At 44.3% G+C, this 108,691-nt stretch overlaps 1 protein-coding gene across 1 annotated transcript; it reads left to right on the top strand.

Moving 5' to 3' along the window:
- The first annotated feature begins 16,779 nt into the window (after positions 1–16,779).
- LOC106563221 (protein turtle homolog A) lies at positions 16,780–59,319 on the top strand. Its single transcript, XM_014128584.2, has 22 exons — positions 16,780–17,218; positions 21,226–21,320; positions 21,413–21,607; positions 40,053–40,199; positions 41,114–41,262; positions 41,424–41,541; positions 42,439–42,580; positions 42,739–42,884; positions 43,006–43,148; positions 43,327–43,467; positions 44,021–44,137; positions 44,520–44,670; positions 44,876–44,987; positions 48,036–48,226; positions 48,362–48,576; positions 50,604–50,688; positions 51,064–51,234; positions 51,613–51,649; positions 54,218–56,818; positions 56,984–57,069; positions 57,444–57,609; positions 57,809–59,319. Exons 2-21 carry the CDS (start codon positions 21,260–21,262, stop codon positions 57,587–57,589), a joined length of 5,154 nt encoding a protein of 1,717 aa, XP_013984059.2. The 5' UTR covers positions 16,780–17,218; positions 21,226–21,259; the 3' UTR covers positions 57,590–57,609; positions 57,809–59,319.
- Positions 59,320–108,691: the final 49,372 nt, after the last annotated feature.

Raw genomic sequence — 108,691 nt, 5'->3', positions numbered from 1 at the left:
TGGTTCCATGTAGAACCCTCTGTGGAAAGGATTCTACATGGAACTCAAAAGGGTTCTACTTGGAACCAGAAGGGTTCTATCTGGAAACAAAAAGTATGGGGACAGCCGTAGAACCCTTTTAGGTTCTAAGTACACTCTTAGAAAAAAAAGTGCTATCAATGCCAATGATGAATTTTCGAACCACCACTTTACCCACATGGGTTCTGGCACTGGCCCAACCCATCGGTTTCTGGACCAATCAGATGGCCCCGAATGTGTTTGCATACGGTGAAGGTACTCAGATCCAGACTTATTGTGGAGAATAAACTAATGTCCATGGGCATGGCGTTTGGCCGGAGCAAGGAGTCTGGGTAGCCAGGAAAGGGGTACCAGTCGATCTACTGAGACCTTACCAATATGGCCACTCGAGTTTGTCTGATCAATTCTTGAGGGAATCCGGAAAAACAAAGAAGCTGACATAGGACTTGATGAAGTTCTGTAGCTAGAAAACAAATAAACAAAATACTGTAGCTATTTGTAAAGTTGATCAATTACCACCTCGAAATGAGCATTTATTAGGAGAAAGTGTATTACTGTCACACTCCTCGTCTTCTGACGATATCGCGAAATCACTGTCGGAGAACGTGGACCAATACGCAGCAGGTTGTGTGCTCAACATCATGTTTATTAAACACGTTGATCACGAAAAACAACAAATGCAGACAACACAACAGGAGACAGTTTCGCAGGCTATAACTAGCAGTGCAAAAAACAACTACCCATGAAACACAAAGACAAACACACCCCACTATATAGGACTCCCAATCAAAGGCAACTCAACACACCTGCCTTCAATTGAGAGTCCAACCCCAATTAACAAGACATAGAAACACAGACATAGACCAGTGACAAACCCCATAAACATAGATCAACTCCCCTCTGCCACGTCCTGACCAAACTATAATAACCAAATATACTCTATACTGGTCAGGACGTGACAATTACGTTGATGTCACTTATTATTTTGCGTCTTGGAACATTGCAGGTAATGTTTATTTAGCTAGCTAGCCAGAGCATCGGTTGAATTAGTCCCGCTGTCTCTATGGTAATTTCATTCTAAAAGGATCCATGAGCACCAACGTGACGTTTATAGGAGCATGTCAAATTGGGTGTCAAATGAAATCTAATAGTCTATATTTTGGGGGGAAATTACAGCGTATAACATTTGTCAACCATTTTCCATCCTAAAAATTTGGAATAAGCAAAGGATTCAATTTCTGATCAAATAGATGGAAAAGGGGTCTTATACAACATCTATCAGCATTAAAAGGTATTAGAAATAAATTAAATACAATAATGCTGAAGTAAAGAACCCTGCCAACTAATATCAAAACTTATATTTAGTTTTAGAAAAATGATTTGCCTTCTGTCAGTTTAAGAAACATTAACTTGTGCCTTGTAATTCCATTACCAAAAACCTACATCTTTTAAGATATTTTCTAATTTCTCTCCCTCATAAGGAGGGAGGATAATGAAAGTTCACAGAAGTAACAAGTAAAGGTAAACCTACCAATTAGTTACATTGTTCTTACTGAAATCAAGTTCTGTTTATGAATTATTACGTGATTAAAACTCGTAATTCTGTTACAAAAAATCGGTAATGGAATTACTGCACCTGCATTTGCTTCATTGGGAAATCATAGTAGTCACAAACCACAGTTGGGTCACCTGCTACTGTCCTCCATTTCAATGGCATACTGTTATGTTCAGCTCAACAGTTTTGTTTTTCTCTTCTGTCGTCTGGTGGTCAAAGCAAAAATGAAAACGGTCTGGACAACCGCTCCTTCCCACTCTCCCTCTCTCTGCCGCTCTCTTTCTCTCTTCTCTCTCTCTCTCTCTCTCCAGTTCATGTAACCTCTCCCAGCTCTTACTGACTCCTACCATGGCACCAACCACCGACTGTCTTTCCATTTGCTGGAACAAGCAGACGTCCACTGACATTGAAAAGTAGTTTAAATTGGTCAGTCCGCCCTGGCCGGACCAAATCCGAACCAATCATAGACGTCTATGTTTCACAAGTTTGGACAGCACAGTACAGTACAGTAGCGCTCACTAGAGTACAGTATAATATACTGGTTTGTACAGTACTGTAAATATCTACTTTACTGTACTCTACTTAACTTAACTCTACTCTGCAGCACTGTACTGTGCTCCACTGTGCTCTACTGTGCTGTACTGTGCTGTCCAAACTTGTGAAACATAGACGTCTATGATTAGTTAAGAATTGATCTGGTCAGGACCAACCAAATGTGGGCTTGCTTGGGGTGGAGCTCATTTCAATAATAGCCAGTGTGTAAAATAATACCCAAATATGCAAAAGAAGGACATTGCATAGTTCTACCTTTGTGTACATATTCAGGATACATCACCATGAAGAGAGTGATATTCATATCCATAATTATGCATTTCTGTATAGTACATACAGTATCAGGGACCTATGATGTAATTATTTTACCGTAATTCTGTTACAGGATGCAAATCCACTTCACCTACTGTAGTTCAATAACCAAAATACATTTTTTCAAACTCAAAATGTCATGTCATAGCGGACGCCCCATTCTTTTGGCAGACATCTTTGAATATGAGTAGTCCCTGTATCTGTCTGCAGTTCCCCTACTACGTCTAGGCTTTATGAGTAGTCCCTGTATCTGTCTGCAGTTCCCCTACTACGTCTAGGCTTTATGAGTAGTCCCTGTATCTGTCTGCAGTTCCCCTACTACGTCTAGGCTTTATGAGTAGTCCCTGTATCTGTCTGAAGTTCCCCTACTACGTCTAGGCTTTATGAGTAGTCCCTGTATCTGTCTGCAGTTCCCCTACTACGTCTTTGCTTTATCAGTAGTCCCTGTATCTGTCTGCAGTTCCCCGACTACGTCTAGGCTTTATGAGTAGTCCCTGTATCTGTCTGAAGTTCCCCTACTACGTCTAGGCTTTATGAGTAGTCCCTGTATCTGTCTGCAGTTCCCCTACTACGTCTAGGCTTTATGAGTAGTCCCTGTATCTGTCTGCAGTTCCCCTACTACGTCTAGGCTTTATGAGTAGTCCCTGTATCTGTCTGCAGTTCCCCTACTACGTCTAGGCTTTATGAGCAGTCCCTGTATCTGTCTGCAGTTCCCCTACTACGTCTAGGCTTTATGAGTAGTCCCTGTATCTGTCTGCAGTTCCCCTACTACGTCTAGGCTTTATCAGTAGTCCCTGTATCTGTCTGCAGTTCCCCTACTACGTCTAGGCTTTATGAGTAGTCCCTGTATCTGTCTGCAGTTCCCCTACTACGTCTAGGCTTTATGAGTAGTCCCTGTATCTGTCTACAGTTCCCCTACTATGTCTAGGCTTTATCAGTAGTCCCTGTATCTGTCTGCAGTTCCCCTACTACGTCTAGGCTTTATGAGTAGTCCCTGTATCTGTCTGCAGTTCCCCTACTTATGAGTAGTCCCTGTATCTGTCTGCAGTTCCCCTACTACGTCTCGGCTTTATGAGTAGTCCCTGTATCGGTCTGCAGTTGTTGCAGACCGATACAGGGACTACTCTGCAGTTGTTCTCTTACATTCTCTTGTTGTTCTCTTACAGATTACAGGCAATACATTCATTTTTGTATTTTTACATGTACATACATGCACACACACATACACACACCTCTTTCAATAGTTTTATTTGTTGTAAATATTTTACAACACACATACCTGTCATGTTCTTTCCTGTACTTGAATACTTACAAAATTCTAATGTTTTCATAGTCAGTTGTTTAATTTCTTTATTTACTAATTTAGACTTAATCTGCTTATTTCTTCCCTACACCTTTGCCGATCTAAGACAAGATGAAAGTAAAAACACATTCTCTTCCTAATTAGTTTTTCTTCCACCTGCATTTTGTCAGAAGAGTGAAGATGTTGGTAAACTGTACTATTTGTATGGACCCTAGGTTACCCTTTCCCTTTGTCATCATACTAACTGTATGTCGTATAACCTTAATTAGTGCGCCCGCTCACCTGATGTACCATGCCAGGTGTGTATAATACTGACGTTAATGGGAGAGGGAAGTGATTAAGGTGTGGTCTTTACTCCCAAATGTCACTTAAATATAACTTACAAATGAAGAGAGACAATGAGGCATAAAATAATCTGGGGAAAAATGCTATTTTATGGACAACGGTGGATGGTTCTTAATAAAACCTTGGTGTTAGGGGGCTCTTAAAAGAGCTGTTTCACTCCACGGCATACTGCCATGGGACTTCACCTGCTGGCGATGAGAAGGAGGTGGTCAGCTTCTCCCTCACATGGAGTGCCTGTCTGGGGCGTTGTTGGCACCTGCCCTGGTGACATCAGGTAGGTGACCATTTGGCGTGCCCGTCTCCATCCGGAGCGGCTCCTGGAATGACCTTCACAGGAAGTTGTGGAGAACACGTGGCCTTCACGCAGGCATCGACTTTTGAGAGGCTGAGACTAAGCACTCTCCAAAACATTCTCCACCAGGCTGTCAGAATCCCCATGGACAGTCATTTGTTAAAGAACCTTGCAGGCTTTGGCAATGGTAGCTGGTGTCCAGCGTAGGGCCTCATGAGGTTGTGTCTCAAAGGGAATTCCTCGTCACCGACGAAGGCGTGAGGAACGGGTCCCAGGTCTTCAGCCCCAGGGAGTGATGCAGGTGGTGGAATCTCCAATGTGCCTGGCTGAAGGCAGAGTCCCGGAGGGTCCCGCCATCACTTCCCTTGCCATAAGCACCAACATTGATGACACGGAAACAGTACATGGCATCTACAACAGCCAAGAGTACAACTGAATATGTACTCTTATAGTTGTAGAATTGCGAACCCGAGCACGGTGGAGCATGGATTACTACATGTTTCCCGGCAATTTCCATCCCCAACTACAACATTTTCCGTCAAGATAGAACTACCAAAGGGGGCGGAGTTGCAATCTACTGCAGAGATAGCCTGCCGAGTTCTGTCATACTATCCAGGTCTGTGCCCAAACAGTTCGAGCTTCTACTTTTAAAAATCCACCTTTCGAGAAGTAAGTCTCTCACTGTTGCCGCTTGTTATAGACCCCCCTCAGCCCCCAGCTGTGCCCTGGACACCATATGTGAATTGATTGCCCTCCATTCGTACTGTTAGTGACCTAAACTGGGATATGCTTAACACCCCGGCCATCCTACAATCTATGCTAGGTGCCCTCAATCTCACACAAATTATCCATGGAGAATAAGAGCACCTCCTCCCAGCTGCCCACTGCACTGAGGCTAGGAAACACTGTCACCACCGATAAATCTATGATAATCGAGAATTTCAATAAGCATTTTTCTATAGCCATGCTTTCCACCTGGCTACCCCTAATCCTGCAAACAGCTCTGCACCCCCCGCAGTAACTTGCCCAAGCCCCCCCCCCCCCAGTTCTCCTTCACCCTATTGCAGATAGCTTATCTTCTGAAAGAGCTGCAAAATCTGGACCCCTACAAATCAGCTGGGCTAGACAATCTGGACCCTCTCTTTCTAAAATTATCTGCCGAAATTGTTGCAACCCCTATAACTAGCCTGTTCAACCTCTCTTTCGTATCGTCTGAGATCCCTAAATATTGGAAAACTGACGCTGTCATCCCCATCTTCGAAGGGGGAGACACTCTAGACCCAAACTGTTACAGATCTATATCCATCCTGCCCTGCCTTTCTAAAGTCTTCGAAAGCCAAGTTAACAAACAGATCAGCAACCATTTCGAATCCCACCGTACCTTCTCCACTATGCAATCTGGTTTCCGAGCTGGTCATGGGTGCACCTCAGCCACACTCAAGGTCCTAAACGGTATCATAACCGCCATCGATAAAAGACAGTGCTGTGCAGCCGTCTTCATCGACCTGGCCAAAGCTTTCGACTCCGTCAATCACTGCATTCTTATCGGCAGACTCAATAGCCTTGTATTCTCAAATGACTGCCTCGCCTGGTTCACCAACTACTTCTCAGATAGAGTTCAGTGTGTAAAATCGGAGGGCCTGTTGTCCGGACCTCTGGCAGTCTCTATGGGGGTGCCACAGGGTTCAATTCTCGGGCCGACTTTTTTCTCTGTATATATTAATGATGTCGCTCTTGCTGCTGGTGATTCTCTGACCCACCTCTAGACGACACCATTCTGTATACTTCTGGCCCTTCTTTTGACACTGTGTAATCAAACGTCCAAACGAGTTTCAATGCCATACAACACTCCTTCCGTGGCCTCCAGCTGCTCTTAAATGCAAGTAAAACTGCCCGCACCCGCTCACCCGACTAGCATCACTACTCTGGACGGTTTTGACTTAGAATATGTGGACAACTACAAATACCTAGGTGTCTGGTTAGACTGTTAACTCTCCTTCCAGACTCACATTAAGCATCTCCAACCCAAATTTAAATCTAGAATCGGCTTCCTATTTCGCAACAAAGCCTCTTTCACTCATGCTGCCAAACTTACCCTCGTAAAACTGACTATCCTACTGATCCTTGACTTCGGTGATGTCATTTAGAAAATAGCCTCCAACACTCTACTCAGCAAATTGGATGTAGTCTATCACAGTGCCATCCGTTTTGTCACCAAAGCCCCATATACTACCCACCACTGCAACCTGTATGCTCTCGTTGGCTGGCCCTCGCTACATATTCGTCACCAAACCAACTGGCTCCAGGTCATCTATAAGTCTTTGCTAGGTAAAGCTCCATCTTATCTCAGCTCACTGGTCACCATAGCAACACCCACCTGTAGCACGCGCTCCAGCAGGTATATTTCACTGGTGATCCCCACTGGTGATCACCAAAGCCAACACCAAATCACTGAAGATGGAGACTTAAATCTCCCTCACTAACTTTAAGCATCAGCTGTCAGAGCAGCTTACCAATCACTGCAACTGTACACAGCCCATCTGTAAATAGCCCACCCAAATACCTCATCTCCATATTGTTCTTTTTTTGCTCTTTTGCACCCCAGTATTTCTACTTGCACATCATCATCTGCACATCTATCACTCCAGTGTTAATTTTCTAAATTATAATTACTTCGGTACTATGGCCTATTTATTGCGTTACCTCCTTACTCCATTTGCACACACTGTATCTAGATTTTTCTATTGTTATTGACTGTCCTTTTGTTTATCCCATGTGTAACTCTGTGTTGTTGTTTTTGTCACACTGCTTTGCTTTATCTTGGCCAGGTCGCAGATGTAAATGAGAACTTGTCCTCAACTGGCCCACCTGGTTAAATAAAGGTGAAATAAATAAAATCAAAAGTTGAGCCAAGACATTTGGGGAACTTGACATTTGGCCAAGACATTTGGGGAACAATGCCTGCTACCGTGGACCATCCAACTCCGAAGCTGAATCCTATGGTCCTGTAGGAGTCCCCTGTCACCAACAGTCTGAAATATAATTAAAAAATAATTATCAATATTATATGTAACTTGAATTCCACCCACATATTCTATCTACTCACATAGCTACCTCATTACTGTGTATTATGCTCTACTAATTATATTGTAATGCTCATCAACCATCATTAACAATGCCTTGAAACAGTACAATTCAGTCTATGACTATATCAATAAACTTGAGCCCAGGCCAACTCTGCTCTTAGAAAGAAAGGTACTATCTAGAACCTAAAAGGGTTCTCCCTTTGAAGAACCCTTTTTGGTTCCAGGTAGAACCCTATTGGGTTCCATGTATAACCTTTTCCCATAGGGTTATACCTGGAAACATAAAAGGTTATCCTATGGGGAAAGCAGAACAACACTTTTGGAACCCTTTTTTTCTAAGAGTGTACATGATTCCAACAAGAATGTAATGAATGACTGTAACTGTCTTGAACAACAAGGGGTCTGGAGAAGACTAGCCTACCTTCATCAGGGCAGAAGGCACCTCAACGTTCTTTTCATTTGGTAACATTGCATCATTACAAATATTTTAAACCAACTTTGGGAAAAGTTATAGTCCTAATGAACATTCTGTAAAAGTACATCTGATATCACATAGGGGCTATTAACTAGAGAGCCCTATAAAATATATCTAATATCAATCAGTTATGGTAACAAATACTTAAAAAATTTACTTTAGCTTACCGGAGACAAATCGACAGGCATTCAACTGGGCTGATGGACTCCCGGTAGTTGGTATCCATCCGGGAGATCCTGGCTCCAACGATCTGGGGCAGGTGATCGAACTGGCTTTGGTCCAGACAAAAGTAACTTCAGAATTCCTATCCAAACAGTCGAAGTTCTTGAATGAGACGGTGGAACTCCCCTGCCTGCTTTCGGGACTTCAACCATCTCTGGACCCACACAGACCTGCGCTTTCGGCGGGGCTGGTCCCGGCCCAACAGCGTAATCAAGACCACCTTCCTCAACGTTGGTCTCATTGTTGAAAGAGCCTACTCAGCTACTCTCTACTATCTTGACTATTTATTATTGCATTTCGCTCCAAAACGATGTATTTTGGAGGAAAATTATATTATAGGGTCTCACAATTAATTTTTAGATGTCATGAAATAAATAATAGGCTATGTATGCTACTTTGGAAATACATTAATACATTTTTTAAATAAATTCTATAGTCAAACTGTTTATGTAATCCCATTTTTTTTTTACTGGATATGTGTGCAACAAAAATTCAACATTCACATTTTGCTACTTTCTGTCAAGTCTACACATACAATTTCATGCATACGTTCGATAAATCCAACGTATGCACCACACAGAACTAACTGCAACTGCCTCTGCAACGCAATGCTGCAAGGGAAACGGAACGTTACAGGTGTTTACATGCTTTAGCGCATGAGCCAGGTGATAGAAATTTCGACGACACTACCGGCGCTCTAAAAAGTCGGGTAAATAATACTTTCCTGTTGATATTTTGTTTCAAATTGAGACCCACTGAAAGGTCAACCTCACAGACAACTGGTAGAGGAAGTTCAAATGTAGTTTTATTCAACATTCTGGCTTGTAGTCAATGTTTTTTTTGGTACACATTTTGTTTTTGCAGTGCTTTGTTTCAGACTGTATACAAAGAATTGCGATCACAGTCTGATTCATAAGTCAACTGTTGAATGTACGCATGACTGTCAACAACAACATGACTGTTGTGCTGTGCCTATCACAAATTTAGACCTCTTATAATTTAATTAATTAATGAGATGAGGTCTGAATACATTCAGAGTAACTCGCTCAAATTACTGTTCCTGTTTAGCAGCCCATGTTCTACATTGGAAGATCCAGTTTTTAGACACTACCCCAAATATTCTTCTTCTTCAGTGGTGTAAAAATACTTAAGTAAAAATTCTTGAATGTACTACTTAAGTCGTTTTTTGTGGTATTTGTACTTTACTTTACTATTCATATTTATTACAACTTTTACTTTTACTTCACTACATTCCTAAAGTAAATGATGTACTTTTTCCAATCCATACATTTTCCCTGATACCCAAAAGTACTCGTTGCATTTTCAATGCTTAGCGGGACAGGAATATGGTCTAATTCACACACTTAAAGAGAACATCCCTGGTCATCCTTACTGCCTCTGATCTAGCGGACTCACTAAACACATGCTTCGTTTGTAAATTATGTCAGTGTTGGAGCGTGCTCTTGGCTATCCGTAAATTTAAAACTAAGAAAATGGTTCCTTCTTGTTTGCTTAATATAAGGAATTTGAATTTGTTTATAATTTTACTTTTGATACTTTAATATGTTTTAGCAATTACATTTACTTTTGATACTTAAGTATATTTAAAACCAAATACTTTTACTTTTACTCAAGTAGAATTTTACTTCATTTTCTATTAAGTTATCTTTACTTTTACTCAAGTATGACTATTGGTTACTTTTTCCACCAGTGTTCTTCTTTGAGTTGTTTTCCAGCAGACTATATGCTTTTTTGCGTATTGATACCTTTCAGAAGCAATGCACATTTGTTCACAAAAAAGGGAAAAGGGAAATGGGGGGAAAAGGAAATTGCACCACCATCTAACCCTTTATACACTGAGTGTACAAAACACTGCTCTTTCCATGACATAGACTGACCAGGTGAAACCTATGATCCCTTATTGATGTAATTTGTTAAATCCACTTCAATCAGTGTAGGTGAAGGGGAGGAGACAGATTAAACAAGGATTTTTAAGCCTTGAGACAATTGAGATATGGATTGTGTGTGTGTGTGACATTCAGAGGGTGAATGGGCAAGACAAAAGATTTTAGTGCCATTGAACGAGGTATGGTAGTAGGTGCCAGGCGCACCGGTTTGAGTGTGTCAAGAACTGCAATGCTGCTGGGTTTTTCACGCTGTAACGGCTGTCGTCATGTAGAGAAGACCAAGGTGCAGCGGAGTTAGTGTCCATCATTTAATATTTAATTAAGAAAGACGTGAACACTATACAAAACAAGAAAAGAGAAAACCGACAGCCAACAGTCCTGTCAGGTGCAAACACTAACAGAAACAATTACCCACAAAACCCCAACGGAAAAACATGCACTTATGTGTGACTCCCAATCAACAACAACGAACTTCAGCTGTGCCTGATTTGGGAGCCACACACGGCCCAAAACAAAGAAATACAAACACATAGAAACAGAACATAGAACGCCCACCCAATATATCACCCTGGCCTAACCAAAATAAAGAACAAAAAACCACTCTCTATGGCCAGGGCGTTACAGTACCCCTCCCCCCCCCCAAGGTGCGGACTCCGGCCGCAAAACCTGACACTGAAGGGGAGGGTCTGGGTGGGCCTTCTTACGGCGGCGGCTCAGGTGCGGGACGTGGCCTCTGCCCCACCCTTGGCGTCGCCCTCTTAGGTGGCGCACCTGGCCGCGCCGAAGGTCTGGTGGGCGACCCTGGCTTCGCCCAGCTGGCGGGCGACCCTTGTTGCGCCCGGCTGGCGGACGACCCTGGCTGCGCCCGGCTGGCGGGTGGCGATGGCTGCGCCCGGCTGGTGGGCGGCGATGGCTGATCCGGGCAGACGGGCCACTCTGGCTGATCCGGGCAGACGGGCCACTCCGGCTGATCCGGGCAGACGGGCCACTCCGGCTGATCCGGGCAGACGGGCCACTCCGGCTGATCCGGGCAGACGGGCCACACCGGCTGATCCGGGCAGACGGCCACTCCGGCTGATCCGGGCAGACGGGCCACTCCGGCTGATCCGGGCAGACGGGCCACTCCGGCTGATCCGGGCAGGCGGGCCACTCCGGCAGCTCCGGAGTACAGGCGGGCCACTCCGGCAGCTCCGGAGGACAGGCGGGCCACTCCGGCAGCTCCAGACAGGCGGGCCACTCCGGCAGATCCGGCACGGCGGGCCACTCCGGCAGATCCGGCACGGCGGGCCACTCTGGCAGATCCGGCTCAGGATTCACCAGGCTGGGGAGACATGAGGGAGACCTGGCTCTGGGCACAGGCCCTGGACTCACCAGGCTGGGGAGACCCACTGGAGGCCTGGTCTGAGGAGGCGGCACAGGAGAGACCAGGGTGGAGGGATCCACCGGAGGACTGGTCCTTGGAGGAGGCACAGGCTTGACCAGGATGAGGAGACCCACAGGAGGACTGGTCCGTGGAGGAGGCACGGGCTTGACCAGGATGGGGAGACCCACTGGAGGACTGGTCCATGGAGGAGGCACGGGCTTGACCAGGATGGGAAGACATGCAGGAGGCCTGGTTCTGGGCGTAGGCACAGGACGTGCAGGGCTGGGAAGACATGCAGGAGGCCTGTTTCTGGGCGCAGGCACAGTCTTCACCAGACAACCAGCACGCACCTCAGGACGAGTATGGAGAGCTGCCTCAGGTGACATCATTTCCACGACACGCTCCGTAGGGCGAATGCCGTGCCTTATGCACCAAACTAGCAGCTCTCTCATCTCTCTCTCCTTTAATTTCCCCATTAACTCCTTCACAGTCTCTGCCTCGTACCCCTCGCTCACCTCCAATGTCAACCCGACTGGCTCTGGTTCCGACCTCGGCTCCGCCGACTGTCCTGTGTGCCCCTCCGCAAAAAATTATTGGGGCTGCCTCTCGTGCTCGTTGCGCTCTCTCTCCTCATAATATCGCCTCTCCACTCTCGCCGCTTCAATCTCCCACTGCGGGAGGCGATACTCCCCAGCCTGAGTCCATGGTCCCTCTCCGTCCAGTATCTGTTCCCATGTCCACGAGTCCATCAAGCTGTTCTCCTGTTGCTCCTTCCTCCTCCGCTGCTTGGTCCTGGTTTGGTGGGTAATTCTGTAACGGCTGTCGTCATGTAGAGAAGACCAAGGTGCAGCGGAGTTAGTGTCCATCATTTAATATTTAATTAAGAAAGACGTGAACACTATACAAAACAAGAAAAGAGAAAACCGACAGCCAACAGTCCTGTCAGGTGCAAACACTAACAGAAACAATTACCCACAAAACCCCAACGGAAAAACATGCACTTATGTGTGACTCCCAATCAACAACAACGAACTTCAGCTGTGCCTGATTTAGGAGCCACACACGGCCCAAAACAAAGAAATACAAACACATAGAAACAGAACATAGAACGCCCACCCAATGTAACACCCTGGCCTAACCAAAATAAAGAACAAAAAACCCCTCTCTATAGCCAGGGCGTTACACACGCTCAACAGTTTCCCGTGTGTATCAAGAATGGTCCACCACCCAAAGGACATCCAGCCAACATGGCACAACTGTGGGAAGCATTGGAGTCAACATTGGCCAGCATCCCTGCGGAACGCTTCACACGTTGTAGAGGCCATGCCCTGACAAATTGAGGCTGTTCTGAGGGCAAAAGATGGTGCAACTTTATATTAGGAAGTTGTTCCTAATGTTTTGTACACTCAGTGTATATACCACTATCCCCAACACACCCCACCACCCCTTCCCACTCCTTGGGCCCTAACAGATCCTACACCAGGCCATCATCCTGGTGTAGTTCTTCTGCACTACAATCTCTGACACACAGAAACTTCTCTGCTGCTGCTATTACCAATTCAATCTTCTGGGATTACCTTTCCATCTGTGCGGTACAATTAATGACTGTAGCAATAAATGCCAAGACACCAACCTTACTAAAGCTGCATGAGAAGGTTTTGTTTACCTCAATTTCTCCCAGACTGAGAAACAGCATCACCAAGTGGTTTAACTTTATTCTGTCTTTGTTTTATTGCATGTCACACTTGCGCAATGCAACTCTGACTTGAAATGTAAGAGTAGCCTATCACTATATAGATTATGCAAGGCCTGTTATAAATTTCTGTCATGACTATCTGTTTGTAATGCTCTCCATGGATGTGTTCGACTGGAAGAGAGACTATCCAGTTTACGTTACATATGTATAAAAAACGATCCAATGGCATGGCTTTATGTGGCCTACAGTATTATTGGTATTATGTGCTTTTTTGTATCTTTAATTTGAGATTAAAACACAAAATATTATACACTTTCCTTTATGTGTGGTAATTCTTGAACATCATGTTTACTTGGTACTTCTCTGTACTTGTACTCTGTACTTGTCTTGCTAGATTACACCACTATTAGTCTTGTACAATGTTCTTTGTCTTCAAGGTTTTAAACTGCAATTGGCTCGTTAGCATATAGGTATTTGCTATAACCTTGCTATAACTGTTTTTCCATAACAGGTGTTTTACTGAGATTATTAGTTGTCAAAGTTCGCCCTCTTGTGGATTCAATTGAAGCAGTATATTTTTGATGAACGGCCTCGGCTCTGGAATAAATAGAGCGCAAACAAATACTGACCTTAATCACATTTAAATATATTTTTGGGCTAAATATTTGTAATAGTATGGGAAATATGAATACCAATAATTGGGAATATGCTATCATAGATTTGCATCAGGCTTCATTACTGTCAGGCAAAAAGAAAACCTGCAGTTGTTTTCCAATTCAAATATCATTTTCATCAAATCTTAGCATACATTTTCTGTGGATATAAATAAATAATTAGAGTAATGTAGTTAATTTCACATTTTCTTTTAATCTAATTTCACATATCTTTCATTGTTTGTTTATTTGATAGGTTGTGTTTTGGCCCATGCAGGAAAGCAACATTCAGTACAAAGTAGGCCTACAAAATACACTTTTAAACCACACTCTAACATGCCAGAAAGTAAAAAATTGGTTTAAACATCTTTCTAAAAAAAAAAATATTTCTAAAAGCCTTGCTATTGAGAAAGGCTGCCGAAGGCAGACCTGGCTCTCAAGAGAAGACAGGCTATGTGCACACTGCCCACAAAATGAGGTGGAAACTGAGATACACGTCCTAACCTCCTGCCAAATGTATGACCATATTAGAGACACATATTTCCCTCAGATTACACAGACCCACAAAGAATTTGAAAACAAATCCAACTTTGATTAACCCCCATATCTATTGGGTAAAATACCGCAGTGTACAATCACAGCAGCAAAATGTGTGACCTGTTGCCACAAGAAAAGGGCAACCAGTGAAGAACAAACACCATTGTAAATACAACCTATATTTATGTTTATTTATTTCCCCTTTTGTAATTTAACTATTTGCACATCATTACAACACTGTATATAGACACAATATGACATTTGAAATGTCTTTATATGTGTATGATAACATTTTTTGGTGACTTTAATATTCACATGGAAAAGTCCACAGACCCACTCCAAAAGGGTTTCGGAGCCATCATCGACTCAATGGGTTTTGTCCAACATGTCTCCGGACCTACTCACTGCCACAGTCATACTCTTGACCTAGGTTTGTCCTATCGGACCACCATTTTATTACATTTGCAATTGCAACAAACAATCTGCTCAGACCCCAACCAGGGATCATTAAATGTTGTGCTATAAATTCTCGGACAACCCAAAGATTCCTAGATGCCCTTCCAGACTCCCTCCACCTACCAAGGACATCAGAGTACAAAAATAAGTTAACCACCTAACTGAGGAACTCAATTTAACCTTGCGTAATACCCTAGATGCAGTCGCACACCTAAAAACATTTGTCATAAGAAACTAGCTCCCTTGTATTCAGAAAATACCCGAGCTCTGAAGCAAGCTTCCAGAAAATTGGAACGGAAATGGCGCTACACCAAACTGGAAGTCTTCCGACTAGCTTGGAAAGAGAGTACTGTGCAGTATCGAAGAGCCCTCACTGCTGCTCGATCATCCTATTTTTCCAACTTAATTGAGGAAAATAAGAACAATCCAAAATGTATTTTTGATACTGTTGCAAAGTTAACTAAAAAGCAGCATTCCCCAAGAGGGGATGGCTTTCACTTCAGGAGTGATAAATTCATGAACTTCTTTGACGAAAAGATCATGATCATTAGAAAGCAAATTACGGACTCCTCTTTAAATCTGCCTATTCCTCCAAAGCTCAGTTGTCGTGAGTCTGCACAACACTGCCAAGACCTAGGATCAAGGGAGACACTAAAGTTTTTTAATACTATATCTCTTGACACAATGATGAAAATAATCATGGCCTCTAAACCAAGCTGCATACTGGACCCTATTCCAACTAAACTACTGAAAGAGCTGCTTCCTGTGCTTGGCCCTCCGATGCTGAACATAATAAATGGCTCTCTATCCACCGGATGTGTACTAAACTCACTAAAAGTGGCAGTAATAAAGCCTCTCTTGAAAAAGCCAAATCTTGACCCAGAAAATATTTTTAAAAACTATCGGCCTGTATCGAATCTCCCATTCCTCTCAAATTATTTTGAAAAAGCTGTTATGCAGCAACTCACTGCCTTCCTGAATAGAAACAATGTATACGAAACGCTTCAGTCTGGTTTTAGACCCCATCATAGCACTTGTGAAGGTGGTAAATTACCTTTTAATGGCGCCAGACCGAGGCTCTGCATCTGTCCTTGTGCTCCTAGACCTTAGTGCTGCTTTTGATACCATCGATCACCACATTCTTTTGGAGAGATTGGAAACCCAAATTTATGTGACTTTAAGTATGCTCTCTCTAATTCTCTCTCTTTTTTCCTTTCTCTCTCTCTCTCTCTCTCTCTCTCTCTCTCTCTCTCTCTTTCTCTTTCTCTTTCTTTCTCTCTCGGGGGACCTGAGCCCCATTCCACATGGTCGTGCTGCTGCTCCAGTTTCAACTGTTCTGCCTGCGGCTATGGAACCCTGACCTGTTCACCGGACGTGCTACTTTGTCCCAGACCTGCTGTTTTCAACTCTGTAGAGACAGCAGGAGCAGTAGAGATACTCTGAATGATCGGCTATGAAAAGCCAACTGACATTTGGTCCTGAGGTGCTGACCTGTTGCACCCTCTACAATCACTGTGATTATTATTATTTGACCCTGCTGGTCATCTATGAACATTTGAACATCTTGGACATGTTCTGTTATAATCTCCAGATGATGACTGGCCACCCCTCATAGCCTGGTTCCTCTCTAGGTTTCTTCCTAGATTCCGGCCTTTCTAGGGAGTTTTTCCTAGCCACCGTGCTTCTACACCTGCATTGCTTGTTGTTTGGGGTTTTAGGCTGGGTTTCTGTACAGCACTTTGTGACATCAGCCGATGTAAGAAGGGCTTTATAAATTTTGGAACTTTTGTGAGTGTAATGTTTACTGTTCATTTTTTATTGTTTATTTAGCTTTTGTTAATTATCTATTTCAGTTGCTTTGGCAATGTAAACATATGTTTCCAATGTCAGTAAAGCCCTTGAATTGAATTGAGAAAGAGAGAGAGAGAGAGAGAGAGAGAGAGAGAGAGAGAGAGAGAGAGAGAGAGAGAGAGAGAGAGAGAGAAGAGGTGGGTGATTGGTTAAACTGCTCAATGAAGACGGAAGAGGTGAGAGTGTAGAAACCTTTGCCACGGAGCATCAGAGTCAAATGTGTCTGGAAGGTTGTTCTTTGCGTTTTAGGGGACTTTCTAACCGTGGAAGTATCTTGAATCTTCATATGCCTACCTGTTGAATGTTACAGCGGGCGAGGAACAATTTCGGAGATACAACGCGTCTATCAATTATTTGTTAAAGAATTCAGCGCAGAATCCACCATCATTTATTTGCGGATACCATTCGATGTTTCAGTAAGAATCAGAAAATTAGTTGAAACTTGAAACAACATATTTGGCACCTGAGAACAAAACAATTAAACACATGCCACTTGTACACGCTGAAGACTAAAGGAATTACTCAAAGAAGACTTCAGACTGACGCACTAAATGGAAAGACAACCTGCCGTTACTTGTAAATGTGTATAACGCAGGTAAATTGTGTTAATTGTATTAAACCAACTTGTTTTCCCCCTGACAACTTGAAGAGACCGTTTGTCTGTTTTGTATGGGCATTACTACTTAGTAATCGAAACGTCTAGACTTTAACCTGTTGAAGGACTGAAATGTGTGTCTTTACCTGTCTCAAATCATTTTGAAAGCCACTTCCTTTTGAGGAACTTTATTTTAGACAGACATTTGAAATTGCCACTTGTACATGCTCAGATGTGTCAGACATGACAAACAAGGTCCTGGGATATTTGTGTAAGAGACCTGTGGGTTGATCATATTCCGGTCCAATGTTAGCAGTTGACAACCATGCAAGCCTCATATTCATTATTTATGCTCAAATGTAAAGTCCTTCTGCATCACTGGAGTCATGTGTGGTGACAGGACTTTACTCTTACCTTAGGATATCATATGGGCCTATATAAGTAATCTAAGTGCAACATTTCTCCTCCAAAAGTTATTGTATTATATAGCCTATTGTAAAATCGGGGCTAACATTGCTGTGAATAAGGGTTGTGGGGGTGATGGCAGTTCACTGTAGATTTAGCAAACCATACCAATCATACCTGTTGATGCCTTGTAAATTGAGACTGTGATCAGTACTGAGTGAAAAGGGGTCAAAATAGGCTAGAAATGTGATCTGCATCGACCATGATGGAATTCCAATCCAGTGGCAAGAGATCTATGGGTAACTCTCCTCTAAACTGATGTGTGAGAATGTCATTGTTTCTCAGATGATTTCTATGTTCATGGAAAACTATCCCCTTATTATGCTATTATTACTCAGAAGATACCCATGTACCTTGGGGCTTATATCACCTCACCACATTTGGTATTATCCTCTTCACATGTGCTGTTGAGAATGAGAGGCCTCATTAGTTATGGATAGAGCACAATACCCCAGCAGGGGGATGTGAGTGCTTTGTTCTGTTCTTCACTAGGAATAACTAGTCCTCATCCCCTCTGCTCTGTCCCCAAACCACGGCTGGCACGATCAACCTGGATGAACAGGAGTGTGGAATACAGCTGCTTATCCATCCACCACTGACCACCACACAAAGAAAGACCCCTTTAGAATCCATTACGTCTATGTCTCGGCGCATGTATGCATGACCGTAGACTCATACGCATGCGCACACACCTTCACAGAACATCTACAAATATTTGATGTTACATTATGGTGGTTTCTGGCATCACTCAGAGGCGTGGAGTCTTTGTTACCTCGTTGAATATTGTAGCCAATGCCTTACCCCAAAAACACACATGTGATCGGCATAACCCTTCTCTTCCATGTCACAGGAATAGAATGAGAATGAGAACATCTCTCTCACACCCATAGTGGCAATGGATGAGTTGGAATATTTTCCACATAAGTGCACATCTGGTTAGAGAGCGTCTGTTGTAAGAGTGTCCAGAGCTCCCTCCCTAGTCAGTTTCCAGGCGGGGTTATGGCTGGGTTATACAGCTAGGTAAAAGGGTTAGTATTCTCTGGTGGCTACAAATCAATCGCTGCCCATTTACCTGATTAAATGTAGTAGTATTTCACCAGTAACCCTGTCCCTGCCGTCCCTGCTCTCCTGTCTGGTGAGAAATCAAGACAGGCATTTCCCGTTGGTTAGGGTCTGTTATTTTTGCTGTACACACATTGCAGGAGCTTTGTGTTGTTAACGTCGTCAGTGTGTTTGTAAGGCAACGCTGCTTAGCTGGTGGCAGGAAGTGTAGTGAGGGAGACTAGGCCTAGGTTACCACGGTTGAAGAGCTTTACCGATAATGAGCATGTTTGTGTTACTGTCCCTCTGCAGGCCTACTCTGCTTTCTCTCTCTCTCTCTCTCTCTCTCTCTCTCTCTCTCTCTCTCTCTCTCTCTCTCTCTCTCTCTCTCTCTCTCTCTCTCTCTCTCTCTCTCTCTCTCTCTCTCTCTCTCTCTCTCTCTCCACAGAAACACAGTCAGCCCTCTGTGTGCAAATCAAATCACATTTTATTAGTCACATGCGCCGAATACTTACGAGCCCCTAACCAACAATGCAGTTTCAAAAAAATACAGAGTCAATGTGCACCGGTTGTTTGAGGTAGTATGTACATTTAAGTAGAGTTATTAAAGTGACTATGCATAGATGACAACAGAGAGTAGCAGTGGTGTAAAGGGGGTGGGGGGGCACTGCAAATAGTCTGGGTAGCCATTTTACTAGATGTTCAGGAGTCTTATGGCTTGGGGGTAGAAGCTGTTTAGAAGCCTCTTGGACCTAGACTTGGCGCTCCGGTACCGCTTGCCATGCGGTAGCAGAGAGAACAGTCTATGACTAGGGTGGCTGGAGTCTTTGACAATTTTTGGGGCCTTCCTCTGACACAACAAACCCTTCTGACTGACTAGCCAAGTCTTTCATCCTCAGTCGTACCTCACCCACTTTCTGTTTGGGAGGAAAGATAAGAAGCAGCAAACAACACTGTTTTACATGTATCTTTGCTTGCTGCTGTCTGATTCATGGTCAAAGCAATCGATTAGTAGTGCAATTGAAATAGAGTGACAACAGACAAACACACTCAAAACGATTATTACCGTAGTACTAGAGACTTACTGGTTATGTTGCTCAACTTACAAGACAGTCTATCGCATTCCATTTATCATCTTGACTTTGTGCAGAAGACTGCCATAGAGTTTTATGATGAGCTTCACCAGATACGTAGCCTATCACCTATTTGCCAATTGTGTTACCTGAGTGAGTCTTGCTGCTGCTCATATTCAGTAGGCCATTCAGGGAGCGGTCACTCGACCTTTTGCTCTCTCACTCTCTCTTGTAACGACCATGAAGACCTATAGAATATGACTTGCTGTACTTATCAGTTCTTATCAGTTAATAAAACTTTTTTTAAATGTATTTCCATATGCATTCAATATTTTTTATTTCAATTTGAAATGCATTTTAATTGGTATGAAATCCTGTTCAGCTTGACGGCAGCTCTCGGTGGATTTGTTCGTATGTTGATATGTTGCTGTATACGTGGGATTTGGTGGGATCCTTGGTGGACTTGTTTGTATGACATGTGCCCATGGGATTTGGTGAGCGGTGCTGCTCCCGCCCTCTAAAAATAGCTCTTGTGGTCTAGCAGTGGCTGTAATTAACTTAGTGTAATAAGCTGCTGTTAGGAGTGTGTGGTAAAGGTGTGCTGGGAACTCTGGGTGTGTGGATGGAGAGCTGAGTGGACTATTAGCCCACCCTCTGTTAAATCACTCCCTCACATGAGCTTGCCCAGTCCCATGCGCCTCTGGAGAACATCGTACATGTGGGGGACTCCAGAAAATCAATCAATGTATCTCTAGCTCCATGGATGGCATTCAGGTCTAATGTATAGATTATAATAGTAGGGGTAAGCTCTGACTTTTTGAGACATGTATTGATTTTTTTCCCCCCTCTAACTGGAAACCTTCATCATGGTTTTGACATAGTGGATCATGAAAACTTGCTCCATATCTTCTTTGACCTGCTAGGAGTATTGCAAGCTTTATGACACCAATGACTGATGCACCACATGCAGTACAATGCTTCTGGCTGCTGTATGTGTCTCCTGCCACCCAGCTTATCTCCTTGACTGGTAACTGCAGTCCCTGACAGACCCAGCAAACGAGTTCACTGGGTTCTCTGAGTAAACAACACTGATTCTTACTCCAGCCGGTCAGGTTCTCTGCACAACTGACTCTCCAATTATTTAATGGTCATTCATGTTATGAGAACCATTTCGGGCTGGGAGGCTTTTGACAGGGTTGCTTGTTGGATATCCATTTGATCCATTGATGAAATGGGGTGAATTCCAATCTTCAGAAAGCTACTTTGTAAATGTAAACACATCTCCCATGTGTCCATAAGCTAGACACAACTGTCAGCTCTCTCTCGCTCTCGCTCTCTATCTCTCTCTCTCTCTTGTGCCTGATTGTATGGAGATAGGTGACAGGTTGGAAGATGCAATATGTGACAAGTGTGTCTTTTTGCCAACAGGTAAATGATGCTGGAGGCTGTGTGACTGGCAGCTATGGGACCAAAGAGGGGCTATTTCGTGGATGTCACCATGATGACTGCACTCTACCTGCTGTGTGAGTAGTACTTATGCATTCCCTCTGTAATGAACTATCTGTCGTTCACTCTCTACTCAGGTTACAACAACACTTTGTGTTGGCCTTCCTAGGTGTCAGCCATGGTCAGAAGCCGGAGGTGCGTGCTAAGGAAGGGGGTGTGGTGGAGATGGAGTGTAGACTGCCACCCACTGACACGGGTGCGTCTGTGTTCCTGCACGTGGTGGAATGGGTGCGCCAGGGCTTCGACATCCCAGTCCTGATCAAGTTTGGAGTGTATTCTCCTCGGGTGCATCCCAACTACGAGGGTAAGTCCGTCTTCATCCTATCAGGAGCTCAACTGGGATCTAATCTTACCTTAAGAGTCTTTCATTTCAGCCCAATATCAGGACTGTCTCAGCACAGCCACTTCTAGAGGCCTTGTCCATTTACACTCTCATGCCCCCTTTCCTACATTCATAGTATATCCAGACTTCATTCTACCCATATCCTACCTTAACAGTAACGTTAGTTCAAAACAGCTTCAGTCCTCCTAACTGCACCACACCCCATTGGTCTTTCCATCCATCCATTTCTATCATCAGGATGCTTTGTTGGAGCTGGGGGTTTTGTGTTAGTTTGGTCTCTCAGATTGCATCATGGTTTATTGTTCCAATTCTGCCATAGGGTCTGTGGGGAAAAGGGATTTTCAATAGAGAAAAAATACCTTTTGTGACCGCTTCTGTCCTTGAAACTCTCAGACAAAGGGCTTGACGTGGACAGAGGGAGAGCAAGTCTGGGTGTTTTTCATCTTCCTTTAGTTAGGATTGTCCTGTGTTCCAAAGGGCTGGGGGGAGTGAGATTTGACCTGTCGACGTCTCTGATCATTGGAATTTGTGCACGGGCGCAGATGCGTTCATGTTTGTGTATTGGCTAGGGCTCAGAAAGCCCACTATACACCTGCTCAGCCAATTCCTATCAGAGTGTTAGGTATCCAGATGACACACTCATACCAAACATGAAAATACGATAACGATACAGAAATGTACATGGTAATAAAGTCAGTCAGCAGCCTGTGATGACAAGCCATAATAAGTAGGTACGTACAGATATATGATCTTAAATTGATCACCCTGTTGCTGGAGAACTTTCCTGCAATGCAGGAAATTTAAAACTTGTAGTGTATTTTAGGTTTTAAAAGGCTTCTGAAGTTTGGAATTTCCACTTTGAAATTTCAGACTTGATTTTCTCTTACGAAAAATGTAGCAACCCCTACAAAAATGTACTTTAATTATAATCCACATAATATTTCACATTAAGATCCTACACTCTTAGAAAAAAGGGTTATTTTAGGGGTTCTTCGGCTGTCCCTGTAGGATAACCCTTTTTGGTAGGGACAACAACATACATTTGACAATAGTGGAGGAAGGGCAATAGTATTCTACCTATTTTCTAAACAGCATCACCTGATTCTGTCAGGTGAAAAAACCCTCTGAAACCATGGAAAAAAAATAAGAGTCTAAAATGACCAGTAATAACACCCTTCTTCAGTAACAAACAGATCATTTTAAAAGCTCATGTTCAGAGCAACAAAAGGTTGAAAAAGAGGCATTATCTGGTCTGAGTCCACCTTTCTCACAGCTAACTGGTGACTGATGGGAAGGACAGGTGTAGCTTGGGAAGGGGAGGTTTGGTGGGGGGGTAAATGAGGTGTTGAGTTCCCTTCCTCAGGCATGTCTCTTCTCAGGTGTATTTTGCTAGACAGCCCCTCAGCTTGTCTCTCAGGGTTGTGGTCCCGTGTGGCTCAGTTGGTAGAGCATGGTGTTTGCAACACCAGGTTTGTGGGTTCGATTCCCACGGGGGACCAGTACGGAGAATTTTTTTTATTTTTATGAAATGTATTCACTAGTGTAAGTCGCTCTGGATAAGAGCATCTACTAAAATGTAATGTAAATGTTGTGTCAGTTAGACTCAATGTCCACCTGTCATATCAAACACTTTAACTCCGTATGTTACTCACCTGTTAGCTCAACCTGTATTTAATAATATGTTAAACATGCTTCATGAATTCAAAATGACTATGCTGGTATTAAGTAGTGATGGGGGAAAATCGATACAGTTACATATTGCAATATTATTTTTAGACGATGCCTTTATATCGATATTTGACTCCCAAGTATTGATTTGTAGGTAGTGTTAGCTAGAGCTAGTCGGCTGTACCTGCACCAAAACTCAAGTATTTTTCATCCTATAGCTTGTTTTCCATCTTCTTTTTGAATAGTGAGCCAAAATGTTTTCAGCACTTTTATTTCCATGACTGATCAAAACTCATTTTCTCATGGCTCTCTCTTGTCTCTCGGCAGCAGACATATGTTGAGCAATATGTTTGGAATATCAAATCACAGTACTGAATCGCAATACATATAGAATCGCAATACGTATCGTATTGGCATCTAAGTATCGTGATAATATCATATCATGAGGTCCCTGGCAATTCCCAGCCCTAGTTTTAATACATTATACCCTTATTTTTATGCCTCAGTGACTGTGCTGAAGATCCATAGAGTAGAGCTACAATATACAGTGGGGCAAAAAAGTATTTAGTCAGCCACCAATTGTGCAAGTTCTCCCACTTAAAAAGATGAGAGAGGCCTGTAAGTTTCATCATAGGTTCACTTCAACTATGACAGACAAAATGAGAAGAAAAAAAATCCAGAAAATCACATTGTAGGATTTTTAATGAATTTATTTGCAAATTATGGTGGAAAATAAGTATTTGGTAAATAACAAAAGTTTATCTCAATACTTTGTTATACACCCTTTGTTGGCAATGACACAGGTAAAATGTTTTCTGTAAGTCTTCACAAGGTTTTCACACACTGTCGCTGGTATTTTGGCCCATTCCTCCATGCAGATCTCCTCTAGAGCAGTGATGTTTTGGGGCTGTCGCTGGGCAACACGGACTTTCAACTCCCTCCAAAGATTTTCTATGGGGTTGAGATCTGGAGACTGGCTAGGCCACTCCAGGACCTTGAAATGCTTCTTACGAAGCCACTCCTTCGTTGCCCGGGCGTTGTGTTTGGGATCATTGTCATGCTGAAAGACCCAGCCACGTTTCATCTTCAATGCCCTTGCTGATGGAAGGAGGTTTTCACTCAAAATCTCACGATACATGGCCCCATTCATTCTTTCCTTTACACGGATCAGTCGTCCTGGTCCCTTTGCAGAAAAACAGCCCCAAAGCATGATGTTTCCACCCCCATGCTTCACAGTAGGTATGGTGAACTTTGGATGCAACTCAGCATTCTTTGTCCTCCAAACACGACAAGTTGAGTTTTACCAAAAAGTTATATTTTGGTTTCATCTGACCATATGACATTCTCCCAATCCTCTTCTGGATCATCCAAATGCTCTCTAGCAAACTTCAGACGGGCCTGGACATGTACTGGCTTAAGCAGGGGGACACGTCTGGCACTGCAGGATTTGAGTCCCTGGCGGCGTAGTGTGTTACTGATGGTAGGCTTTGTTACTTTGGTCCCAGATCTCTGCAGGTCATTCACTAGGTCCCCCCGTGTGCTTCTGGGATTTTTGCTCAACGTTCTTGTGATCATTTTGACCCCACGGGGTGAGATCTTGCGTGGAGCCCCAGATCGAGGGAGATTATCAGTGGTCTTGTATGTCTTCCATTTCCTAATAATTGCTCCCACAGTTGATTTCTTCAAACCAAGCTGCTTACCTATTTCAGATTCAGTCTTCCCAGCCTGGTGCAGGTCTACAATTTTGTTTCTGGTGTCCTTTGACAGCTCTTTGGTCTTGGCCATAGTGGAGTTTGGAGTGTGACTGTTTGAGGTTGTGGACAGGTGTCTTTTATACTGATAACAAGTTCAAACAGGTGCCATTAATACAGTTAACGAGTGGAGGACAGAGGAGCCTCTTAACCTCTATGGGCTAGGTGGAACGCTAGCGTGCCACCCGTGGTGCACTCCATCAACAGCAGGTGCATTTCAAGAGCGGCAAATTTGAATCCAAATAAATGTCAAAATTCAAATTTTTCAAACATACAACTATTTTACACCCTTTGAAAGATAAACATCTCCTTAATCTAACCACGTTTTACGATTTCAAAAAGGTTTTACGGCGAAAGCATAAATTTAGAGTATGTTAGGACAGTACATTTACAAGAGTTGTGTGTAATGTTTTGTCGATTCAAAGACAGGGTCACCAAAACCATAAAACCAGCTAAAATGATGCACTAACCTTTTACAATCTCCATCAGATGACACTCCTAGGACATTATGTTAGACAATGCATGCATTTTTAGTTCTATCAAGTTCATATTTATATCCAAAAACAGCGTTTTACTATGGCATTGATGTTGAGGAAATCGTTTCCCTCCAATAACCGGCAGTCAAGTCAGCGTCACAAATTAAATAATTAAAATTAGAAAACATTGGTAAAATATTATATTGTCATTTAAAGAATTATAGATTTACATCTCTTGAACGCAATCAACTTGCCAGATTTAAAAATAACCTTACTGGGAAATCACACTTTGCAATAATCTGAGCACTGCGCCCAGAAAAATACGCGTTGCGATACAGACTAGACGTCATGTTGGGGAGATCTAAAATCGAAAATACTATGTAAATAATCCATTACCTTTGATTCTCTTCATCAGATGTCACTTCCAGGTATCACAGGTCCATAACGAATGTAGTTTTGTTCAAAAAAGCTCATCATTTATGTCCAAAAATCTCCGTCTTGTTAGCACATGATCTAAGCCAGCCGGACTTCTTGTCATGAACGAGGGGAAAAAATATATTTACGTTCGTTCAAACATGTCAAACGTTGTATAGCATAAATCATTAGGGCCTTTTTAACCAGAACATGAATAATATTCAAGGTGGACGAATGCATACTCTTTTATAACGTATTGGAACGAGGGTACCCAACATGAACTCGCGCGCCAGGTGTCTAATGGGACATCATCGTTCCATGGCTCTTGTTCGGTCAGATCTCCCTCCAGAAGACTCAAAACACTTTGTAAAGGCTGGTGACATCTAGTGGAAGCAATAGGAAGTGCCAAAATATTCCTCAGCCCCTGTGCTTTTCAATGGGATAGGTTTAAAGGTAATACAACACATCAGGTATCCACTTCCTGTCAGAAAATGTCTCAGGGTTTTGCCTGCCAAATGAGTTCTGTTATACTCACAGACACCATTCAAACAGTTTTAGAAACTTTAGAGTGTTTTCTATCCATATATAATAAGTATATGCATATTCTAGTTACTGGGTAGGATTAGTAACCAGATTAAATCGGGTACATTTTTTTTATCCAGACGTGCAAATGCTGCCCCCTAGCCCTAACAGGTTAAAGAAGAAGTTACAGGTCTGTGAGAGCCAGAAATCTTGCTTGTTTGTAGGTGACCAAATACTTATTTTCCACCATAATTTGCAAATAAATTCATAAAAAATCCTACAATGTGATTTTCTGGATTTATTTTCTCATTTTGTCTGTCATAGTTGACGTGTACCTATGATGAAAAATACAGGCCTCTCTCATCTTTTTAAGTGGGAGAACTTGCACAATTGGTGGCTGACTAAATACTTTTTTGCCCCACTGTAGCTATTCAGGTTAATATTACTTGATGACGGATGCCTCAGTCTGCAGTGCTGTTCTTGCCGAAGCAAACGCGAGAAACTCAGAGTTATGTCCTCTGGATAGGTCAGCCCTCTCCCCTCTCTTATGGAGGAGAAAGAGCTGCATCTCTTTTCAGTGTGAGTTGTGTATGTAGAGCAGAGGAGAGGGTTGGAATAGGCTGCTGTGTAGAGAGAAGTGGTCAGGAGAGGAGAGCAGGCTGTTAGTTCTGTACACACAGAGCTGCTGATACAGACCACAGGAGAGAGAATAGTCAATGCTTTGGTAAATACAGCTGTATAAATGCTGTGTAACATCATGTTATTCTGTACTCTACATTACTGCCTGACCAGAGTGTCCACACAGCAAAATAATAATACACCAAGAGCTTTATTTATTTGATTAGTATTTATTTATTTGCAGCCAAGGCAACAGATGACAGACAACAATATAGATAAAAACGAATTTAAAAAAGTCAAAACAATATACAATACATAAGTACAAAAATAAAAAAGGTTTGTTAAAACAGATCACAAACTACTAATTATTTATGTGTAAATGAATTGATGAGTACTCACGGAAAAAAAACAAGATAGATATCTGTTTTGTTTAAATGTGTGTGTGTATGTGTGTGAAGTCATACCCTCCCCAGTGTACTGACCTGTATATTGTCCATCCTCTGTGGACCAGCATCGACTCATATGACCATTATTAGCCTACTACTGTATTTCAATGAATTACACATTTTTCATTGAGGCAGGCTTTTGGCACTACAGCAGCTGTTTGATCTCTGCTGTTGATCGTGAGGGAGCCTTTAGCCAAACTGTGATGATTCACATTTCAAATGATCACAGCGTCTCTTCACAGAGGAACAAGATGGAGACATTGGGGAGTGAAGGATTTCAAGAGGTGAAACTCTACCTGCTCTATTCTCTGACAGAAACTTGAACACCAGCGCCTGGGATGACGACATGTCTAAAGGAAGGGATGGGCATATACAGTTGAAGTCGGACATTTACATACACTTAGGTTGTAGTCATTAAAACTCGTTTTTCAACGACTCCACACATTTTTTGTTAACAAACTATAGTTTTGGCAAGTCGGGTAAGGCATCTACTTTGTGCATGACACAAGTAATTTTTCCATCAATTGTTTACAGACAGATTATTTCACTTATAATTCACTGTATCACAATTCAAGTGGGTCAGAAGTTTACATATACTAAGTTGACTGTGCCTTTAAACAGCTTTGAAAATTCCACAAAATTATGTCTTGGCTTTAGAAGCTTCTGATAGGCTAATTGGCATAATTTGAGTCAATTGGACGTGTACCTGTGGATGTATTTCAAGGCCTACCTTCAACCTCCATGCCTCTTTGCTTGACATCATACTTTTTGGAGAAATGTCCTCTGGTCTGATGAAACAAAAATAAAACTGTTTGGCCATAATGACCATCATTATGTTTGGAGGAAAAAGGGTGAGGTTTGCAAGCCGAAGAACACCATCCCAACTGTGAAGCACAGGGGTGGCAGCATCGTGTAGTGTGGGTGCTTTGCTGCAGGAGGGACTGGTGCACTTCACAAAATAGATGGCATCATGAGGGAGGAAAATTATGTGGATATATTGAAGCAACATCTCAAGACATCAGTCAGGAAGTTAAAGCTTGGTCGCAAATGGGTCTACAAAATGGACAATGACATCAAGCATACTTCCAAACTTGTGTCAAAATGGCTTAAGGACAACAAAGTCAAGGTATTGGAGTGGCCATCACAAAGCCCTGACCTCAATCCTATAGAAAATGTGTGGGCAGAACTGAAAAGGCGTGTGCGAACAAAGAGGCCTACAAACCTGACTCAGTTACACCAGCTCTGTCAGGTGGAATGGGCTAAAATTCACCCAACTTATTGTGGGAAGCTTGCGGAAGGCTACCCAGAATGTTTGACCCAAGTTAAACAATTGAAAGGCAATGCTACCAAATACTAATTGACTGTATGTACACTTTTGACCCACTGGGAAATTGATCAAATAAATAAAAGCTGAAATAAATTATTCTCTACTATTATTATGACATTTTTTCACGTTCGCTATCTTCAAACTCCCGATCATAAATAAACCAAGGCGCAGCGTGCATGGAATTCCACATCTTTTAATGAAAATGAATCTCACCAAAACAGGAGAAAAACGAAACGTGACGTTCTGGGGCTGCTCACAGGCAGCTACACAAAAACAAGATCCCACAATCACAGGTGGAAAAAGGGCTGCCTAAGTATGATTCCCAATCAGAGACAACGATAGACAGCTGCCTCTGATTAGGAACCATACTCGGCCAAAAACAAAGAAATAAACAACATAGAATGCCCACCCCACATCACACCCTGACCTAACCAAATAGAGAAATAAAACGTCTCTCTAAGGTCAAGGCGTGACACATTTCACATTCTTAAAATAAAGTGGTGATCCTAACTGACCTAAGACAGGGAATTTTTACTAGGATTAAATGTGAGGAATTGTGAAAAACAGAGTTGAAATGTATTTGGCTAAGGTGTATGTAAACTTCCGACTTCAACTGTAGATTCTACATGTCATATCCTTAGGTGCCTGGGAAGTCCCATCAGCAACCAACACATGCTGATATTTACACAAATGTGAAGCTGTAATAGTAGATTGACTTTGGCCTATGTGTAAGTGTTGCGTATTTTAGTGATGCTGATTTTATCTGTTTGTTGTCATTCATCAACAAATGAAAAGGTAAAATGATATTGGGTAGTAGTGTAATTAAATATTATCCTAGGTGGGTTATTTGAGCGGATCCATTACGTCATGTGCCTGTGCTGTTAGGGGTGTACATGATGCTTTTCTGTTGGTCTGTCATCTCAAAGCCGAGGCCATGATGAAACCTGGCTGGACTTTGGTTAGTGATGCATTCAGTGCAATGGGATGTGGTTGCATTTTCTGAGTTGCTAGACTGGGCATACAATGGAAACATATTATTATTAATCAAATGGGACTCAGATGTTCCACACATGTATCTGAACTAATGGGTGAGAAAGAGAGCGTTTCCCAGAACATGGGTGAAACACTCACACAGAGACTGACATTGCAGTCAACAAGGAGTAGTTATTTTGAGAATTAGAGGGCCAAAGAGGGGAGGGACCGGCCAGTGAAGAACAAGAGAAAGAGGGGGAGGAGTGGTGGATGTGGTGCCAGAGAATGACCATGTGGGACAATGGCTGCCAAAGAAGAGGGACACTGGGCCAGTATTGTGAATGGGCCAGTATTGTGATTGTATTTAAATCAACAATGCCTTCACTGAAACCCCACTCTAAGCCCCACTAATCTTATTACAGAGTTGATTTGTTTGCAATACCCTGCCTCTCCCTCTCTCTCCCTATTGTCGCTCTCCCTCTCTCTCTCCCTATTATCTCTCTCCTTCTCTATTATCTCTCTACCTCTCTCGCTCCCTATTATCTCTCTCCCTCTCTCTCCCTATTATCTATCTCCATCTCTATCTCCATATTATCTCTCTCCCCCTCTCTCTATTATCTATCTCCCTCTCTTTCCCTATTATCTCTCTTCCTCTCTCTCTCCCTAGTATCTCTCGCCCTCTCGCTCTCCCTATTATCCCTCTCCCGCTCTCTCTCCCTATTATCTCTCTCCCTCTTATCGCTCTCCCCCTCTCTCTCTTCCTACTATCTCTGTCCCTATTATCTCTCTCCCTCTCGCTCTCGCTCCCTATTATCTCTCTCCATCTCTCTTGCTCCCTATTATCTCTCCATCTCTCTCTCTCTCTATTATCTCCTTGAGTTTGAGTTTATTTATTTTATTTTTACAGGGACAGTGCACATTAATCAACGTTTCAGTAAAAGTGCCGGTTTTAGGCAGCCGGCTAATTTTCAACCGCAGTTCCTGGGCAGGTTATTAAAAACAATTACAATATAGACAATCATTGAACAGTGAGCACACGCAGAGTAACATAGGACAAGCAAGACATAGCATAAAGACAGAGCAACATAGGACAAGCAAGATGTAGCATACAGACAGAGCAACATAGAACAAAAAGCAACAAGACAAAATCCATAAAAACAACAAAGTGTTTCCACACCTCACAAGCTACAGACAACAGACAACATGGAAAGTGGTAATACACAGCTAGTGATTATGTTCACAAATCTGATTGACCTTTAGCCATGTCTTCATGCATTTTGTGAAAGTGTGATATGTGGTGCAGTTAGGTGTGTCTGATGGCAGTGTATTCCAGCAGTGTATTCTCTCTCTCTTTCCCTATTATCCCTTTCCTTATTATTGCTCTCCCTCTTTCTCCCTATTATCTCTCCCTCTCTCTCTCCCCCTATGATCTCTCTCCCTCTCTTTCCCTCTCTCTCTCCCTATTATCTCTCTCCCCCTATTATATATCCCTCTCCCACCCCCTATTATCTATCACCCTCTCTCTCACTCCCTATTATCTCTCCCTCTCTCTCCCTAGTATCTCTCTCTCACTCCCTATTATCTCTCTCCCCCTATTATCTCTTTCTCTTCCTGTTATCTCTCTCCCCCTTTCTCCCTATTATCTCTCTCCTTCTCTCTCCCTCTCTCTCTCTATCTCTCCCTAGTTTTTCTCTCCCTTTCTCTCACTCCCTATTATCTCTCTTCCTCTCTCTCCCTCTCTCTCCCTATTATCTCTTTCCCTCTCTCTTTCTACCTAGCATCTACCTAGCATCTACCTAACATCTCTCCCACTCTCTCTATATATATTATCTCTCCCTCTCTCTCCCTATTAACTCTCTCCTCTCTCTCTCTCTCATATTATGTCTCTCCCTCTCACTCTCTCCCTATTATCTCCCTGCCTCTCTCTCCCAATTACTTCCCTCTCGCTCTCCTTATTAGCTCTCCCTCTCTCCCTATTATCTCTCTCCCTCTCTATCTTAATATTATCTCCCTCTCTCTCTCTCCCTATTATCTCCCTACCTCTTTCTCTCTTATTATCTCTTTCCCGCTCTTTCCATATTATCTCTCTCCCTCTTATCACTCTCTCTCTCCCTATTATCTCTCTCCCTATTATCGCTCTCTCTCTCTCCCTATTAGCTCTCCCTCTCTCTCCCTATTATCTCTCTCCCTCTCCCTCTATTGCTCCCTATTATCTCTCAATCTCTCTCTCTCTCGCTTTTATCTCCCTCTCGCACCTCTTTCCCTATTATCTCTTTCCTTATTATCTCTCTCCCCCTCTCTCCCTATTATCTCTCCCTCTCTCTCACCCTATTATCTCTCCCTCTCTCTTCCTATTATCTCTCTCCCTCTCTCTCTCCCTATTATCTCTCCCTCTCTCTCTCCCTATTATCTCTCTCCCTCTCTCCTCCTATTATATATCCCTCTCTCACCCCCTATTATCTCTCTCCCTCTCTCTCCCTCTCTCTCACTCCCCTTTATCTCTCCCTCTCTCTCCCTATTATCTCTCTCCCTCTCTCTAATTCCCAATAAATTTATAAAGCCCTTCTTACATCAGCAGATATCTCAAAGTGCTGTACAGAAACCCATCCTAAAACCCCAAAACAGCAAGCAATGCAGTTGTGGAAGCACGGTGGCTAGGAAAAACTCCCTAGAAAGGCCAGAACCTAGGAAGAAACCTAGAGAGGAACCAGGCTGTGAGGGGTGACCAGTCCTCTTCTGGCTATGCCGGGTGGAGATTATAACAGAACATGGCCAAGATGTTCAAATGTTCATAAATGACCAGCAGGGTCAAATAATAATAATCACAGTAGATGTCGAGGGTGCAACAGGTCAGCAACACCGGAGCAAATGTCAGTTGGCTTTTCATAGCTGATCATTCAGAGTATCTCTACCACTCCTGCTGTCTCTGGAGAGTTGACAACAGCAGGTCTGGGACAGGTAGCACGTCCGGTGAACAGGTCAGGGTTCCATAGCCACAGGCAGAACAGTTGAAACTAGAGTAGCAGCACGGCCAGGTGGACTGGGGACAGCAAGGAGTCATCAGGCCAGGTAGTCCTGAGGCATGGTCCTAGGGCTCAGGTCCTCCTAGAGAGAGAAAGAAAGAAAGAGAGAAAGAAAGAGAGAAAGAGAGAGAGAATTAGAGAGAGCATACTTCAATTTATACAGGACAACGGAATAAGACAGGAGAAATACTCCAGATATAACAGACTGACCCTAGCCCCCAACACATAAACTACTGCAGCGTAAATACTGGAGGCTGAGACAGAAGGGGTCGGGAGACACTGTGGCCCCATCCGACAATACCCCCGGACAGAGCCAAACAGGCAGGATATAACCCCACCCACTTTGCCAAAGCACAGCCCCCACACCACCAGAGGGATATCTTCAACCACCAACTTACCATCCTGAGACAAGGCTGAGTATAGCCCACAAAGATCTCCGCCACGGCACAACCAAAGGGGGGCGCCAACCCAGACAGGAAGATCACGTCAGTGACTCAACCCACTCAAGTGACGCACCCCTCCTAGGGAGGGCATGGAAGATCACCAGTAAACCAGTGACTCAGCCCCCGTAATAGGGTTAGAGGCAGAGAATCCCAGTGGAGAGAGGGGAACCGGCCAGGCTGAGACAGCAAGGGCGGTTCGTTGCTCCAGTGCCTTTCTGTTCACCTTCACACTCCTGGGCCAGACTACACTCAATCATAGGACCTACTGAAGAGATGAGTCTTCAATAAAGACTTAACGGTTGAGACCGAGTCTGCGTCTCTCACATGAGTAGGCAGACCATTCCATAAATATGGAGCTCTATAGAAGAAAGCCCTGCCTCCAGTTGTTTGCTTAGAAATTCTAGGGACAGTAAGGAGGCCTGCGTCTTGTGACCGTAGTGTACGTGTAGGTATGTATGGCAGGACCAAATCGTAAAGATAGGTAGGAGCAAGCCCATGTAATGCTTTGTAGGTTAGCAGTAAAACCTTGAAATCAGCCCTTGCCTTAACAGGAGGCCAGTGTAGAGAGGCTAGTACTGGAGTAATATGATCACATTTTTGGGGTCTAGTCAAGATTCTAGCAGCCGTGTTTAGCACTAACTGAAGTTTATTTAGTGCTTTATCCGGGTAGCCGGAAAGTAGAGCATTGCAGTAGTCTAACCTAGAAGTGACAAAAGCATGGATACATTTTTCTGCATCATTTTTGGACAGAAAGATTCTGATTTTTGCAATGATACGTAGATGGAAAAAAGCTGTCCTTGAATCAGTCTTGATGTGTTCGTCAAAAGAGAGATCATGGTCCAGAGTAACGCCGTGGTTCTTCACAGTTTTAATTGAGATGACTGTACAACCATCAAGATTAATTGTCAGATTCAACAGAAGATCTCTTTGTTTCTTGGGACCTAGAACAAGCATCTCTGTTTTGAGTTTAAAAGTAGAACATTTGCAGCCATCCACTTCCTTATGTCTGAAACACAGGCTTCCAGCGAGGGCAATTTTTGGGCTTCACCATGTTTCATCGATATGTACAGCTGTGTGTCATCCGCATACCAGTGAAAGTTAACCTGTTGAGGACAGACGTTCCGCTAGCGGAACCCCGTTCCGCCTGCGGAACCCCTAGCCAACAGCCAATGGCATTGCATGGCGCGAAATACAAAACCAACTAAAATACCACAATTCAATTTTCTCAAACATTCAACTATTTTACACCATATATATGTCACATAAACCCAAACCACAGCTAAATGCAGCACTAACCTTTGATGATCTTCATCAGATGACACTCCGAGGACATTATGTTATACAATACATGCATGTTTTGTTCAATCAAGTTCATATTTATATCAAAAAACAGCTTTTTACATTAGCATGTGATGTTCAAAACTAGCATACCCACCGAAAACTTCCAGTGAATTTACTAAATTACTCATGAAAAACGTTCACAAAATACATAACAATTATTTTAAGAATTATAGATACAGAACTCCTTTATGCAATCGCGGTGTCAGATTTTAAAATAGCTTTTCGGCGAAAGCACATTTTGCAATATTCTGAGTACATAGGTCGGCCATCACGGCTAGCTATTTTGACACCCACCAAGTTTGGGGCTCAATAAACTCAGAATTACTATTAGAAAAATTGGATTACCTTTGCTGTACTTCGTCAGAATGCACTCCCAGGACTTCTACTTCAACAACAAATGTTGTTTTGGTTCCAAATAATCCATAGTTATATTCAAATAGCTCCGTTTTGTTCGTGCGTTCAGGTCACTATCCGAAGGGTGACGCGCGAGCGCATTTCGTGACAATTTTTTTTTAAATATTCCATTACGGTACTTAGAAGCATGTCAAACGCTGTTTAAAATCAATTTTTATGCTATTTTTCACGTAAAATAGCGATAATATTCCAACCAGGCAACATTGTATTCATTCAAAGGCTGAAAGAAAAAAATGGAGTAGTCTCGTGCATGCGCGCATCTCAGTCCCACTGTCCCCAGGCTGACCACTTACAAATTCTGCTGCTGTTCTTTGCCAAGAGACAGCAGACACCCCATTCCACTTTCTGGCGGCTTTAGAGAGCCAATGGAAGCCTTAGAAAATGTCACGTTACAGCACAGATGCTGTATTTCCGATAGAGATGCAACAGAAGGACAACAAATTGTCAGACAGGGCACTTCCTGTATGGAATCTTCTCAGGTTTTGGCCTGCCATATGAGTTCTGTTATACTCACAGACACCATTCAAACAGTTTTAGAAACTTTAGAGTGTTTTCTATCCAAATCTACTAATTATATGCATATTCTAGTTTCTGGGCAGGAGTAATAACCAGATTAAATTGGGTATGTTTTTTATCCCACCGTGAAAATACTGCCCCCATCCCAAAGAAGTTAGCATTATGTTTCCGAATGACATCACCAAGAGGTAAAATATATAATGATAAAAATAGTGGTCCCGAAACGGAACCTTGAGGAACACCAAAATGTACAGTTGATTTGTCAGAGGACAAACCATTCACAGAGACAAACTGATATCTTTCCGACAGATAAGATCTAAACCAGATCTAAACCTTAGTGGCAGACTCTACTAAGCTGGCCTGCACCCTATTTCATTGTGGAGCTAGGGGAGTTAGGGCCCTGTCTATGTTCGTAGATAAGATGAGAGCACCCCTCCAGCTAAGATGAAGTCCGTCACTCCTCAACAGGCCAGGCTTGGTCCTGTTTGTGGGTGAGTCCCCCTTCTCTCTCTCTCCCTATTTTCTCTCTCTCTCCCTGTTATCTCTCTCCCTCTCTCTCTCCCATTATCTCTCTCTCTCTCTCCCTATTATCTCTCCCTCTCTCTCTCCCACTCTCCCTCTCTCTCACTCCCTATTATCTCTCCCTCTCTCTTTCTCCCTATTATCTCTCTCCCTCTCTCCCTATTATCCCTTTCTCTCTCCCTATTATCTCCCTCTCTCTTTCCCTATTGTCTCTTTCCTTATTATCTCTCCCTCTCTCTCCCTCTGTCTCTATTATATCTCTCCCGCTCTCTCTCCCTATTATCTCTCTCGCTCTTATCACTCTCCCTCTATCTCTCCATATTATCTCGCTCGCTCTCTCTCCCTATTATCTCTCTCTCCCTATTATCTCTTTCTATCTCTCTCCCCATTATCTCTCTCCCTCTCTATCTCCCTATTATCTCCCTCCCTCCCTCTCGCTCTCTGTTATTGGCCTCTCCCACTTTCTTCCTATTATCTCTCTCCCTATTATCTCGCTCCTTTATTATCTCTCTCCCCCTTTCTCCCTATTATCTCTCTCCCTCTCTTTCCCCATTATCTCTCTCTTTTATATATCTCCTTCTCTATTATCTCCCTCTCTCTCTCACTCCCTATTATCTCTCTCCCTCTCTCTCCCTATTATCTCTCTCACTCCCTATTATCTCTCTCCCCCTTTCTCTATTATCTCTCTCCCTATTATCTCTCTCGAGCTTATCGCTCTCCCTCTCTCTCCCTATTATCTCTCTCCCTCTCGCTCTCTCTCCCTATTATCTCTCTCTCCCTATTCTCTCTCTCCCTCTCGATCTCCCTATTATCTCTCTCCCTCCCTCTCTTTCCCTCTCTGTTCTCGCTCTCCCACTTTCTCCCTATTACCTCTCTCCCTCTCTCTCAATCCCTATTATCTCTCTCCCTCTCTATCTCCCTATTATCTCTCTCCCTCTTTCTCTCTCTCCGTATTATCTCTCTCCCTCTTGCGCTCCCTATTATCTCTCTCCCTATTATCTCTCTCCTTTCTTTCTCTCCCTATTATCTCTCTCCCTCTCCCTATTATCTCTCTTGCTTCCTATTATCCCTCTCTCTCCCTATTTTCTCTCTCACTTCCTATTATCTATCTCCCTCTCTCTCTTCCTATTACATCTCTCTCCCTATTATCTCTCTCCCTATTATCTCTCTCCCTCTCTATCTCACTATTATCGCTCTCCCTCTCTCTCTATTATCTCCCTCTCTCGCTCTCTTCCTCCCTCTCTCTCTCTCCCTATCATCTCTCCCTAGTATCTCTCTCCCTCTTATCTCTCTCCCTCTCTTTCCCTATTATCTATCTTCCTTCCTATTATACATCGCCCTCTCTCTCTTCCTATTATCTCTCTATATTATCTCTCTCCCTATTAACTTCCTCTCTCTCTCTCTCTCTCTCTCTCGCTCTCTCTCTATTTTCTCTCTATTATCTCTCTCCCTCTTTCCAACCAATTATCTCCCTACCTCTTTCTCTCTCCCTATCTCTCTCTTTGTTATTGCTCTCCCACTTTCTCCCTATTATCTCTCTCCCTCTCTCCCTATTTTCTCTCTCTCCCTATTATCTCGCTCCTTCACTGTTATCTCTCTCCCTCTCTCTCTCGCTCCCTAATATCTCTCTCCCTCTTTCTCTTTCCATATTATTTCTCTCCCTCTCTATCTCCCTATTATCTCTTTCACTTCCTATTATACATCACCCTCTCTCTGTTCCTATTATCTCTCTCTCTCTCTCTCCATATTATCTCTCTCCCTCTTTCTCCCTATTATCTCTCTCCCTCTCCCTATCTATTATCTCTCTCCCTCTCTTTCCCCATTATCTCTCTCTCTATTATCTCTCTCCCTCTTTTTCCCTATTATCTCTCTTCCTATCTCTCTCCCTATTATCTATCGCACTCCCTATTATCTCTCTCCCCCTCTCTCTATTATCTCTCTCCCTATTATCTCTCTTGATCTTATCGCTCTCCCTCTCTCTCCCTATTATCTCTCTCCCTCTCGCTCTCTCTCCCTATTATCTCTCTCTCCCTATTATCTCTCTCCCTCTCTGTTCTCGCTCTCCCACTTTCTCCCTATTACCTCTCTCCCACTCGCTCTCTCTCCCTATTATCTCTCTCCCTATTATCTTGCTCCTTCTCGATTATCTCTCTCCCCCTTTATCTCCCGATTATCTCTCTCCCTATTTTTCCCTGATGTCTCTCTTTCTCTCTCACCCTATTATCTCTCTCCCTCTCTCGCTCCCTATTATCTCTCTCCCTATTATCTTGCTCATTTTTTTCTCTCCCTATTATCTCTCTCCCTCTCTTTCTCTCCTTATTATCTCTCTCGCTTCCTTCTCCCCCTATTATCTCTCTCGCTTCCTATTATCCCTCTCCCTCTCTCTCCCTATTATCTCTCTCACTTCCTATTATCTATCTCCCTCTCTCTCTATTATCTCTCTCCCTATTATCTCCCTCTCTATCTCCCTCCCTCTCTATCTCACTATTATCGCTCTCCCTCTCTCTCTCTATTATCTTCCTCTCTCTTCCCCTCTCTCCCTCTCTCTCTCCCTATCATCTCTCCCTAGTATCTCTCCCTTTTTCTCTCTCCTTATTATCTCCCTCTCTCTCTCCCTATTATCTCTCTGCCTCTCTATCTCCCTATTATCTCTCTTCCTCTCTTTCCCCATTATCTCTCTCTCTATTATCTCTCTGCCTCTCTATCTCCCTATTATCTCTCTCCCCCTCTCTCTATTATCTCTCTCCCTCTCTTTCCCTATTATCTCTCTCTCCCTCTCTCTCACACTATTATCTCCCTCTCTCACCCTATTATCTCTCTCTCTCTCCCTAGTATCTATTCCACTCTCTCGCTTCATATTATCTCTCCCTCTCTCTCCCTATTTTCTCCCTCTCTCTCCCTATTATCTCTCTCCCTATTATCTCTCTCCCTCACTCTCTCCCTATTGTCTGTCTCCCTCTTATCCCTCTTATCCCTCTCCCTCACTCCCTATTATCTCCCTCTCTCTCTCTCCCTATTATCTCTTTCCTTATTATCGCTTTCCCTCTCTCTCTATTATCGCTCTCACTCTCTCTGTTTATGTATGTTATCATGTGAATGTGTATTTTGCTCCGACCCCAACCCCAATGTGGATTTAGTCCCCATTCCATTTAGAAAAGTAAACACGATGTGATGTCATACGTGGTTCCTCACCTGTTATCACAGCCATCATCCCTTTAACTAGCTTCCTGATCCCCACTGTGGGCATAGAAACAGTCCCACCCTGTCACTAGGGACAAGGACTGTGGTTAATGATTAGCTCAACACACTTCAATGACTCAATGTCACAAACACATTAGCGCTACAGTGTGAGGCAGGCTCATGTTCTTGTAATGTCTTGTATATGTGTGTGGTAGGTGTATGTGTCTATGGATGAGAGAGAGGCAATTGGCAAACAAACAATGTGCATTTTCTCAAGTTTCAAATGTTATTATTCGTAATAAATGTTTTATTAGTTTCCTAAATGCTTTACTGTCTGTAAAGGAGAGGCTAATCACGCTGATAAACTGCAGTGTTTCAGTTATTTATTGTGAAAATGGCTTTATAGAATAACAAAAGAAATGACAAGCTAAGAGATAACTGGAGTGAGGGAGAGATGAGAGAGAGAGAGAGAGAGAGAGAGAGAGAGAGAGAGAGAGAGAGAGAGAGAGAAAAGCCACATGGGGTAGGGAGGGGTGAGTCAGCAAACACCATTGCCCCAGGGTGCAGTCACCTGGCAACCAGGAGATCAAATTTCAAAGCTCACGACATCGTGAAGGCTTTATCTATTGGACATTTAAGTACCATAGAAGAAAATTCCTATCAGTTGTAAAGCACACATTCTTTGAATTGAAAACCCCTAAAATTCCAGTTCTCTGATTGGTTTGTAACCTGTCTCATGTCGTCTAACCCTGTGTCCTCCTATGTGTCCCCAGGCCGTGTGTCTCTGGTCAGGAACACTGTTCTGAGAGTGAAGGGGCTCCTCATGGAGGACCAGGGCCTGTACGAGTGTCGCATTCTCCTGCTGGACAAAACCACAGATGAGACCCACAATGGGACCTGGACCCTACTGTCTGTAACTGGTGAGAGGATAGGCTGGTGATGGGGAGGGGCTGGTGAGAGGAGGGGCTGGTGATGGGGAGGGGCTGGTGAGAGGAGGGGCTGGTGATGGGGAGGGGCTGGAAATGGGGAGGGGCTGGTGAGAGGACGGGCTGGTGATGGGGAGGGGCTGGTGAGAGGAGGGGCTGGTGATGGGGAGGGGCTGGAAATGGGGAGGGGCTGGTGAGAGGACGGGTTGGTGATGGGGAGGGGCTGGTGATGGGGAGGGGCTGGTGAGAGGAGGGGCTGGTGATGGGGAGGGGCTGGAAATGGGGAGGGGCTGGTGAAAGGAGGGGCTGGTGATGGGGAGGAGCTGGTGAGGGGAGGGGCTGGTGATGGGGAGGGGCTGGTAATAGGGATGGGCTGGTAATGGGGAGGGGAATGATTTGACGGCCATGGAGCCCTATTATCGTCATCCTTCCTATCACACACACACACACACACACACACACACACACACACACACACACACACACACACACACACACACACTCCCTCTATCTCTCGCTGACCTCTTTCTCTACACACGCTCCCTCTATCTCTCTCTGACCTCTCTCCCCTCTCTTCCCTCTATCTCTCTCTGACCTCTCTCCCCTCTCTTCCCTCTTTCTCTCTCTGACCTCTCTCTTCTGGATTTTGATTATAAGCGGGTATCGGCCTAATTCTGCTCTGCGTGCATTATTTGGTGTTTTACATGGTACACAGAGGATATTTTTGTAGAATTCTGCATGCAGAGTCTCAATTTGGTGTTTGTCCCATTTTGTGAATTCTTGGTTGGTGAGCGGACTCCAGACCTCACAACCATAAAGAGCAATGGGTTCTATAATTGATTCAAGTATTTTTTGCCAGATCCTAATTGGTATGTCGATTGTTGACTGTCTTTGTTGTTGTTCTGTAGCTCCTCCTATTTTCACCAAGACCCCTCCCCCTGTCCTGGAGACTCTAGTGGGGAATTCTCTCTCTCTAGCCTGTGTTGCTCGTGGCAACCCAAAACCCACCATAACCTGGGCTAAAGGTGGTACTCTGATTGGAGGAGACAACGTTGAGGTGAGGAGTCATGGTTCAGTCTTCATGGCTAAACAAAGAAATATATAAAAAGTTAATTTCACCGCTACAATTCCACATTGCAATCTCTCTCGCTCTCAATGCAAACTTTATTGTCCCCGGATGGAAATTCATTGCTCTCTTGCTCTCGCTCTCTCTCTCAGCTGCTGAGTGGGACGTTGTCTCTCAGAGCAGTGAGCACGGAGGCCGGAGGACGGTATGAATGTCTCGCCACCAACACAGAGGGTAATGTGACTCATGTTACAAAGCTGAAGGTCAAAGGTCAGTCACTGTCTGTTTGTTTATGAGTTTCCTGTCTACAGTTTCCCCCTGGGTCATACTAGGAGAATAGAAAAATCTAGCACCATACTCTGTCCTTATTTTCTCCCAGTCTTAGTCACTGGAATCCCCACTGGTACACAGTGAGCCATACAATCTTCCATCATTTTGTCTAGTATTACCCAAATCCTCATTTGAGTGTAGTGAGGCATTATCACCATCTAGTGGGGTATGGGAGATCTTCCATTACAGGTGAATCTGAGGATTTATGTTGTGTTATATTTTATTTAACGAGGCAGGTCAGTTAAGAACAAATTCTTATTCTCAATGATGGCCTTGGAACAGTGGGTTAACTGCCTTGTTCAGGGGCAGAACAACAGATTTGTACCTTCTCAGCTCAGGGATTTGAACTTGAAACCTTTTGATTGCTAGTCCAATGCTCTAACCACTAGGCTACCCTGCCACCCCAGAGTAGCCCAGGGTAGCCATCTTTCTGTGGATGTTTTTCCTCATGAATCTCAGTTATGTAATACAATATGCTCCATTTATTTTAAGTCATGCTATGTTTATGCCCAATGACGTCAATATGACCAGGATATGCCGTTTAGCTTTGGCATTGACACCTGTTTGGATTATAGTAAGGCTTTGATTTCTGGCTGTAGTAACTTTTTCGAAGGCTTATGTAAGCCCGTAAAACAGACCTTCAAGCAAATCCTCTAAACATTTATCTCAATCAGCCATAATCTCCCAACATGAAAAATGTTGCTGTGTCATGCTGTGTGGTAGTGTTGCTCTCACCAGATAACTGATTGGATTCGAGATATCTTGCTAATCTGCGATGTCCTGCTAAATTTGATCAAGGAAAGAAATCCCTTATCTCTTCTATCTGGTCTCAAACAGGTCCTCCAGTTATTGTTATCCCCCCGAATAACACGGCCCTCAACATGACCCAGAATGCCCTGCTGCGGTGCCAGGCCGTGGCTGATCCACCCAACATGACCTATGTGTGGCAGAGGCAGGGAGAGAACGTCCATCACATAGAGTAAGTTTGGTGTATTTTGTCACAGTTTCTTCATATTGGATTTGTGTGTTTACATGGGATTTTGCGTTTGTTATGATGTTTCTAATGTGGCGTTTGCTTTATTTGAATGTCCTTCATGAGTTGTGTGTCTGAATGTTTAAGTTTTGCTTTGTTTTTAGGCCTCTAAAGTCCCGGGTGAAGATCATGGTGGACGGCACCCTCCTCATCACCCGCATCACCCCAGACGATTCTGGGAACTATACCTGCATCCCCACCAATGGGCTGTTAACTCCGCCTACTGCTTCCGCCAGTCTCACTGTGAGACGTGAGTGTCTATGTGCTGATGTCTTCATCTCTAATTTTCAGTCCCCCACGTAATTATACAAATCCTTCCTATCCATCTATCAATCCATCCGTCATTTCATGTGTTTCCTTCTTCCTCGCAGACCCTGCCCAGGCTCTCCTGATGCCTCAGCAGACATATCTCCCCACAGGCCTGGGGGGTCTGGTCTCCTGCCCTGTGAGAGCCCAGCCCCTCCTGCTCCGTGTTGATTGGACCAAGGATGGACAGCCACTGGATCTGGCCATGGTAGGTAGATCAACCTCATATCTACCCATATCTTCCATTTACATAAGGAATCAATATGCCGTGTAGGCTTAGTGCTCAGAAGATAATATGTTCCCATTCAAGAGAGATATATGAACATTAAGTTGAATTGAAAAACTGTTGAGAAGTTCTCTGACCTCTCACTGTTTTATCCAATCAGTACCCAGGATGGACGCTGACGTCTGAAGGCTCGGTGTTCATGGCAACTGTCAATGATGATGCAACAGGCGTGTACAAGTGCACCCCCTACAACAGCTTCGGGACCATGGGCCAATCAGGGCCCACGACAGTCATCCTACAGGTCAGGGTACACACACTGTTTTCTAGCACTTTATTAGACAAATGACCCTTTATTTATCCTCAAAATGATGTGGTAAAATGGTAATTACACAATAATAACTTTAGAAATATTGCTTTGTTTCTTAGAAAAGGAACTAGAATTCCCCATTTTTACCACTTCGTTTCCTTGTAAATTGCAAGTAAATAACAACTATGTGAAGACAGTACTTTAAAATAAAGTGCTACCCAATTATCTGCCTCTTTCAGTCCAAAGAGAGAGCTCATATCTGAGACAAGTAAGGACTTTTAGAAAATATATTTAGATTATCTTTTTTTCACTCTTCTACTTGTCAATCTGTGACATGAATTGATTCCAATGTGGCCTGATTACAATAGCTCCTGTATGTGAAGGTTCATTGTGGCGCTAATCCTTTTGTGAATAGGTTGTAAATAGGTTAAGATGAGGTTAATCTTGGCTAAAGCTAAAGGTAATCTACTGTTTCTCTCGCTTTCTCTAATTGTGATAAAGTCCTTGACTAAATGACATGGCTGGTTGGTTTGTTTCCGACCCGCAGGACCCCCCGTCACTCAACGTGTCTCCCCGAAAGGAGTATCGAGAGGAGGTGGGGACGACGCTTGTTATCCCCTGCCAGACAAATGGAGAGCCAGCCCCTACTGTAACCTGGAGCAAGGTGAGTGCATTTCAATACGCTCCACAGCGAATTACTGTACTCCACTGACTACTTGAGTCAACAAGCATGCACACAGGCCTGGCAACATGTGAATAAGATAGTATGAACTGTGGACATGCCCTGGAGCAGAAATAGCTATTATTTAACACACACATGCAAGAAAGAACACTCGCACACACACACACACACACACACACACACACACACACACACACACACACACACACACACACACACACACACACACACACACACACACACACACACATACACACACACACCTTTCTCGACAAACAGGGACAAACAAACTCTTCACTGATTGCAGTTCAGCAATCATCCCAGCTTGTGTGTCCGGTCTCCTCTCTGTCCTCCCTGTCTGTAGGTTGCACCTGCCACACTCTCTCAGTACTCTGTAGCAGCCAACGGCTCTCTGCTGCTGCTTCCTCTCACTAAAGACCACCAGGGGGAGTGGGAGTGCAGTGTTACCAACCGCGTGGGCACTGTCAAAGCCAGCACTCTCATCTCAGCGCTGGGTGAGTGGAACAGACAGATTGACTGACACACATCTAAGTCATCTTTATTAATGTTGCTAATATGTATTCATGACACTATGGAACCTCACCAGTGTATTACGAATCCGTGTTGAATAAGGATGCAACTCTTATTTCATTTTCTATTCTCCCTCTTCTTCCTTCTCACTCCCTCTCTCTTTCTTCTCCTTCTCTGCCTGTGTGTCAGGCACCAGTCCCCATGCTGCCACCCTGGTGTCTGTGTTTCCAGGGGTCAAGCAGGCCAATGTGTCCTGGGAACCAGGCTTTGATGGGGGATACCCCCAGAAATTCACTGTCTGGTGAGTTGTCTACTCTTCTAGTCTCTGTTCTGTCTCCCTCTCTTCTCTGTCTGGTGAGTCGTCTACTCTTCTACTCTTCTAGTCTCTGTTCTATCTCCCTCTCTTCTCTGTCTGGTGAGTCATCTACTCTTCTACTCTTCTAGTCTCTGTTCTATCTCGCTCTCTTCTCTGTCTGGTGAGTTGTCTACTCTTCTAGTCTCTGTTCTATCTCCCTCTCTTCTCTGTCTGGTGAGTTGTCTACTCTTCTAGTCTCTGTTCTGTCTCCCTCTGTGTAACCATAGCAGCAACATATTAATATACTGTATTGAACGTCAGTGGAGGACAGCTCATCATCAGCAGCAGGGGTAAACAATCACAAACAGGGAAGCAGACATATTGTATTGACATAGACGGGTACAGAACACAGAAATCTACAAACAGTAATTACCGATGCCAGATAGAGGAACGTTTGAAAGAGAAATCACTGGGAAAATGATGCTGTTCAACTGTCCTTTTTCAAGCAGTTTCTTTTACAAACTCTGCCTCATCTCATGAAAATGATTATATTATAGAATATCTATGTTGTCATTTAGATCTATCACATGGAGCATAGAATGCATTGTGCAGTCTCTTCATCTTTTATAGTGCATAGAATTTGCACACACACACATACACACACTAGGGCTGAATGGCAGGAACCCGGTTACTGAGATTTACCACCCAAAACCACTCCCTTTTCCCGTGATTAATAACTACGAGAAACTGGTCAATTATAATCAATTATTTATATCAACAGCATGATGTGAAATGGAACTGTTAAATTATATGCAATGTCTAAATGTCTTTTCTCTTTGCTTATTTGAACTGTTCTTGCCATAATATGGACTAGGTCTTTTACCAAATAGGGCTATCATCTGTATACCACCCCTACCTTGTCAGAACACAACTGATTGGCTCAAACGCATTAAGAAGGAAAGAAATTCCACAAATGAACTTTTAACAAGGCACACAATAACCCCTATTACTGGTCAGGACGTGACACACACCTGTTAATTGAAATGCATTCCAGGTGACTACCTCATGAAGCTGGTTGAGAGAATGCCAGAAGTGTACAAAGCTGTCATCAATGCAAAGGGTGGCTACTTTGAAGAATCTAAAATCTAAAATATATTTTGATTTGTTTAACACTTTTTTGTTTACTACATGATTCCATATGTATTATTTCATAGTTTAGATGTCTTCACTATTATTCTGCAATGTAGAAAATAGTAAAAATAATGAAAAACCCTTGAATGAGTAGGTGTCCCCAAACATTTGACTGGTACTGTATATATATTTTTAATTGCAACTGCATAGTTTTGAAACAGCCTATCACTCGAATATCGTTGCTTTAAATTAGAGCATGCGCAAGCAGTCTCTCTCTCTCTCCATCAATTCCCTTCAAATTGCATCCAAAATAGATCATCCTGTTCAAGATTGATATATATACAGTATATATAGGGCCTAGCCTACCTCTTCCAGGTAATAAATGCAATGCGGTATTAGCCTTATATTTAACTAATTAATGATGGGTTATACATAATAAGCTTCTAACTTATAGCCTCTGTCTCTTGCGCAATACGCACGCACGTACCTGTGCTCCGCTGGACTCGCTCCTTAAAAAAAACGCCCCTTAGCTCTTCGAGTCCCATGCAAGAAAAGCTAGACTAGAATAGCTTGCTGGACTTTTTTGTTGTTGTTGCATTTCTTATACCAATAGACTATTCTAAGAGGGACAAAGGCTCTTGTTTGCTGAATGTTACATACAGCAGCCAATAGATTTCAAGGGTAGTTTGAAAGAAGAGCGAACTCTCGATGGCGTTGGGCTATAGCAGTTATTTATTCAGACCTAAAACCATTCAATCTCCATGAAGAGAAGTGAAAGCCTTCTGAATCTAATTTTAGTCCCATATTATTCAAACATGTAATTTCAATGATGACGATAAGGACAACAAAATATATTTCATTTACCTGTTGAAAGCGAGGAAGGGAAGAAGCAACAATAGAACAAGAGGAGGTTGGCTATTGACATGACGGGAAATATTAATAACGTTTTAGCCGACACTCATATTTAAAGCAACTGACAGTAGTGAGTTCATACATTTTCATGGCCCTCCATGGGAATAGAACCCACAACCCTCGTGTTGCAAGCACCATGCTCTACCAACTGAACCACACGGGATCTTATGAACAGTAGGCCTACATATGCTTCAGCCTACTAATTATAAAAATAAGCCCTATTATATTCAAAAAATAAAATCTAATTCTCTAACCTATATCCTACTTGTAACTTTGTAGGCCGCATGTGCTGCACCAGAATCGCATGTTCTCTAAGCTTTAACATGGGTTGAACAAGATGCGTAATTCCAGTCCATATAATACAATATAATACAATACAGTAGAGTAATACAGTTATTATTAGCCTATTATTAGCTAGTTTCATTTATTTAGCCAAGAGAGCATATAGCTAGCTACATCTATGGGCTTCTATGTTTTTCTGTTGTGCGTGATGTGCAGTAGCCTATATATCATATACTGTACTGTAGGCTATTGGATATCAGCACAATCATTTGGGCTTGGGCTCATAAAATGTATTTAATATAGGGCTCATAAATGTATTATATATATGGTTCATCAGGCTCAGGTAGCATTAGACTTGAATTTTTGATCAAAGCTCTAATCAAATCCAGAAATAAGTCTATGTACATGCTTGTAGTGAAATGCTTGTGCTTCTAGTTCCGACAGTGCAGTAATATCTAACAAATAAATCTAACAATGTCCCAACAACTACTTAATACACACAAATCTAAAGGGATGGAATAAGAATATGTACATGTAAATATTTTGATGAGCAATGGCCGAGCGTCATAGGCAAGATGCAATAGATGGTATAAGATCAGTATATACATATATACACAATGTTTCTCTTTTCTCTTAATTTTTTTATTCTATTTTTTCTCTCTCGCTCTCTTTTCTTTTTCTTTTTTCTTTCTCTCTCCATTCACTCCCCCTCTCCTTCTCTCTCTGCAGGTTGAAGCAGATGTCTGTGGGTGACAGTGGGGAGAAACAGGAGTGGCTCTCTGTGCCCGTGCCCTCCTCCTCTGGCTCCAGTCTGCAGGTGACGGGGCTGGTCCCTGACACAGAGTACCAGTTCAGTGTCCTGCCACACAACAAAGTGGGCACTGGGCCTTTCAGTGAGATCGCCACCATCCGAACTCTGAGTCAGTACCCGTTGTGTTGAGAGCCTGAATGACATTGTCTACTCAAGGCTGCATGCGTGGAGAATTAGGCATTTTCTCTTTTTTTCCCAAAGTAGGGGTATTTCTTTCTAAGGCTGTTCTGCTTTACACCATCAGATACACTCCCAAGGAGAGCGAAACTAGAACCGCCCACATCGCTGTCAGCCAATCAGAGCTTGGCAGGTATAGTCCTGCAATGGTCTCCTGTGGCTCAGTTCCCGCCCATCACTGGATTTGTCCTCCAATCTCGCGCAGAGCAAGGGGAGTGGTTCAATCTAGACGAGGACATCGATGCCAATAGAACTGTGATGATCGTTCCAGGTCTGCGCAAGGTAACCGCCAGTCCCTGTTAGTCACTCCCTCTGAGACCAATCAACGGATATCATCCCCTGCTTTAGCTGCCTTAGAGACATTTATATTGGTTATGAAAATCAAATCAAGCTTTATTTAAACAGCAAATTTCAGACATGGAATGCAACACAATGTGCTTCACAGGAAAAAATGAATAAAAACAATGAAAATAAAAACTGAAAAATGTACAATAAAAACTGAACCATCTAAAAGCATCCTAAGGAAAACAAAGCTAAAAAGGAGTGTTTTAATAAGATCTATTTTAAATATGTCCAAAGTTTCAGCCCCTCTCAGGTTCTCTGGCAGGCTATTCCAGAGGCTGGGGGCATAGTAACTAAAGGCTGCCTCTCCATGCCTCTTGGTCTTAGGCTTTGGGATAGTTAAAAGGCCAGTGTCAGAGGACCTGAGGGACCTACTGGGTACATAACTTAAAAGCATGTCTGACATTTATTGTGGTGTACAATCGTGGATTGATTTAAAAACCAATAGAAGAATCTTAAAATGTATTCACAGGCAGCCAGTGCAGAGATCTTAAAACTGGTGTTAAAGGTGCTATCTAGAACCTAAAATGGTTCTTTGGCTGCCCTCATAGGAGAAACCTTTGAAGAACCATTTTTAGTTCCAGGTAGAACATTTTTGGGCCCAGGTAGAACGCTTTTGGGATCCATGAAGAACCCTTTCCACAGAGGGTTCAACATGGAACCCAAAAGGTACCTGGAACCAAAAAGTGTTCTCCTATGGGGACAGCTGAAGATCCGTTTTGGACACAAATTTGTTTACATCCTAGTTAGTAAGAATTTCTCCTTTCCAAAGATAATCCTTCCACCTGACAGGTTTGGCATACTAAACAGCATGATCATTACACAGGGGCACCTGGGGTCTGGGGACAATAAAAGGCCACTCTAAAATGTGCAGTTTTGTCACACAACACAATTCTACAGATGTCTCAAGTTTTGAGGGAGCATGCAATTGGCATGCTGACTGCAGGAATGTCCAACAGAGCTGTTGCCAGATAATTGAATGTTCATTTCTCTACCACAAGCCGCCTCCAACGTTGTTTTAGAGAATTTGCCAGTACGTCCAACCGGCCTCACAACCGCAGACAATGTGTATGGTGTTTTGTGGGTGAGCGGTTTGATGATGTCATCGTTGTGAACAGAGTGCCCCATGGTGGCGCTGGGGTTATGGAATGGGTAGGCATAAACTATGGACCACAAACACAATTGCATTTTATTGATGGCAGTTTGAATGCACAGAGATACCGCGACGAGATCCTGAAGCCCATTGTCGTGCCATTCATCCTCTGCCATCACCTCATGTTTCAGCATGATAATGTCGTAAGGATCTGTACACAGTTCCTGGAAGCTGAAAATGTCCCAGTTCTTCCATGGCCTGCGTACTTACCAGACATGTCAACCATTAAACATGTTTGGGATACTCTGGATCGATGTGTACGACAGCGTGTTCCAGTTCCCGCCAATATCCAGCAACTTCGCACAGCCATTGAAAAGGAGTGGGACAACATTCCACAGGCCACAATCAACAGCCTGATCAACTCTATTCGAAGTAGATGTGTCGTGCTGCATGAGGCAAATTGTGGTCACACCAGATACTGACTGGTTTTCTGATGCACACCTCTACCTTTTTTTTCAGGTATCTGTGACCAACCGATGCATATCTGCATTCCCAGTCATGTGAAATCCATAGACTAGGGCTTCATTTATTTATTTAAATTTACTGATTTCCTTATATGAACTGTAACTCAGTAAAATCTTGAACATTGTTGCACGTGTGTTTGTATTTTTGTTCAGTATTTTTGTTCCTTCCTCCCCTCTCTGTCTGCCTCCTTTGTCCCTCTCTCCTTCTCTTTCCTAAATCTGAATTCAGATGATCCTGATTAGCATTCCAGGCGCTATCCCATGTTGACAAAGTGTGGTTTCATCCCCCTACCCCTCCGTCCTCCCGTGTGTGTGTGTCTGTGTGTTTGTGTGTGTGTGTGTGTATCTAGGACTCTGTGTACGAGCTGAGGCTGCTGTCCCGGCGAGGGGTGTTGCTGAGCGAGCCCAGTCCATCAGTTAATGTCTCCAACATGGGTTAGTGTTTCAGGCTTTGGAGCCAGGGAAAGCTAGGCAGGCAGCCTCTCCTCTCTGTTCCACTGGCACCACATAATTAGAACAGCCCTCTGGAGAATACTGGTCTAGTAGGAGTCTGAATCATGGAAATATTGCAGCTAAACATGTTGTTAGAATTAGACCATTGTCTGGCTTTTTTAACATGATATTAATATTTCATCATGGGACATATTGAAGACCAATATAACAGAGGTAGACATCAGGCTTCTATTCTGTCAAGCAGTATCTTGGGTGAACTGCCCTAGTGTATCTACTGTAAGGGAATGAATGCATTGTTAACATTTGGTTGTGGTAAATCTCTGTGTTATGGATGCTGATGTTGTGGTCATGCCACAGGGATGGATATGTACCCTGCCAGTTCCCGCCTCCTGGAGTTTGTACCCAAGCCGTTATTGGCTGGAGTGATGGGAGGCGTTGCCTTCCTGTGTTTGGCCCTGATCCTGGTCCTAGGGACAGTGTGTATCATCAGTCACAAGAGAGACCAGCGACGCAGGAAGAGGAAAGATGGTGAAACATTATCAATTAACTAATTACATGCACTATGAGCACCACGATACAGCAGATAGAGGTCCTCCAATACTCTTTGATAAATCATAGTTCAGAGCATGGACATGACGCCATGCTTGTCAACTCCATCCCGCTTTAGTTGTAAAATATATTCATGTCGTTTACATTGTGGCTAATTAGGGTCATTTCTCATTAATGTGGCTGATTATTGTGCCGGTAATTAACTTTGAGGGATGGCCAATTGCTGTGCCTCCGGACATTTTTGTCTGCTTTGAATGGGCTCGTATTATTGGGCTAGATTTTGTTTTTTCATTGATTTCCTTTCCATGGTGACTGTGTCATTGTGAATGATCATCTTTCCCCCCCCTGCCCTTTCAGATCTCCCTCCTGCCATCTATAAAAGCCCCCCCTCAACGTAAGTGCCCCTTATTATTAATTGTTTTCCTTCTCATTGCCATTTTGTTTTACTTAAGATTCGTTTTTTTTTCTGACTTTCATCGCCTTTGTCTTAAAGTCATTTACTAAACATCTTACGACGTCTTCAAGATGTGTCTGTAGACACATTTTCATTTTTCAGAAGACATTGGGTTGGGTAGGTTACCTCCTAAATGTAATCCGTTACAGTTACTTGATACCTGTCCAAAATTGTTACCCAAACTCAGTAACATAATCTGATTACTTTCAGTTACTTTTAGATTAGTTTCCCCTTAAGAGGCATTAGAAGAAGACAAAAATATATATTACCAATTGAACGACATCTATTGCAGGATAAATTAATGTTAGAATTTACATAGCTGGTTATGTAGGCTTCTTCTAACCCATTTCTTTCTAATACAGATAATAATACGATTATTAGATTATATCTTTACATTAAAAACCAAAGTCTGTCAGATTTCCAGTCATTCCAATTAATTTAATAACCCTTGATCTTCAAAAATAGGACTTAGAAATATGGAAGTTTAGATTAGCCAAATTGTTTTACCTCAGCATAACCCAAAAACTACAGGCTATTAGCCTACTCTGATTTTGTTGTCATGGAGGACGTATTGGGCTCATTATTTCAAATTGAAAATAAATACTGATCTTCCTGGAATGGTATGCTTTGAGCATTACTGAAAAGTGCTATTTGCATGTGAGAAATGAATGCCATATGCTGAATTTGCTATAGGCCCATTGTTTACATTTTTGTAGGTGACACTTTGATATCTCGATAATTTGCAGATGTTTAAAGGGCGAATCCACAGTTGAAACAATAACAAAATGGATACCCGTCTCTGTTTTGGTAAAAAGTTGAGGGATGGGCTTGGAGAAATGTAACCACTCTCAGATTAATAGACAGAGCTATGGATGTAAGGACTGACCATCCATGATATCAAAATGATTGTTTTAACCATGTTTTAAGGCTACAGTGTTTGTTTACATTGACAATGTTTACAAACATTAGAGAAAAACAAGCTTATATTTTGGGTTCTGATGGAATGTGACAGTTGAACTAAACTCATGATGCATTTATAAGTTATATTCTTCAAAAATCAATTGGTATATGCCATTAATTTATAAATCCAAACATGGATGAAGCAACTACAGGTTGCCCCTTTAAGTCTATCAAAAGTGTGTGAATTTGAGCATGTGTCCTTTAGACCTATAGACCTATTCTTTTTGAATCAGCACGAATTAGATTGAGCAATAAAAGCCCCACTTGTGGTCTTCTTAAATAAAACGTGTTTTTGACAGTATGTAGCAAAATACAGAGGAGTTTACAAGTTAGGAACTCCCTCAAACTTTATTCCATAATCAAATTCAATCAATCAAATGTATTTATAAAGCCCTTTTTACATCAGCCAATGTCACAAAGTGCTGTACAGAAACCCAGCCTAAAACTCCTAACAGCAAGCAATGCAGGTGTAGAAGCACGGTGGCTAGGAAAAACTCCCTAGAAAGGCCGGAACCTAGGAAGAAACCTAGAGAGGAACCAGGCTCTGGGGGGTGGCCAGTCCTCTTCTGGCTGTGCCGGGTGGAGATTACAAGAGTACATGGCAATTAAGGCCAGAGGGTTCTTTGAGATGTTCAAACATTTATAGATGACCAGCAGGGTCAAATAATAATCCATAGGCTGAGATCTGCAGTATGCAGTTGTTGCAAGAGCGCATTTTTCACTGGCTGTTCACAGGTTGCAAAAACAATGATTGATAGGCAGCTTAAACCTCTTCAATTCAACCATTACTGGGTTAAAATACACATCTACATTTGTGAACAGCCATTCACAACAACCACAATCTGTAAGGCACAAATAACTAAATAAGAGAGCAGCAGTGTGATTCACATCAATGCGCTATGTAGATATCAATAATTTGTGATATCCGTATATCACCCGTAGGCTACACCACTGCTGTCGTCCTTACCTCCAAGCGTTTATTAAAGTTGGATAAACTTTGGATGCCGACAGCAGTCGCACCATTGGAAGACATAGCTTGGACTGTAGCCTACAAAAGCCTATTCCTGCTCTTTTCCTGCGATCCATCAAACACATTTGGTGTATCATCATAGTGGTCTCTGACTTGTGGTCAGACTCGCTCAGGTGGAACAAACTTCAACTTGAGCCTTTTTTCAATGCTGATTTGAATGTCATTGAGAAAACAGAGAAGTGTCAAAGATTTGTTTTTGCAAACATCCTTTTTTAATTTAAAGTAACCCTAGAAGTAATCATCTAGTTTTTAAAAAGTATCTGTGATCTGATTACAATATTTTTGCTGGTAACGTAACAGATTACAGTTACAGTATTTTGTTAAACTGTTACATGCAACAGGTTTCATGTAATACATTACTCTCCAACCTTGCTTAAGATGTCTCAAGATGTCTTCACAAAACATCTCAAGACATGGTTGGTGATGGCTCGGTAAAGTGGCCCTTCGACCTGATGAATATTCCCTGTTCTCTCTCTCATCCATCCTTTAACCCTTCTCTCTCTTGCTCTCTCTCGTAGTGGGTCACTTGCTAGCAGTCCAGACAGTGTGCTGAAGCAGAAGCTCCTCCAGTCCCACACCCACTATCCTGGCTCCACCTCCCGCTCCTGCTCCTCCTCCCAGTCGGACCACTCCTCTTTCGACAGACCCAGCCACAGTGAATACCATGAGCAGTGCCAGCAGCTGCTCTCCTGCCCCCCACCACCTCCTCACTACGACCCCCACCACCACCTCCCCAGGACAGGCTCTTCTCCCACTTCCCCTCTAGAGTTCATCTTCAGAGGCCCTGATGGTCTCTTCATGATGCAGCCCTATGACCAGGCCTCTGTCCACATTTCCCACAACATAAGATCCCTGAGGAAAGACTTCCCACAATCCACTGAGGTCCAGAGGTCAGTGTCCCCCTGTGTGAGGAGGGAGCCGCCATTGGTCCTCTCAGTGGACCTACCCCCCCGTGGTGGATCTAACCCCAACCCCACGACCATGGTCCGGGCCATGGCCAAACACCTTTCCCTCCATGGACGATTCTACCTGGATGGGGAGAAAGACAGTTGCGCTGGACATCCAGGCGAGAGTAGTCTCTATTCGGACAGTAACTCAGACATGTACCCCCAGCCAAGCCTGGAGGAGAGCAAACCAGGATACCTGTCACTAAAGCGGGCCGTCCAGCCTGCCATCGCCAGCACCCTGATGCTACAGATGGAGCATGAGAGGGAGACCGGCAACCTGAGCATGTGTCTGAAGCTGGCCCGGGAGAGAGAGGAGCTGGAGAGAAAGCTACGGAAGTACACACTGGAGAGGAATGCTACTTTAGATGGGAAGAGCAAGAAACCAGGCATAGATGAGGAGAACTGGAGAGAGACTGAAGAATGTGATCCCATATGGAAACCTCTGGAAAGCACCTCCCTACAAAATCAGCCCCATCACTGTCATCCCCAGGCCAGCTGGGGGAGATCTAGCATGGCCAAAAGGCCTTCGTCCCCATCTGATATTCACTGGGAGGCCAGCCCTCTCACCTCTGCCACCAGCCTGGTCGCAGCCCTTCACACCACCTCTGAGAGGACAGTGACCCTCCACTGTGACCCTCCAGTCACTCAATGTCCCTCTCTGTCACCTGTCACACAACACCACCTCAAGGCTAAGAGAGCAGAGGGTCACTCTAAGAGGAGGGTGAGTCACCAGCCACTAGAGAGGCAAGAAGGGAAAGAAGCTGCGAGTTTCAAGACACACACAGGGCTTTGGGATACTACTCACATGTCAACAGAGTTGAAGGGAGATGACTCAGAGTCACATGAATGGAACAGCAAGAGCAATCAATGCCATTCCAATGGCAGAATTTCACACAAGTCTAAGCCAGATGTCTCTGTCAACAAAGTGCATGGTGTATGGAAAGTGGCGTTAGCAAGGTCACAGCCATTTGAAAAGCCATCTCAACACACAGTGTTGGATCTCTCAGACTGTGTAGAGATGAGTGTGGATGAACCAGAAGGCTCAGTTGATCCTCCTACAAATCCCATAATGTTCCAGAGCCTATTGGCAGAGAAAGACCACAGAGGACCGCAAACCACAAAAAAAGACCGCAGAGGCCATCCATTGGACCACAAAAAGAGCCCAGTACCTAGAGAGGAGCGGGAGAAGTGGCACAAGAGATCACCTCGGGGCAGAAGCCCAACTACCATTCAGCCTCCCAGGCCGGTGCTCAGGAAGGCCCTCAGTCTAGAAGGCTCTCAGAACGGGGACGACCGCCACCACCAGCGCAGCCACAGTCTAGATTCCAGGAGACAATCCCAGGGTAACTTCTTGACGCCTGACGCCTGGGTCGACTCTCTCAGCCATGAGAACTGTTCCTCTCCTTTCTCCTTCCGACCAGACTCTGTGTTCTGGGAACCAGAATTCACCTCAGCTCCTGAGACCAACCACACAGAGGCCCCCACTGCCTGCCCACCTCCCCCCCAGGACCCCCAGCCTCCCAGCAAGGCCCCTCAGCAGCTTTATGAAGCATACAAGGGTAATGTGCACATGCCAAATGTAAGAAACCTGGTGCTGGAGAGACAGCAGCCACTCCCCCCAACCCCTCCTCCAGTGCCTTTGGGCCCCATCCACCCCCCCCACAACCCCCACAAAAAGGCCTCCATCTTCCCAGATGCCTCCAGGTGGCCCATCACCTACAAGGAGGCCCTGAGGTCTGTGCAGCGCATGGAGGCCAGGAAGAATGCCTCTCTCCCCAGGGACCACAGGGAGCACCGCAGACCATCAGACTATAGAGGCAGAACTACAGCTCCCTCCCTGCTCAGAGGTTACAGCTGGCCCACACCCCTTCACACCTCACAGCCATCCCAGGAGGAGGAGGTGGGAGAAGAGGAGGAGGAGGAAGGAGAGGAGCGGTATGGGGGGCATGAAATGGAGGTGGAGATTGGGAGGTATCATCGGGGAGTGCCAGACTCAGGGGGGAGCTACAGTAGCTATACCAGCCAGAGCAGTGGCAGGGGGAGTCTGGAGCCTCCCAATGGGCGCCTGTCCATCTGCCTGTCCCCAACCCTCACCAGCTCTCCTGAGACCATCGAGGAGATACAGGGGAGCACAGAGGAGACACGCCTACAGGACATGGAGGCATTGAAAAGGTGAGTGCTTCAGTCTTCTTTTATTTAATATCTCTAGTACTCTCTGTCTACATTGTCCCTTTCACGTTGAGTAAGATGCAACACAATTAATAGACAATTAAATAAAATGCCCTTCAATGTCAGCCATCACAAACTTTCCACTTGTGTGTGTGTGTGCTTCTTCAGGAGAAAGGCCTCAGTGGATAAGAATTATGAGTGGGACTCAACTGATGTGTCCATTCAGCCAGGAGATCAAGACCTTGAAGGCACAAGTGAGAGAGCTATAATGTTCCTTTTTAGACTGGCATGCCACTGTCTGTGAATTAAAGATGTTCAGAACTGTGTTTAATAACACTAGCTCTGTTGCTTAAGAACAGGCGTGTCAATCTCATTTTGCCCTAAGGGCCACATTCGGTCTTCACCAAGGCCACACGGCAAATTGGTCCACTCTTTTGGGACTTTTTAAATGATCCTGACTGTCTAGCTTTAGTTTTAGTGACTGTTAGCAGGCTGGACACAGTGAAGACACCTAGTTATTTTTTTAACTGAAGGTACTTCAGAAATTCTTCAATTGGTTTGATTGACACCCCTGCTTTAGATTATATAAGGATCTTTCTAATCCCTGTCCAATCTTCTCCTGCTTTAGGCCTGTTCTCCTCAGTGAGTCTACTGAAGTCTACTCCCAGCATGCACTATTCCAAGAAGGGCCTCAAAGAGTCAGTCCAATTCCAGGGTCATCACCATGAGACCAGCCGCTACTCAGACCCCGAACCAGAGACTGTGCTGTTCTGACAATCCCATCTATACCTAAGGTCAGCTCAGAGCTCTAATTTCTGTTATTGTGTGTTTGAACAGGACTACTGATCTGTGTGATTGGCTGTGTTTACCCATGTCCCTCCTACCTTATTGTGTGGGTGTTTTTGTTTTATTTTCTGTTTGTATGCGTCTTTCGGTCTTCTCCCGTTGCTTTCTACTAATATCCCAGTGAATTTCACACTTTTATTTATACAGACTTCCACCAACAATGTCAAAATAGAGTGCCATCGTCAGTAATTCAGTATGGCTGAACAGTCATCAACCTCTCAACCATCTGACTGACTGGACTCTGGTGGACGCTCAGGGCTGAATAAAGAATTGGCTGTTGTTGTTCAAAGCTGTACCTACCGAAGAGGACTTTTACCACTGATTTACAAGAGCTAGTAGTTACATTGATTGATCTCTGCTTCTTCTATGGAATACTATGTATATGGTACTTGTTACCAAGTCAGTGAACAAGCAGGTACAATATTTGGTCTGCCTTGCTCATCATCATGGTGCTGACTATAATCAATACAATAATCATACTCTTGGACTCACGGAAGAACAGTTGGAGATTATTTTTATTGCTTTGAGAAAAGGCAAACCACCACTGGGCTGGCACTTTGTTCCACTACTGACACTTTGTTCCAACACTTTCAACGTTTGACAGAACTCTGATGGATGATCGATTTTCTGTGAGATGGAGAGGGAGAGCGAGCAAGAGAGAGAGAGAGAGAGAGAGCTTGACAGCTTGACAGGGCAGGATAACAGGACTGATGGACATTGTGGAGAAGAAGTAGGCTGCATCATGCCTTTTTCACAAATAGTGTTTTTCCATAGGCCTGGCCTAGTGTGACAGCATCTGCAGTACAACCCTGAGCTCTGAGTAAACAATCAAGTACTATTACCCCAGGAGGTTAACTCACTAGGGTTGATCAGATGTAGCTATAGATCACACTAGGAAGAACCACTCCTTTCTTTTCTACCCATATTCTCAAGATGTAGCAAATCTAATTTCCCTCTGTTTTTAACCTCATTGATGTTGTGCAATGTTTGTACTGTCAATAGATTTTTTTGTACTCAGAGTGCAGTAGTTATTTTGTGTGTGAATGAGGAGGGTAAGGGTTCGGCTGGTAATAATCGCCTGTTGCTGGGATAAATGAAGGACATTTTTTTCACCAACCTTGTGTAAAATGAGACTGATAATCAGTGAGCATTAGCGGCAAGATATTGTTTGCCATGTCTAATTTGGAGATTGAAACCTAAATGGGATTTTTTCAATCAGTCTATCTCTTAGTCATCCGAGTCAGGGAGGGAGATGAGAATTCACAGCATGTCAGAGGAGTTAATTAGGTTCTAGAATGCCTTCCAGCACAACGTCTGGTGAGAAAGGAGAGGAGGGGAGCTGGGGATGTGAATGCCTTTTGAGCTGTACTCACTCTGTTATCAGTTTACAACGGCAGATCACCCCACTTACCCTCCATTTTAATTTCAACACTCATTTTGTACACAGAAATGACTTCCAGAGAAATGTCAGTTTGCCCACTTATGGTTTTGTATACGTTCTATGGCACCCAATAGCAATACACTGCCAATATACTGTACATTAATTATTTTCCTCAGACTGAATGCAAATGCAGCAAGAAGCATGACAAAAAATGTACAGTGAGGGAAAAAAGTATTTGATCCCCTGCTGATTTTGTACGTTTGCCCACTGACAAAGAAATGATCAGTCTATAATTTTAATGGTAGGTTTATTTGAATAGTAAGAGACAGAATAACAACAAAAAAATCCAGAAAAACGCATGTCAAAAATGTTCTAAATTGATTTGCATTTTAATGAGGGAAATAAGTATTTGACCCCCTCTCAATCAGAAAGATTTCTGGCTCCCAGGTGTCTTTTATACAGGTAACGAGCTGAGATTAGGAGCACACTCTTAAAGGGAGTGCTCCTAATCTCAGCTTGTTACCTGTATAAAAGACACCTGTCCACAGAAGCAATCAATCAATCAGGTTCCAAACTCTCCACCATGGCCAAGACCAAAGAGCTCTCCAAGGATGTCAGGGACAAGATTGTAGACCTACACAAGGCTGGAATGGGCTACAAGACCATCGCCAAGCAGTTTGGTGAGAAGGTGACAACAGTTGGTGCGATTATTCGCAAATGGAAGAAACACAAAGAACTGTCAATCTCCCTCGGCCTGGGGCTCAATGCAAGATCTCACCTCGTGGAGTGGCAATGATCATGAGAACGGTGAGGAATCAGCCCAGAACTACACGGGAGGATCTTGTCAATGATCTCAAGGCAGCTGGGACCATAGTCACCAAGAAAACAATTGGTAACACACTACGCCGTGAAGGACTGAAATCCTGCAGCGCCTGCAAGGTCCCCCTGCTCAAGAAAGCACATATACATGCCCATCTGAAGTTTGCCAATGAACATCTGAATGATTCAGAGGACAACCGGGTGAAAGTGTTGTGGTCAGATGAGACCAAAATGGAGCTCTTTGGCATCAACTCAACTCGCCGTGTTTGGAGGAGGAGGAATGCTGCCTATGACCACAAGAACACCATCCCCACCGTCAAACATGGAGGTGGAAACATTATGCTTTGGGGGTGTTTTTCTGCTAAGGGGACAGGACGACTTCACCGCATCAAAGGGACGATGGACGGGGCCATGTACCGTCAAATCTTGGGTGAGCACCTCCTTCCGTCAGCCAGTGCATTGAAAATGGGTCGTGGATGGGTATTCCAGCATGACAATGACCCAAAACACACGGCCAAGGCAACAAAGGAGTGGCTCAAGAAGAAGCACATTCAGGTCCTGGAGTGGCCTAGCCAGTCTCCAGACCTTAATCCCATAGAAAATCTGTGGAGGGAGCTGAAGGTTCGAGTTGCCAAACGTCAGCCTCGAAACCATAATGACTTGGAGAAGATCTGCAAAGAGGAGTGGGACAAAATTCCTCCTGAGATGTGTGCAAACCTGGTGGCCAACTACAAGAAATGTCTGACCTCTGTGATTGCCAACAAGGGTTTTGCCACCAAGTACTAAGTCATGTTTTGCAGAGGGGTCAAATACATATTTCCCTCATTAAAATGCAAATCAATTTATAACATTTTTGACATGCGTTTTTCTGGATTTTTTGTTGTTGTTATTCTGTCTCTTACTGTTTAAATAAACCTACCATTAAAATTATAGACTGATCATTTCTTTGTCAGTGGGCAAACGTACAAAATCAGCAGGGGATCAAATACTTTTTTCCCACACTGTATTGCTACTTTGCTATTGTAAAGGAACACATTGGGATTGTATACAAATTGTAAAGGTGAACTATTTTCCAGGTTTTTGTGCACTTAAGATATATTTGTTTTTATACAGAAAATTATTCAGTGTTTTGTATAGACTGACTATAGTGTATGACTTTGTATGTTTTGTGCTTTGTTTACTGATTATGTACTACTTACTGTACAATGTATCCTATTTGTATCCAAATATTTTCCAGAGAACTGAAGATTAAATACTTGTTCTATACATGTTTTATTCAGTACCCCAAAGCAATTAGCTGGCTTTTTTGAAATTATAATTCAAATGAACATTTACTACTTTAACACATTACCATAAACCTGAAGTTGGAAATGTTTACATTAAATAACATTTTATATTTAACTAGGCAAGTCAGTTAAGAACAAATTCTTATTTACAATGAGGGCATACCCCGGCCAAACCTGGACGACGCTGGGCCAATTGTGCGCCGCCCTATGGGACTCCCAATCACAGCCGGATGTAATACAGCCTGGATTCATACCAGAGACTGTAGTGACGCCTCATGGACTGAGATGCAGTTGTGCTTTTTCTCCATCAGAAGCGTTCCCTCGGTCTGGAAGAGGACATCATTATAAAGCCATTAAAGGGTCATGATGCAGCAGATAACCCTTCCATCTGTTAGGCCTATATGTCTGAAGGACCTACCTCTTCCTCTAGGATGTTTTGTTACCCAGCACATTGATCACTGTGTATTCACTGACTCATAGAACAACAATGAACAAACTTCAAACTTTGAGACCTTAGTTTATCAGTAGGTGTAACATTTGATGGGGATGTTGAATTTCATTTTCACTTTCACTGAGCCATGCTTTAGAAAAGTTATCGAACAAAGACCACAAAAGGAAAGGGAATTGCCATGGAACACTTAAAACAAGCGTATTCTTTTTCCAACATTTTTTTCTGAGGAAAAATACAGACAGAGTGATTTATCCTATTTCTTCAAAAAGATGTAAAACAAGGATTTAAGATATAGATCAAGGATTGTGTACTGACGAAGTATACTGTTGCCATGGTGATGTTATAAAAAATACATAGAACTGTATAAAGTTGGTGCAGTTGAAAAACAAAATAACACACATTTGCACATATAAACTTGCCAGGATTACTGTATAGTGTTCCTTGTGGAGAAGACGTGGCTGGGAAGAATACTAAGCATACTGTGATGGATGTCAGATGATGCTACTGTACTGTATATGAGGTGTCTTATAGCCAATTTCTTCCCTCTCTCTCAATCTCTTCACACAGCCTATTGGAATTGACTTGGCCTTGAGCCCAGAGAGAGAAGCACATTGACTTCATTAGCTCGTCCTCAGTCAGACTCACAGCACAACATCATGCTGCATTTGTCACAGGTGGTGAGCATGGTTAAAGAGAGGATCCTGGGTGAACCCACCGGAGCCAGGGGCAGGCAGACAGGCACATGTGCACACACTCAGCAAAGACACGTGCATGCACGCTGACGCACGCATGCGTGCAATATCTCTCTCTTCTGTATAAACTGTTAAAGGCTCAGTGCAGTCAAAAACATGATTTGTGTGTTTTATATATATTTCCAAACTATGAGGTTGGAACATTACAGTGAAATGCATTCCCTGTAGCTCAGTTGGTAAAGCATGGTGTTTGCAACGCCAGGGTTGTGGGTTCGATTCCTACGGGGGGCCAGCACAGAAAAAAAATAAAATAAAAAAAATGTATGAAATGTATGCAGTCACTACTGTAAGTCGCTCTGGATAAGAGCGTCTGCTAAATGACTAAAATGTAAATGTAAATGGTAAAAATCTGGATAATTCCCTTTCAGTGTAAGAGCTGTTTGAAAAGATTGCCTGAAATTTCAGCCTGTTTTGGCGGGATGGCGTTTTGGCTTGCCTGGTGACATCACCAGGCGGTAAATGAGCTAACAGAGCAATAAGAAAGAGATTTCCAAAACTTTCTGCCAAGCGCTGGTTTTCAGTTTTCCCCTCCCCACTCAGACCACTCGGCTTGAGAAATTGCTCTTTGCTAAGAAGCTATTTTTGTTTCTTTTTGACTATTTTAATTGAAATAATCACAGTAAGGTACTTAATTGTTACCCAGAAATTATTTGATATTGAGATAAAAATGGCCGCATTGGATCTTTAAGCCCTATAGAGTGATAGGGTGGAGGGCTGGAGGGCTGGAGGCAGGAGAGTGATAGGGTGGAGGGCTGGAGGGCTGGAGGCAGGAGAGTGATAGGGTGGAGGGCTGGGGGCAGGAGAGTGATAGAGTGGAGGGCTGGGGGCAGGAGAGTGATAGGGTAGAGGACTGGGGGTAGGAGAGTGATAGGGTGGAGGGCTGGGAGCAGGAGAGTGATAGAGTGGAGGGCTGAGTAAAGGAGAGTGATAGGGTGGAGCGCTGGGTAAAGGAGAGTGATAGGGTGGAGGGCTGGAGGCAGGAGAGTGATAGGGTGGAGGGCTGGGGGCAGGAGAGTGATAGGGTAGAGGACTGGGGGTAGGAGAGTGATAGGGTGGAGGGCTGGGAGCAGGAGAGTGATAGAGTGGCGGGCTGGGGGCAGGAGAGTGATAGGGTGGAGGGCTGGAGGCAGGAGAGTGATAGGGTGGAGGGCTGGGGGCAGGAGAGTGATAGGGTAGAGGACTGGGGGTAGGAGAGTGATAGGGTGGAGGGCTGGGAGCAGGAGAGTGATAGAGTGGAGGGCTGAGTAAAGGAGAGTGATAGGGTGGAGCGCTGGGTAAAGGAGAGTGATAGGGTGGAGGGCTGGAGGCAGGAGAGTGATAGGGTGGAGGGCTGGGGGCAGGAGAGTGATAGGGTAGAGGACTGGGGGTAGGAGAGTGATAGAGTGGAGGGCTGGGTAAAGGAGAGTGATAGGGTGGAAGGCTGGGGGCAGGAGAGTGATAGGGTAGAGGACTGGGGGTAGGAGAGTGATAGGGTGGAGGGCTGGGGGCAGGAGAGTGATAGAGTGGAGGGCTGGGTAAAGGAGAGTGATAGGGTGGAGGGCTGGGGGCAGGAGAGTGATAGGGTAGAGGACTGGGGGTAGGAGAGTGATAGGGTGGAGGGCTGGGAGCAGGAGAGTGATAGAGTGGAGGGCTGGGTAAAGGAGAGTGATAGGGTGGAGGGCTGGGGGCAGGAGAGTGATAGGGTGGAGGGCTGAGTAAAGGAGAGTGATAGGGTGGAGCGCTGGGTAAAGGAGAGTGATAGGGTGGAGGGCTGGGGGCAGGAGAGTGATAGGGTGGAGGGCTGGGGGCAGGAGAGTGATAGGGTGGTGGGCTGGGGGCAGGAGAGTGATAGGGTGGAGGGCTGGGGGCAGGAGAGTGATAGGGTGGAGGGCTGGGGGCAGGAGAGTGATAGGGTGGAGGGCTGGGGGCAGGAGAGTGATAGGGTGGAGGGCTGGGAGCAGGAGAGTGATAGAGTGGAGGGCTGGGTAAAGGAGAGTGATAGGGTGGAGGGCTGGGGGCAGGAGAGTGATAGGGTGGAGGGCTGGGTAAAGGAGAGTGATAGGGTGGAGGGCTGGGGGCAGGAGAGTGATAGGGTGGAGGGCTGGGTAAAGGAGAGTGATAGGGTGGAGCGCTGGGTAAAGGAGAGTGATAGGGTGGAGGGCTGGAGGCAGGAGAGTGATAGGGTGGAGGGCTGGGGGCAGGAGAGTGATAGGGTGGAGGGCTGGGAGCAGGAGAGTGATAGGGTGGAGGGCTGGGGGCAGGAGAGTAATAGGGTGGAGGGCTGGGGGCAGGAGAGTGATAGGGTGGAGGGCTGGGGGCAGGAGAGTGATAGGGTGGTGGGCTGGGGGCAGGAGAGTGATAGGGTGGAGGGCTGGGGGCAGGAGAGTGATAGGGTGGAGGGCTGGGGGCAGGAGAGTGATAGGGTGGAGGGCTGGGGGCAGGAGAGTGATAGGGTGGAGGGCTGGGGGCAGGAGAGTGATAGAGTGGAGGGCTGGGGGCAGGAGAGTGATAGGGTGGAGGGCTGGAGGCAGGAGAGTGATAGGGTGGAGGGCTGGGGGCAGGAGAGTGATAGGGTAGAGGACTGGGGGTAGGAGAGTGATAGGGTGGAGGGCTGGGAGCAGGAGAGTGATAGAGTGGAGGGCTGAGTAAAGGAGAGTGATAGGGTGGAGCGCTGGGTAAAGGAGAGTGATAGGGTGGAGGGCTGGAGGCAGGAGAGTGATAGGGTGGAGGGCTGGGGGCAGGAGAGTGATAGGGTAGAGGACTGGGGGTAGGAGAGTGATAGAGTGGAGGGCTGGGTAAAGGAGAGTGATAGGGTGGAGGGCTGGGGGCAGGAGAGTGATAGGGTAGAGGACTGGGGGTAGGAGAGTGATAGGGTGGAGGGCTGGGGGCAGGAGAGTGATAGAGTGGAGGGCTGGGTAAAGGAGAGTGATAGGGTGGAGGGCTGGGGGCAGGAGAGTGATAGGGTAGAGGACTGGGGGTAGGAGATTGATAGGGTGGAGGGCTGGGAGCAGGAGAGTGATAGAGTGGAGGGCTGGGAGCAGGAGAGTGATAGGGTGGAGGGCTGGAGGCAGGAGAGTGATAGGGTGGAGGGCTGGGGCAGGAGAGTGATAGGGTGGAGGGCTGGGTAAAGGAGAGTGATAGAGTGGAGGGCTGGGGGCAGGAGAGTGATAGGGTGGAGGGCTGAGTAAAGGAGAGTGATAGGGTGGAGCGCTGGGTAAAGGAGAGTGATAGGGTGGAGGGCTGGAGGCAGGAGAGTGATAGGGTGGAGGGCTGGGGGCAGGAGAGTGATAGGGTGGAGGGCTGGGGGCAGGAGAGTGATAGGGTGGCGGGCTGGGGGGCAGGAGAGTGATAGGGTGGAGGGCTGGGGGCAGGAGAGTGATAGGGTGGAGGGCTGGGGGGCAGGAGAGTGATAGGGTGGAGGGCTGGGGGCAGGAGAGTGATAGCGTGGAGGGCTGGGGGCAGGAGAGTGATAGGGTGGAGGGCTGGGGGCAGGAGAGTGATAGGGTGGAGGGCTGGGGGCAGGAGAGTGATAGGGTGGAGGGCTGGAGGCAGGAGAGTGATAGGGTGGAGGGCTGGGTAAAGGAGAGTGATAGGGTGGAGGGCTGGGGGCAGGAGAGTGATAGGGTGGAGGGCTGGGGGCAGGAGAGTGATAGAGTGGAGAGCTGGGGGCAGGAGAGCAGTTGTTATTGGTTTGAAAAGCTTGGTTGACATGAGGGAGGGAAGAGAGGCCGTTGTTTGGTAATGTTATGGTGAATGAGGAAGGATGGAAGGAGGATGGAGGGAGGGAATACACAATGTAGCCTCATTAGGATCCAACAGAAGAGGCACAGCATGGGTGATTCAGGAGTACGAAAGGCTGGAGGAAGAGAGAGTGAGAGGTTATCTATAACATAGACTATCTATAGGCAGTAACAGAGGGGCTATTATGGGTAATTAGGAGAGGGAAGTAAAGAATCATCCATCCTGGGGCACTTCACCCACTCCGTCCAATCAGGATGTACCACTCGGTGTCCTCCTCCTGTCCAATCAGGATGTTCCACTCTCTGTCATCACCCTGTCCAATCAGGATGTACCACTCTCTGTCATCACCCTGTCCAATCAGGATGTTCCACTCTCTGTCATCCCCCTGTCCAGTCAGGATGTTCCACTCTCTGTCATCCCCCTGTCCAATCAGGATGTTCCACTCTCTGTCATCTCCCTGTCCAATCAGGATGTTCCACTCTGTCATCCCCCTGTCCAATCAGGATGTTCCACTCTCTGTCATCCCCCTGTCCAATCAGGATGTTCCACTCTCTGTCATCCCCCTGTCCAATCAGGATGTTCCACTCTCTGTCATCACCCTGTCCAGTCAGGATGTTCCACTCTCTGTCATCCCCCTGTCCAATCAGGATGTTCCACTCTGTCATCCCCCTGTCCAGTCAGGATGTTCCACTCTCTGTCATCACCCTGTCCAATCAGGATGTTCCACTCTGTCATCCCCCTGTCCAGTCAGGGTGTTCCACTCTCTGTCATCCCCCTGTCCAATCAGGATGTTCCACTCTCTGTCATCCCCCTGTCCAATCAGGATGTTCCACTCTCTGTCATCACCCTGTCCAGTCAGGATGTTCCACTCTCTGTCATCACCCTGTCCAGTCAGAAGATAAAGGACTGACATGGTGGTGGGTGGCAGATGGCAACGAGCTGACCTTTAATGGCAGAGACACTTCATTAGTGATTGTGAGATGTGAGCAGATCAGGCGTTAACTGAGAGGTGTTGCTTGACAAGCTTTCAGCTGAGAGGAAATGTGTGCCACGCAGCCAGGCATAACGCAGAGAGACACTGAAACAGAGGGACAAGGAGAGAGGAGAGGAAGAGAGATAGAGAGACAGAGCGAGAGAGAGAGGAGCAACCTGGAGAGAGACAGAGTAAGTCACAGTGATACCAGCAGGGATACCTTTTTCTGAACCAATTATTCTGCCACTGAGGGATGTGCTCTGCCCAGACAGGGCCACTGAAGGGAAATCATTCAAAGGGCTCCAGGCTGTAGAGAAGCATGGGGACAGGACCCGAGACCTGGGAAAGGACGGATCGCAAACAACTACCTGAGTGACATGGAACTCACAGAAAAACGACACTTTGGGTTGAAGGTTAAAATAGCAGGAGCACCTAACTCTCTCCATCACCCAGCCCTCCACCCTATTTCTCTCCTGCCCCAGCCCTCCACCCTATTACTCTCCTGCCCCAGCCCTCCACCCTATCACTCTCCTTTACCCAGCCCTCCACCCTATTTCTCTCCTGCCCCAGCCCTCCACCCTATTTCTCTCCTGCCCCAGCCCTCCACCCTATCACTCTCCTTTACCCAGCCCTCCACCCTATTTCTCTCCTGCCCCAGCCCTCCACCCTATTTCTCTCCTGCCCCAGCCCTCCACCCTATCACTCTCCTTTACCCAGCCCTCCACCCTATCACTCTCCTGCCCCAGCCTTCCACCCTATTTCTCTCCTGCCCCAGCCCTCCACCCTATTTCTCTCCTGCCCCAGCCCTCCACCCTATCACTCTCCTTTACCCAGCCCTCCACCCTATCACTCTCCTGCTCCCAGCCCTCCATCCTATTTCTCTCCTGCCCCAGCCCTCCACCCTATTAGTCTCCTGCCCCAGCCCTCCACCCTATCACTCTCCTTTACCCAGCCCTCTACCATATTTCTCTCCTGCCCCAGCCCTCCACCCTATTTCTCTCCTGCCCCAGCCCTCCACCCTATCACTCTCCTGCCCCAGCCCTCTACCATATTTCTCTCCTGCCCCAGCCCTCCACCCTATTTCTCTCCTGCCCCAGCCCTCCATCCTATCACTCTCCTGCTCCCAGCCCTCCATCCTATTTCTCTCCTGCCCCAGCCCTCCACCCTATTAGTCTCCTGCCCCAGCCCTCCACCCTATCACTCTCCTTTACCCAGCCCTCTACCATATTTCTCTCCTGCCCCAGCCCTCCACCCTATTTCTCTCCTGCCCCAGCCCTCCACCCTATCACTCTCCTGCCCCAGCCCTCCACCCTATCACTCTCCTTTACCCAGCCCTCCACCCTATTACTCTCCTGCCCCAGCCCTCCACCCTATCACTCTCCTTTACCCAGCCCTCCACCCTATCACTCTCCTTTACCCAGCCCTCCACCCTATTACTCTCCTGCCCCAGCCCTCCACCCTATCACTCTCCTGCTCCCAGCCCTCCATCCTATTTCTCTCCTGCCCCAGCCCTCCACCCTATTACTCTCCTGCCCCAGCCCTCCACCCTATCACTCTCCTTTACCCAGCCCTCTACCCTATTTCTCTCCTGCCCCAGCCCTCCACCCTATCACTCTCCTTTACCCAGCCCTCCACCCTATCACTCTCCTGCCCCAGCCTTCCACCCTATTTCTCTCCTGCCCCAGCCCTCCACCCTATTTCTCTCCTGCCCCAGCCCTCCACCCTATCACTCTCCTTTACCCAGCCCTCTACCATATTTCTCTCCTGCCCCAGCCTTCCACCCTATTTCTCTCCTGCCCCAGCCCTCCACCCTATCACTCTCCTGCCCCAGCCCTCCACCCTATTTCTCTCCTGCCCCAGCCCTCCACCCTATCACTCTCCTTTACCCAGCCCTCCACCCTATTACTCTCCTGCCCCAGCCCTCCACCCTATCACTCTCCTTTACCCAGCCCTCCACCCTATCACTCTCCTTTACCCAGCCCTCCACCCTATTACTCTCCTGCCCCAGCCCTCCACCCTATTTCTCTCCTGCCCCAGCCCTCCACCCTATCACTCTCCTTTACCCAGCCCTCCACCCTATCACTCTCCTTTACCCAGCCCTCCACCCTGTCACTCTCCTTTACCCAGCCCTCCATCCTATTTCTCTCCTGCCCCAGCCCTCCACCCTATTAGTCTCCTGCCCCAGCCCTCCACCCTATCACTCTCCTTTACCCAGCCCTCCACCCTATTTCTCTCCTGCCCCAGCCCTCCACCCTATTACTCTCCTGCCCCAGCCCTCCACCCTATCACTCTCCTTTACCCAGCCCTCCACCCTATCACTCTCCTGCCCCAGCCCTCCACCCTATTTCTCTCCTGCCCCAGCCCTCCACCCTATCACTCTCCTTTACCCAGCCCTCCACCCTATTTCTCTCCTGCCCCAGCCCTCCACCCTATTTCTCTCCTGCCCCAGCCCTCCACCCTATCACTCTCCTGCCCCCAGCCCTCCACCCTATCACTCTCCTTTACCCAGCCCTCCACCCTATCACTCTCCTTTACCCAGCCCTCCACCCAATTTCTCTCCTGCCCCAGCCCTCCACCCTATCACTCTCCTTTACCCAGCCCTCCACCCTATTACTCTCCTTTACCCAGCCCTCCACCCTATCACTCTCCTTTACCCAGCCCTCCACCCTATTACTCTCCTTTACCCAGCCCTCCATCCTATTTCTCTCCTGCCCCAGCCCTCCACCCTATCACTCTCCTTTACCCAGCCCTCCACCCTATCACTCTCCTTTACCCAGCCCTCCACCCTATCACTCTCCTTTACCCAGCCCTCCACCCTATCACTCTCCTTTACCCAGCCCTCCACCCTATTTCTCTCCTGCCCCAGCCCTCCACCCTATCACTCTCCTTTACCCAGCCCTCCACCCTATCACTCTCCTTTACCCAGCCCTCCACCCTATCACTCTCCTTTACCCAGCCCTCCACCCCATTTCTCTCCTGCCCCAGCCCTCCACCCTATCACTCTCCTTTACCCAGCCCTCCACCCTATTACTCTCCTTTACCCAGCCCTCCACCCTATCACTCTCCTTTACCCAGCCCTCCACCCTATCACTCTCCTTTACCCAGCCCTCCATCCTATTTCTCTCCTGCCCCAGCCCTCCACCCTATCACTCTCCTTTACCCAGCCCTCCACCCTATCACTCTCCTTTACCCAGCCCTCCACCCTATCACTCTCCTTTACCCAGCCCTCCACCCTATCACTCTCCTTTACCCAGCCCTCCACCCTATTTCTCTCCTGCCCCAGCCCTCCACCCTATCACTCTCCTTTACCCAGCCCTCCACCCTATCACTCTCCTTTACCCAGCCCTCCACCCTATCACTCTCCTTTACCCAGCCCTCCACCCTATCACTCTCCTTTACCCAGCCCTCCACCCTATCACTCTCCTTTACCCAGCCCTCCATCCTATTTCTCTCCTGCCCCAGCCCTCCACCCTATTACTCTCCTGCCCCAGCCCTCCACCCTATCACTCTCCTTTACCCAGCACTCTACCATATTTCTCTCCTGCCCCAGCCCTCCACCCTATTTCTCTCCTGCCCCAGCCCTACACCCTATCACTCTCCTGCCCCAGCCCTCCACCCTATCACTCTCCTTTACCCAGCCCTCCACCCTATTACTCTCCTGCCCCAGCCCTCCACCCTATCACTCTCCTTTACCCAGCCCTCCACCCTATCACTCTCCTGCCCCAGCCCTCCACCCTATTTCTCTCCTGCCCCAGCCCTCCACCCTATCACTCTCCTTTACCCAGCCCTCCACCCTATCACTCTCCTTTACCCAGCCTTCCACCCTATTTCTCTCCTGCCCCAGCCCTCCATCCTATCACTCTCCTTTACCCAGCCCTCCACCCTATCACTCTCCTGCCCCAGCCCTCCACCCTATTACTCTCCTGCCCCAGCCCTCCACCCTATCACTCTCCTTTACCCAGCCCTCCACCCTATCACTCTCCTGCCCCAGCCCTCCACCCTATTACTCTCCTGCCCCAGTCCTCCACCCTATCACTCTCCTTTACCCAGCCCTCCACCCTATCACTCTCCTTTACCCAGCCCTCCACCCTATCACTCTCCTGCCCCCAGCCCTCCACCCTATCACTCTCCTGCCCCCAGCCCTCCACCCTATCACTCTCCTGCCCCCAGGCCTCCACCCTATCACTCTCCTGCCCCCAGGCCTCCACCCTATCACTCTCCTGCCCCCAGCCCTCCACCCTATCACTTTAGTATTATTCTGCTGCACTTCCAATGTTCTACCATTCCCCCAAACTCTTATGTTGCTAGCTTGCGTCAAATTTATTTTTGCACCTTCCTGGTGCCTTGCTGCAGATTTCAGAAAGGCAAGGGTTTTGTTGGGCCCGTCTCAATGCTCCTCCACCTAAGAGCCTCTTGTTGGGGCCATCAAGTGCCATTAAACTAAAGAGAAAACATCTCTGTGCCAAACAATTATCCTCTGCTATTGTTTCACCGTATTCTGAAGTTGTGCTGTATTTTCAGTGTGATTGTGTACAGCCATAGGAGGGTTGAGGGACAGTTGTGGTGGATGAATCAGAATTAGTTGGGTAGCATAGATAATTAAGATGTTTTATTAGTATAATATGCTTATGTGAGATACTTGTCATTAGAAAGTGTCCTTTGGACTCTGGTGTCTTTCAGTTGCACGTTTCCCTTAGCTGGGACTCAGTCACTTGGGGCCCAGAGAGGGGAGAGGTCAGACTTGTTTTTTACATGTCTCTGTTGCTATGCAGAATATCAGCACGAGAGGAGGACAGAATGAAACATTGTCTTCAAATGTGAATGTCTTTACCTATTCTTAAACCATGTGAAGGGATGGTGTGATTAATGGGGAACCAATTAATCGTCTCCACAATGTCTGTGCGCAAGTCACTCCCCTCAGTGAGCTTGTCCAGGAGTCGGAACAAGAGGTGTTTTACTGAGGATGGGCCTCTATGAGATAGCACTGACAGAGGAGATTCATGGTGTATTTTGATAAGAACGCCTAAAAAGCATTCCAGAGGACATGAGCTAATAGTTCTGTTCTATACCGTACCAGTGAGGGACGGTTCTAGGGAGACCAAATACCGGTCTATATAATGAACACTGTTGAGATAGCAGTTGCTGTCTGCTGTGTTTTATAGATATCTTTTCATACAAAACTTAACCTTTGTGAACTGTTCCTAAGATTTGTGGTTCGTCAACGTACGTTGAAGGGGTGGATTCTTTGGTATAAAAAGCTCTTTGTATTGTTGTGTAGAGACCTCCCTGGTTCATTCGAGAGAGTGCATTATTGAAGGTCAAAGTACTTTTGCAAAAGTATCTTAATTATTAAAGATGTAGTTAACACGGACTGGTGTGTTTGTAACTCTCCTCATTTGGTAATGCAGAAATTAGCCACCACACAGTGTCATTATCGATAAGAATTTCCCTTCAGATATGAATGACTGTGCAATACCTTTCTCAAGTTTGCTTTGTTGATTGTTGTCCATAGGTCAGATGTTATGCAACAGGTGAGTTGAATGACCTGGTAGCATTTGTGGTAACACAAAACAACTTGTGCCTTGTGTCTTTTTTTCATTATTCCCTACATGTAAACTCTTTATTATTAATGAAATCTCCATCTATAGTAATGGTCATGAATGTTAATGGTATGGATGTTATAATATTTTCTGTATTATACATGTTCACTGTCCCCACCAACCCCAAATTATGCAGTAGCTTTCCTGCAGTCAAATTACCAAATCGCGCTATAGTGGCCTCACGAGTGGAATGTTATTCATATTTTTCATAATTTCATTATTCATATTTATTTAAAAAATATTATGCTGAAAATCAGCTGTTTCTATGTCAAACTGTTTTGTTATTTTTCAGTCTTCTGTGATGTATATTAAGTGTAATATTGGGATGCAAACTAAAAATGTAATACATTCCAACTCTATATCTGACATGGTACACGTCTTCTTTTGTTAAGCCCATAACCATGTGCGTGAGGTGTATACTTTTGTTTCAAAGTAGATTTGTTTAAGACTACCAAGAAATACTGTGTGACACTGTGTCACTGATTCCCCTGGTACTGCTGCTCATTCTGTTCACCAGCTCCGGAGGTCTACGTCACCGTCCTTCTAGGCTTCACTGAACTGGATCATTACCACCAACCCCGGACTGTCTTGTCTCATTACGCACACCTGGTTCCCATTCCCCCTGTTTAGTATGTGTATATGTGCCCTCTGTTCCCCGTTGTCCTTGTTGATTATTGTTACATGTCCGTTGGTCTTGTGAGTACCTGTGCTCAGGGCTTTGTGATGGCCACTCCAATACCTTGACTTTGTTGTGCTTACGCCATTTCGCCACAACTTTGGAAGTATGCTTGGTGTCATTGTACATTTGGAAGACCCTTTTGCGACCAAGCTTTAACTTCCTGACTGATGTCTTGAGATGTTGCTTCCTCGTAATGCTATCTATTTAGTGAAGTGCACCAGTCCCTCCTGCGACAAAGCATCCCATAACTAGATGCTGCCACCCCTGTGCTTCACAGTTGGGATGGTGTTCTTCGGCTTGCAAGCCTCCCCTTTTTCCTCCAAACATAAGAGTGTCATTATGGCCAAACAGTTCTATTTTTGTTTCATCAGACCAGAGGACATTACTCCAAAAAGTACAATCTTTGTCCCCATGTGCAGTTGCAAACCTTAGGCTAGCTTTTTTATGGCGGTTTTGAAGCAGTGGCTTCTTCCTTGCTGAGCGGCCTTTCAGGTTGTCGATATATGACTCGTTTTACTGTGGAAATAGATACTCTTGTACCTGATTCCTCCAGCAACTTCACAAGGTCTTTTGCTGTTTTTCTGGGATTGATTTGCACTTTTTGCACAAAAGTACGCTCATCTCTAGGAGACAGAACGCGTCTCCTTCCTGAGTAGTATGACGGCTGCGCGGTCCCATGGTGTTTAAACTTGCGTACTATTGTTTGTACAGATGAACGTGGTATCTTCAGGCTTTTGGAAATTGCTCCCAAGGATGAACCAGACTTGTGGAGGTCTACAATTGTTTTTTCTGAGGTCTTGGATGATTTCTTTTTATTTTCCCATGATGTCAAGCAAAGAGGCACTGAGTTTGAAGGTAGGCCTTAAAATACATCCACAGGTACACCTCCAATTGACTCAAATTATGTCAATTAGCCTATCAGAAGCTTCTAAAGCCATGACATAATTTTCTGGATTTTTCCAAGCTGGTTAAAGGCACAGTCAACTTAGTGTATGTAAACTTCTGACCAACTGAAATTGTGATTCAGTGAATTATAAGTTAAATAATCTGTCTGTAAACAATTGTTGGAAAAATTACTTGTGTCATGCACAAAGTAGATGTCCTAACTGACTTTCCAAAACTATAGTTTATTAACAAGACATTTGTGGAGTGGTTGAAAAACAAGTTTTATTGACTCCAACCTAAGTCTATGTAAACAACCGACTTCAACTGTATATATATAGTTGAAGTCATAAGTTTATATACACCTTAGCCAAATACATTTAAACTCAGTTTCACAATTCCTGACATTTAAACCTAGTAAAAATGCACTGTTTTAGGTCAGTTAGGATCACCACTTTATTTTAAGAATGTGAAATGTCAGAATAATAGTAGAGAGAATGATTTCTTTCAGCTTTTATTTCTTTCATCACATTCCCAGTGGGTCAGAAGTTTACATACACTCAATTAGTATTTGATAGCATTGCCTTTAAATTGTTTAACTTGGGTCAAACGTTTCGGGTAGCCTTCCACAAGCCTCCCACAATAAGTTGGGTGAATTTTGGCCCATTCCTCCTGACTGAGCTGGTGTAACCGAGTCAGGTTTGTAGGCCTCCTTGCTCGCACACGTTTTTTCAGTTCTGCCCACACATTTTCTATAGGATTGAGGTCACGGCTTTGTGATGGCCACTCCAATACCTTGACTTTGTTGTCCTTAAGACATTTTGCCACAACTTTGGAAGTATTCTTGGGGTCATTGTCCATTTGGAAGACCCATTTTTATTTTTTATTTTACCTTTATTTTACTAGGCAAGTCAGTTAAGAACAAATTCTTATTTTCAAGGATTAAATGTCTGGAATTGTGAAAACTGAGTTTAAATGTATTTGGCTAACCTGTATGTAAACTTCCGACTTCAACTGTATATATACATGTTTGTTTTGGGCTTTGTCCCCATCATGTTCATGACGTACGCTATTTGGGGTAAAAAAATAAAAGCCCCTATTTCGTATTCCTGCGCCTGTCTCCTATTGTTATAGAATGTGATACCCTGATTTAGCCCTCTGCAGTAACAGGTTAAAGCAGTGGTTCTCTTTTGCTTCCCCTAGGTAGCATAGACTGACGCTAATGGAATCCTATGAGGCAAATGTTTTGTTCTCCTAAAACACCAACATTTGCTTCAAAAAACCTGTCTAGCAAAATATGCACTTAAAAACTGTCTGGATCGATCAGCAATTACCAAGGTCCTTTTAAAATAGATATAAAAATCAACCATCCCTTTGAAAAGTAAAAATCTTTGTTAGAAAATAATTAAATGTTTGAGGGTTGATTATATTTGATTGACTGGCCAGAATCAAGTTTGGCCCCACTCCAGTCTTGTTTGAAAACAATAAAAATATACTTTCATTGACTTATAGAGGAAGGAAAAAAGTGAAGGTGGGGGAACTCAGGTCATACCGCTCCACTCTCTCACTTTCTCTCTTTCACTGTCTTTCACTCTGTGTCTCTGAACTCACGCGCTCACACACAACAAAAAAATTGTCAATAGGCATGGTTTCTGTCATCTTTTTCAATTACTTTCATCCCTTTTATCCACTATTTTGCTCACCCCCCATTGACCTCCTGGCAAGAAAGAGATTGTCACTGTTACCTGTGCTACAAAGCCTTACTGAGTAAACACCCCCCCCCAATTCATCACAGCTTTCATATCAGGGCACACTCAGTGGTAATTGTGGCGGGCAGGGTCGGATATGCAGAGTGGAGTCTGATTTGGAGATCTGTGGTATGACAAACACATCTGTTGCGGTCGTGCCCTGAGTGTGAACAGTAGAATGGCATTGTCTTTCCTGCTTTCAAAAGTTTTCTCAAAGCTAGTGTTGGAAATTGTGTCTGCATGCATATGAACAAATAAATATGTTCACCCTGCAAATCATGCCTCCATTCTGCTCCTCCCCACCTATAGGCAGAAACTTAAGCAGGAAGCACCCGTGGTAAGGACTGTTCAACGTTGGTCTGACCAATCAGAATCTATGCTTCAAGATTTTTTTTTTACGCGGATTAGGAAAATGTTCCCAGGTCGCCTCTGACAATGGTTTCGACGTACAGTTGAAGTCGGAAGTTTACATACACCTTAGCCAAATACATTCAAACTCAGTTTTTCACAATGCCTGACATTTAATCCTAGAAGAATTCTGTCTTAGGTCAGTTAGGATCACCACTTTATTTTAAGAATGTGAAATGTCAGAATAATAGTAGAGCGAATGATTTATTTCAGCTTTTATTTCTTTCATCACATTCCCAGTGGGTCAGAAGTTTACATACACTCAATTGGTATTTGGTAGCATTGCCTTTAAATTGTTTAACTTGGGTCAAACATTTTGGGTAGCCTTCCACAAGCTTCCCACAATAAGTTGGGTGAATTTTGGCCCATTCCTCCTGACAGAGCTGGTGTAACTGAGTCATATTTGTAGGCCTTCTTGCTCGCACACGGTTTTTCAGTTCTGCCCACACATTTTATATGGGATTGAGGTCAGGGTTTTGATGGCCACTCCAATACCTTGACTTTGTTGTCCTTAAGCCATTTTGCCGCAAATTTGGAAGTATGCTTGGGATCATTGTCCATTTGGAAGACCCATTTGCGACCAAGCTTTAACTTCCTGACTGATGTCTTGAGATGTTGTTTCAATATATCCACATAATTTTCCTACTTCATGATGCCATCTATTTTTTGAAGTGCACCAGTCCCTCCTGCAGCAAAGCATCCCCACAACATGATGCTGCCACCCCGTGCTTCACGGTTGGGATGGTGTTCTTCGGCTTGCAAGCGTCCCCCTTTTTCCTCCAAGCATAACGATGGTCATTATGGCCAAACAGTTCTATTTTTGTTTCATCAGACTAGAGGACATTTCTCCAAAAAGTATGATCTTTGTCCCCATGTGCAGTTGCAAACCGTAGTCTGGCTTTTTAATGGCGGTTTTGGAGCAGTGGCTTCTTCCTTGCTGAGCGGCCTTTCAGGTTATGTCGATATAGGACTCGTTTTACTGTGGATATGGATACTTTTGTACCTGTTTCCTCCAGCATCTTCACAAGGTCCTTTGCTGATGTTCTGGGATTGATTTGCACTTCTCTCACCAAAGTACATTCATCTCTAGGAGACAGAACGCGTCTCCTTCCTGAGCAGTATGACGTCTGCGTGGTCCCATGGTGTTTATACTTGCGTACTATTGTTTGTACAGATTAACGTACAGATGAACGTGGTACCTTCAGGCATTTGGAAATTGCTCCCAAGGATGAACCTCACTTGTGGAGGTCTACAATTTTTGGGCTGATTTCTTTTGATTTTCCCATGATGTCAAGCAAAGAGGCACTGAGTTAATACATCCACAGGTACACCTCCAATTGACTCAAATGATGTCAATTATCCTGTCAGAAGCTTCTAAAGCCATGACATAATTTTCTGGAATTTTCCGAGCTGTTTAAAGGCACAGTAAACTTCTGACCCACTGGAATTGTGAAACAGTGATACAGATATCTCCGTTTCTTTCTCATGCGGATGACGGGGATTTGGGCCTTGTCGGGTGTCTGAAGTAAATCCTTCGCGTCCGGCTCGTTAAAGAAAAAATCTTCGTCCAGTACGAGGTGAGTAATCGCTGTCCTGATATCCAGAAACTATTTTCGGTCATAAGAGACTGTGGCAGAAACATTATGTACAAGATAAGTTACAAATAACAAGAAAAAACACACAATAGCACAATTGGTTAGGAAGCCATAAAATCGTGATCTACAGAAGACAGTAGATAGAGTACGCCTCCATCCACATCGACCGGGCCGGAGTGGAAAGGCTCGAAAGCTTCAAGTTCCTCAGCATGCACTTCACTTGGGACATGAAATGGTCCCTTAACATTTAACATTTAAGTCATTTAGCAGGCGCTCTTATCCAGAGCGACTTACAAATTCACACCGACAACCTCAGGAAGCTAATCTCAACTCGTTACCTGTATAAAAGACACCTGGGAGCCAGAAATCTTTCTGATTGAGAGGGGGTCAAATACTTATTTCCCTCATTAAAATGCAAATCATTTTATAACATTTTTGACATGCGTTTTTCTGGATTTTTTGTTGTTGTTATTCTGTCTCTTACTGTTAAAATAAACCTACCATTAAAATTATAGACTGATCATTTCTTTGTCAGTGGGCAAACGTACAAAATCAGCAGGGGATCAAATACTTTTTTCCCTCACTGTATATTTGTTTTTAATACTTCAAATTCAAAATCCGAGAGATCAATAGCTTTATCTTCAGGCCATCGGACTGTGAAACACTTACCACTAGCCGACCTCCGCCCTATACCCTGCCCTCCACCTTAGACTGCTGCCCTATGTTCATAGTCATTGACCACTGTCACTTTCATAATGTTAGCGTACTGTAGGCCTACTGTTTTACCCACGTTTTATGTATATACTGTATTCTAGCCATGGCTCATCCTATATACAGTGCATTCTGAAAGTATTCAGACCCCTTGACTTTTTCCACATTTTGTTACGTTACAGCCTTATTCTAAAATTGATTATATTGTCTTTTTTCCTCATCAATCTACGCACAATACCCCATAACGACAAAACAAAAACAGGTTAATACTTTTTTGCAAATGTATTAAAAATATAAAACTGAAATATCACCTTCACATGAGTATTCAGACACTTTACTCAGTACTTTGTTTAAGCACCTTTGGCAGCGATTACAGCCTCAATTCTTCTTGAGTTTGACGCTACAAGCTTGGCACACCTGTATTTGGGGAGTTTCTCCCATTCTTCTCTGCAGATCCTCTCAAGCTCTGTCAGGTTAGATGGGGAGTGTCGCTGCACAGCTATTTTCAGGTCTCTCCAGAGATGTTAGATCGGGTTCAAGTCCGGGCTCTGGCTAGGCCACTCAAGGACATTCAGAGACTTGTCCTGAAGCCACTCCTGCGTTGTCTTGGCTGTGTGCTTGGGTCGTTGTCCTGTTGGAAGTGGAACCTTCGCCCCAGTCTGAGGTCCTGAGCGCTCTGGAGCAAGTTTTCATCAAGGATCTCTCTGTACTTTGTTCGGTTCATCTTTTCCTCGATCCTGACTAGTCTCCCAGTCCCTGCCGCTGAAAAACATTCCTACAGCTTGATGTTGCCACCACCATGCTTCACCGTAAGGTTGGTGTCATGTTTCCTCCAGACCTCCAGACTCCAGGCTTTCAGGCCAAAGAGTCACATACACATGGTTAACAGATGTTAATGCTAGTGTAGCGAAATGGTTGTGCTTCTAGTTCTGACAGTGCAGTAATATCTAACAACTACTTAATACACACAAATCTAAAGGGGTGCATGAAAATATGTACATGTAAGTATATGGATGAGCGATGGCCGAGTGGCATAGGCAAGGTGCAATAGATGGTATAAAATACAGTATATACATGTGATATGAGTAATGTAAGATATGTAAACATTATTAAAGTGGCATTATTTCCAGTACATTGTAAAGTGACTAGTGATCCATTTATTAAAGTGGCCAGTGATTGGATCTCAATGTAGGCAGCAGACTCACTGTTAGTGATTGCTCTTTAGCAGTCTGATGGCCTTGAGATTGAAGCTGTTTTTCAGTCTCGGTCCCAGCTTTGACACACCTGTTTCTCATGGTCTGAGAGTCCTTTAGGTGCCATTTGACAAACTCCAAGCGGGCTGTCATGTGCCTTTTACTGAGGAGTGGCTTTCATCTGGCCACTCTACCATAAAGGCCTGATTGGTGGAGTTCTGCTGAGATGGTTGTCCTTCTGGAAGGTTCTCCCATCTCCACAGAAGACCTCTGAAGCTCTGTCAGTGGCCAATGGGTTCTTGGTCACCTCGCTGACCAAGGCCCTTCTCCCCTGATTGCTCAGTTTGGCCGGGCAGCCAGCTCTAGGAAGACTCTTGGTGGTTCCAATCTTCTTCCATTTAATAATGATGGAGGCCACTGTGTTCTTGGGGAACTTCAATGCTGCAGAAATGTTTTGGTACCCTTCTCCAGATCTGTGCCTCGACACAATTCTCTCTCGGAGCTCTACGGACAATTCCTTCGACCTCTTGGCATGGTTTTTGCTCTGACATGCACTGTCAACGGTGGGACCTTATATAGACAGGTGTGTGCCTTTCCAAATCCTGTCCAATCAATTGAATTGACCACAGGTGGACTCCAATCAAGTTGTAGAAACATCTGCATCCTGGAAACAGGATGCACCTAAGCTCAAAATTGAGTATCATAGCAAAGGGTCTGAATACTTATGTAAATAAGCTATTTCAGTTTTATTTTTTAATACATTTATATAAAAACCTGTTTTTTGCTTTGTCATTATGGGGTATTGTGTGTAGATTGATGAGGGGTAAATCAATTTTAGAATAAGGCTGTAACGTAACAAAATGTGGAAAAAGAGAAGGGGTCTGAATACTTTCCGAATGCACTGTAACTTCTGCTGTACACCTTTTCTATTCATATACTTTCTATACACACCATTATACACTGAGTGTACAAAACATTACGACCACCTTCCGAATATTGAGTTGCACCCCCTTTTGCGCTAAGAACAGACCCAATTCGTCAGGGCATGGACTCTACATGGTCCATATTTTGTCTAGCCAATTCACCCTCTGAATGGCAGAAATGCACAGTCCATGTCTTAATTGTCTCAGGGCTTAAAAATCGTTCTTTAACCTGCCTCGTCCCCTTCATCTACAATGATTGAAGTGGATCTAACAGGTGACATCAATAAGGGATCATAGCTTTCACCTGGATTCACCTGGTCAGTCTTTGTTTTGGAAAGAGCAGGTGTTTTTAATGTTGTGTTCTTTCTATAGATGTTTTTCCTCATGAATCAAACTTATAATAGAATATGCTCCATTTATTTGTTCCTACTGTTTTGTACACTTAGTGAATATATACTCTGACGTTGCTCGTCTGATATTTCTTATTTATTTCCATTTTTTGGGATTGTGTTTATTGCTTTGTATCGCTAGGTATTACTGCACTGTTGGAGCTAGAAACACAATAATTTTTCTGCTCCTGCGATAACATCTGCAAATCTGTGTGCGCGACCAATAAACTTTGATTTGATAAATACTGGCATTTGTGGGGAAGCAGTTCGAACTGCCTTTATATGATTTGGCTTAACTGACAGTTTAATGCTTCTATTCAGCTTCTATTCAAGGTGATGAAAGTGTTGCAGGAGCCAGAAGACCAAATAAACTACATTTAGGACGCCTCAATCCATAGACCCACTTTTTAAATTCTTATCCACCACCCTTGGCATGGTTTAGTCAGTTTATGTTTTTGTTGATTTCACCTTCCACCCCATGCCGTCACCTGTAGCCGGACCCCATCCACTGAAATGTAATTTATCTATCTGTCTGTCTGGCTTATAATGACAACTGGGACTGAATGGGTGTCTGGTGAAGTTAAAAACACCATCCTTCTGCGAGTAGAAAAGAGAAGGCAACGGATGCCCTGACAGACAGACAGGACAGAAAGGTGCTGCCAGTTAGCTCAGGTTGCAAGGTGCACCTGGGTGTTTGTCTCAACAGCACCACCTTGGTAGAGTGACAGGGATGCATCAATGATGTATAGTTTATCACCACTCTGTTGTCACACTCCTGCTGCCGCTGGAACATTGCTACTTTGTATTAGTTCTTACTGGCTGGGTTTACAATGGGATATGTAATACCTAATAGGATATTAATTGATGGCTTATTCATCCAGACCATATATGTGGTTACAATAGTGCATCATGATCTCCCACAATGTTCCTATCAGCATTAGGGCTAGAGGTTTTATAGGTATTCTTTTTCTTTCTTTGTATTTGAAATAACAGGTTGTTTCAGGACTGGAATAGAGAGTAAAGCAATCTACTGATTACTTTTTTCCCCTGCTGTTCTATCTGGCACTCGTTTATTCTGTTCTTTTCTTTGTATTTCTCAATGTATTGTTTGAACATCTGAGCCATTTCTGTTGACATCAGCAAAATAGTGTTTCCTTGGTAACATCTTTAAAGTATGTTTGTATTTGTATTTATTATGGATCCCCATACTCTTCCTGGGGTCAAGCAAAATTACCATTATTCTACAGTACTAAATCCATGTGTATGTATAGTGTGTATGTTATCGTGTGTGTGTATGCATGTGTCTGTGTCTATGTTTTTTGTTTTTGTTGCTTCACAGTCCCCGCTGTTCCATAAGGTGTTTTTTTTTCATCTGTTTTTAAATCTAATTTTACTGCTTGTGTCAGTTACTTGATGTGGAATAAAGTTCCATGTAGTCATGGCATAATGTAGTACTGTGTGCCTCCCATAGTCTGTTCTGGACTTGGGGACTGTGAAGAGACCTCATGTAGCATGTCTTGTGGGGTATGCATGGGTGTCCGAGCTGTGTGCCTGTAGTTTAGACAGACAGCTCGGTGCATTCAACATGTCAATACCTCTCATAAATAAAAGTTGTGATGAAGTCAATCTCCTCCACTTTCAGCCAGGAGAGATTGCCTTGTTGATAGTGTTGTTAAGAAGGCAGAGCATTGCTTTATTATATACAGACTTCTCCCCATCTTAGCTACTACTGCATCAATATGTTTTGACCATGACAGTTTACAATCTAGGATTACGCCAAGCAATTTAGTCATCTCAACTTGCTCAATTTCCATATTATACACTGCTCAAAAAAATAAAGGGAACACTAAAATAACACATGCTAGATCTGAACGAATGCAATAATCTTATTAAATACTTTTTTCTTTACATAGTTGAATGTGCTGACAACAAAATCACACAAAAATAATCAATGGAAATCCAATTTATCAACCCATGGAGGTCTGGATTTGGAGTCACACTCAAAATTAAAGTGGAAAACCACACTACAGGCTGATCCAACTTTGATGTAATGTCCTTAAAACAAGTCAAAATGAGGCTCAGTAGTGTGTGTGGCCTCCACGTGCCTGTATGACCTCCCTACAACGCCTGGGCATGCTCCTGATGAGGTGGCGGATGGTCTCCTGAGGGATCTCCTCCCAGACCTGGACTAAAGCATCTGCCAACTCCTGGACAGTCTGTGGTGCAACGTGGCGTTGGTGGATGGAGCGAGACATGATGTCCCAGATGTGCTCAATTGGATTCAGGTCTGGGGAACGGGCAGGCCAGTCCATAGCATCAATGCCTTCCTCTTGCAGGAACTGCTGACACACTCCAGCCACATGAGGTCTAGCATTGTCTTGCATTAGGAGGAACCCAGGGCCAACCGCACCAGCATATGGTCTCACAAGGGGTCTGAGGATCTCATCTCGGTACCTAATGGCAGTCAGGCTACCTCTGGCGAGCACATGGAGGGCTGTACGGCCCCCCAAAGAAATGCCACCCCACACCATGACTGACCCACCGCCAAACCGGTCATGCTGGAGGATGTTGCAGGCAGCAGAACGTTCTCCACGGCGTCTCTAGACTCTGTCACGTCTGTCACATGTGCTCAGTGTAAACCTGCTTTCATCTGTGAAGAGCACAGGGCGCCAGTGGCGAATTTGCCAATCTTGGCGTTCTCTGGCAAATGCCAAACGTCCTGCACGGTGTTTGGCTATAAGCACAACCCCCACCTGTGAACGTCGGGCCCTCATACCACCCTCATGGAGTCTGTTTCTGACCGTTTGAGCAGACACATGCACATTTGTGGCCTGCTGGAGGTCATTTTGCAGGGCTCTGGCAGTGCTCCTCCTGCTCCTCCTTGCACAAAGGCGGAGGTAGCGGTCCTGCTGCTGGGTTGTTGCCCTCCTACGGCCTCCTCCACGTCTCCTGATGTACTGGCCTGTCTCCTGGTAGCGCCTCCATGCTCTGGACACTACGCTGACAGACACAGCAAACCTTCTTGCCACAGCTCGCATTGATGTGCCATCCTGGATGAGCTGCACTACCTGAGCTACTTGTGTGGGTTGTAGACTCCGTCTCATGCTACCACTAGAGTGAAAGCACCGCCAGCATTCAAAAGTGACCAAAACATCAGCCAGGAAGCATAGGAACTGAGAAGTGGTCTATGGTTACCACCTGCAGAACCACTCCTTTATTGGGGGTGTCTTGCTAATTGCCTATAATTTCCACCTGTTGTCTATTCCATTTGCACAACAGCATGTGAAATTTATTGTCAATCAGTGTTGCTTCCTAAGTGGACAGTTTGATTTCACAGAAGTGTGATTGACTTGGAGTTACATTGTGTTGTTTGTGTTCCCTTTATTTTTTTGAGCAGTATATACTATAAGATTTAGTTGAAGTTTAAGGTTTAGTGAGTGTTTTCTAAATACAATGCTTTTAGTTTTAGAAATATTTAGGGATAACTTATTCCTTGCCACCCACTCTAAAACTAACTGCAGCTCTTTGAGTGTTGCAGTCATTTCAGTCGCTGTAGTAGCTGACGTGTATAGTGTTGAGTCATCCGCATACATAGACACTCTGGCTTTACTCAAAGTCAGTGGCATGTCATTAGTAAAAATTGAAAAAAGCAAGGGGCCTAAACAGCTACCCTGGGGAATTCCTGACTCTAACTGGATTATATTTGAGAGGCTTCCATTAAAGAACACCCTCTGTGTTCTGTTAGACAAGTAACTCTTTATCCACATTATAGCAGGGGGTGTAAAGCCATAACAAATATGTTTTTCCAGCAGCAGACTATAATCGATAATGTCAAAAGCTGCACTGAAGTCTAACAAGACAGCCCCCACAATAATTGTATCATCAATTTCTCTCAGCCAATCATCAGTCATTTGTGTAAGTGCTGCGCTTGTTGAGTGTCCTTCCCTATAAGCATGCTGAAATTCTGTTGTCATTTTGTTTACTGTGAAATAGCATTGTAAACTCAGCAAAAAAATAAATGTCCTCTCACTGTCAACTGCGTTTATATTCAGAAAACTTAACATGTGTAAATATTTGTATGGACATGAGATTCAACAACTGAGACATAAATTGAACAAGTTCCACAGACATGTGATTAACAGAAATGGAATAATGTGTCCGTAAACAAAGGGGGGATCAAAATCAAAAGTTACAGTCAGTAGCTGGTGTGGCCACCAGCTGCATTAAGTACTGCAGTGCATCTCCTCCTCATGGACTGCACCAGATTTGCCAGTTGTTGCTGTGAGATGTTACCCCACTCTTCCACCAAGTTCGCAAGTTCCCAGACATTTCTGGGGGGAATGGCCCTAGCCCTCACCCTCCAATCCAACAGGTCCCAGACGTGCTCATTGGGATTGAGATCCGGGCTCTTCGCCGGCCATGGCAGAACACTGACATTCCTGTCTTGCAGGAAATCACGCACAGGACGAGCAATATGGCTGGTGGCATTGTCATGCTGGAGGGTCATGTAAGGATGAGCCTGCAGGAAGGGTACCACATGAGGGAGGAGGATGTCTTCCCTGTAACGCACTGCATTGAGATTGCCTGCAATGACTACAAGCTCAGTCTAATGATGCTTTGACACACCGCCCCAGACCATGACGGACCCTCCACCTCCAAATCGATCCCGCTCCAGAGTACAGGCCTCGGTGTAACGCTCATTCCTTTGGCGATAAATGCGAATCCGACCATCACCCCTGGTGAGATAAAACCGCGACTCGTCAGTGAAGACCACTTTTTGCCAGTCCTGTCTGGTCCAGCGACGGTGGGCTTGTGCCCATAGTCGACGTTGTTGCCGGTGATGTCTGGTGAAGACCTGCCTTACAACAGGCATACAAGCCCTCAGTCCAGCCTCTCTCAGCCTATTGCAGACAGTCTGAGCACTGATGGAGGGATCTTAACGACCGCTCCACAGGTGCATGTTCATTAATTGTTAATGGTTCATGGGAAACTGTTTAAGCATGGGAAACTGTTTAAACCCTATACAATGAAGATCTGTGAAGTTATTTGGATTTTTTTACGAATTATCTTTGAAAGACAGGGTCCTGAAAAAGGGACATTTCTTTTTTTGCTGAGTTTATCTGGTCAGGCACAATTTTTTCCAGAAGTTTACTAAGGGTTGGTAACAGACTGATTGGTCGGCCATTTGAGCCAGTAAAGGGGGCTTTTACTATTCTTGGGTAGCAGAATGTATTTAGCTTCCCCCCAGGCCTGAGGGCACACGCGCTCTAGTAGGCTGAAATTGGAGATGTGGCAAATAGGAGTGGCAATATCGTCTGCTATTATCCTCAGTAATTTTCCATCCAGATTGTCAGAACCCAGTGACTTGTCATTGTTGTTAGACAACAATCATTTTTTCACCTCTTCCACAATGACTTTACGGAATTCAAAAGTACAATTTTTGTCTTTTATAAATTGGTCCGATATACTTGGATGTGTAGTGTCAGCGTTTGTTGCTGGCATGTCATCCCTAAGTTTGCTTTTCTTGCCAATGAAAAAGTAATTCAAGTAGTTTGCAATATCAGTGGGCTTTGTAATGAATGAGCCATCTGATTCAATGAATGAAGGAGCAGAGTTGGCTTTTTTCCCCAAAATTTCATTTAAGGTGCCCCAAAGCAATTTATTATCATTCTTTATATAATTTATTTGTTTCATAGTGCAGTTTTACATTTTTTTATTTAGTTTAGTCACATTATTTTTTTACTGCCAGACTTAATTGCCATACCTTTTGACTCATCACTCTCAACCATACAATTTTTAAATTCCTCATCAATCAAAGGGGATTTAACAGTTTTTACAGTCATTTTCTTAATGGGTGCGTGCTTATTAGTAACTGGAATAAGTAGTTTCATAATGTAAGTTTCTGGGTGTAGCTGGTGCAGAGGAGTCAGGCGCAGGACAGCAGAGATGAGTAACACAATGAACATTACTCAAAATGTCCAAATACATGAAGTAATACCAAGCCCACAAACAATGGACCGAACTTACAATAAAACAATCACTCACAAAAACCATGGGGAAAACAGAGGGTTAAATAATGAACATGTAATTGGGGAATTGAAACCAGGTGTGTAAAACAAAGACAAAACAAATGGAAAATGAAAAGTGGATCGGCGATGGCTAGAAGGCCGGTGACATCGACTGCCGAACGCCGCCTGAACAAGAAGAGGGACCGACTTCGGCAGAAGTCGTGACACATAAATTTGTCTGTTTGCTCCTCATTACACACCACACTAGAAAATATTCACTAACTATGTTACCTTGCTAACTTTGCAATAACAAAACACAAGGGTATCATACAGGGTGACATCAACATATGAATCACTACAAAACGTATTGTATGACCTCTTATACATTATTTTAGGCCCTCCCTTTGGAACTTTGATTTTCCTAGATATGGCTATTATATTGTGATCACTACATCCTATCGATCTGGATACTGCTGTAAAGCAAATATCTGCAGCGTTAGTAAAGATGTGATCAATACATGTTGATGATTTAATTCCTGTGCTGTTTGTAACTACCCTGGTAGGTGGACTGACAACCTGGTCCAGGTTGCAGCCACTGGTTACAGTTTTAATTATTTTCCTGATTGGGCAGCTTGATAGCCAGTCAATATTTAATTCACCCAGAAAATATACTTCTCTGTTGATATCACATACATTATCAAGCATTTCACACATATTATTCATATATTGACTGTTAGCACTTGGTGGTCTATAGCAGCTTCCCACAAGAATGGGCTTTATGGGAGGCAGATGAACCTCTAGCCATATTACTTCAACTGTATTTAACATTAGATCTTCTCTAAGCTTTTCAGGAATGTGGTTCTAAATATAGACCGCAAAACCGCCTCCGTTGGCATTTCTGTCTTTTCGGTAGATGGTAGAACCATGTATTGCTACCACTGTATCATCAAAGGTATTATCTAAGTGAGTTTCAGAGAGAGTCAGAATATGAATGTAATCTGTTACAAGCAAGTTATTGACTTCATGGACCTTATTTCTTAGACTACATATGTTAATATGGGCTATATTGAGCACTTTTCTGGGTTGCTTGATTGTTTTTAATGCTTTACTGGTAAGCTTATCAGAGGTAGACTTACTCATGTTATTTACATTGGAGCTGATAGTGCAGGGTGAGCTGCATAAAGTGGTCTTCCTACTATTGCACACCGCCTCAGTGCTAACAGTAACTCTGGTTTATAGGCTCATGATTACTGCTTACAATAGCTGTAGGATAAACAGATGTATTCGGTGCAATTAGGGGTACATAAATTAAATGACTTACATTGTTTGCCAATGCCCCTAAGATCATGTACGTTTGATGGAGCATTATGACGACTCATTGTCATAATGGTAGGGATTAACTGAGCTGGTCTTGGATTATTTACCAGTCATTGTTTCAACGCAGCCTTGACATGCGTGGACAGAGTCCAGGAGCCAAGATGTTTTGGATGGACTCCGTCATTCCTGTAGAGTATCTTCTGTTTTCAGAAGGTGTCAAAGTTATCAATAAAATTGACTCCAGCAGAGCTACAGTAGTCTTTTAGCCAGATGTGTAATGCCAGCAGTCTGCTGAATCTTTCACACCCGCAGCCCAACGATGGAACTGGACCTGAAATTATTGGCCATTTTTTGGAGTCTTTTAATGCTAAAATCAGTTCTTTAAAATCCATTTTCAAATGTTCTACTACGACAGTGTCAGCTCCCGGCATCTGTGGTAGAACAGTCGGACACAGCCTTGTTTTGTCCTGTACTCGTGCTCCTGGGTAGCACAGTTTTTTTGCCTTGGGGACTGAGATGTTTCTCACCATAGAGCTGCCGATGATGACAGCTGGTGATGTTGAATGGGTCGGTCACCACGTTAGGGGAAAATGACATGCGCTGGCAGTGAAATAGTAGTTTAGTTGAACGTTGGTTTATTCTAGTGTGCTCTGTTTCCCATGGGGGCATTAAATTTACTGAGTAATTAGTGGTGTAAAATAAACCTCACAATTTACCTCCAGCTCCTCTTGCTGTTCTCTCCAGAGTTAAGTTTACATTTGGTAATGAATTAATCACATCCCCACCGTTAAAAAAAGCTTTTGATGACATCTCTATAAACTGAGGATAAGCTAAATCAGAAGAGTGCAGACCAAGCACATTATGTCCAACAAACCAACGTGAAAAGGAAAGTTAATTGTATATCAGGTTTATTTTTCTATTGTTCTACTTGTAAGAAAATTATAACCAATTGATAGACTTTGTTCTTGGGATTTCACATCCATTTTTCAATTATTATTTGAATAGGTTGTTTACATTTTCATGTGAAGATGTAATCACATGGCTCGACATTGATTCATTGCTTGAGCAATAATTCTACAATTGTCTCATTTTAACACGGCATGTAAGCTATTGGAACCAAACCCTACTAGCTACAATAAATCACTGTAACCTTTGCCAATGGGGAAGGAGAATTGCCTATGTAGATTTGTATGCATTCTCTCTTGTCCATTGCTTTTGTGCGGACTGATGGGCTGTCTCCCCACCTTCTCCTCACCTTGTCATACACTAATACACATACACACTTAGGCACTTCTCATGCTCACTCCCCCTCAGTGTTAGTTCACATCTTCACCATGGCATGGCCCACTCTTCGACAGCATTACAACTATAAATCAGAGTGCTGTAGGGGAACTGCCATTATGTAACCATCCAGCCTTCCTGATGGCTTCCTCATCCTCATCTCACTGTGAGGGCCCCAGGGGGAGCACACTTCCTAATTTCTCATGCCAGCAGACAGGTGGGTAAATATGACAGTCCTCTGCCGTGGGTGTCAGTTACGTTTTTTTTTCCCCTGTTCTTTTTTGCATGTCCCCAGTCCAACAGTTTGTCCTCATCCCATGGAGCGCTCTTGGCATGCACCGAGCTGGAACTGGATCTGTATGCCAGGCACTGGCTCCCCATCAGATCACATGCAGAGTGATTTGATTCTGCTTCCTATGTCCCTGGAGAGAGATGAGCTTTGATGTACAGACGAGTTGAGCCCATACAGTTTGCATGCAAAGGAGGTTAGCGACCACAACTACACTAGCCGTCCGGCCACATCCTACTCCCTACGTCTGTTTACATGTGCCACTCCTAGCTTGGATAGTTTATGCAAACATGTTGTCTAGAGAGAATTGGCAATGCATTCACTAACATACAGTAGTAGACATGTAACATGAATAACAGTTAGATGTTTAGAACTAACATGAATATACTTTTTAAAGATCCAAGGGTTTTGCTTTCTGCATCAAAAACTATTCCTATATCTACGATTCACATGCTCATGTAACCTAGAGAAAAAGTAAACTAGATATTTTAATGTGGCTCAGTTGAGTCTTGGAAGAAGAGATGATTCAGAGAGGTAAAGCCTGTCCATGTGAGGTTTTTGTAATGTACTGAAATTAGGCTTCTTGCTTCCTCCCACTCACACTTACAGAACCCCCTGCCTGCTTCTCACGCTATCTGTCTTCTGACAGACAGAAAGTATTCAATCTACCAAATTAAAAATGCCTCACCAAATCCTACTCACTTGTTAGTCTCGGTCCCTCTTGAACAAGTTCAGAAGTTTATTCCATCTGTAGTCATTTATAGGCATACTGTGTAATAACGAGAATTTGTAGATAGGACCAGTAGTGGTGCGTGGGTTAAATCACTGGGGAAGCCAAGCCAGAAAAAAGCCATATTACAACATGTGTTGTGATAATTGCGTTGTTTGCTCTATAACCTGTTCGTTCATATGCCTTGCCACCATGATATATAGGCCTTAGGCTGAGAAAATAAGAAGACACAGTGGCAGAATAAATTCAACTACACCTTTGTTTCATCACAAAACCGGAGAGCAACCTCTGTCTAGTGAAATCCACATTGCATGTAACAAACAGTTACTTGACCTACAGCATGATCAAGCAAGTACGGAAAGTCCAAATCCCTATCTCCATCCATGGCTAATTTAGGAAAGGAACAATTTTAGCTAGCTAACCACACAACAAGACGCAACAATTCAAGTTCTTTCTGTCAATTACATTTTTCTTTTGATGTGATGTGATTGGTGTGAAGCCAAATCCAAACTGGATTCCCTTAAACTTTTTGGGGGTTTGCCAGGACCATTCATAGTAGAGCTCACTCAATTTAGCTCAAAGCTGACTGGCTATTATTTTATACTTATTTTATCAAGGGAGGTCATATGCTCGCTGCCTTCCAATACATTAAATGAGTAGCGGTAACTCACCAGCATTACGACAAGGAACACAACTTTCCCTAATTGGATCCTTTATTCGTACCCCCCAGGGCAATTTAATTTATTCCAGAGGCTGCTCCAAAACAGCGCCGGCGGAGAAGAGGTATTCGGAGTGGACTTCTAGTCCGACTCAGGAGGCGTGCACACCATCCACCGCTTCTGAGTATATGGGGTGGCAGGTAGCCTAGTGGTTAGAGCGTTGGACTAGTAACCGAAAGGTTGCAAGATCGAATCCCCGTGCTGACAAGGTGAAAATCTGTTATTCTGCTTCTGAACAAGGCTGTTAACCCACTGTTCCTAGGCTTTCATTGACAATAAGAATTTGTTCTTAACTGACTTACCTAGTTAAATATGTTCAGTCTGGATAATAAAGTAGACTAGCAGGGATCTCCTTCCAGAGAGACATACTCTGTTTCATGAAAACTTGGCCTTCTTGGGATATCCTGTCCCCGTCCATACAGCCAGCTGGGTTCTAAGTACGTCATGCAGACAGGAATAAAGAACTCTCTGGGAAGAAGAAAGGCAGGGGTGTATGATTCATGATTAACTACTCATGGTGTGATTGTGATAACATACAGAAACTCAAGTCCTTTTGTTCACCCGACTTAGAATACCTCACAATCAATTGCCGACCATATTATCTTCCAAGACAATTATCTTCGGGTATAGTCATAGCCATGTATATTCCCCCTCAAGCCGATACCACACTGGCACTCAAAGAATTACACTGGACTTTATGCAAACTGGAAATCACATATCCTGAGGCCGCATTTATTGTTGCTGGGGATTTTAACAAAGCAAATTAGAGGAAAAAGCTACTGAGGTTCTACCAACACATTGACTGTAGTACTTGCTCTGGAAAAACATTGGACCACTGCTACTCAACTTTTCAAAATACCTACAAGGCCCTCCTCCACCCTCCCTTTGGCAAATCTGATCACGACTACATTTTGCTACTCCCTTCCTATAAGCAGAAACTCAAATAGGAATTACCCGTGCTAAGGTCTAGTCAACGCTGGTCTGATCAATCAGAATCCATGCTTAAAGATTGCTTTGATCACGTGGACTGGGATATATTCCTGGTAGTCTCTGAGAATAACTTCGATATGGATATGGTGACTGAGTTTATCAGGAACTGTATGGTAGATGTTGTACCCACTGTAACTACTTAAACCTACCCAAACCAGAAACCATGGATAGATGGCAGCATTCATGCAAAACTGAAAGCGCGAACCACCACATTTAACTATGGCAAGGTGACTGGGAATATAGCCGAATAAAAGCAGTGGAGTTATTCCCTCCGTAAGGCAATCAAACAGGCAACACGTCAGTACAGAGACAAAGTGGAGTCGCAATTCAACGGCTAAAATGGCTAAAATGGCGTCGGAAGAAATGGCAGCAGTTTTACGGGCTCCCAACAAATTGTGCTATTATGTGCGATCACTCTCCTCGGATTAGAATTTTTCTTCAACAAACGAGACGCACAAGACATTCTCTAAACACCCGGCAGGGCTGACATCCCCATTATTTGCAAGAGGAAGGGACGCAGGTACAGAGGACAAAGAGCCGGATGCCTGGTCAGGACCCGGAAAAGGCGAGTGGGAAAGCTGCCGTTCCCGTCAATACTACTCGCCAATGTGCAATCATTGGACAATAAACTAGGTGAGGTACGATCACGAATATCCTATCAACGGGACATCAAAAACTGTAATATCCTATGTTTCACGGAATCGTGGCTGAATGACGACATGGATATTCAGCTAGCGGGATACACGCTGCACCGGCAAGATAGAACAGCATACTCGGGTAAGACGAGGGGAGGCGGTCTGTGCATATTTGTAAACAACAGCTGGTGCACAAAATCTAAGGAAGTCTCTAGATTTTGCTCGCCTGAAGTAGAGTATATTGTCATAAATTGCAGGCCACACTACTTGCCTAGAGAGTTTTCAGCTATACTTTTCGTGGCTGTTTATTTACCACCACAGACAGATGCTGGCACTAAGACCGCACTCAGTCAGCTGTTTAACCTCTTGACGTTACCCTACGATAGGGGGCGCCACAGCGCATTTTGGAAAAAATTAGTGCCCATTTTCAACGGCCTACTAATCAGACTCAGAAGCTAGGATATGCATATAATTAATACCTGTGGATAGAAAACACCCTAAAGTTTCTAAAACTGTTTGAATGGTGTCTGTGAGTATAACAGAACTCATATGGCAGTCAAAACCCCGAGACCGATTGAACCAGGAAGTGGAATTCTGAATTGTGGACTCAACTTCACAGTCGTTGCCTATTATTCACACCGTGAGATATCGTTCATTGAGCACTTCCTATTGCTTCCACAAGATGTCGCCAGTCTTTACAAAGTGTTTTGAGCCTTCTACTGTCGAAACTCAGTGAATGAGACGCGTTGGAAATTGGTCACAGGGGGAGGACCATCACCATTATGACACCGGCGGCCCTGTCTACCCCCACCTTTGGAAACGTTTTGAAACACAATGAAATCATCCCCCTCGAATCTTATTGGCTCTCTTGTTGAAACAGGCCCTGAAGATTTATGTTATACAACGTTTGACATGTTTGAACGAACCTAAATGGGAAAAAAATGTTTTATTTCGAAACGGCTGTGGCGCGCACGGCAGAGTAGTTGGATACACCGTTCGGACGCGCTAACAACAGCAAGCTAATGGAACATAAAGGATGGACTTTTTCGACCGAAAATACATCTGTTGTGGACCTGGGATTCCTGGAAGTGCTTTCTGATGAAGACAACTAAAGGTAAGGGATTATTGACAATATTATACAACATTAGATGTGATATGCGATTGTTCCAAGATGGCGCCGAGGTGTATTTACTAGCTCATTTTCTGAGTATCGCATCCCCTTTTATCGCTAAGTGTGATTACCCAGTAAAGTTATTTTTAAATCTGGTATGACAGGTGCTTTCAAGAGATATTCATCTATAAATCTTAGAAGGACAATATTACATTTTAAACATGTTTTCGAATAGTAATTCAGTAAATTGTAGCTCTGTTTCCCCGGATTGCATTTGACGGGAAAATAGTTAGTCAACGTCAGACGCCGATGTAAAATGCTGTTTTCATATATAAATATGAACTTTATTGAACAAAAGAATGCATGCATTGTGTAACATGATGTCCTAGGTGTGTCATCTGATGAAGTTTGTAAAAGGTTAGTGCTGCATTTAGCTGTTTTTTGGTTATTTGTGATGCATGTGGTTGGTCGGAAAATGGCTATTTTGATGCTTTTACGATGGACTCCTCTAACATAATCTAATGATTTGCTTTTTGCTGTAAAACCTTTTTGAAATCGGACGACGTGGGTCGATTCAGGAGAGGTGTATCTATAAAACGATATGAGACAGTCCTATATTTGAAAAAAATATATATATTAAATTTCGTTATGCTAATGTCGCTAGGAGTTTTCCCTGGATTTTGATCCCGCTGACGGGACGAGACGCTGAAGAGGATAAGGAAATAAGCAAACAGGAAACCACTCACCCAGATGTGGCGCTCCTCGTGGCCAGAGACTTTAACGCAGGGAAACTTAAATCAGTTCAACCAAATTTTCATCAACATGTTAAATGTGCAACCAGAGGGAAAAAAAATCTAGATCACCTGTACACCACACACAGATATGCATACAAAGCTCTCCCTCGCCCTCCATTTGGTAAATCCGACCACAACTCTATCCTCCTGATTCCTGCTTACAAGCAAAAATTAAAGCAGGAAGCACCAGTGACTCGGTCTATAAAAAAGTGGTCAGATGAAGCAGATGCTAAACTACAGGACTGTTTTGCTATCACAGACTGGAACATGTTGCGGGATTCTTCCGATGGCATTGAGGAGTACACCACATCAGTCACTGGCTTTATCAATAAGTGCATCGAGGACGTCGTCCCCACAGTAACTGTATGTGCATACCCCAACCAGAAGCCATGGATTACAGGCAACATTCGCACTGAGCTAAAGGGCAGAGCTGCCGCTTTCAAGGTGCGGGACTCTAACCCGGAAGCTTACAAAAAATCCTGCTATGCCCTGCGACGAACCATCAAACAGGCAAAACGTCAATACAGGGCTAAGATTGAATCATACTACACCGGCTCCAACGCTCGTCTTATGTAGCAGAGCTTGCAAACTATTACAGACTACAAAGGGAAGCACAGCCGCGAGCTGCCCAGTGACACGAGCCTACCAGATGAGCTAAATCACTTCTATGCTCGCTTCGAGGCAAGCAACACTGAGGCATGCATGAGAGCATCAGCTGTTCCGGACGACTGTGTGATCACACTCTCCGTAGTCGACGTGAGTCAGACCTTTAAACAGGTCAACATACACAAGGCTGCGGGGCCAGACGGATTACCAGGACATGTGCTCCAGGCATGTGCTGACCAATTGGCAGATGTCTTCACTGACATTTTCAACATGTCCCTGATTAAGTCTGTAATACCAACATGTTTCAAGCAGACCACCATAGTCCCTGTACCCAAGAACACAAAGGCAACCTGCCTAAATGACTACAGACCCGTATCACTCACGTCTGTAGCCATGAAGTGCTTTGAAAGGTTGGTCATGGCTCACATCAACACCATTATCCCAGAAACCCTAGATCCACTCCAATTTGCATACCGCACCAACAGAGCCACAGATGATGCAATCTTTATTGCACTCCACACTTCCCTACAGCTCAGTGTTCAACACCATAGTACCCTCAAAGCTCATCAGTAAGATAAGGACCCTGGGACTAAACACCTCCCTCTGCAACTGGATCCTGGAATTCCTGACGGGCCGCACCCAGGTGATAAGGGTAGGTAACAACACATCCGCTACACCGATCATCAACACGGGGGCCCCTCAGTGGTGCGTGCTCAGTCCTCTCCTGTACTCCCTGTACCCTCATGACTGTACGGCCAACACCATCATTAAGTTTGCCGATGACACAACAGTGGTAGGCCTGATTACCAACAATGATGAGACAACCTATAGGGAGGATGTCAGAGACCTGACTGTGCGTTGGAAGGACAACAAGCTCCCCCTCAACGTGATCAAGACAAAGGAGATGATTGTGGATTGCAGGAAAAGAAGGACCGAGCATGCCCCCATTCTCATCGACGGGGCGTAGTGGAGCAGGTTGAGAGCTTGAAGTTCCTTGGTGTCCACATCACCAACAAACTAACATGGTGCAAGCACACCAAGACAGTCGTGAAGGGGCACAACAAAACCTATTCCCCCTCAGGAGACTGAAAAGATTTTGCATGGGACCTCAGATCCTCAAAACATTTTACAGCTGCACATTGAGAGCATCACCACCTGGTATGGAAACTGCTTGGCTTCCGACCGCAAGGCGCTATAGAGGGTAGTGCGTACAGCCCATTACATCACTAGGGCCAAGCTTCCTGCCATCCAGGACCTCTATACCAGGCGGTGTCAGAGGAAGGGCCTAAAAATTGTCATAGACTCCTACCACCCGAGTCGTAGACTGTTCTCTCTGCTACCGCATAGCAAGAGGTACCGGAGCGCCAAGTCTATGTCCAAGAGGCTCCTTAACAGCTTCTACCCCCAAGCCATAAGACTGCTGAACAGCTAATCAAATGGCTACCCAGACTATTTGCATTGATAAAAGTCCCCTTGTTGGAGAGAGATTTACGCGGTTATCAAAACGTCACGCCATGGTAAGCCTACAAGAAACAGACCTTATTTTAAGGGTTTCTAAAATTCCCTATGGGAAAAAATGAATGATTCGAACCCTTTCCCTGATTTTGTTGTGCTTTTAAATGGTTGAAAGTGCAGTGCTATCACATTAGGTGATAACTAAACCAAAAATCAGGCATTGTTTTCCATAGAAATTTGGTTATGCTTTTAGATGATTGAAATCAGAGTGATAACACATTGGGAAATCAACAAACTTATTTTTGACTGGGTGACAATAGGTTGTAATCTCACTGATCAACGTATCAACCAAATATTACCAAATTCTACACGTTGAAATTACGGGGTGTGCGCAGTGGGATGATACATGGTATAGAAAACTACAATCTTCAGTGCATTCAGAAAGTATTCCTTTTCCCCCCAAAAAATACGTTATAGATTTTTCCCTCATCAATGCATACACAATGCCCCATAATAAAAAAACAACAGTTTTTTATATATTTTTTTGCAAATGTCAAAAAAAGAACTGAAAACACATTTACATAAGTATTCAGACCCTTTACTCAGTACTTTGTTGAAGCACCTTTGGCAGTGATTACAGCCTTCAGTCTTCTTGGGTATGACGCTACAAGCTTGGCACACCTGTATTTGGGGAGTTTCTGTAACGTGCGTCGCATAGAGGGGACCAAGGCGCGGCGTGTTGAGTGCTCATAATTATTCTTTCATGAAAAACAAAACACTTTACAAAGAAACAAAAACGACAGCAAACAGTTCCGTCAGGCAACATACAACTAAACGGAGAACAATTACCCACAAACACAATAGAAAAAAACCCAACTTAAATATGATCTCCAATTAGAGGCAACGAGGATCAGCTGCCTCTAATTGGAGATCAACCCAAAAAACAACAACATAGAAATAGAAAAACTAGAACTTAAACATAGAAATAGAAAACCACCCAAAACACCCCGTCACGCCCTGACCTACTTTACTATAGGAAATGACATCTTACAAGGGTCAGGACGTGACAGTACCCCCCCCAAAGGTGCAGACTCCGAATGCAACTAAAAAAAACAACAACAAAAGAAACCACAAAACAAAAAGGGAGGGTAGGGAGGGAGGGTGACAATTGTCTATGGCGGTTCTAGTGCAGTACCCAGAACCTTACCATCCAGCAGATCCTCCAGCAGCGGAGGTGGCTCCGGGTCGGGGCATAATCCCCGCTCCGCCCGCAGATCCCTCTGCTTCTGTAACACTGGACATTGGATCGTCATCGGAGGAACCGGACTGTAGATCATCGCTGGAGGCTCCGGGCTGCGGGCCTCCGCTGGAGGTTCCGGGCTGCGGGCCGCCGCTGGAGGTTCCGGGCTGCGGGCCGCCGCAGAAGACTCCAGGCTGCGGGCCGTCGCTGAAGACTCCGGGCTGCGGGCTGTCGCTGAGGACTCCGGGCCGTCGCTGAAGACTCCGGACTGGGGAGCGTCGCTGGAGGTTCCGGACTGAGGAGCGTCGCTGGAGGTTCCGGACTGAGGAGCGTCGCCGTAGGCTCCAGACCGGGAGGCGTCATTATAGGTTCCCGGACTAGGGACCGTTGCTGCAGGCTCCATGCCATGGATCATCTCTACAGGTTCCGTGCCATGGATCATCACTGGAGGCTTCGTACCTTGGATCATCTCTACAGGCTCCGGGCCATGGATCATTCCTACAGGCTTCTTGCCATGGATTATCCCTACAGGCTCCGGACCATGGATAATCCCTACAGGCTTCTTGCCATGGATTATCTCTACAGGCTCCGGGCCATGGATTACCTCTGGAGGCTTCGTGCCATGGAACATCCCTAGAGGCTCCGGGCCATGGATCATCACTACAGGCTTTGTGCCATGGATCATCTCTACAGGCTTCAGACCATAGATTATCACTGGAGGCTTTTCTCGTGGAGTTGGAACAGGTCTCACCGGACTGGAGAGACGCACTGAGGACCGGGTGTGCAGAGCAGGCACCGGCCGTACTGGGCTATGGAGGCGCACTGGAGGGAGAGTGCGAGGAGCAGGCACAAGACGTACTGGGCTATGGAGGCGCACTGGAGGGAGAGTGCGAGCAGGAGGCACAGGCTCACCACAATAAGCACGGGGAGTTGGCTCAGGTCTCAACCCTGGCCCAGCCAAACTATCCGTGTGCCCCCCCCAAAACAATTTGGGGGCTGCCTCTCGTTCTTCCCCAGTAGGCTACGATACCTGCCTATTACCTGGCCCCAAGTCCAGTTTCTCCTTTCCATCCGATCCTCATTAGACCAGGTATCCATCTCTGCCCGGGCACGCCGCTTGATCCAATCGTGGTGGGTAGTTCTGTAACGTGCGTCGTATAGAGGGGACCAAGGCGCGGCGTGTTGAGTGCTCATAATTATTCTTTAATGAAAAACAAAACACTTTACAAAGAAACAAAAACGACAGCAAACAGTTCCGTCAGGCAACATACAACTAAACGGAGAACAATTACCCACAAACACAATAGAAAAAAAACCCAACTTAAATATGATCTCCAATTAGAGACAACGAGGACCAGCTGCCTCCAATTGGAGATCAACCCAAAAAACAACAACATAGAAATAGAAAAACTAGAACTTAAACATAGAAATAGAAAACATAGAAAACCACCCAAAACACCCCCTGTCACGCCCTGACCTACTTTACTATAGAAAATGACATCTTACAAGGGTGAGGACGTGACAGTTTCTCCCAATCTTCTCTGCAGATCCTATGTCAGGTTGGATGGGGAGTGTTGTGGCACAGCTATTTTCAGGTCTCTCCAGAGATGTTCGATCGGGATCAAGTCTGGGCTCTGGCTGTGCCACTCAAGGACATTCAGAGACTTGTCCCGAAGTCACTCCTGCGTTGTCTTGGGTGTGTGCTTAGGGTCATTGTCATGTTGGAATGTAAACCTTCGCCCCAAGTGTGAGGTTCTGAGCACTCTGAAGCAGGTTTTCATCAAGAATCTCTCCGTACTTTGCTCGGTTCATTTTTCCCTCAAGGACTAGTTTCCCAGTCCTTGCAGCTGAAACACATCCCACAGCATGATGATGACACCACCATGCTTCCCCGTAGGGATGGTGTCAGGTTTCCTCCAGACGCGAGGCTTGGCTTTCAGGCCAGAGTGTTCAATCTTGGTTTCATCAGACCAGAGAATCTTGTTTCTCATGGTCTGAGAGTCCTTTAGGTGCCTGTTGGCAAACTCTAGGCAGGCTGTCATGTGTTTTTTTCTGAGGATTGGCTTCCTTCTGGCCACTCTACCATAAAAGCCTGATTGGTGGAGTGCTGCAGATATGGATGTCCTTCGGGAAGGTTCTCCCATCTCCACATAGGAACTCTAGAGCTCTGTCAGAGTGACCATCGGGTTCTTGGTCACCTCCCTGACCAAGGCCCTTCTCCCCTGATTGCTCAGTTTGGCTGGGCGGCCAGCTCTAGGAAGAGCCTTGGTGGTTCCAAATTTCTTCCATATAACAATGATGCAGACCACTGTGTTCCTTCAATGCTGCAGAAAGTTTGTGGTACGCTTCCCCAGATCTGTGCCTCGACACAATCCTGTCTCAGAGTTGTACGGAGAATTTCTTCGACCTCATGGCTTGGTTTTTTCTCTGACATGCACTGTCAGCTGTGGGACCTTATATAGACAGGTGTGTGTCTTTCCAAAGCATGTCCAATTAATTGAATTTATCACAGGTGGACTCCAATCAAGTTGAAGAAACATCTCAAGGATGATCAATGGAAACAGGATGCACCTGAGCTACATTTTTTGAGTCTCATAGCAAAAGGTCTGAATACTTATGTGAATAAGGTATTCCTGTTTTTTATTTTTAATACATTTGCTCAAATATTTGTATGTAGATTGATGAGGGAAAAAAACGAATACATTTTATAATAAGACTGTAATGTAACAAAATGTGGAAAAAGTAAGGGGTCTGAATACTTTCCGAATGCACTGTATATCTGTGCAGATCTATCTACTCTATTTGGTCAAAATCACTTATACAGATCCCCCTCCACTGGTATGGATAACTTGTAATTATGTCTCCAGAAAAACCTAGATTCAAATGAAGGTTGTACTTATCAAATTAATATAGGATGAATTAGATGATTTGGGCTGGGATCAAAATGACTTAAATTTTTTCAAGTCCATACTGATACAGAAACATTTAACAGTTATTTAGATTTGTTAACAACAAGTTGATTGAAAAGGTCATGACAAATTGGAAGAATTGAATTAAACATCTTTGGGCTATGATAAAAAATGTGCCTCTGGGGTCCAAATAACCCCAGTCGGTAGCTTAAGGGTTTTATTAATGCTTCATAGGTCTCCCGAGTGGCGCAGCGTTCTAAGGCACAAAATTGCAGTGCTTGAGGCATCACTACAGGCCCGGCTTTGATCTTAAGTTGTCACAGCCGGCCATGAACGGGAGACCCATGAGGCAGTGCACAATTGGCCCAATGTCATCCGGATTAGGGGAGGGTTTGGCTGGCTGGGATTTCCTTGTCCCATCTCGCTCTAGCGACTCGTGGCAGGCCAGGTACCTGCAAGCTGAACTCGGTTGCCAGCTGGATGGTGTTTCCTCTGACACATTGGTGCGGCTGGCTTCCGGGTTAAGCAAGCATTGTGTGAAGAAGTAGTGCGGCTTGGCTGGGTTGTGGTTTGGAGGACGCATGGCTCTCGACCTTCGCCTCTCCCAAGTCCATAGGGGAGTTGCAGTAATGGAACAAGACTGTAACTACCAATTGGATATCATGAAAATGTGGGCGAAAAAAAAGAATATATTGCTTTATATAGAAATGCAGGGCCACACAAAACAACTATTACATTGTAGTAACTTTCCTTGTCACACAACCAAACATTTCCTCAGGTATTCCCTAATTAACACACGTCAAGTCTGACTGAAACATAAATAGAGATACAAATATATTTATTTGTACTTCATTGTCTATCAATATTCATTTGCCATCTTGTGTCTTTCAGTCTGGGCAGAAGCATCCCAGCCCGTCTTGTGAAGGTACACACACAGAAGACACATTTGGAAGCTCCATTTGCTTTAGGAGAAAGAGGTTGAGTTGCAGTTCTCAGAGAGCAAAGCAGCTTAGAGCAGCCTAAAGGAGATGCATGGCCCAGGCAAACACAGGGAGTTTCTTGGCCAGGCAACGCCGCTCCTCTCCCTGCCAACTGTGAGTGTGTAGCACGCTGAGGGACACCACAGGAAGCCATGGTGAGGCACCATTAAGGCAGCTCCTACTTCCAGCTCATTGATCTAGGTTGGGAATTGGGACTGATGTCTAAAAGAGAATTTAGGGCTCTATTCAATCTGTATCGTGTAAGTTCAGCATTACAGCGTGATTTAAATATAAAGGCAATGCTCCCGCGTTAGTGGACATTGCATTCACGGTATGTCGGCTCAATCGGAAATTACCTTTACATTTCTGTCGTGCAATCTGTAATGTTTCAGCAATACAGATTGAATACAGCCCTTAGTCATCAGACGAAAGGTATTCAAACGAGTTAGTAATTGTATTCTGGTTGATTGTTCTCTTTTCTGTCTAGCGTGCACCCCAAGTTTTAGGTCATGCTATGTGTTGAGTTGCCATGACAACAACTCATGCTCCAAAACAACCTATTGAGAACTGGAATGCACTGAATTTAACCACATATTTAAGCCAACTTGCATTTCTTTCAGCGGAGCAACGTGAATTACTACTTAAAAAATGTAAAAGCATTCCTTTTTGAGAAGCATAGATAATGATCCTCACTTCCTCTTTACCGGTCAATGTCATTTCTATGACATCAGCACATGATGTTAACATATCCAATCACCACAACTCTCTCTGTCGAGAAGAAGTCTAGTCAGCAAACTCACAACATACTGGAGTGAGATATGCTGAAGTGCAGGGCTTACATTTTGCTGTCATTAGCAAAACTGGCAGCTTGGTACAGTTATTCTTGAAATTTTGATATGCTTCGTGATTCATCTCCAGTTAGGCTTTTACAAGGCAAAGCTGGTCACAATTTTGAAAATTGAATTACCTTGGGAAAAACGTGTTTAACTTAATGAATAGGTTTGTGCCAAAATGGGTGTTTTGGCCATATGTAAAAGCATGGGGTTCACGTCTCATTCAGCAATCTTCTCATTGTACCCTGTCACACAGAGATGGACTCTGGGGGACATTTCAAAGACAACATTCTATCTCCCAGTCAAGTAATTTACACTGAGATGCAGTCACATTACCATGCTCTTTTGGGTAGCTGTGCACAATCATGTACCAGCGTAATTTCCCTCCCACTCTGGTGAACTATGCATAGCTGTATGCAAATGTGTCAAGGATTACATAAACATTTCTAAATTTGAAGGCAATTCCTCAGGAAAACAATTACAGTATCACGGCACTCAACAGTACACGACTAGCTTGTAGTAACAGGGCCAAGAGAATGGGAGAACAGTCGTTTTAGCATAGGCCTCTGTGGAGGATACAGTAATTGAAATGCTTCCCACATTAACAACACAACAACTATCTAAACAAAGGAAGAAAGAATGAAGTGTGAAAAATCATGTAAAACATTTTGGCCAAGGAAGATGGGGACAGTAGTGAAAAACAAAAACAATATTATACAAGATAACAATACATATAACAATACATTAGAGGCAACTACTATTTCAAAACATTCCCTATATTCTACTAATTAGGAGGTCTTTGAAATCCATTACCTTGCCATATAACACACACAGTAGGTATTACAACATAAAAAGGACATGCACAGCTTGAAAGAGAATAAGGTGCGTTTTTCACTGGGCAGTGGTATCTACTCGATATAATGACTGACACTACATTATTTACCAGAGTAGTGAGAGGTTGACATAATAAGGGGGCAGGGCAGGCCACCATACATGATGCAGTCTTACTGTATATGACTGTGGCGTCATGTAGTCTAGTGGTTAGAGCGTTGGGCCAGTAACTGAAAGGTTGCAAGATCGAGCTGACAAGGTAAAAATCTGTCGTTCTGCCCCTGACCAAGGCAGTTAACCCACTGTTCCTAGGCTGTCATTGTAAATGAGAATTTGTTCTTAACTGACTGCCTAGTTAAATAAAGGTAATTTTTTTAAATAAAAATATGTCTTTGACTATGCTAATGGTAGAATACCTGCCAATAAAAAACAATGTTCTATCCAGTGGCATGTATTCATGGATGCCAAGGGAAGCCAGACTTCCTCAAAATCACTAATAAAAAAGAAAAAACATAAAAAAATGTCTCTTTGTGTTCAATGTGTCTCAGTATCCGAGCGAGCGAAACAGCGCCCCTCTGTATGTGTAGCCTATCTGTCTTATGCTGTCTGGTCAAAAAGAGTATGACATTGTTGATGCCCGTAGCAAATCAAATCTCATCTAATTTTATTTGCCACATACACATATTTAGCAGATATTATTGCGGGGTGTAGCAAAATGCTTGTGTTCCTAGCTCAAACAGTGCAGCAGTATCTAACAATTCACAGCAATACACATACATCTAAAAGTAAAATAATATATATAAATATTAGATCGATCAATGTTGGGCAGACCACACCACCCTCTGGAGAGCCCTGCGGTTGCGGGCGGTGTAGTTGCCGTACCAGGCGGTGATACAGTTCGACAGGATGCTCTCAATTGTGCATCTGTAAAAGTTTGTGAGGGTTTTAGGGGCCAAGTCAAATTTCTTCAGCCTACTGAGGTTGAAGAGGCGCTGTTGCGCCTTCTTCACCACACTGTCTGTGTGGGTGGACCATTTCAGATCGTCAGTGATGTGTTCGCCGAGGAACTTGAAGCTTTACACCATCCCCACCATGGTCCTGTCGAAGTGGATGGGGGCGTGCTCCCTCTGCTGTTTCTTGAAGTCCACGATCAGCTCCTTTGTTTTGTTGACGTTGAGTGAGAGGTAATTTTTTGGCACCACTGTCCCAGGGCCCTCACCTCCTCCCTGTAGGCTGTCTTGTCATTGTTGGTAATCAGACCTACTTTGTTGTGTCGTCTGCCAAATCTTTTCAGTCTCCTGAGGGGAATAGGTGTTGTTGTGCCCTCTTCACGACTGTCTTGGTGTGTGTGGACCATGATCGTTTGTTGGTGATGTGGACACCAAGGGACTTCAAGCTCTCGACCTGCTTCACTACAGCCCTCTCGATGTGAATGGGGGCATGCTCAGCCCTCCTTTTTCTGTAGTCCATGATAACCTCCTTTTGTCTTGATGACGTTGAGGGAGAGGTTGTTGTCCTGGCACCACACTGCCAAGTCTTGTCCTTGTCCTGTCGAAGTGGATGGGGGCGTACTCCCTCTGCTGTTTCTTGAAGTCCACGATCAGCTCTTTTGTTTTGTTGACGTTGAGTGAGAGGTAATTTTTTGGCACCACTCTCCCAGGGCCCTCACCTCCTCCCTATAGGCTGTCTCATCGTTGTCGGTAATCAGGCCTATCACTGTTGTGTCGTCGGCAAACTTAATGATGGTGTTGTAGTCTTGCTTGGCCATGCAGTCATGGGTGAACATGGAGTACAGGAAGGGACTAAGTATGCACCCCTGAGAGGCCCCCGTGTTGAGGATCAGCGTGGCAGATGTGTGTTTACCTACCCTTACCATCTGGGCGAGGCCCATCAGGAAGTCTAGGATTCAGTTGCAGAGGAAGGTGTTTAAGTCCCAGGGTCCTTAGTTTAGTGATGAGCTTTGAGGGCACTATGGTATAGAACGCTAAGCTGTAGTCAATGAACAGCATTCTCACGTAGGTGTTCCTTTTGTCTAGTTGGGAAAGGGTGGATACCTTGGCGTTCTTTGGCACAGTCTGATTGAAATATGTAGGTATTACAGACTTGGTCAGGGACAGGTTGAATATGTCAGTGAAGACACTTGCCAGTTGGTGCAGCGCATGCTCTGAGTACAAGTCCTGGTACGCTGCTGCTACTCGCTGTGTATTATCTATGTATAGTCACATTACCTGTTCCTACATGTACATATAACCTCAATTACCTCGACAAACCTGTACTCCCACACATTGACTCGTTACCGGTACCTCCTGTATATAGCCTCGTTATTGTTATTTTATTGTGTTACTTTTTTTAACTTTAGTTTATTTTGTAAATATTTTCTTAAAACTGCATTGTTGGTTAAGGGCTTGTAAGTAAGCATTTCACGGTAAGGTCTACACTTGTTATATTCGGTGCATGTGACAAATTACATTTTATTTTATTGATGTTTACAGAAATGTTTGGCGATCGAATAGGATTGCCTTGGAGGCCAACCAGTGGCTGGCGATCGACTGGTTGCTGACCACTGCTCTAGAAAGTTCAATCTCCTGCTTATCTCTGTGGGATGATATTTCTGCGCGGCAGTCCTGGGGAGTGTAAATGAACCCTCTTACATCTAGATGTTCCGCTAGCGGAACGCCTCGCCAATATCCAATGATAGAGCGTGGCGCGAATTACAAACTCCTCAAAAATCCCAAAACTTCAATTTTTCAAACATATGACTATTTTACACCATTTTAAAGACAAGACTCTCCTTTATCTAACCTCATTGTCTGATTTCAAAAAGGCTTTCCAACGAAAGCAAAACATTAGATTATGTCAGGAGAGTACCCAGCCAGAAATAATCACATCCATTTTTCAAGCTAGCATATAATGTCACAAAAACCAAAACCACAGCTAAATGCAGCACTAACCTTTGATGATCTTCATCAGATGACACTCCTAGGACATTATGTTATACAATACATGCATGTTTTGTTCAATCAAGTTCATATTTATATCAAAAACCAGCTTTTTACATTAGCATGTGACGTTCAGAACTAGCATACCCACCGAAAATTTCCGGTGAATTTACTAAATTACTCATGATAAACGTTCACAAAAAACATAACAATTATTTTAAGAATTATAGATACAGAACTCCTTTATGCAATCGCGGTGTCCGATTTTAAAATAGCTTTTCGGTGAAAGCACATTTTGCAATATTCTGAGTAGATAGCCCGGCCATCATGGCTAGCTATTTTGACACCAACCAAGTTTGGCACTCACCAAACTCAGATTTACTATAAGAAAATTGTATTACCTTTGCTGTTCTTTGTCAGAATGCACTCCCAGGACTTCTACTTCAACACCCAATGTTGTTTTGGTTCCAAATAATCCATAGTTATATCCAAATAGCTGCATTTTGTTCTTGCGTTCAAGACACTATCCGAAGGGTGACGCGCCGGCGCGTATCGTGACAAAACATTTCAAAATATTCCATTACCGTACTTTGAAGCATGTCAAACACTGTTTAAAATACATTTTTATGCGATTTTTCGATAATATTCCGACCGGGAGACCTTGTTTTCGTTAAAACACTGAAAAAAGAAAATGGAGTCTTCACATGCACGCGCGCACCCGTGTCATTGTTCTCAGAACGACCACTTTCCAAAAGCCCTACTGTTTTTCGCCCAGGGACTGCAGAGTCATCATTCCCTGTTCTGGCGCCTTCTGAGAGCCTATGGGAGCCTTAGAAAATGTCACGTTACAGCAGAGATCCTCTATTTTCCATAAAGAGGCTATAGAAGGACAAGAAATGGTCAGACAGGGCACTTCCTGTATGGAATCTTCTCAGGTTTTGGCCTGCCATATGAGTTCTGTTATACTCACAGACACCATTCAAACAGTTTTAGAAACTTTAGGGTGTTGTCTATCCACATATACTAATTATATGCATATTCTAGTTTCTGGGCAGGAGTAATAACCAGATTAAATCGGGTACGTTTTTTATCAGGCCGTGAAAATTCTGCCCCCTATCCTAAACAGGTTAAAACAAGGGTCAGATCCCAATGTACTCTATATTTGGAATTTTATTTTAGTTGTACAAGCTTTCAATCCTCACTTTATATTTGACAGTTTAGTGTGACTTTTATTCTGATAGCAGGTTTTGTTTGCCTTCTTTGTTTTTTCGCACAAAGGGCATATGGGAAATGGGCACGAAAGAAAAAAGGAAAATAACTTTTTTGTTAAAGTTGTTCAAGCGTCTGAGAAAGAACGTCAATCTTAACACCTAGCAGGAAAGAGAACAAGGTGTTTACTGTCTTTCAATATTGGTCTTGTTTCAGAAATCTTTTGAATGTGTACTGAACGGATATTTGTGTTGTAATAGATGTTCAGAAATCTGCTATCAATATGACGTTGTTAGCTGTAGCCTAGCTCCACTGTTTGTGCTGGCTAATATTAGTTCATCTTCTGCCACATTAGCAAGCTGTTAGCAGTAATATCAACTATTTGGGTAGAAATTCTCATGCATATTGATGCATATGATGTATGAATCACGCTACTGGAAAGTTGTTGTTTAAAAGTGTAGTGTTTGTGGACTGCATTGTTCAGAGCATTTTTGTTTGTTTCTCCATTGGCTCCTACAGTGTTTTTATGGAAATATTACCATATTAAACTTTCATGAACCATCCGTTTGAGAGTTGACCATCATTCAGCTGGGGATGCTACAGTAAGAGCTTGACCCTCATCAATCCTGCCGCCCTGCTGCATC

This window comes from Salmo salar, chromosome ssa11 (assembly GCF_905237065.1).
Source record: "Salmo salar chromosome ssa11, Ssal_v3.1, whole genome shotgun sequence".
In the NCBI taxonomy this organism is placed as follows: Eukaryota; Metazoa; Chordata; class Actinopteri; order Salmoniformes; family Salmonidae; genus Salmo; species Salmo salar.
The sequence above is the reverse complement of the archived record's forward strand: the minus strand, read 5'-3'. Positions and strand labels throughout refer to the sequence as shown.

Bases quoted from the DNA above. Each gene is read 5' to 3' on its own strand.
- LOC106563221 (XM_014128584.2), top strand. From the start codon at position 21,260: ATGGGACCAAAGAGGGGCTATTTCGTGGATGTCACCATGATGACTGCA. The intron at 44,988-48,035 runs GTGAGTTGTCTA...CTCTCTCTGCAG, and splicing joins CCCCAGAAATTCACTGTCTG to GTTGAAGCAGATGTCTGTGG. The intron at 50,689-51,063 runs GTTAGTGTTTCA...GTCATGCCACAG, and splicing joins AGTTAATGTCTCCAACATGG to GGATGGATATGTACCCTGCC.